The 140,008-nt window shown below is 47.3% G+C and overlaps 7 protein-coding genes and 1 pseudogene across 24 annotated transcripts; 5 read left to right on the top strand and 3 right to left on the bottom strand.

The window, feature by feature from the left end:
* Positions 1-5,123: 5,123 nt before the first annotated feature.
* Positions 5,124-6,194, bottom strand: LOC125102574 (myotubularin-related protein 5-like; annotated as a pseudogene).
* A 3,531-nt stretch (positions 6,195-9,725) lies between these two features.
* Positions 9,726-17,663, top strand: ZSCAN9 (zinc finger and SCAN domain containing 9). Its single transcript, XM_047735200.1, has 3 exons — positions 9,726-11,497; positions 11,632-11,776; positions 16,230-17,663. The coding sequence occupies exons 1-3, from the start codon at positions 11,078-11,080 to the stop codon at positions 16,847-16,849; spliced, it is 1,185 nt and encodes a 394-aa protein (XP_047591156.1). The 5' UTR covers positions 9,726-11,077; the 3' UTR covers positions 16,850-17,663.
* A 15,108-nt stretch (positions 17,664-32,771) lies between these two features.
* Positions 32,772-40,437, bottom strand: LOC125103259 (zinc finger protein with KRAB and SCAN domains 4-like). The gene is made up of 5 exons (XM_047735184.1): positions 39,766-40,437; positions 37,929-38,073; positions 36,700-36,782; positions 35,300-35,423; positions 32,772-34,419 (listed from the first exon to the last, which is right to left on the bottom strand). Exons 1-5 carry the CDS (start codon positions 40,198-40,200, stop codon positions 33,557-33,559), a joined length of 1,650 nt encoding a protein of 549 aa, XP_047591140.1. The 5' UTR covers positions 40,201-40,437; the 3' UTR covers positions 32,772-33,556.
* Positions 40,438-40,486: 49 nt separating this feature from the next.
* On the top strand, positions 40,487-65,790 carry ZSCAN26 (zinc finger and SCAN domain containing 26). 9 transcript variants are annotated; one of them, XM_047735192.1, is made up of 4 exons: positions 40,487-40,926; positions 58,720-59,197; positions 59,482-59,599; positions 61,866-65,790. In XM_047735192.1, exons 2-4 carry the CDS (start codon positions 58,778-58,780, stop codon positions 62,765-62,767), a joined length of 1,440 nt encoding a protein of 479 aa, XP_047591148.1. In that variant the 5' UTR covers positions 40,487-40,926; positions 58,720-58,777; the 3' UTR covers positions 62,768-65,790. The 9 variants fall into 9 exon arrangements, with proteins under 9 accessions (XP_047591148.1, XP_047591147.1, XP_047591149.1 ...); XM_047735191.1 differs by lacking the exon at positions 40,487-40,926 and adding an exon at positions 40,933-41,427; XM_047735193.1 differs by lacking the exon at positions 40,487-40,926 and adding an exon at positions 53,030-53,052.
* NKAPL (NFKB activating protein like) lies at positions 48,177-49,702 on the top strand. The gene has a single exon (XM_047735199.1). It carries the CDS (start codon positions 48,271-48,273, stop codon positions 49,480-49,482), a length of 1,212 nt encoding a protein of 403 aa, XP_047591155.1. The 5' UTR covers positions 48,177-48,270; the 3' UTR covers positions 49,483-49,702.
* A 2,939-nt stretch (positions 65,791-68,729) lies between the features above and the next one.
* Positions 68,730-92,302, top strand: PGBD1 (piggyBac transposable element derived 1). 8 transcript variants are annotated; one of them, XM_047735175.1, is made up of 6 exons: positions 68,730-68,959; positions 74,469-74,551; positions 75,449-75,850; positions 88,122-88,251; positions 88,990-89,086; positions 90,458-92,302. In XM_047735175.1, the coding sequence occupies exons 2-6, from the start codon at positions 74,531-74,533 to the stop codon at positions 92,010-92,012; spliced, it is 2,205 nt and encodes a 734-aa protein (XP_047591131.1). In that variant the 5' UTR covers positions 68,730-68,959; positions 74,469-74,530; the 3' UTR covers positions 92,013-92,302. The 8 variants fall into 8 exon arrangements, with proteins under 8 accessions (XP_047591131.1, XP_047591133.1, XP_047591132.1 ...); XM_047735177.1 differs by lacking the exon at positions 74,469-74,551 and having other exon boundaries at positions 68,731-68,959; positions 75,454-75,850; XM_047735176.1 differs by lacking the exon at positions 74,469-74,551 and having other exon boundaries at positions 68,731-68,959.
* On the bottom strand, positions 88,940-121,935 carry ZSCAN31 (zinc finger and SCAN domain containing 31). Of its 3 annotated transcripts, none has more exons than XR_007128332.1 (5): positions 121,802-121,935; positions 110,269-110,740; positions 109,201-109,351; positions 107,622-108,719; positions 88,940-89,732 (listed from the first exon to the last, which is right to left on the bottom strand). XR_007128332.1 is itself a non-coding variant. In XM_047735197.1 (5 exons), the coding sequence occupies exons 3-5, from the start codon at positions 110,647-110,649 to the stop codon at positions 107,920-107,922; spliced, it is 1,332 nt and encodes a 443-aa protein (XP_047591153.1). In that variant the 5' UTR covers positions 110,650-110,740; positions 111,776-111,980; positions 121,802-121,846; the 3' UTR covers positions 107,546-107,919. The 3 variants fall into 3 exon arrangements, 2 of the variants coding, with proteins under 2 accessions (XP_047591153.1, XP_047591151.1); XM_047735197.1 differs by lacking the exon at positions 88,940-89,732 and adding an exon at positions 111,776-111,980 and having other exon boundaries at positions 107,546-108,719; positions 121,802-121,846; XM_047735195.1 differs by lacking the exon at positions 88,940-89,732 and having other exon boundaries at positions 107,546-108,719.
* A 42-nt stretch (positions 121,936-121,977) lies between these two features.
* Positions 121,978-133,718, top strand: LOC125102569 (zinc finger protein with KRAB and SCAN domains 4-like). Its single transcript, XM_047733879.1, is given in 5 exon segments — positions 121,978-122,165; positions 128,734-129,207; positions 130,908-131,052; positions 132,102-132,184; positions 133,458-133,718. Coding segments are annotated over 5 exon segments (1,032 nt in total). The 5' UTR covers positions 121,978-122,096.
* The last annotated feature ends 6,290 nt before the right edge of the window (positions 133,719-140,008 follow it).

Here is a 140,008-nt window from a genome sequence, read left to right as displayed (position 1 = left end):
AATATGGAGATGGCACTTACGAGAAGAAGTAAACATGTGTACATCTGCATAGACGCAGCATTTTGCATGTGTGTGTGTCTGCTCTGTCACCAGCAGGCTGTGTTCCAGGTGCACGCACTTGTGAGATACCATCGAGTTTCCCCCTGGCGGTTGTAGACATTGACACTCCCCACCGATGCATTGGGAAGACCAGACCACACCCGCTGGTGCGACCCTCTCCGGGGGAGCATTATTTGACCTAGTGCTGTCACACCATCTAAATGGAGGCACAAGGAGGAAATGTTTAGGAATCCCAAGTGTTGTAAGCTTGGTGGTCTTGGGAGGCGGGGGGGGAAACGAGCGCAGGGCCGCAGTTTGTTCCTGGTGAAGAAGAGGCAACAGAGTGAGCGACCTGGGATCCTGCCCTGAAGTCGCTGTCGCGCACGTCTGGTGGGAGAATGGCCTTGGGGGGGGGGGGTGCAAACTGGCGCATTATTGATTGCCATTTAAATAATACTTACCAGACTTCAGAAGCAGAGTCGCACATGTATGGTCAACTGATGTTCACCAGAGATGCCCAGGTGGTTCGGGGAATCCTCTAGACAGAGAGGGAGAATCTTTACAACCAGCAGCGCCGCAGCAACTGGACAGCCCACGGTGGGGGGCGGGGGCAGGGAGGGGAGGAAAATGAAAACATGTAACTTTAGAATTTCTAATAGAAAGCATAAGAGAAGATCTTCATGACTTTGAGTTAGGTAAATATTTTAAAAATAAAACACTCTATAAAAGAAAAATAGATAACTTGATTTTATCAAAATTGAAAGCTTCTGTTATTTGAAAGGCACTGTTAATACAAATGAAAGGACAAGCCTCAGACAGGGAGGAAATATTTGCAAAGCACATATCTGATTAAAAAAAAAAAAAAAGGCTTGTGTCCAAACTCAGGTCATAATCCCAGGGTCCTGGGATCAAGCCAGACATCTGGCTCCCTGCTCTGCCGGAAGCCTGCTTCGCCCTCTCCCACTCCCCCTGCTTGTGCTCCCTCTCTCTCGGTCTCTCTCTGTCAAATAAATAAATAAAACCTTAAGAAAAGAGAAAACAGGGGTGCCTGGGTGGCTCAGTGGGTTAATCCTCTGCCTTCAGCTCAGGTCATGGTCTCAGGGTCCTGGGATTGAGCACCGCATCAGGCTCTCTGCTCAGCAGGGAGCCTGCTTCCTCTTCTCTCTGCCTGCCTCTCTGCCTACTTGTGATCTCTCTCTCTCTGTGTCAAATAAATAAAATAAAATCTTAAAAAAAAGAAAACAATTACATATTCTGTTAAAATGGGGAAGAGATTTTATTTTAGATTTTAGCAAAGAAAATATATAGATGCCAAATAAGCATCAGAAAAGATTTCAATATCATAGTTATAAGGGAAATTCAATTAAAACCACAACAAAGTACCACTATACTCTTATTACAATGGCTAAAATAATTTTTTTCAAGTAACAATGCCACATGTCGAGGATGTGGAGCAAGTGCAACTCTCGTATCTCATGGTGGAAATACAAAATGGTGCAGTCACTTGGAAAAGTCAGTTTGGCAGTTTCTTACGAAGTTAAACACAAACCTGACAACTCAACCATCTTCCTCCTGGGCGTTCACTCAAGAGAAATGGAAACACATGTCCATCTGTAAATGAATGTGCATAGCAGTTTCCTTCATAATCACCCAAACCTGGAGTCAACCCAAACGCCCATCACCCGGTGGATGGATATGCAAACTGGTATGTCCATGCAATGGAATTTCACTCAGCAATGTACAGGACAGGCCACTGATACACGCTACAGCATCCGTGAATCTCAAAAATAGTATGCTAAGTGAAAGAAACTAGAACCAAGACTCAAATGCTTATGCTGTATGATTTCATCCCAGAAAAGGCAAAAGTGAGAAATCAGATTAGTGATTGTCAGAGCTGGGGATGGAGGAAAGATTGATTAAAAAGGAGCAAGGGGGCACCTGGGAGGCTCGGCTAGTAAGTGTCTGCCTTCGGCTTGGGTCATGATCCCAGGGTCCTAGGATTGAGCTCCATAGCATCAGGCTCCCTACTCAGTGGGAAGTCTGCTTCTCCCTCTCCCACTGCCCATGCTTGTGTTCCCTCTCTCACTGTTTCTCTCTGTCAAATAAATAAAACCTTAAAAAAAAAAAAAAAAAAAGGAGCGGGACGCCTGGGTGGCTCAGTTGGGAGCCTTCGGCTCAGGTCATGATCCTCGAGTCCCGGGATCGAGTCCCGCATCGGGCTCCTGGGATCGAGTCCCGCATCGGGCTCCCGGCTCCGCGGGGAGTCCGCTTCTCTCTCTGACCTTCTCCTCGCTCATGCTCTCTCTCACTGTCTCTCTCTCAAATAAATAAATAAAATCTTTAAAAAAAATAAATAAAATGACAAAAGCTGGAATTTCATATACCATTCTATAAAAAAAAAAAGGAGCAAGGAGTGGGGGTACTGGGTGGCTCAGTAGGTTGAGCATCTGCCTTTGGCTCAGGTCCTGGACTCTGCTCTCTGCTCAGTAGAGAGCCTGCTTTTCCCTCTCTGCCCCCCACGCCTGCTTACGCTCACTTTCAGTCAAAGTAATTAAATAAAATCTTGAAAAAAAATTTTAAAAAGGAGGAAGGAGTGGGGTGCCTGGGTGCTTCAGCTGGTTAAGTTGGGTAAGTGTCCTACTCTTGATCTGGCTCAAATATTTATCTCAGGGTCCTGAGTTTGTGCCTCAAGCCAGGCATGGAGGCTACTTAAAAAGGGGGGGACAAGAAGGGATCCTGGGGTACTGGAGAAGTTTCTTGGTTGCAGCTAGTAGTCTTTGCAGGATGATGCATGCTTGTCCAAACTCACCCAACCAAGCACATAAAAAGGTAAATTTTATTGTTTGCAAATTATATCTTACTATATCAACACTCAGAGTTCCACTTCTAAAACTCTTTTTTCCCCCCAAGATTTTATTTATTTATTTGAGAGAGTGTGAGAGAGGGCACAAGCAGGGTGAGGGGCAGAGGAAGAAGCCAGCTCCTCAGTGAGCAGGGAGCCTCATGCGGGCTGGATCCCAGGACCCTGAGATCCTGACCTGAGCTGAAGGCAGCCGCTTAACCGACAGAGCCACCAGGCACTGGCGAGTTGTAGATTTTTTGAAAGATTTATTTATTTAAAGAGAAGATTTATTTATTTATTTATTTGAGGGAGAGAGTGGGGGGGCAGGGGGAGAGAATCTCAGGAAGACTCCCCACTGAGTGGGGAGCTGGACTCAAGGATCCACTGAGGGGCTTGATCTCATGACTCTGAGATCATTACCTGAGATGAAACCAAGAGGGGGGCACTCAACTGACTGAGCCAGCCCGGCACCCTAGAGTTGTAGATTTGTGTAACTACTGATGTTTTATTTATTGAAAAATGTTAATTCTGGTATAGTTAACATAGTTATATTAGTTTCAGGTGTATTTTATAACTAATTTGGAGAGTAATTTAGTAGAATATATCAATTTTGTAATTGCATATATTCTATGACTCAGAAATTCTACTCTTAGTTTATCCTAGAGATTTACTAGCATGTATAAAATGCTGTATGTAGGGAACTATTTAGTTCAGCATTGCTTATAAATAGGAAATAATTGGAGGGGCGCCTGGGTGGCTCAGTGGGTTAGGCCTCTGCCTTCTGCTCAGGTCATGGTCTCAGTGTCCTGGGATCCAGTCCTGCGTGGGGCTCTCTGCTCAGCGGGGAGCCTGCTTCCCCTCTCTCTCTGCCTGCCTCTCTGCTTACTTGTGATCTCTCTCTTTGTCAAATAAATAAACAAAATATTTTAAAAAGAAAATAATTGGGTTTATAGCAGCAATGGTCACGGTCACCAAACTGTGGAAAGAACCAACGTGCCCTTCAACAGACGAATGGATAAGGAAGATGTGGTCCATATACACTATGGAGTATTGTGCCTCCATCAGAAAGGATGAATACCCAACTTTTGTAGCAACATGGACGGGACTGGAAGAGATGATGCTGAGTGAAATAAGTCAAGCAGAGAGAGTCAATTATCATATGGTTTCACTTATTTGTGGAGCATAACAAATAGCATGGAGGACAAGGGGAGATGGAGAGGAGAAGGGAGTTGAGGGAAATTGGAAGGGGAGATGAACCGTGAGAGACTATGGACTCTGAAAAACAATCTGAGGGTTTTGAAGGGGTGGGGGGTGGGAGGTTGGGGGAACCAGGTGGTGGGTATTGGAGAGAGCACGGATTGCATGGAGCACTGGGTGTGGTGCAAAAACAATGAATACTGTTACACTGAAAATAAATTTAAAAAATTTAAAAAAAGAAAATAATTGGAATAGCATAATTGTACATCAGTAGAAGACTGGGTAAATAAATCTGTAAATAAATAATGGAATATTTTACAACTGTCAAAAATAAAAAGGGAGATCTGTGTGTCCAATTCTAGGAAAAGTTCCAAGATTTATTGTTAAATTAAACAGAATAGGGGACTGTAGGCATCATTTTCTACTATTCATGTACAATAATGGGGAGAAGATTAATGTATAAACATAATGCTTCTTTATGCATAAAATATCTCCGAAAGTCTACCTAAGAAATCTAAAGTTTTGACTGTTTCTGCAGAATGAAATTAAGTGGCTGGGGGTATGAGTAGGATGAAGATTTTTAATTAAAAAATTTTTTTTAATTTTGAAATTGTTTAAATATACAAAGAGAGCGAAAGAGAGAAAGACTGGTACATATCCACGATCCCTTATCCAGTTTCAAAAATCCATAAAATTCTGAAAACTCTTCAAACTGGTAAATCTTCATCTTCATCTGGGGGAAATCTCTGTTGTTGTTGGTTCTGTTTTTAGAGACTCTGGCTCCGGGAACCCGTGACAGGCGCGGGTGGGGCGCCGCTAACCCCGGGAAGGCCTGGGTGCAGGTGGCCTATTGACCCGCCCACCACGGGGACTGTGCCACCGCGGCCTCCCGGCCCGCGCGCACCCAAAACCAAAATAAGTTAGAGCCGGCGGGGTGGTGGGAGCGGGGCCTCCATCCTCAGAAGTTACAAACGCAGCGCGGGGTCTTCACGTCACAGAAGGCCTCCTTGCCCACGGTCTGGGGCGCCCATGGTGGGGTGCCAGGTCAGGGGCACCAGTTGCACTCCTTATGCACACGGTGGTCACCGCGGCGCAGCTGGTGCTCGGGCTTGGCCAGCACAAAGGCCCCCTTCTTTTCGGGGTGCCCCGTAGGGCCTGCCGCACTCTTCGGCGGTCTGGAGCTGGTTCTCGTGCTGGTGCTGCCCCGCGGGAAAAACCCGACGCGTGCGGCCGCGGTTCCGGGCACTTCCAGGCTGAGGCTCGGAGCGCAGCCCCGCCTGGTCGCCTGCGGGTGTGCACCCAGCGAGCGGCGGCGGCTGGCTCACGGGACAGCAGCGCGGAGCTGGGGGTGCCACGTCCGGGTCCGCCCAGCTCGGTCTCCAGCCGCGGCGGCTCCTCGGGCTGGCGTGGGGTGGCGTCAGGCTGGGCGGAAGGCTCTCGCAGCAGGGCCCCACCACGCTGCGCCTGCTCTGGGGAGTACCCAGTCAAGGCGGTCCTCCTCTGGGGATCCCGGGCCCGGGGCGGCTGGGCCAGTTCCCAGACCCAGGGGAGTCCCCGCGGCCAGCGTCTCCTCGGTGTCGAAGTCCCACACCTTCAGGCCGGACCCGTTGCAGTAGGGACGCGGGACCTCGGTGTCCTCCGGCGCGTACGTGGCGGAACACCGCGTGCTCCGGCTTGGCGCGTGCAAGGCCCCCGACACCCGCCTGCGCGCCCGCCGGTCCTGCGCTCCAGCTTCTTCTGGCGCCACAGCCCGGGCTCCAGGCGCTCCCAGGCCCAGTCCCGCAGGGAGGTCCGGAGGCAGCGTGGGGCGCGGTAGTAGCCAACGAACTTGAGGTAGAAGGGGCTGCACTCGAGCTCCAAGGGGAACTGCAGGTGGCCCTGGAGCTCGCAGTCCAAGCACTAACTGCAGGAAACCGGCTCTGGAGCCGCTGCCCTCCCGGCCGGCCCGTGCGCCCTGCTGTGGCTGAAGCCGCTCGTTCTCCCCCAGCCCACAGCAGCCCTGCCGATCGCGGTGGAGGGGGTCCGACAAGAGCTGGGTGCTGAGGTCCCAGCCGTCCCCCAGGCTCACCAGGACCGGGGAGCCTGAGTCCAGGAGCCGCGCCGCCAGCACCGACATCGGCGGCGGCCTGTGGGTCTCATCAGCCCCTCAGTCCTGCGGCGAGTGCGGACAGGAGGCGGGGCCGGCTCGGCGGCAGGGCAGCCGCGACCGAGCCTTCAGCAGTGTTTTGAAGCTGGTCTTCACCTGCCGCGCCTCCAGGACCTTGATGGGTACCAGTTCCCACTGCTTGCACACTCTTGAGATGGGCTTTGTCCCCAGTGATGTAGAGGCTGTTCGCTGGGGCGCAGAAAGCCCCGGTGTGTGTGTGTGTGTGTGTGTGTGTGTGTGTGTGTGTGTGTGCGCGCGCGCGCCCTGGGGCATTGGCCAGGGTGGGGGGTGAGGGCAAGATTGTCACTGCTCTCGTCAATGTCACCCCCCCGCTGCGCCCACTGCCGAGACACTGCCCCATTTACCTATGGGCATGGTCCCTCTGGAGGCCGAGACCACCACCGGACTGGACAGCGTGGTGACTCTGGCTCTGGGGCTGGGTACGTGGCTGCGCATATGGGTAAAGGAGAAGCGGCTTGGGGTGTGGTATCCCAACACACTTGTCATCTAGGGCAAATCTTGAAGTGGACTGAAATTCGTTATAGTCTTAAGAGAATTTGAATTAAAAAACCCAGTTACTCCAAAAGGTTTATGTTTATATAAGGAACATATAATGAACACCATGTACTTACCTACATTTACAATTGTTCATTTTGCCATATTTGCTTTTCTCCCTCTGCTTAAGTATTTTGAGGTAAATTGTAGACATTACAGGTAATACCGTTGAATACTTCAGTACTCTGAAAAATAAGGACATTTTCCTATGGAACTACAATATCATTATTGAACTCAACAGAAGAGAAAAATCAGAGGGAATCTGTGTCCATATAACTTATCCAATAGATAATAAATTTTCAAATTAAAAATAAACTGATTGGGATCTTTAATACTTAAAATTGACGAGAAAGCTATGGGATCTGCCCAAGGTATCACTAAAGGACAGGAAAGAAGGATTCTTTCAAGAACCCAGTTGAGGGGCGCCTGGGTGGCTCAGTGGGTTAAGCCACTGCCTTCGGCTCAGGTCATGATCTCAGGGTCCTGGGATCGAGTCCCGCATCGGGCTCTCTGCTCAGCAGGGAGCCTGCGAAAAAAAAAAACAAAAAAACAAAACAAAACAAAAGAACCCAGTTGAAAGTACAGATTGGGGTGGAGGGGTGGACATTTCATTTTAATGCCCAGCTAAGTTAGGGCCGGTGTGAGTGGAACTTTCATCCAGTCAATACTGATAGCATGGTAGGCATGGAAAGCCAATCAAAATCCAAAACAAGTGTCTATTTTGTTACAAGGAATATTTTGTTCTCTCCATCATTGAGAGGGTTCACTGTAATCAGTTTGCCACCAGGTGACTGCTGTTCCCACTGGGTATATTACATCATACCTAGGGTTTAAAATTGGTTGGTGACATCCACAGGGCAGATCAACTTGTCCACTTATGTACTGAAACCGTCTGGGGTTAGTGAAGATTCATATGGCACACACGTGTTTTTAGACTTGGGTCTATCTACATAGCAGCTAGTTCCCTCAATCTCTTTGTTAACAATTCTCTAATTCTTGGGACGCCTGGGTGGCTCAGTTGGTTGAGCGGCTGCCTTCGGCTCAGGTCATGATCCCAGCGTCCTGGGATCGAGTCCCACATCGGGCTCCTTGCTTGGCAGGGAGCCTGCTTCTCCCTCTGCCTCTGCCTGCCATTCTGTCTGCCTATGCTCGCTCGCTCTCCTCTCTCTCTGACAAATAAATAAAATCTTTAAAAAAAAAATTCTCTAATTCTTACCCTTATATCCTCCTCCTCCCTTTTCTTCTCCTCCTCCTCCTCCCCTCGATGCCCTCCTCCTCCTCTGTCACATTTTTAAAGCTTATGACGTAACCCACAGAAGAGTCAATATCCCAATATACCTGTTCCCAGATTCAGGTAACACTCAATCTTTTTAGTCTTGTAATCAGCATTTCTTGTTGTCTGAGCTGAGTGGTGTTTTAAGTATTTTCAGCAGAGATTCCCAATTCTAAGTAAAAAATAATCCCTTTTGTCCCAGGACAGTCATCAGGGTACTGCTATAGGGGAATTTCCCTCCAAACAGACAAGTGGGAGCCAGTGTTTCTCAGAGCTGTTTAACTACAGGGAAATCCAGTGCATTATGCACTTGATCCCAGGGTGGAGGCTGTCTGGGTGCTATACTTGACCTACTTAATGAACACACAGGATCCAGTTAGAGAGCCTAATCAACTGTCAGTGACTCATCTGACAGTTTCATGTAAACAGAAACGGTTTACTTGTCACAGGTGGGCATCCAAAATGCAAGAGAAAAACCATATTTGAATGGTATTCCAGTTAAAGAAAAGCTGAAAATTTACAGTCATTATATACTTTATATATACATTATATGCTTTGGGAAAGTTTGTACTGAGGGCTTTGGAGTGTGTTGAAGAAAGTGATCAAGATTTCCAGCTTATTTTCTCCATGCTGGTACTCTTGATGACTATGCATTTATTGGATATTTAGAATAAGTTAAAATAAAAAATGAAATGACCTTATTTAGTGCCCTCAGATGGCTAGCTTGAGGAAAACAACCACAGAAATTTACAAAGCTATAGTTTGGGAGTTAAAACACTGCATCAAATTTACATTAACATGCAAGACTTTCCAACTTTCCAACTGCTGTGACAAAATAATAAGGTTCTGTTAGAAACAAAACAGTTTGTGCAAAACCATCATTCTGGTTGGCATGATAAAATTGATGGATGACTTACTACTAATAATTATGGTCTTTTGTATCAGTAAGGTTAATTTAGTTGGCTTGGGACCGATTTTGTATTCCTGCTAAAAATGCAACAGACTTCTCTATCAAAAAATGAAGGAAGGAAAGGGGGAACAAAGCAAAGAAGGAAAGCAGAAGGAAGGAAGGAAAGAAGGAAGGAAGGGAGGAAGGATGAAGGTCTACCGATACTTAGGGCCTACACAAATAAATCGCAGTACATGCGCTTGATGTACTATTACGCAGCTACCAAAGGAGTTAGACATACATGAGCAATAAAGATGTCTAAGGTACGTGAACGGAAAACGGTAAAGTAAGTGGAGAAAGAGCTAAATGTAAAATAGCTTCATGCCTGTCTATCTAGCTGTATGAGAGAGACATGGAATTACATGCGCGAACCCCCAGCTAAGCGTGACAGGGGCCACCTCAGGGAGGTGGGACGAAGGAGGTACAGGATGGGATTTCACCTTTTGCTTTATTAATTTTGGCATTGCTTGAGATTAAGAAAAAATCACAGGTAATGTATTCTTGTTAAAAAATAATAATAATAAATAAGCATTTTCAAGTTAATGGCCTCGGCTGCAGGCATTCCTTCCGTTTCCCGGGCGCGAAATTCCAACCACGTGCTCCGCCGCGGGAGGCGGGAGACGAGACGCGGGATCCTAGAGCGGCCCGGAAGTGCTCCTGTCCCGAGCGCCCCCAGCGGCGGGCGGCCTCCTCGCTGCGGCGCATTGTTCCGGCTGGAGCGCTCCCGCCAACGCCTCGCCGGGCTCTCGCTTCCTAGCCCTGTTCGGTTCTCGTGAGTCGGCGCTGGGACCCCTGGGCGGACGGGCGTGGCGGGGAGAGGGCCGTGGAAGGGAAGCCTTCCCCGCAAAGGGGGCGTCCGTCCCGGCGTGGGGACGTCGCGCGGGCAGGGTCTGGGAGGACCGCGGGGCTGGAGGGTCGCCCCCTGGAGTAGCGGCCGCAGGTCTGACTGGCAGGAGACGCCTGGAGTCTGACAGCCTCGGGGACGGGCAGGGTAAGCCAGGGTAGAAACGTTCAGTCCCTCAGCTTTTGGTTTTGAGAGCGGGTTAAGCGGCTGTGAGCGGACTGGCTTTTGGGTGCAGGATCCTGGAGCCCTGGCGCGCGCGCACGATCACAGGGAGCCTGTTGGAGATGCGTGCTGCGGAACTCCCTGTCCTTCCTGTCACCCACCCCTGTCCCCAGGTGCCCATATCCCTGTCCCTTAGCTCCAGGATCCTGGAGCCCTGGCGCGCGCGCACATCACGGGGAGCCTGTTGGAGATGCGTGCTCCTGGGCTCCCTGTCCTGTTCCCACCCCGCGTGCCCAGGGCCCACTCCCTGCGTGTCCACCACAGCGCCTGTCCAGCGGGAATTCAGCTTCGGGGCTGCCCTTGCTGTGATTGTGCAGACCCCAGGCTTCCTGGGTCGCAGGCACTACCTGGGCTTGTGTGGATTCTGAGGACTGTCCTCGCAAAGAACTTGACCTTAGGCAACCGTACTTAACTTCCCCTACCTCCCTTTCTATCTCCTGAAATAGCGGTTGTTAAAAAAACTTCAGAGGGTCATGTGAGCCTTAACCGCGGTCTGCTATTGAAAGCGTGAGTCCCATGAATATAAGGTTCATTCATTGATCAAAGACAAGAATACTTTGTCTAATTTCACGTTTACATAAGGAGTGGAGCTTTTTAACCATTCCGAGTGAACTGTTTGGCCCCTGATTTCTCCATGAGCATTCTCCATTGCTGTTTCTTCACTTTGAGAGGCTGGGATTGAAAGAGGATAAGAAATTGGCTGAAGATCACACAATTAGTAAATGTTAGAGCCAGAATAAAACCCAGTTCTGAGTGACTTGAAAGCGCATGCTTTTTGCACATTACGGTCTTATATTCCCCATTCTTCCCATCCTTTGTCCCCAAGTGACTTTACTTGTCAGTGAAGAGCCCTGGGACCTGTGACGGTTGCTTGAATAATCAGGCCATCATTAGTTATTGCCATATTTCTATGTAAACGGTGGTTTTTACTGCTTAGGAGGGAAACTTCAAAGGTGTTTCTAAAACATAGCTCCCGCTGGAGGGTGCTTTTTAAATTCTTCAAGGACAAGATGAATACAGACTCGAAGGAGGTTTTCCCCTTGGATGGGCAAGCTCCTGAAGTTTGGGAAGAACTTCTGACAGTGAAAGTGGAGATGGAAAGTCGTGTCCGAACACAGGAGTCCAGGCTGAAACCTAGTAATCTTCTGGGGAGGGAAATTTTCCGAAGGCGCTTTCGACAGCTGTGCTACCAAGAGACCCCTGGACCCAGGGAGGCCCTCACCCGACTCCAGGAACTCTGCCGCCAGTGGTTGAGGCCACATGTGAGCACGAAGGAGCAGATCGTGGAGCTGCTGGTGCTGGAGCAGTTCCTGACCATCCTGCCCGAGGAGCTGCAGGCCTGGGTGCGGGAGCACAGCCCAGAGAGTGGGGAAGAGGCTGTGGTTTTGCTGGAGGATCTGGAGAGAGAGCTCGATGAGCCACAACATGAGGTAGGAAGGGAGATCGGCCAGGAAAAAGTGTATGTGCATGACCCTTGAATCTGTTGTTTTGTATCTCCTTGACTAACTCTAACCCTGCTTCCTGGTACTTTCCAGGAAGTCAAATCTCATGTCTTTGTTCCCAGGTCGTAGCCCACACACAGGGGCAAGAAGTCCTCTCCGAAGAAGTGCCTGTGGGGGCGCCGACTCCACTGAGCCTCCAGTCCCGGCCTCAGGAGTCCCAGCTCACCTGTGACACTGCTCAGCAGCCCCATGCTGTTGGAGAGACAGGTGAGGGACAGGATTTTACTGGTGCTGAGCAGCCCCCCACCACCAAGCAAAAACAAATAAAAAGCCCAGACCCAAGGAGCTAGGTGATCAGAAGTCCCTTTGCCAGGTAAAGCAACGCTCCATGTTTCTGGTACACAGTGCGCTCACTGTGTCCTCTTACCTCACGCTCAGGCTCCCCCGCCCAGTCCCATCCTGGAGGCTCTCTGGTCTCCTGGCACATGGCAGCTCAGGGAGGCCTGCAGGAATCACTGTGGGGAGAAGCTTTAGAGAATCGCTGTATAGACCGGATCAGATCCTGGCTTTGCCTCTGGAAGCTCTTTGTACGTGGGCAGGTCACTTAACCATTTGCTCTCAGTTCCCTCATCTCCAGAGTGGGGTTGATCATAGCATCGCCTTGGTCTGCTTGGGCGCTCGTAATAGACTAGCACACACCTAGGGGCTTACACGGCAGACATTTATCTTCTCACGGTTCTGGAGGCTGATGTCCAAGATCACGGTGCCTGCAGGGCGGGCTGTTGGTGAGACCTGTCTTCCTGGCTTGGTGACGGCCACCTTCTTGCTTTGTTTCACAGGTGCCTTTCTCTGGGCATGTGTCTCTTGGGGTGGGGGAGGGGAGAAGTGAGGGAGTGAGAGAGGGAGAGAGCAGGAGGGAGAGAAAGCTCTGGTGTTTCTTCCCCTTTTAAGGACATCAATCCTGTTGGATTAGGGCCCTGAATTACCTGAATTACTTTCTTAAAAGCCCCTAGTTCTAAATACAGTCAGGGCTTCATCACATGACTGGGCAGAAGAAAGCTGACACAACTGTCAAGCAAGTGCACCCCACAGAAGGGCTTGTAGCACTGAACGCGACCAGCCGACGGAAGGCACTGGGCAGGCCGTCCCTTGGCTGCCCTTGCCAGTCTGGCTGGCGCTGCAGGGGAACGCCATAAGCACGCTCTGTGCGTGGCTGGCCAACTGGATGCGGGAGTCCAGTGGAACCAGCCTCTGCCGCTCCCTGGCCCGGCACGTCGTGGTGGGTGCCGTCCTGGGCACATGGGGCCGAGCCAGCTGCCTTCCAGTCTTGGCCGTCCCCACCGCAGCTTCCATCTGATTTCTCACACCGGACATCGTCACCTCTTACTGAGGCTTGGCCGTCCAGCGGTCCATGTGCAGTGTGCCTTCTGGTCCCGTTTTCTCGCCATCCCCGTGTGGAGCAAAGCCATGCTTCCCTTGCTGCGCTGCCTCCCGCCTGTTTATTCCATCTGCCCTGGTGGTCATATGGTTATCCCAGATTTCTGCCATTTGGAACACATCTGTTGACTTAAATTAAAAAGATATTTTTGAGTGACTTCTGTTACTCAGCAGACCTTCCTCTGGCTCCTCTGAACTCATCCAATTGAAAGTCCTTTGGCTTCTGGGCGCCTGGGTGGCTCAATCCGTTAAGTGTCCATTCTTGATTTCTGCTCAGGTCATGATCTCAGGGCTCCATACTCCATGGGGAGTCTGCTGGAGATTTTCTCTCCCTTTCCCTCTGACCCTTCCCACACTTGTGCCCTCTCTCTATATATAAAATAAATATGTCTTTAAAAAAAATTCTTTGGTTTCATTTTCCTCCTTCATGAACATCTTTGTAGTCTGTTCTTTTGTTTCTTCCTCATCTTCCCATGACTTGTGCTTTTTATTTTCCAGCCATCTTTTCCTTCTTCTGCCTTCTGAACAGCATCTAGAACCTTACGGGGAGCCCCTTCTTTCAGGAAGCCCATCTGAGCAAGTCCCTTCCTCCTGTCTGTCCATCACTCCCTCCCTCTATCCAGTTATCCATTAAGCATTTCCTGTGGCCGCAGGAGAGTGTACCTGAGGGCATCTACAAATCAGTTCTCTTACAGGACTATCATTGCACATCTGTGTCTTCAGGAAAAGCCAGTTTTGCAAAGCCACACAGTGTTTGAGATCAAAAGGACTGAATCCAAGTTCCAGCTCTTCATTTTTTTTAACTAAGCAACATGTAAGGTTACTTTGTATCACTGAATTTGAGTTTCCTTTTAGAACTGCTGATGGTTAAAAAAAAATCCAAATAACATGGCAGTTTATATAGTAAAAACATGAAAGTTCTCCAAATTTTATTCCCCAGGACTAACCACTCTTGTCAAATTGCTGTGTATTTCCAGACTTTCTCTGCATACATGCAGAGCCTGTCATGCTATGTGTTTACCTTTTATTTGCTATTCACTTCTTTCAGGAGGTGGGGTAAGAACCTCAGGGGGTTTTGTGGTGTGTTAGTTTTGAAAACAGTTGTGACAGTGCTTTATGAGTCACCGGAGAACTGTGTAAATGGTAATAGAAAGGTGAGAAGTGTCTTTGTTTTTATAGTCTTCGCAGTTCTCTTGTACGTTTCAAATGTAAGTGTGAAGGCAGAAGGGCGGTACTGATCCCATTCGTGGCCGTTACTTCTCTGCAGATGCATTTCTGTTTTCCAGACCTGTTGTCATCCCCCAGCCAAAAGGAGCAGGAAAACACGGTCTAGCAATAGAGGAGTCCGCAGAGTCTCCTGTTCGGGTGTGTGAGGGACAGTAGTCAGATGTGGGAGAAAGAGCTGGATGTTTTGGTGAAAAGAGGAGGGCTGGAGGCTGATCTTGGGCTCTCTGGTTTGCAAGGAAGAAATCTGTTGGTGCACAGGCTCCTTGAGAGCTTCCCAGGAGTAAGCTGAAACCAGCCCGCTCCTGTGGGGGCAGGGAGAGATCAAAGACAGTGCAGGTGGTGGTTTTAATAAGCAAGGAGGCTTACACGGGAGGTAACAGCAGTGTGAGTAGCTCTCCACACCCATCCTAAAAGTTTCAGCAGAGTCCTTATCTGGCTTCAGTCTTGTTTACTATCCAGATGGTGTTGTCCTCTTGTCACTGTCACTGGCCTTGGGGTGTCTCCTGGGGAGTGGGGCAGTGAGGTGGAACTCACATTCCAGGACAGAGGAGGGGTGAGGAGCTTCCAGTGGTCGGGGTCCAGCTCACGGGTCACTTGGCAGTCATGTCTTCCTGAGGCTCCCCCCAACAGTCCTACCTGCGGAGCCCAAGACAGTCCCGAGATACCTCAGGGCTGTTCCAGGGTGTTTGGACAGTTTGGGTCTGTCTGTCTCCAAACGGTCCAGGTCTGCTGGGGTTGGCTGGACGATACCCAGTAGGGGCCGGTTCTGTCAGGAGTGTTTGCTGCAGGTGCCTGTCCTGGGCATCATTTGAGGCCATAGTAGTAGGATTGGTTTTAATGCTTTCTTTTATTCGGTCAACAAATATTTATTGAAAACTGCCTGTGCCACCCATGATTCAAGGAACAAAACAGAAAGATTCTGCTATCATGGAGATTAGATTGTGGCAAGGCGGAGACAAACAGGGAGGTGATGCAGGGTGTTAGAGGGTGGGCAAGCTGTGGCATGAGGCAGAATGGAAGCAGGGGAGGGAGACTGTGAGTGCGGTGGGTGCGAGCTGATTGCAGTAGTAGGGAGAAGTAAGGAAGTGGGAGCTGAGTGAAAACTGAAGGCACGAGGGAGGGGAGACTTGCTGTCATCTGAGCAGAGCCAGCAAAGGCCCTGTGTGGGGAACACACCTGGGGTGGTGCTGATTTCACGCTTGTCAAGTACAACCTGACACCCCTGGAATGGTGGGATTGAATACTTGTCCCATAAAGGAATGCATAAGTACGGGGGTGACTTCCCTTGGTCACTGTGAGGCTCCCTGCTTCAAAAGGGGGGAGGGCTTTTTTTTTTTAAAGATTTATTTACCTGTTTTTTAGAGAGAGTGTGTGGGAATGGGGTTAGGGGTAGAGGGACAGAGAGAAGCAGACTCCGTGCTGAGCCCGGAGCCTGATCCAGGGCTCAATCCCAGGACCCCAGATCATGACCTGAGCCCACTGAGCCACCAGGTGCCCCATGGTGAGGGAGTTCTAGGGAGAACTAAGCGAAGCCACCCTGGTCTTGACCTACCCCTCCCCATGAAGACGTAGAAGAAATTCTCTCCAGGCCCATGCCAAGTAAGGCTGGACTGACCACATTTTGCCAGGAGGCCCAGACTTCTTGTTACCTGGAGGAAGGTGTTTACCACACGGACCCTGCTGTTTTTTAAGACTTTCTTTCTTTCTTTCTTTCTTTCTTTCTTTCTTTCTTTCTTTCTTTCTTTCTTTCTTTGATAGAGACAGAGAGACAGCAAGAGAGGGAACACAAGCAGAGGGAGTGGGAGAGGGAGAAGCAGGCTTCCTGTAGGGAGCCCATGCAGGGTTTGAAATCAGACCCCAGGGATCACAACCTGAGCCCAAGGCAGACACTTAGGACTGAACCATCCAGGCACCCCAGCCCTGCTTTTCTAACCTCCTCTCTGCTCTGCGATGTGGGGCCACGTCAGGTTCGGAGCCACCTGTCCTTTTGTGCACACAGTGACCGTCCCATAGACTCGGGAAACAAATGACATTTGCCTGGTCTCCTCTTTTTCAGATGCAATGACCAAGGCTGAGGACAGAGAGCTGGTGCTGAGAAAAGACTGTCCTAAGACAGTGGCGTCCCATGGGGAAATATTTTACGGGCAGACTTTGGAGGAATCCCCCCGGGATCCCCAACATGGAGAACCCGGTGACCCTGCGGGTTGGGAAGCCGGGCGCTGGGGCGGCCTCCGAGGGGAGCGACGGCACAAGTGTGACGCGTGTGGGAAGAGCTTCGCCCAGAGCGCAGGCCTTGTGCGCCATCGAGGATCCCAACCGGGGAGAGGCCGTACGAGTGTAAGGAGTGCGGGAAGACCTTCAGTCGGAGCTCGGGTCTCTTCAACCACCCGAGGCATCCACAACGGTACAGAAGCGGTACCGCTGCGCGTAGTGCGGCAAGGCCTTCAGCCAGAGCGCGGGTCTCATCCAGCACCAGCGGACCCACAGGGCAGAGAGGGCCCCATCATGTGCGGCCAGTGCGGAAGAGCTACGGGTCGGCGCCGTGTCCTCATCGAGCACCAGAGGAGCCACACGGGCGAGCGGCCTCACCGGTGCCCACCAGTGCGGGAGAGCTTCAAACCGCCGCTGCAACCTCAGCCGCCATCACAGACGCACGTGGCGGCCGCGCCGGTCTAGTCGTCGCTGGCGGCGGACCTTCCCGATCGCGGGCCACGTTCGCGTCCGCTGCGTTTTAGCAAGTACTGGCCTGCGGGCTGAGCACACCGAAGAGGGAGGTGCGGTGTCTGGAGCTGCTGCTTTCCCTCGGGGCTCCTTCACCGGCTCCCGGCCGCCCTGCCCGCCCCGCCCGTAGGTCCCGCTTCGAGAGCGCGGCCGCACCTTCCCGGGTGCGTGCTAAGTCGCGCGGGCCCGGCCCCCAGGCCTGAGGGTCTGTGTGGGTCGGAGCTCCTGGCGAGCGCGCAGAGCTCTGCTGACGGGCTACGGTAAACGGGCCCGCGGCGTCCCCGTCACCTGCGCGGCCTGTCCCCGCCCGCGCGGGTCGCCGTTGCTTCCGGTTCCGGGAGCGCCGCCCTCCGGGAAGCAGCACCGTCCTCGTCCGGCCGGCGGGCGAGGGAGACGCGCGGACTCGCCTTGGCGCCTGGACTTCTGTCTTGGAACCGTGTGAGCTCACGGAAGACCGAGTTTCCATGCGCTCTTCCATGCCAGCACCCGCGTGTTCCGCTAGAGCCGGCCTCGGGCTTCGCTCCCCTGAGTTTACGGTGCCGACCGCTTCCCGGGGTCCGCCTGGCTGTGTCCGCGGAGCGCGGTCACCCGACAGGCCCTCGTGCTTGCCCCTCATGTCCGCGCCTTGCAGGCCGTCTGTGTCCCGAGTCCAAGGCCGCCCGCGGAGTTGGGTCACCAGCCACATAAGGTGCTTGTGCTTTATTTATTTTCTAAAATGTTTTATTTGACTTGAGCCCAAGGCAGCTACTTAACCGATTGATCACCCAGGTTCCCGACACCCCCTTCTTGAACCGAGTCCGCCTCTCCTTTTCCTCCTTTCCTCTACTGAGTGGGTGGCCCAGGAAGTCGTCACTTCCCTGGTGGCCAGGGAGGGGAGCGCTGGCCTGGGGCGTGGGGCAGGGCGCAGGACCACAGGACAGCTCTCACCGTACCCAAGAGGTGACATTATTACTAATTTTTTTTAAAGATTTTATTTATTTGTCAGAGAGAGAGGGAGAGAGAGCGAGCACAGGCAGACAGAATGGCAGGCAGAGGCAGAGGGAGAAGCAGGCTCCCTGCTGAGCAAGGACCCGACGCGGGACTAGATCCCAGTACCCTGGGATCAATGACCTGAGCCGAAGGCAGCTGCTTAACCAACTGAGCCACCCAGGCGTCCCATTATTACTAAATTTAGAATATGATCTATAACAAGGCAAAAGGATGGTTGGACAGCAGTGAGAGACTGCCTAAGTTAAAATGCTTGTGGGACTTTTTCTTTTACCTCCATTTAAAAAAAAAAAAAAGTATACACTGCTGTCATGTGGGCTTTAGAAATAAATTAATACTTGCATCAGGGCAGCAGAGAGAAAAAAGTAAGTTAATATTAAAAAGTGAAGCTGTGTCCTGAGTAGAATTCGCTGAACTGAGCATTTAGTTCACATGTAACATAAATTTGCCCTGCAACAGTCTTTTTACCAAATTGGTGTAGGAGCTCTCCCCTCCCAGCGTCTCCCCAACACACACTGAAGCCCCATCCCCCTGTCCCCCGGGACCTGGCGGGCTGGTGCTGGCCAGGCAGGAGGCTCACATGGCAGCCAGGTATCCACAGTCCTGGAGACTCGGAGGTATGCTTCAGGGCACCAGCTCAGGCTTAGGTGACTGCACCTTCCTTTGTGCTCACAGCACCTCTCTTGTGTGCCTGGGGGAGGGAGGGGGAGAGAGAGAGATAGACAGACAAACTGAGGCTCAGAGACAGAGAAAGGCAGACAGACAAAGAGAGCAAGCTTCTTAAAAGGGCACTAATCGCACCCTTATGACCTCATCTGATCCTAATTACCTCCCAAAGTCCCCATGTCCAAATACCATCACATTGTGGAGTTAATTTTAACGTATGTCTGTAAGAGGGGGGACACAAATATTCAGTCCATAACACAGCCCCACCGCCTCCAGTGTCTGCTCTCAACACATCACGTTTCTTAGCTCTGCCTGAGAACTACACATACCTGTATATCTATATAATCCTGTTACTGTGAATAAGGAGTTTTATTTCTTCGTTGCTGTTTTCTCTAATTGTGATGCACGAGCCAGTCTCTCCAGCACAGTGTGGAGCAGGAGTCATACTATTAGTCATCCTTATCTTATTCCTAATTTTGAATGGATGTATCTAATGATTTGGCAAAAAAATAATATTTTCTTTGTGTTTCTGATAAATATCCTCATAACATTAAGAATATTCCTCCTCAAAAAAAAAAAAAAAAAAAGAATATTCCCTCCTCATTTGTAAGAATTCTTTATCATGAAAAATTTCTTTTAGAGAATATTAGCCTAGTGTCTCTTTCCCATCCTCTACTTCTATTTTTTTATTTTTTTAAGATTTTGTTTATTTATTTGTCAGAGAGAGAGAGCACGAGCAGGCAGAGTGGCAGGCAGAGGCAGAGAGAGAAGCAGGCTCCTCGCTGAGCAAGGAGCCAGATGCGGGACTCAATCCCAGGTCCCTGGGATCATGACCTGAGTTGAAGGCAGCCGCTTAACCAACTGAGCCACCCAGGCATCCCCCATCCTCTATTTTTAAATAAAATTATTTCCTTTTTGGAAATAAGGAGAGCCTGTGTTCAGAATTGGGTTAATTATAATCCTTGGTATGATTCATCACATACACTCATCATTGGTCCATTAATACCATGCTTTTGATTTATTAGTTTGATAGGTAGTTAGGTAGTTAATTCAGTACCTAGCACTCATTAATGTGTCATTATTAACACAAACAAAAGATCTTGAAAAACACCTGTATGGCCAATCACTCGGCATCCCTCATCTTTGTCACCCAAATATCCCAGTTAAAGGACATTATCTTGAATTTTATAATTTTATAATTATAAAAATTTTATAATTTCTTGCTTTGCAATTTATATACTTTTATTGCACAGATTTGCATTCCTAAGAACTAGAATTTTTAATTGATTTTAATGACTTTATAAAATTTCCTTTTTTAAAAAAAGATTTTATTTATTTATTTGGCAGAGAGAGACACAGCAAGAGAGGGAACATAAGCAGGGGGAGTGGGAGAGGGAGAAGCAGACTCCCCACTGAGCAGGGAGCTGGGAACCTGATGCAGGTCCTGATACCAGGACCCTGGATCATGACCTGAGTTGAAAGCAGATGCTTAACAACTGAGCCACCCAGGTGCCCCAACTCTATAAAATTTCTTATGTTTAATCTTGTCTTTTAACTCATCAATTTAATCCAATTGTGTTTATTATGATTATCAGTTTATTGCTACCACCCAATTTTGCCTTTCCTTTTTCCATGATCTTTCTTTAATTTTTTCTCTGTTCTGTTTTATGTTGGTTAATTTATATTTTCTTCTCTTTCTCCCATTTACATGTTTGAAACTATATATTTTTGGTCTTTCTTTTTAGTGGTGACACATAAAATTTCAGTATGCCCACCTGATTTATGAGATTATGAAACTAATCTCTGTGTGTGCCCTTCTGTGTGATATTGCACAAAACCTGAATGCCTCCCAGGAGCTGCAGCTGTTGACTAGTATTTTAGTTACACTTGACCTCAAGTTGACCTTGCCATTACAATTATTATTACTGGGTTTTTATAATCAGTGACTAATTAGATTTTCACATTATGTGTTTTAACACATTGGTTTTACTCACTGAGGCTTTCTTGAAGATTTGGCAATGGCGAGTTCCCTTAGGCTTTGTGTGAACATGTTTTCATTTACTCTCTCCCTTGAGTCTTGGTTTCCGTGTATTTGCAGTGAAAGAGCCCTCCTGAACTGTCTGCTTGGAGCCCTGACAGTACTGTTCTTTCGACACTTTGAAGTGCTTCTTCCAACTAGAGATTTAGGTCTTCCATCAATTCCTGCAATTCTCAGTCAGCCTCTCCCCCAGAGTTCTCTTGGCTCTCCTGTTACTCATGGGGATTGGGCTCTCTCACGCTGTCGGCCGGGTCTCTCACTCCCATTGTGTTTTGCTGATCGTCATCTCTCTCTGATCTATGTCTTCAGATCAGCCTTACAGTTTACTTATTCTCCATGAGCTATATTTAGTATGTTGTTTATTTCACGTAGATTTTAATCTCAATGCCTATATATTTCATTTCCTGATGTTTTATTTGATTTTTTTCAAATCAGTCTACTCTTCTCACTTTATATCCTATTTTTCCATTTATGGCTTCTAGGGGTCTAAAAAATAGTTAAATGTTCTGCATCTTACCATTTCCTTCAGATCATTATGTATCTGAAGCTCTTAGTGAGCCGACTCTGCTGCTCATTTCTGCAGACTTTTTCCAGGGTAAATGCTTACTCCTGTGGTCTGTTATTTTCTGCCACTGCTCATTCTCAAGACAGATTATTTTATCTGTGGAAGTGCCCTGTGTTCTAGGGCTTGGAAGTGTCACTATGGGATTGTTCTTTTTTTTTTTTTTTTTTTTTTTTTTTTACGATTTTGTTTATTTATTTGAGAGAGAGAAAGAGAGAATGAGCAAGGGGAGGGAAGAGGCAGAGGGAGGAAGAGGGAGAAGCAGAACCCCCATGGAGCAGGGAGCCTGATGGGGGCTTGATCCCAGGACCCCGAGATCATGATCTGAGCCGTGAGCCAAAGGCAGAGGCTTTACGAACTGAGGCACCCAGGTGCCCCATTTGTTGTGGTTTTAACATATATCTACAAATTCCCTTACACTCCCACCTTCCTAATGCAGAGTCTAATTCCATTCTCCTTGAGTGTCAGCTGAATTTATCCTCTCATTCAGAGATTCCTTCCTCATCTGTGCCCGGTTTTCTAGGGAGCCCATTAAAGGCACTCTTCAGTTTTATTACAGCGCTTTTCATGTCTAGTGCTGCTTTTTTGGCTCTTTCCTAAGATTTCCATCTGTCTGCTGACATTGCCAGTGCACCTTCTTGCACACTGTCTGCTTTCTCTGTTAGAGCCCTGAGCATATTTTTCACAGTTATTTTAAATTCATGGTCTGATAATTTCAGCATTCCTGCCATGTGTCGTTCTGATGCTTGTGCCGTGTTTTCAAATTGTGTTTTTTACCTCTTGTTATGTCTTGTCTTTTTTTTCTTGAGAGCCAGACAAGATGTACTAAGTAGAAGGAAGTGCTTTAAAATAACCTTTAGCAATGTGGCAAGGTGTGGGAAGCAGTCTATTATTATTTTATATTATTATTATTAACTAATTTATTTATTTGTCTTAGCACGTGCATGGGCAGGGTGAGGGAGAGTTGGGGGGAGGGGCAGAGAGAATCCCAAGCAGACTGTACAGCCAGCACAGAGCCTAAGTTGGAGCTTAGTTCCATAACCCTGAGAGCATGACCTGAGCTGAATCAAGAGTCGGCCACTTAACCAACTGATCCACCCAGGTGCCCCAAAATTATTCTCTTACTAAAAACAAGACAGGGATGCCTGGGTGGCTCAGTTGTTTAAGCATCTCCCTTAGGCTCTGGTCATGATTTCAGGGTCCTGGGATTAAGCCCCATGTGGGTCTCCCTACACAGAAGAGAATCTGCATCTCCCTCTACCTGCTCCTCCCCCTGCTTGTGCTTTCTCTCTCAAATAAATAAATAAAATCTTTTAAAAAACAAAAACGATAAGACAGCTGGCCCCAGATGCAGTCACCTATGCTAAGCCTCACATCATCAGACTGAGATGTAACTTAAATACCATTTTGGCTCTCCTCGAACTGGAATCATAAGTAAACCAGTCAATCAGGAATCAGCGGGGAGTCTGCTTCTCCCTCTCTCTGCCCTTCCCCGCCACTCCTGCTTTCTCTCTCTCTCAAATAAATATAAGATCTTTAAGAAAGAGAAATAGCTAGCTCAGTACACCGCCTTACTGGTGGCCTGCGTCCAGGCACAGGATCTCTGAAGGTTTCTTTAGTGCCATTTCACAACCTTGCACAGTACCTGCAGGTTCCCTCCTCAATTCTGGTGCTAGGGAATTTCCTGTTCTTTCTTTGGAGCTCAGCTGTTAAATTTTCATTTGTTATGCTTTATTATTTACTTGTACCAGTTGGCCATACTAACATATGATTTTCTGTAAAATTACAAATTACTAAAATTAACTTCAGAAAGGTGAGAAAAATTTTTTTTATTAATTTTTTATTTTTTCAGCATAACAGTATTCATTATTTTTGCACCACAACCAGTGCTCCATGCAATCCGTGCCCTGTACCATACCCACCACCTGGTGCCCCCAACCTCCCACCCCCCACCACTTCAAAATTCTCAGATCGTTTTTCAGAGTCCATAGTCTCTCATGGTTCACCTCCCCTTCCAATTTCCCTCAACTCCCTTCTCCTCTCCATCTCCCCTTGTCCTCCATGCTATTTGTTATGCTCCACAAATAAGTGAAACCATATGATAATTGACTCTCTCTGCTTGACTTATTTCACTCAGCATCATCTCTTCCAGTCCCGTCCATGTTGCTACAAAACTTGGGTATTCATCCTTTCTTTTTTCTTTTTCTTTTGAAAGGTGAGAAAATTTAAAGAGACTACATATTTCTTAGAATCAGGTTTGATTAACTATGATAAAACAGTCCAAGCAATAGTGGCTTAAATAAAACTTCATTTTTCTTTTTTATAAAAGAAGTATAGGGACAGATATGGCAGTTCCATTGTGTCATATAGGGAGATACACACACACACACACACACACACACACACACACACACACACACTTTGTTTCCAGGGCTATAGGCTTATACATTTCTGTTAAACCGCTGTGGTGTCTGCTGACATTTCTCAAGATCAACTTAAGATCCAGTGAGGCTGCTAGATCTCCAGTAGTCACATCTACAGTATAAGAGTAAAGGGGTAAGAAAAGCAGAATGAAAGAATTCTAGTACTAGCTGAGCCAACTCCCTGTAGGCCCTTTGCTGAGAGCCCCACAGCAGTTCCACATGTGCCCCATTGACTGGAACGTAGTCTCAAGGCCACGGCCAGCTGCTTGGGAGGCTGCAAAACATTGTCCTGTATTCCAGTTAGAATCAGGATTATGGCTCTGAAGAGGAAAAGGAAAATGGATGTTGGGTGGACAGTGAGAAATCTCTGCCACAGATGGAGAAGAAACAGAAAAATTGTCAAAGTTCTAGTCCTAAGACAGCACCAGGTTCATTGAATTTCACAGTAAACCCTATAAAAACTTTTCTGGAGCATAGAGAAAAACGGAAATTATTCCAAGTAGGGTTTTCCCCCCTAGTTTTGTTGAGAAATAATTGACATACATCAGTGTATACATTTAAGCCAAGTTCTTTTATAAAGTAAATATTACATCAATATTAAGACCTGTCAAAACTAGCATAGAGAAAACTAACCATCAAATTTACTTATAAATATTAATTAAAAAATCTCACATAAATACTCGCCCAAAAGTTCCATAGCACATAGCACAGGAAGGATGGACTATGACTGATGAACATTTAATACCCATTATTAAGCTAGGAATGAATAATTAAAAATTAAATCTTAAAAATAACTTCTGAATTGGCAGCATAAGGAGCTCCTTGGACCCACTCAGAGTGAAACAGTCATAACTGGTGAACACTACCACTTACAAGCTCTGGAAATTGTCTTAAGAGCAAACAGCAAATAAGGAAACATTTGTTCAAGAAAATCTACTAAATTTTGTTACGAACACAATCTGTAGCACTTGTGCCATGAGCTACTTCCTGTCCTATCCACATCCGCACTGAATCAGCATGAGGGAAGCTCCAGTCTGGGTGGGTATGTCCAACAAGATGGGGCTCCCAGTTCCCCAGGCTCAAGCAAAGCCTAAGGTACCCCCCAAGAGGCACAAGGCACCAACATTTTTTAAATCGCTCCAAAGCTCTCTTTTTCAGAGACTAAATTCCGGGCAAGAATGACCAGGAAGTCAAGAGCTCCTCCCTGCACCCAGCCCCTGCTCACAGGGCAGAGGCTCCACTTCGGGGATGGCCAGCTAAGAAAACTGGAGCCCCAAAAGCCCTCACCCAAGCTCACTCCTAGGTCAGAGGTTCTGTGCTGGAAAGACTAGAGGCTACTGCCTGGCCCAGAACCGTAATCATAATGCGGAAGTGTCACTGATAGAAGTAGGTAACTGTCCCTGTCCTCAGCTCTGGAGCAGTGACCCATATTTCGCCCTGGTGAAGGGGTGGTCTAAGAGCAGAGTGCTTTGAGGCTCTCCCCAATGGAACTGGCTATACCTGGAACAGATTATGGGAAAGATCAAGCCTAAAGGTACTCTGAAACAGTGCAGGCAATTTAAAGGAAGCTAATGACTCCGTGAAAGCTGAGTAACAAATCTTGGGCTGGCTAGTTTACCAAGGAGAGCCAGGGAAAAAGACAAGAAGAGTCTTCCTGGGGTCAGAAAGAAACCTCTACATATTGCCCCCCAAAACTATCCTTGCAGAGGGATTTAAATTTAATTGTATCATACTTGAATATTGTATGGCATAAGGTATTGTTGAAAACAGTAGAGAAATAAGCCACTGATTAATGATGCCTAACTGCTGGATGTGATACCTACAGAGACAGGTTCCTAAGCAAAGGGCCTGGGGAGAGAGCCGTTCTAAACCATGCTCTTACCGTATCCCAGTGTGTATATTTACACCATAATTTCTTACCTTCTTATCCATCCATGAACACTTAGCTTGTTTCCATATCTTGCTATCGTAAATAATGCTGCAGTGAATGTGAAGTGCATATATCTTTTTGAATAGTGTTTTGTTTTATTTTTGTTTGTTGTTTGTTTTGTTGGTGGTGGTTGTTTTGATAATAGAAGTGGAATTGTTGCATCATAGGGTAGTGTTCATTTAATTTTTTGAGGAACCTCCATACTGTTTCCGTGGCTGCACCAAATTTACATTCCCACACATTGTGCACGAGGATTCCCTTTTTCTCCACATCCTTGCCAACATTTTTATATCTTGTGTCTTTTTTGATAATATCCATTCTAACAGGTGTGAGGGGATATCCTGTGTATGGTTTTGATTTGCATTTCCCTGATGATTAATAATGTAGAGCATCTTTTCATGTGCTGTTGGCCATCTGTAAGTCTCCTTTGGAAAAATGTCTATTTGGATGCTTTGCCCATTTTTAGTAGTTGGATTGTTCGTTTTTGTTTATTTTGTTTTGCTATTGAGTAAGTATGATTTCTTTATGTACTTCAGATATTAGACATTTATCAGATAATGTGATTTGCAAATATATCTTCCCATTTCATAGGTTGCCTTTTCATTTTGTTAATGGCTTCCTTTGGTGTGCAGAAGCTTTTTAGTTTGATGCAAATCCACTTGTTTACTTTGGCTTTTGTTTTTGGTGTCAGATTAAAAAAATCACTGCCAAGACCTACACCAAAGAGCTTACTGCCTATGTTTTCTTTTAGGAGTTTTGTTTCAGGTCCTACATTCAAGTCTAGTCCATTTTGAGTTGACTTTTGTAGGTGGCAAAAGATAGTGGTCCAGATTCATTATTTTGCATGTGACTGTCCAGTTTTTCCAACACCATTTATCTAAGAGACTGTCCTTTTCCCATTGTATATTCTTGGCTCCTTTGTCATAAATTAATTGACCATATATGGGTAGGCTTATTTCTGGGCTGTCTATATTGTTTCATTGATCTATGTGCCTGTTGTTATGCCAATGCCATACTCTTAATTACAATAATTGTGTAATATAGTTCGAAATCAGGGAACATGATAACTCCAGCTTTGTTCTTTTTCAAGACTGCTTTGGCTACTCAGGGTCTTTTATGGTTCCATACAAATTTTTTAAATTGTTTGTTTCTATTTCTGTGAAAAATGCCATTAGAATTACATTTTTTTTATCTAAATAGAGAATTCGTTCAGATGGAAAAAACCCTATATTTGAAAGGACAAACATTAGGCACTGATCCTGAGGGAAAGAGCAAAGGGCGAATGTGCCACCAATGGCATGCTGAATCCATGATTGCATTTCCCATCCAAGGCAAAAGCTTCCCAAATCTTTGGAATTTTAATAGGAATTTCATTGAATCTGTAGATTGCTTCAGGTAGTATGGACATTTTAACAATATTAATCCTTCCAGTTCATGAACATTGACTGTCTTTCCATTTATTTGTCTTCCTTTTCTTTCATTAATGTTCTTATAATTTTCAATATATGGATCTGTTACCTCCTTAGTTAAATTTATTTCTGGGCATGTAAGTATTTTTGGTGTAATTGTAAGTGGGATTATTTTCTTAATTTCTCTGATAATTTCATTATTAGTATATAGGACAACAAATTTTGTGTATTGATGTTGTATCCTATAAATTTACTGAGTTTATTTAGTGGCTCAAACTGTGTATGTGTCCAGCATATTCTTTTCAAAAGATTTTATTTATTTATTTGTCTAAGAGAGAGCACAAGCAGGGGAGCAGCAGGCAGGAGAGAAGCAGGCTCCCTGCCAAGTGAGGAGCCCAATGCAGGACTTGGTCCCAGGACCCTGGGATCATGACCTGAGTCAAAGGCAGATGCTTAACTAACTGAGCCCCCAGGGCGTTCCACATTTTCTATATATAATATCATGTCATCTGCAAATATGACAGTTTCACTTCTTCCTTTCCAATTTGGGTACCTTTTTATTTCTTTTTCTTGCCTAATTGCTCTGGCTAAGACTTTCAATACTTTGTGGAATAAAAGTGGTGAGTGGGCAGCTGTCTGTTCCTGACCTTAGAGGGATAGTTTTCACCTTTTCACTTTTGATGTTAGCTGTGGGCTTGTCATATATGGCCTTCATTATGTTATATTCCTTCTATACCCACCTTGTTGAGAGTTTTTATCATAAATGATGTTAAATTTTGTCAAATGCTTTTTCTTCATCTATTGAGATGATATACAATCTTTCTCCTTCATTTTGTTAATGTGGTGTATCACATTGACTGATTTGTGGAAGTCGAACCATCCTGGCATCCCTGGAATAAATGCCACTTGATCATGTGTGTGATTATTTTACTGTATTGTTGAGCGTTGCTAATATTTGAGGATTTTTGCCTCTATATTCAATAGGACTATGGCCTGTAATTTTCTTTTCTTGTGTCATCCTTGTCTGATTTTGATACCAGGGTAATGATGGCCTCATAAAAGGAGTGTGAAATTCCTTCCTCTTCTCTTTTTTATAAAATTTGAAAAAGATCAATATTCTTTGAATATTTGGTAGAATTCTCTAGTGAAGCTGTCTAGTTTTGGACTTTTTTGTTGCTGTTTGGACATTTGCTTATTGATTAAATCTCCTTCCTAGTAACTGTTTTGTTCAGACTTTCTATTTCATCATGATTCAGTCTTGTAGGTTGTATGTTTCTAGGAATTTACCTATTTCTTCTAGGTTGTCCAAGCTATTGGCCTATTATTGTTCATTGTAGTCTCTTATGATCTCTGGTATTTCTGTGGTCTCAGTTCTATCATATCTTTCCTTTTTGATTTTTTATTCAAGTCCTCTTTTTTTCTTGGTGATTCTAGCTAGAGGTTTGTTAATTTTATCTTTTCAAAGAACCAGTTTTTAGTTTCATTAATCTTTTCTTTTTAGTCTCTATTTCATTTATTTCTGCCATAATCTCATTTTCTTCCTTCTGCTAACTTTGGCCTTCATTGTTCTTCTTTTTCTAGTTTCTTAATGTGTAGTTAGATTGTTTGAGACTTCTTCTTTTGCAAGATAGACATTTATCACTATGAACTTCTTACAACTGCTTTTGCTGCATCCCATATGGTATATTACATTCCCATTTTCATTTGTCTCAAGGTATTTTTTTGAGTATCTCCTTTGGCCTATTAGTGTTCAGTAGCATGTTATTTAATCTCCACATATTTGTGAATTTTTAAGTTTTCTTTGTGTAATTAATTTCATACCAGTGTGGTTAGAAGACACTCACAAGATTCAATAATTTTGAATTTATTAAGACTTGTTTTATGACGTGATATGATGAGCACTGGGTGTTACACACAAGTAATGAATCATTGAACTAAAGATGGGGGCACCTGGGTGGCTCAGTGGGTTAAAGCCATCTGCCTTTGGCTCAGGTCATGATCCCAGGGTGTTGGGATCAAGGCCCACATCAGGCTCTCTGCTCAGCAGGGAGCCGGTTTCCCTCCTCTCTCTCTGCCTGCCTCTCTGCCTACTTGTGATCTCTGTCAAATAGATAAAATCTTAAAAAAAAAAAAAAAAAACCTTAAAGATGTACTATGCATTGGCTAATTGAATTTTAATTAAAAAAAAAAGACTTGTTTTGTAGCATAATATATCTTGGGAAATGTTCCATGTACTCCTGAGGAGAATGTGTATTCTGTTACCTTAGGCTGGAATGTTCTATAAATATCTGTTGTCTATCTGGTCTCATATATCATGTAAGGCCAATGTTTCCTTATTTTCTGTCTGGATAATCTATCCATCAATGGAAGGCCCTACTACTGTTGTATTGCTGTCTATTTCTCTTTTTATTCCTTTTTTAAAAATTTATTTAAATTTTGGTTAGTTAACATATAGTGCAATATTGGTTTCTGGTTAGTTCTCCTTTTATTTGTTTAATATTTGCTTTATATTACTTAAGTGCTCCTAAGTTGGGTGCATAAATATTTACAAATGTTATATCTTCTTGTTGGATTGACCCCTTTATCATTATGTCATGCCCTTCTTTGTCTCTTATTAGTCTTTGTTTTAAAGTCAGTTTCATCTGATTAAAGTATAGCTACTCCAGCTTTCTTTTGGTTTCCATTTGCATGGAGTATCTTTTTCCATCCCTTACTTTCAGTCTTGTGTGTCCTCATATCTATAGTGACTCTTTTGTAGGCAGCATATAGATGGGTCTTGTCTTTTTATCCATTCAGCCACTCTTTTACTGGAGAATTAAGTCCATTTACATTTAAGGTAATTATTGGTAGGTAACTGCTTATCAAAATTGTTGTCTGGCTGTTTTTGCAGTTCCTCTCTGTTCCTTTCTTCTCTTGCAGTCACAAAAACTGGGGCACCAGACTGGGTATGAGCTCCTTTTGGGGGTGACACCAAATATTACAGTCCCATGAGACCAGGGATGTAAGCTCCCCTGGCCTCCAGAGCCAGATGATCCAGAGGCATCCCCGAGGTGACAGCCACAAAAATGGAACACCAGAGGTACGTAAAAGCTCGTTTCTGAGACATGCTGGTGCTCTGGAGCATGGTAAAGAGAGACTGCAAAGATGATACCTGCCAATTTCTTCTTTGGAATGTTCCAGCAGGCTCCTACATATATATTCAGTTAGATTTGCTCCTCAGGCCAATGTTTTAATAGGTCAGCCTACTGCACCTTCAATCTAAGTGCTATCAGCTGCCTCTGAGCCCTGTAAGAGCAGCTTCTCAGATCACTTCGGTCTTGTGGGTCTTGGTACAAAGGTCCCCGTTGGTTTTCAGGCATATGTTTCGGGGAGCTGTCTCTCAAGTTTGTGTCTTAAAAGTTGGTATACCTGATGTGGGTTTGAACACATTGCTCCGCAGGGAGAAGCTCCAGGTTTGAGTTCCATCCCAGCTGTGCCAGGGGTGGGCTTTATTGGGAAATTGTGTTTCAACTCTTTACACGCTTCAATGTGGATTTCTTCTTGGTTGCCAGGTGTGTAGCTGTCACTCAGCCATCCTTTGTTTTTTAAGAAGAGATTGTTCCATTCATTGTAGCTTGACTCAGTATGTCTGTGGGAGGAGGCAAGTTCAGGGTCTCCTATGTTGCCACTTGAACTAGAACTTCCCAGCACTTGTTTGTATAAGTGGTCCTCTCAATCCTGTGGGTAATCTGTCCCCCTCTTTTTCTTTCTAAAGGAGAAAACAAAGTGTTTCATAGGGTTATCTACTTCACCCAAATTAAGAATATATCTAGGAGGTCTATTCCTCAAAATCTCCTTTCCTAGTAACTCTTCATTCTACCCAAGTGGAAAAATGTTGTAACCAGCTACTTAGTCATGCAAAGGGAGAAAACATAAAATGGAGGATTTCTGCTCTGCAGCAGTTGGAGAAATGAAATAGAATGCCTGACTAATCAACATTAAAATTCAAAAAACAATTTTAAATAGCACAAAAAGTGGCATTTTATTCTACTTTAAATACTGGTCATATCTTTAAAAAAATTTTTTTTAAAGATTTTATTTATTTGACAGAGAGAGCACAAGTAGGCAGAGCAGCAGGCAGAGGGAGAGGGAGAAGCAGGCTCTCTCTCCACTGAGCCGGGAGCCCGATGCGGGGCTCGATCTCAGGGCCCTGGGACCATGACCTGAGCTGAACCACTCAACCAACTGAGCCACCCAGGTGCCCCAAATACTGGTCATATCTTAACTAAGCAGCTTATTTTACTCAATTTAATTTTATCTGGAAATAATTTTTTGGCTGCCCTATTAAATAGACTAGGTTTGAAGCCATTTTATAATTTACTTCATAAACATACGTTTGTTTTATACAAAAGCAAGGTGTCCAAGACTACCAACAAAGTAACTTTTTAAGTTGAAACTACATAATACTGTTAGAGAATACTTTGATCATGTCATTGGCTCCCTGGTACTTAGTAAAATTTAAACTCCTTACTCTGGCACTGAAGACCCCTACTATGTGCCTATTTCGCATTTGCCTTAGTTACTAAATCTGACACACTCTTTGTAATTCCAGCTCTTTCACACATAACCATATCCATGTGCTGACAGCTGACAGCCAGAAATACCCTTTTCCTGCGATTCTGTACCCTTCAGCTCACCATTCCCAAGGCATTTCTCATGGCATGCCAATTTATGTGCATGTCTTACCGACTTCAGCACACTAAAACCCTAAGCCCAAGCATGTATGTGTGTATATGCTTTATCTTTCATTATCAGACATAACAGGCACTGGAAGTATTTTTCTACAGTATTCCCTCCTCTACGGAGAAGTGTCTAAGGCTGGGAAGGAGCAGAAAGTGAAGGAAGCACAGCGGTCCCGTTAATCCCAGCAAGTTACATGTGTATAATGGTTTCTGGTTTATAAAAAGCTTTCACATACATTTCTCCCCATGACATTAAAAAAAATACCAAAGAAATATGAACAGTGTTTAAGATCAAGGCTGTTCGCCAACATTTAGGAATAGAGAAAAGAAAACTGCTAGCTTTGTGGAAGTAACAAAAGATTAAGGAAATTTTAGAAGGCTAAAAAAGATTACATTTTAGAAGGCTAAAAAGGTGGAGAAAGCCGGTAAAAGTTTGGAAAACTTAAGTTTTCAATTACACCACACTGAGGGGCAATGAAGACAATGAGACTGCAAGAAAGTGGGAAGAGGGAAAGCCCCCGAGTCTGCCAGGTCTCTCGTCAGCCTGTGCTGCTTCAGAGTGGGAACCTAGAAAGGGTACTTGAGAGCACAGGGACCACCCTGCTGGTGACCGAACAAAACATGGTCCTGAGATCCACGAGAAATGGAATCCATTCTTGGCATAGCCTGGAAAGCTGGAAGCTGATGACATCAAGAAGACGCCAGTCTTTAAAGAACTCAGTTGGTGATTTGGGTGAAAACAAAAGATATCACAAGTCTTTTTGTGGCTTCACAGGTTGATACTTTGGATATTGTAGAGTAGGAGTCCAGTATAATTCTGAACGGATACATTTTCTCCTACTGTCCATACTTGGGCTCCCATCCTCACTGGCTGCCTCTGACTATCTTCTTACCCCGACCCAGCAAACAGACCAGTTCTGAAAACAGGAATGAAGCCTGTCAGCAGTATCTGGTGTGAATCCTCTCGCCTGGAGGAAATTTAGGCCTTGCTAACGTAAGCTGCGATTCAAGTTGGCTCAAACATGGGAGAGAGGGATACAGGTGGTGTCTTGGCAATTTGTTAGGCCAAGATAACTAAAAGGTGAGAAACAAGCTATTGAACATCACAGAAATTATATCAAAATTCATAATCAGTTGGATCTGATTTGATCAATCCACTTTTTATTTACCTGTGAAAGGTTTCCTCCTTAAAAGTAGCAAAATTAATGTGAACAAAATGGAGTTACATGGATAGAGCAGTCTCACCGCGTCTGAATGATCAGCTGCTTAAGGCATTCGTCTACAAGTACTAAGCTGGAGAAGAAAACGGATTCCCCGACCCCAACTCTGACAGTCCTGTGTGTGTGGCAGTAAATGCACAACTGACCCAGGATCTAGAACCTCAGAATCTGACACAAACATAAGTGGCCTTAGTTAGAAAGACCTCAGAAATCCAGACCACATTAGATTTTCAGAGCTATGGACGTCACCTCACTGGTATATTTAATGTTTATAAGCACCTGTACATAAGGCACAGTGGGGAGTGTAAGAAGTCATGGATCTGACCGAATGATGGAGGATTCTTCATAGGCAAAATGGTCAGAGCAGCAGCCCTCATCAGAGCCGTCTGCACAGGAGACATCATAAAGTGCTGGCCGGAGGTGCTTAGCCAGTCTGGAAGCCCATTTCAGTCCAGTAGGTGAGAATAAATGTTTCAGGTCTTACCCCTTCCAGACTACTCTCCCGTAGCCTCCTATCAAACAAGCTGTTCCTCAGCCACCTTCTAGGATGTAGAGGAGAATCCATCTCAGCCAGACTCTGCATTTTCTGCCACAAGATGACGGGAAGTGGTCAGTCAAACCCAGCCCAGTGTCTGTGATCAGGAAGGGCTGGCAAAGGCTTCGGTTCAATGAGGAATGAGCACCAACTCTGCCGTGTATGACATGGTCACTGTGATGGAACTTTTTTCCCGACGTGGCTTCTCCGATGTTGGACAAGGTATGAAGTTCGGGTAAAGCCTTTTCCACATGTGTCGCACTGATAGGGTTTCTCACCAGTGTGGATTTTTTGGTGTTCAATAAGGCTTCTGTTGCAGGTGAAACTTCTCTCACACTCATGACATTTGTAAGACACAGGAGCCTCAGCATTTTCCCACTGGCCTCCCACCCTCCCCCGACTCTCCCAGGTCTCTGCACGTTTGGGATCCTGTACGTTCCTGTCACCGTGGATCCTCTGGTGTCTCAGGAGGTGTGAATTCCGCCTAAAAGCTTTGCCGCACATGCTGCACTGGTACGGCTTCTCCCCCGTGTGGATTTTGTGATGTTCCAGGAGGCTGCAGCTCTGGCTGAAGGTCTTCCCACAGTCCTCACACTCGTAGGGCTTCTCCCCCGTGTGGGTTCTCTGGTGTTTGATAAGGTTTGAGCTGTGACTGAAGACCTTGCCACATTCGTCACACTCATACGGTTTCTCGCCAGTGTGGACTCTCTGATGGATGACGAGGGCAGAGCTCCCGATGAAGGTCTTGCCACAGTCTTCACATTCGTAGGGTTTCTCTCCAGTGTGGATTCTCCTGTGCTTAGTCAGGCCCGAACTCTGAGCAAAACTCTTTCCACATTCATGACAATAGTGCCGCCTACTTCCTGTGTCATTTTTCGGCTTTCTTGGTAACCTGCCCTCCTGTTCACCAGCTTCTGTGTGGGCAGGAACCTGGGCAGTGTCTTCACCCACAGGGCATGGCACTTCCCCAGTCTCTTGCCCTGGATGTTGCTCATCTGGGCGTGGGTCCGCGATCTCAGCCTGCACGGCACCACCTGAAAGAACGAGTGGTCGGACCGGTCAGTTATGCCCTGCCGCGGAGTTCCCCAGAGGCCGGGTCGAGGATTCCATGCAAGGATGAGGATGGGAGTAAAGGGGGACGACGGATGCTGGGGGGAGACCAGAGAACAGGCGTGGGGCCGTCAGAAGCAGAGCGCCCCCTGGGAGGTGGGGAAGGTTGTGAGGACTGTGCCGGGGACACACGCAGAGGCTCCAAGTCCTAAGGACGGAGGCAGGACCCTGACTGGGGCTGGATGCTCAGAGAGCTGGGTGGAAGGCAGCGGAAGGAAGCAGGCAAACGTAAGGACTTAATGAAACATTCTGTAAGAAACAGGGCAAGCGGGAACCAAGAAACTGATCTGCAGCCAGGGATACGAACGGTCACTCTGACCCCAGACAGGGACCGGCTTCGCTGCTGACAGAGCTGAGCTGGCACTGCCACTGCACACCACAGAGCCGTGAGCTCTGACGAGTCCGGCTGTTGCCCTGTGTCCTGATCTCTAGGTCACCTCTGCCGTCCCTTCCGGGTCATTTCTTGCTCTCACGCTCTACGGTCCCGCGGCCCGTCTCCTGAGGAGGACTCAGTCTCCTGTCGAGGCTGGCAGCGGGCAGAGGATCAACACTGACTGCGCACCTGCTGCGAGCAAGGATGGGGATTGCGTCTGCTGCATCCCACGTCCCCTGCTCAGAATGCTGGCAGAACAGGAAGGAGGCGGCGTCACGGGGGTTAAGGAGCTGGTCACGCTGCGGTTAGGAGCGGGTTCAGAATCGGTGGCTCTGGACACAAACAGCTCAGACAGCTTCTCACAGCCCAGCAGCTTCTGACCGACAAGGGGAGCCACGAGACCCTAGCAGAGAGCAGCACCCATGTCTTACCCAGGGGAGTCAGGCCGCCGTAGTTCTCCTGCCTTTCCTCTCCGTGGAAGCTCCTCCAAGATGAATCCAGCTGTGTCCACGCAAGGGAGGAAGCCAGGGCCACGTCTTCCGTCTTCAGCAAGCCCTGAAACAGCACACGGTCCCACCTAGTTCCTCTGCCCCAAAGTCCCGCCCGCAGCTGGGCACAGGAGACTCAGTGTCCCCTCCAACGGCTGTGCCGACCACGCCAGCGCAGCCACTAATACCCCGCCTCACCGGTCAGCAGAACAGCACGGAAGTAAAGAACGAGAGAACCCGTGAGGGTGGTTTGTCAGTGTCTAGACAAAATAACGGCCAACCCAGTGAAAGGCCTGGAACCAACGGAAACGTCTCACGAGATTTCTGGCGTGATTTTCAGCAAGGTAGTGATGGGGGCTCATTGACATGAATGATTATTAAAATATAATGAAATGAGGGGCGCCTGGGTGGCTCAGTCGTCAAGCGTCTGCCTTCAGCTCAGAACATGATCCCAGGATCCTGGGATCGAGCCCCCATCGGGCTTCCTGCTCATCGGGGGGTCTGCTTCTCCCTCTCCCACCCCCCTGCTGTGTTCCCTCTCTCACTGTCTCTGTCATATAAATAAATAAAATCTTAAAAAGAATAAAATACAAAGAGATGTAGGTCTGAGGTGAGGACAGTCAGGGAAGAAAGTGCGACTACAGAACCTCGAGGACATGAGGAACTGGATGAGAAAGTAAAATCCACGTTAAGTAAATCTTGCTCAGATTGTACTATTAGTTGGGAAAAATGGACATGCCTCACCTTCCTCTCAACTTTTAAGTTCCTTGAGAGCCAGAGACTGTGTGTTTATACCCTAGTCATGGCATTTAAAAAAAAGAAAAAAGAAAAAAAAAAAAAAAAACTTGGGGCGCCTGGGTGGCTCAGTCCATCAAGCCTCTAACTTTGGCTCAGGTCATGATCTCAGGGTCTGGGATAGAGCCCTGTGTCAGGCTCCTTGCTCAGCGGGCAGTCTGCTTCCCCCTCTGCCCCTCCCCGCTCTCGTGCTCACTCTCTCAAATAAAATCCTAAAAAAAAAAAAAAAAAATCCCACTTCAGGACAAAGGTACCATCACGACAAAAGCTTCAGCTTGCATTTGCCGAATTGTACTTATTGAAGAAAATCCCACTGAGGAAGGGGCTGACCAGAGAGAGCAGGGAGGGTGTGGAAGCACACACAGCGCCCAGGAGAGTCATAAAATAGGAAAAGCCTCCTCCACAGGCACCAGGAAGTTAGACCATGACAAGCGACACTGGCATGCATGAGAAACTTAAAATCCCACCTAGGACTTGGGTGGGTGTAGGATGTAGGGGCGGGAGGGAGAGACTGGCAAAGGATGCACAGCAGGGGGGCTCCGGCTCACCTGGGGCTGTGGGGGCAGCCTGGCAGTCACCACTGCGTGTCCTCTGCGGCGCCCTCCCGGGGCAAGCCCGGGAACCTGGAGGACTAAGAAGGAAAGACGCTCTGGATGAGATGGACCCTGGCACCCAGCCTCCCTGGCCTGTGGATTCCAAGCTCAAAAACTGGGCCAGGAAATTCCTCAGAAAATTTATACACAATGTGCTCCTTTCCCCAGTGCCTGGTCCTGCCAACTCCAGGCCTAGAGCCTAGAGAGGCATGGTGTGCTGCTGCAGAGATGCACGCAGGCTCCTCGGGAGGAACTGTGACAGGAAAGCAACATCAAAAGAAAACAAAGCTTTCTATTTGATGATCTTTAGTCTTGAATTTTGTCGAAAGAATGGATAAGATTTTTGGTGAAGTAACTCTTTAGTAGCTTTTAGGGTGTTTCTGCTTTGGTTTGAAAAAACTAAGAGATGAGGCTAGACCTAGAAATAAGAAAATGAAGGCTGTTTATATGGAACTTGCTCAAATCTGAGAGAAGTAAAGGGTCACTTCTGTTTTTTTTGGAAGAGCTGAACTTTGCAAGAGACAGAAAACAAATTAGGGCAGAACCTCTGTGGAGAAAGACTGCACATTAGTTGGTATGTCCCAGTGCTGTGTGTCTTGGGAATATGCCCTCATGTGCACAGCATATGGGGAACACCTGGGAACATATGGTGCTTTCCCGTGGAGTACTTCTCACCTTGTCCAAGTTACAGACCAAGGGTCGAGAAGATTTATACTCTGACTTGCAGCATTCCTACAACGTCTGGGATATTATGGCAGGCTTTACATTTCTTGCCTTATATTCCTCACTCACTAATAACTAAAATATCATTGCCTTCTTTGTCATTTTCCCTTTTAATGTAAGCTCCAGTGGAGCAAGAGATCTGTCTTACTGACAGCTCTGTCCCTGGTGCCAGAACACTGGCTACCACATAGGGCATCTCCACAAACTCATGTTAAATAAATGGAGGTCACGTTATTAAAAAAAATCAACTCTTTCCAAATACCAATTTTAATAGTCTTATTTACTAGGTCCAGGTTTGGTTAGGAAAGCTTCCCACCATTGTTTGAAATTTCCCTGTCGTCTCAGTCTCAAAGTAAAGTAGATCTGTGTTGAGCATATAAAGCACCTGTCAACAGAGCTGTCTTTTAAATGAAGCTGGATGAAGGCTGTCGAATTCAAGCTGCCCAGGAGACAACACTCACCTCTGTCTTCTGAGGCCTGGGATCCCAGAGATTCGCGCTTGAGCAGAGCCTTCTTTGGCTGCAACTCGGTACTCCAGGGCCTCTGGGCTGGTGTCAGCACCGCCATCTTGCAACAGAGCAGCTGCGTCTGGTCACCACCGAGGACCTGGAAGTTTCACTTACTGATTCATCAGAACTTCTAGTATGCTTTCTCTGTGCTAGTACTTTCTGTTTTCCAGGCACTAGTTCTAAGAACCTTATGAATCGTGATTCACTGAATGCAGGTAGCAACAGCTCTATGAGCGAGAACTACTATTATCTGTGCTTTTGTGCTGAGGTAATGGAGGCCCAGAGTTGAAGCAATTTGCCCAAGATCACCCAGCTAATCAGTGGTGATGCTAGTGTGGGGGGGGTCAGGCAGAGGGACCCGAGGGCCCATGCTCTTAGCCACTATTGTGTGCTCCCTCGTTATATACATTGTGCTCTTTGGGAACTAGTGTTAAGTTCTCAGAATACTTTTTTTTTTTTTTAACTGAAAAGTAAAAATAATAATTTCTAGCTTACGAGGTTTGGAGGACTAGCAAATAGGATGACAGCATATGAAATAACGTAACACAGGGCCAGGGATATGGTATGCCCTCATTAAACAAGTTTCTTTCTGGGCTTTTATAATTAGTTTTGAATTCACTTTCATGATCATAAGCTTATATACAGCTTAGAATTTCCACATTTTTTTTTTTAAAGATTTTATTTATTTATTTGTCATAGAGAGAGAAGCGAGAGTGAGCACAGGCAGACAGAGTGGCAGGCAGAGGCAGAGGGAGAAGCAGGCTCGCTGCCAAGCAAGGAGCCCGATGTGGGACTCGATCCCAGGACGCTGGGATCATGACCTGAGCCGAAGGCAGCTGCTTAACCAACTGACCCACCCAGGCGTCCCAAATTTCCACATTTTCTATATTAAATGCACAACCTGAAACCAAGAGACTTGAAATGAGTTTTCACTGTTACAGGGCTTGGGGACACTATGGCCAATTCAAAAGCTTGATCTCAGGGCGCCTGGGTGGCTCAGTGGGTTAAGCCACCGCCTTCAGCTTGGGTCATGATCTCAGGGTCCTGGGATGGAGCCCAGCATGGGGCTCTCCTCTCAGCAGGAAGACTGCTTCCCCTCCTCTCTCTGCCTGCCTCCCTGCCTACTTGTGATCTGTGTCAAATAAATAAAATCTTAAAAAAAAAAAAAAACACGAAAAAAACTTGGTCTCCTGGTCACCAGTTACAATGTCCCCTGGAAGGCACAAAAATACAGGATAATGCACATGGAAAATGGTCCACAAAAAGCAGGAAGATGCAGATAAAAATGAACCCAGAAGTTCCTAACTTGTGGTTCGTGGACTCTCTTCCAAGTGTTCTATGAATGTAAACAGGAAATATATTTCTATTTTTACTAGTGTCTAAGCAAAATTTAGCAATTCCTTCAATTATGAATGGAAGCAACAAATGAAAGTGATATAAGCCTAAGTAGGCAAAACAGGCACACGCTCGCTGTCAACGGCATTCAGCACCACTATGAAACTCTACCAGTTACTGGGCCTGACTGGGTCTTACTATTTAGTGCATTAATTTTTTAAAAAGCACATATATCACTAATTTGTTTCATGCTCGGTTAACTGTTTCAATATAACTGAGTTCTTCGGTAATCCTTCATGTTCTTAAAAATACCAGTACTCCGAAGGGGCAAAGAGGTTTATGATACGAAAAGAGACTGAGAACTTCTGGGTCTTCCAGAAACGACCCTCACTCCGATGTTGAGACTTCAGGAAGAGACAGAGCTCCTCCCAGACACTAAGCCCTTCGCCTCTACCTGCGGCCCTGGCTCCTCCAGATGCCTCTGCAAATACTCCAGGAGCACCACCACCTCGTCCCCGCTCTCCGGCTGCTGCTCCCGCACCCAGGCCTGCAGCTCCTCGGGCAGGATGGTCAGGAACTGCTCCAGCACCAGCAGCTCCACGATCTGCTCCTTGCTGTGCGTCTCGGGCCGCAGCCAGCGTCTGCAGAGCTCCCGCAGCCGGCTCAGCGCCTCGCGGGGCCCCTCGGCCTCGGGGTAGCGGAAGCCCCGGAAGCGCCGGCGCGAGCGCTCGGGGCCGGGGGCCGGGCTGCCCGACGCGCCCGCCTCTACCGCCGGCGCGGAAACGTCGTCCTCCTCCACCTTCACCGTCAGGACCCCCGTCAGGAGCCCCGGCCGCTCCTCTGCCGCGTCGGCGTGCAAGGCCGCGCTGGACTTCGACTCTCTGGCCATCTCAGGCCTGCCGCCCGCGAGCCGATCTACTTCCCCGGCAGTTCCTCGAGTGCGGAGTCGCTGCCGGCCGGCACGACTGCGGGCCACACGGGGCACTGCTTCCCTGCGGCCACACCCTGGCCGCGCCCCCTCCGCTGCCGCCCCGAGCCCGGTAGCCAGCCTCCCCGCGGCGGAGTGGAACGGGCAGGCGCCCCGGCCGCCGGAGCGCGCGCAGCCCAGGCACCGGAAGCTGGTCCCCGGAAGCCGGGGGGCGTGGACCCGCGAGCACGCGCCTCTCCGCGGCAGCCCCGAGTTTAACCCTTCGCTGCCGGGCTCGCGCCGGGATGGCTGCGTTCAGGGCCGGAAGGAAGAAGGGACGGCGAGCTCTGTAGAGGAAGTAAGACCTCACCTTGAAAACTGGGGGCTCTCATGTCCACGTGGCTGTAGAGCTGGCACGCACCGGACACTAACGTTCAGAAGCCCGGCTTCCTCGGTGTTCTTAGATCTCCGGCAGCAGGGCCTGCAAAAATAGCCGGAGCCATCACAGGCGCCTACTTGGAAGAGAGCCCTGGCTTCCCCTGGTCCTTGCCTGCCTCCAGCTGTCACTCTCTATCCTGCCCTTTAAGGCCAAAAGGCTTGGAAGAAAGCCCTCCCTACCCCGTCTCTTGTCCGCTGCCATTCATCCTTACCACACTGTCGACAGCAAAAGGCCAGCAAAGCCATTCCGACCCCTCCAGCCAATTAACTGTAAGTCCCCAACGTCCCCCACCCGTTACCACTTCCCATTTTCCAGGGCCTCCTTTCAGCAGTCAGGCTTATGCTGCCCCCTACTTCGGGGAACTTGGTATCCCTGGCTGCTCGACCCTACTCTCTCATGCTTGCTTTCTTCTTGTTTCTTCCCAGTTCCCATTCAGAGTCTAGCTCAGTGAGTAGATCCACAGACTCTGAAGCCAAGTTACCTGGGCTCATAATTCTGGCTTTATTTACCACTGACTATCTGGGTGACCTTGGTTAACTACATAACCTCTTTGTGCCTGATTTGCCGAGTCTTAACTGGGGGTAGTAATAGTAGGTAAGGATGTTGCGAGCAGTGAGTTTTTGTGTGTGTAAGGTTCTTAGAATATTGGCAGACCTACACTAAGCTAGGGCTTCACTAAAATGGAAGGAAACCCTGAGATTCCTTTGAGCCAGAGGGGACAAGGCTTAAGCCAGAAGTGAAAGCAGTTATTTCGCTGGACTGAGATGTCGGTAAGTCCCCTTTCTACTCAGTGGAATGCAAGTTTGGTAGAAGTTTATAAAGTAGAAAAATACCATGCTGGTACCTTCCTAAGTTTTTATTCGTCAATCTGTCCCTCTGCAGTTCAAAGGGTAGCAAGGAAGGGATAGAACTTAAGAAAATGAGAGCTCCCAAAGGCTGTTACAAATGAGAACTACTAGAAAATATTTTTCTCCTGATGAGTTGCCACAAGAGGTACAAGGCACTGCCATGAGGCATTGTTGGCAAAATAAGTGAACCTGAATCAAATTATGTTTCTAGATCCTAATAGTTGCATATAGGTGAGATTCAGAAGCAATTGTTAGCATTTTTCACACTGCTCAGCATATTAGAATTACTGGGGAGCATTAAAACATCCTGATCTTGGTTGCAACCAAGATCAACTAAATCAGAATGTTGAAGGATGGAACTCAGGTGGGCATAACCATAAAATTTTCCTAGGTGGGGCGCCTGGGTGGCTCAGTCGTTAAGGATCATGATCCCAGGGTCCAGGGATCCAGCCCCAGGTCGGGCTCCCTGCTCAGCGGGAAGCCTGCTTCTCTCTCTCCCACTCCCGCTGCTTGTGTTCCATCTCTCACTGTCTTTCTCTGTCAAGTAAATAAATTTTAAAAATAAAAATTTCCTAGGTAAGTGCAACAGGCAGGTACGTTTGAGAATTAATGAGTTCAATGATACTTAAAAGAAGCAATAAATAAAATTCAGAATGTGGGGTATTCCACAGGACAGAAGAACCTGGATCCTCAACAGATAAAGAGCATTTTTTTGAAAAGGCAGCTGAGAAAACAGAATAAGATTAGATTAAAGGAGACCAAATAGATATACCTGCCAACACAATGTAACCATTATTCAGAATCTGATCAGAACAAAACAACTGTAAAAAATACATTTGGGTCAACTGGGAAAACTAAAACATAATGACATTAAGGAGTTACTATCAATTTAGTTGTCATAATGATATTTTGGTTATGTGAAGGAAAAAAGTCCTCATTTGTTAGAAATTTATAATGAGGTATTTGCAGGTGTAATATCTGGTATAATATCTGGATTTGCTTTAAAATACTCAGAACTAGGGGCTCCTGGGTGACTTAGTTGAGCCTCGGACTCTTGAGCTCAGCTCAGGTCTTCCCAAGGTCTGAGTTTGGGCCTTGTGTTGGGCTCCACACTGGGCTTGGAGCCTACCTAAAAAAAAATGAAATACTCAGAACTAGAGAAAACACACAAAGAAAAGTACCACAATAGCTGTTGTTGTTGAAGTTGGGCTAGAGGCATAGGAGTTCATTGTAATATTCTCTTTACACTTTTACGTATTTGAAGTTTTCCATAGAAATCTGCTTTTTAATTATACAAAGTCCTACCTTCTTTCTTGAATATTGAATAATTCAGTCCAAAAGCCTTTAAGTGGTGCCAAAGGAAACTGTTACAACATGAATTGTATATAGTCCCAAAACTATACAGTATTTTACCTAATTCTGTATCCTCTGTGTGAGACTACAGGTGATTCAACAGAATTTCTTTTATATGTTCCATCAGGAAAAACAGGATGTTTCTTTGTCTACACCTGTTGTTTACAGAGCTGCGAGTAGGGTGAAGTGAGAGAAGCATTTAGGTCACAGAATTTACGACAGTGGATGTGTCCTTTAATTTGGGCCCTCAGTGTCTCTCTCGCCTCATCCTAGGTCCCGCTCTGTCCATTAAGCATTTTTTAATTTATCTCTCTGCCCCTTCCGGTGGTGAGGAAGTGGCATTGCTAGGAGTCTCCCTCATGTCTTCACCCTCTAGTTCTAACTTCCATTACCAGTCTCTTTCCTAGAAACTGTACTTTTAAGCAAAGGTGTTGTTTCCCTTGCGAGAATCCCTGGTTCATCATTCAGCCCGCTGTGTTTATTTGATTTCACACCAGATACTAAGTGGAGTTTGGGAGAAACCACAAAAGAAAAGTGTGATTCTTGGCCTTACGATGCCTAGAAATGTATGAGGGGGAAAGCAAAAGGCAATACCTAAAAACAGAAAGTCACACTACAAAATAAGAATGCGCAGAGAAGAGGTTGAATACGGCTTTAAAACCACTGTGGGGTCGCCCCTTCAACAGCCCGCCCTTGGGGCACTGGCCCTGGCGCAGTCCTCCTGTCACAAAATCGTAAGAAAGAGAAAATGCATTCACAATACTGCACTGCATGGACGTTCATTGCAAAAACAAATAACCCCTCCACTGCCTCCCCAGCGTGTTGGTGTAAGGGCCTGCCCCTCCCAGAGGAACTTACTTGTAAACCCCGGATGTAGGGGTGGGCCAGGCCGGATGAAGACATCCAATCAGTGGGGCGCGCGTATATCCACTAGGGTGAATTGAAATTCAATTGGCCATCTGTGTTTGGGCGGGGCTAAACCACCCCTATAAAGGTTGGTCTGCGAGGCTGTCGAAGGTAGAAGGAGAGCTGTCAGAGGGAGAAGCTGGAGAGCTGTGGGAGCTGTCAGGGCTCTTGTAAGAGCTGTCAGAGCTTTTGTCTGAGGGGTGAGAGCCGCCAGCGGCCCCGCTGCCAGCAGCCTCGTCACCACAGAGGAGCGGCCCCGCCATGAGGGGCCTCCCCAGAGCGGCGTCATTCTAGGCAGCGGCCTCATCCGGAGTGGCCTAGTATGGGGTGCAGCCTCATCAGTGAGCTGCCTTATCCCGAGCAGTGGCCTCCTCTGGGGAGCAGCCTGGTTGGTCAGAGTGGCGTCCTGGAGAGCAGAGTCTGTGTCATCGGGGTTGTTGTCCTCCTTGTCATTGTTGCTGTTGTCATCACCTCTTCATCGTCAGGAGCAGCCTCATTCTGGGAGCGGCTTCCTCCAGAGTGGCCTCTTTTTGGGAGCAGGCTTGTCCAGGGAGTGGCCCTGTCTGGGGAGCAACCTCATCCTGGGAGTGGCCTCTTTTTGGGAGCAGCTCTGACCAGGGAGAGGCCTTGTCTGGAGTGGCCTCATCGGTGGAACAGCCTCATCCAGAGCGGCCTGGCCTTCTTGGGAGTGATGTTGGGGTCATCATCTTTGTCTCTTCATAAGAGATGGCCCCTACCAGTTTGAGTTTTTGATGCTAGGTGCAAAATAAAGCCTTGATTTTTGCTTTATAGCAGTCTCGTTCCTTTTCCTGGGTGGTCCCAGCCTGGAGGCTTGGGCTCAGCAGCCCGCCTTCCCGCTGGCAGGTGCACCCCGGATGCCCCTGGGGCAGCCATGGCCACTGTGCGAGCATTGCCTTGCCGAGTGCTCCCTAACCAACCCGTGGACCCTACGGTCTGGCCAGTTCCTCAGCTTCAGCCCAGCCTGGGCATGACCACTGGGTGGGCATTCCTGGGGTTCTGGGGGCTGACAAGGTACTCAAAGGGCAGCAAAAGGCCCGTGCAGACTGGGGTGCGCAGTTGTCAATAAACATGTTGAGACCTTTGCTGTCAACTCTTATAAAACCGTGGATGGGCCCCTGGGTGGCTCAGTGGGTTAAGCTGCTGCCTTCGGCTCAGGTCATGATCTCAGGGTCCTGGGATCGAGTCCCGCATCGGGCTCTCTGCTCAGCAGGGAGCCTGCTCCCCCCTCCCCCTCTGCCTGCCTCTCCATCTACTTGTGATCTCTGTTAAATAAATAAATAAAATAAATAAATAAAACTGTGGAATACCAGGGGGGCCTACACAGTTCAAAACCGTGTTGTTCAAGGATCAGCTGTTCTTTTAGTCACATTGCATCTGCCTGTAGGAGGGGGATGCTAGAAAACAGGCTGCAGTCATAATTGAGGTGTTGGTGTGCTCTTCACAGCATAAATTTAGGCAACCACAGGCATATCCGATAAGCTACCCCTTGTGAAGCGCCCCATAAAATGTCGTTCAGAGCACTGCGTGTAAACGCATACTGTCAGGCAGTGTAAGTCTCGTTGTGAGTGCCTTTGTTGTCGCTTGCTGAGGAAAGGTCACTAAATACTTGTAAAGGCAGCAAGTATGAAGTAATTTGGAGGGATGTTTAATTCCAGCTTGTCCTCAGAGTTCTATATAATTTGCTTGTTAGCTATTTCCTAGTCCTAAGTATAGTTTGTGACACTTTTCATAATGTGATATGCTTTCTGATGAGATACTGCAAAAAGTATATTTCATCTGTGTAATCTGCCAAACAGAATTACCCTAAATCTAATCACGAGGAGAGGAAATTATCAGATGAATTCAATGTTGGACATTTTACAAAACATCATCCTGGACCCCGAAAAACTGTGTCAAATAATTTTTTAAAAATGGAAGTGGGGGGCACCTGGGTGGCTCAGTGGGTTGAGCCTCTGCCTTCAGCTCAGGTCTTGATCTCAGGGTCCTGGGATGGAGCCCCGCATCCGGCTCTCTGCTCAGAAGGGAGCCTGCTCCTCTCCACCCATCCCCCTTCTCTGCCTACTTGTGATCTCTTTCTCTGTCAAATAAATAAATAAAATCTTTTTTAAAAAGTAGAAGTGGGGGGCGCCTGGGTGGCTCAGTGGGTTAAGCCGCTGCCTTCGGCTCAGGTCATGATCTCAGGGTCCTGGGATCGAGTCCCGCATCGGGCTCTCTGCTCAGCAGGGAGCCTGCTTCCTCCTCTCTCTCTCTGCCTGCCTCTCTGTCTACTTGTAATCTCTCTCTGTCAAATAAATAAATAAAATCTTTTAAAAAAAAGTAGAAGTGGGAGTGTAGGGAGAGAAACCATTCTACATTAAACAGAACAAAGAGTAATCACAATCAAGTGCAATGCATGAAACTTAATTGGATTTTTAATCCCATTTTAAGGACATTATGGGAACAATTGGGGAATTTTAACATATCCTACATATTAGACACTGCCACCTAACATTTAATAATAATATTAAAGTTTTTAAGAAGAAAAATGGCATTGTGATTGTGAAGGAGAATGTCCTTCTTAGACATTGATTACTGAAGTATTTAGGAGTGAAGCTTCATAATTTCTAATTTTCCTTCAATTAAGTAAGAACCACAATCCTGACAATCAGTGAATCTAGGTAAAGGATATACAGGTGTTTAACTTTTCTGTAGGTTTGGAAGCTTTTAAAATAAAAATTTGGGGGGAAATTTATGGAAAACAATTTTGAGAAATTTTGAGAAAGATAGTAAAATATTACCTATAAGAGCAATTTCATTTTAGCTGAGCTTTCAACATCTGGTGATTTTCTTGATGATTAGAATGTATTTCTATTTAAAAACTACCTATGTCCTTTAAAAAAAAGATTTGTTTATTGTGAGAGAGCACATGCGCATGTACAAGCAGGGCTACGGGCAGAGGGAGAGGGACAGAGAGAATCCTCAAGCAGATTCCCCACTGAGCGTGGAACATAATACAGGGCTTGATCCCAGGACCCCAAGATCACAACCTGAGCCGAAATCAAGAGTTGGACGCTTAACCAACTCTTGGTTAACACGCCAACCCACGTGCCCCCCAAACTACCATTTTTTATAAAAAGATTTTCAAAAACATTCTAGTGCTCTATCTGAATGAATATTTGCTCATCTATACATAAAAGTAAGAAAATAATAGCTGCTCCCCTGAAAAAGGTATGGTAGGCATTTATTTTTGTTCCTAGCTGTAAATTTTTTGTACCACTGCTTCCTCTACTAAGTCAGGGGTCAACAAACTACTGTCTGCAGACCAAAATTGGCCCACTGCCTGTTTTTGTGGGGCATGAGCAAGAAATTATTTTATATTTTCATATTGTTGAGGAAAAATCAGATGAACAATAGAAATTTGTGACGTGAAATTTGCAGAATTCTAATTTCAGTGTCTATAAATAGTTTTATTAGAGCACATCCATGTTGATTTACATATTTTCTATGACTGTGTTTCCCCTGCAATGGTAGAACGCCAATTAGGCAAAATGTTATTCCTCAACTTATTTTCTTCCCATTAGAAGACCTGATTACAAAAAATGTATTTTTTAAAAGATTTTATTTATTTATTAGACAGAGATCACAAGTAGGCAGAGAGGCAGGCAGAGAGAGAGGAGGAGCAGGCTCCTGCTGGGCAGAGAGCCGGACGCGGGGCTTGATCCCAGCACCCTGGGATCACGGCCCGAGCGGAAGGCAGAGGGTTTAACCCACTGAGCCACCCAGGCGCCCCCCCCAAATTTTTGTTTTTTATTAATAAAATAATATAATAATATTATATAATAAATAGATATAATATATATAATATATAATAATAATAATTAAGTTTTTATTAAATTTCTAATCAAATACTATAAAATTATAATCAAATACTATAATTTCTTTCATTAAAAACTTAAAAAATGTTTATAACACTATCACTTTGGGAAGACAAAAAAACAAAAATGGAGCAAAGTGATCAAAAGACATTCTTGCTCCCAGTAGGCACAGATGGGGTTTGCAGTTCACAAGTAGAAGTTATTTCCGCCATGGAGATGGTGGACAGGTTTCTTTCTAAGGGATCAGCAAAGAAGCGTGGGAAGCAGGAAAACTCCCCCAAAGGGCAATGATAAAGAGGGTCGAAGGGAGGAAGGAGAAGTGAAGGGTATCAAGGCGGTGGAAGGCGAATATCCAAGCAACACAAAAGACGTTTGAACAGTAGAGGGGTCACTGATGCAAATTCCCGGTTTGCGTGTCCCAAGGACTCAGGGCACAGACGCAGACCCTACGCACCGCGCAGCCTCGCCTCTCCAACCCCCGGTCCCAGATAAGCCGGCGTTCCCTCGCCTAGCAACCCGCCGGAAGCGGAAGTCGCTCGTGCGCCCAAGGTGGGCGGGAAGTGCCGGCCCGCGCTGTTTCTGTGGTAACTGCCCGGCGTTGGTCCTTCGATCGTCGGTGAGGGCGTGGCTCATGGCCCCGGTGTCCCGGTCCCGCTCTTCCGAGGACACCGCGGGCTCTCGGAGGTGGCGACGCAGCTCGTCGGGGAGCCCGCCGTCCGCGCAGGCCAGACGCTCCCCGTGGGGAGGCCGGGCCCGCTCTCACTCCCGCGGCCGCGAGGGCCTCAGGTCTCCGTGGGGAGGCTCGGGCGTTGGCGCCTCTTGCCCGCTCGGCAGCTCTCGAGAGCAGGCCGCGGCGTCCCGCAACTGCGCATTCTCGTCCTCTTCCGTCTACTACGGCGGGTACCGCTACCGTCACCGCCACTATGCGGGCGACCGGCAGTGGGCGGAGGAGTACGAGAAGGAAAAGGAGGAGAGCTTTCGGCAGAGGAGGCTGAGAGAGAGAGAAAGGATTGGCGCGTTGGGCGCTCCCGAGGTGTGGGGGCTGTCCCCAAAGTCTCCTGAGCCTGACTCTGATGAGCACACTCCCGTGGAGGGCGACGAGGTGAAGACTCAGGAGACCAGCGGCTCAGACTCCAGCTCCGGAGAAAAAAGGAAGAAGACCAGTCATTCAAAAAGCAAGAAAAAAAGGAAGAAAAAGTCCAAAAGGAAACATAGGAAGTATTCTGATCATAGTAACGGGAATTCAGACTCCGACACTGATTCTAGCTCTGATACTGATAGAAAGAGAGCCAAAAAGGCCAAGAAGAAGGAGAAGAAAAAGAAACACAGAGGGGAAAAAAACAAGAAAAAGAAGAGTAAGAAGACTAAAAAGGAATCCAGTGACTCAAGCTTTAAAGATTCAGAAGGGGAGTTGCCGGAAGGTATCTGGATTGAGCAGTCGAAGGCGGCGGATACCATGGATCTGATAGGTCCGGAAGCACCTATAGTACACACCTCCCAAGATGAGAAACCTTTGAACTACGGCCACGCTCTGCTCCCAGGTGAAGGTGCAGCCATGGCTGAGTATGTAAAAGCTGGAAAGCGAATCCCACGGAGAGGTGAAATTGGGCTGACAAGTGAGGAGATCGCTTCGTTTGAATGTTCAGGTTATGTTATGAGTGGTAGCAGGCATCGCAGAATGGAGGCTGTGCGGCTGCGTAAAGAGAACCAGATCTACAGTGCGGACGAGAAGAGAGCCCTTGCATCCTTTAACCAGGAAGAGAGACGGAAGAGAGAGAATAAGATTCTAGCCAGTTTCCGAGAGATGGTGTACAGAAAGACAAAAGGGAAAGATGACAAGTAAGGACTTTCTGTTGTTCAGCAGGACTTTTAACAACGGTTTTATATGACCAAAATAGTGTGAAAAGACTTCATGGTGCTACTGTATCTACTATGTTAGGAAGTCCTTCAAGAAAAAGCTGCTGTTTGAGATCTCTTTCTTATTTTTAACTTAATATGTGCACATGGCTGAACAAATATTCAAATACTACGGTTGGAGAGTTAATAAAAGGTCTTTAATCCTAGTCCCTGATTCTTCTCCCCAAAGAAATATTTCTTTATGTCTTTTTGTTGTTGTTGTTCATAAGTTCTGTGTATATACAAGCGTGTTGAATGATCAAGGTTGGAGCTATTAACCTGAAGGTTATTTTCCCTGTTGACCATGACTTCTGTCTCTCAAAGGGCTTCATGGAGCCCTTCGTTTGCCCCTAGGAGGACCAGAAGAACCCCAGAAAGAACAAAGAATTCAACTGAGTGTCTACTTCTGGTTGCAGTTAACAGAGTTAACTAAAAATAAAGGAGATTTATTGATTCATGTAACTGAAAAGTCCTGCATGCCTTTATGGGACTTTGACTTTTTTCTTTTCCATGGGTCATTTCCCTCCTTAGCCTGGTTTCCTTAAATAACAAAAGGGGTTGCCATAGGTCCTGAGTTTGGTTATATACTTCCTGGTCCACCTCTGAAGAGTGAAAGAACATTTCTGTCTTGGCATTCCAAACAAGAATCCTGACACTGACCCTAATGGGAATAGCTCAGGTCACATGCCCACTCTCAAAAAAGGTACTGTTGCCACAGAGATAGGCCTGTTTCTGGAGCTGTGGTTACAGTCAATTTATAGGCTACATGGGGAAGAAGAGGATACCTGAATGAAAATCAGAGTAATGTTGGGAAGGTGTATAAGTAACCAACAAATGCCCACTATGGTTTTGAGTGATTTCTAAAAAAAAACAGTACATGTGCTGAAAGCCACAATTTTCTTGTAGCTTGCTTTTGACTATTAGAAAGGGAATACCTGGGGTGCCTGGGTGGCTCAGTGGGTTAAGCCTCTGCCTTTGGCTCGGGTCATAATCCCAGGGTCCTGGGATCGAGCCCCACATTGGGCTCTCTGCTCAGTGGGGAGCCTGCTTTCCTCCTCTCTCTCTGCCTGCCTCTCTGCCTACTTGTGATCTCTATCTGTCAAATAAATAAAACCTTTAAAAAGAAAGGGAATACCTGTTGAGGGGGACATAGGGTTTATCCATAAAAGTAGATCTAAAAAAGAAAAGATGAAGGTCCATTGTGCTTGGGTCTTCCAAAGAGTAGATTAGGTGCCACCTTAGACTAAGAGGAGAAAGGGGAAAAATGAGAAGGTATAAAGAATGAAGTCGGTGGAGTTCATGAGAAGATCAGATCAGGAGGGACCTCATGGAAAACAAAGTTAGCATTGAGAGCCTGGCTAGCTCCAGCGTTAGAGAAGATTTTAGAGTGAGCTCCACTCATGGTTTGTGATAAAGCTTTCATTGTCATCCAGTGACATCTGCCTGAATCCAAAACTTCATTTTATCACTAAGCAAACTATCTCATTTGAAAAGGGGACTCCCTTTTCAAGGCTCAAGACCCTACTAAGCCCCACAGAACCTAAGGTGAAGGAGTGGGGTTCTAGAATCTTGCAGGACAGTGTGATGTGGAAGGGCATCTTCATCCTAGTAGATGACTTGATTGGCACCGGACCACACTACCTTGACTGTTGGGGAGCACTGGTGAAAGCCAATGTTACCTTTTATTATTATTATGTATATTATGTGTATTTCTTTCTTTAGAAATGAACCATACCACATTTCACCAGTGGACTTACATCTTGCTTTTTTCACTTAATCTTGGAGATGTTTTAATCAATGCATATAAATCTACCTTATTCTTTTTTTTAAGATTTTATTTATTTATTTGACAGAAATCACAAGTAGGCAGAGAGGCAGGCAGAGAGAGAGAGGAGGAAGCAGGCTCCCCACCGAGCAGAGAGCCCGATGCAGGGCTCGATCCAGAATCCCAGGATCATGACCTGAGCTGAAGGCAGAGGTTTTAACCCACTGAGCCACCCAGGCGCCCCTACCTTATTCTTTTTAATGACTTTATAATATTCTATTGAATGAAAGGACTATATTTTATTAGATGTTTAAGATGTTTCCTATATTTTACAATTACACAGTACTGAATTGAAAATCTTTGTGGATATGTAAGAATATTATCTGTGGCATTCTTACCTAGAAATATAATTATCGGATCAAAAAGAATTCTTTGGATCGTCTAAAAATGGCCTCCTAGAAGTGGAGTTCTTGGATTAAAAGGAAAATATTTATTGGTTTTTTTTTTTATATGCTAGGCACTATGGCAGGTACTGGGTATAAGCCAGAGAGCAAGCGAAGTTTGATCCTTGCAATCACAACAGAATTGTACATTCTACTGGAGGAAACAGACCTTTAAAAATACCAGACAAATATGTATTAATTGCAGCATGCTATGAAGAAAATAAGGGACTAGAGACAATAATAGGGGGATGTTTTTGATAAGGTGGTCAGGAAAAGTCTAAGAATGTCACATGTTCTATGTGCTTTTACATTTTAGTAGATTTTGCAACATTGCTTTGTAAATAAGATGTACCAGTTTACACACCTAGATAACCAACAATATTGTACTCCTAAACCTTTTGATCTTCACCAATCTAATAGGTGAAAAAAGGCATTTCCTTTTTTCTTTTTTTTAAGAGAGAGAGTGAGTGGGTCTGAGGAGGGGTAGAGGGATAGGGAGAGACAGTCTTAGGCAGACTCCCCGCTGGGTGAAGGGCCAAACTTGGGGCTCAATTTTAAGACCCTGAGATCATGACCTGAGCTGAAATCAAGAGTCAGGTGCTGGGGCACCAGGGTGGCTCAGTCATTAGACATCTGCCTTTGGTTCAGATCATGGATGACTCAGTCGTTACACATCTGCCTTTGTCTTATGTCATGATCCTGGGGTCCTGGGATGGAGCCCTACATTGGGCTCCCTGCTCAGCGGGAAGCCTGCTTCTTCCTCTCTCACTCCCTCTGCTAGTGTTCCCTCTCTCACCGTGTCTTTCTCCGTCAAGATAAATAAATAAAATCTTTTTTTTTTAAAGTCAGATGCTTAACCAACTGAGCCACCCAGGCACCCCTAGGGTTTTTCTTTATTAGTTTATTCATATGATGGTTTAAAGCTATAGATTTTTTTTATAAAGATTTTTATTTATTTATTTGACAGAGAGAGATCACAAGTAGATGGAGAGGCAGGGAGAGAGAGAGAGAGGGAAGCAGGCTTCCTGCTGAGCAGAGAGCCCGATGTGGGACTCGATCCCAGGACCCCGAGATCATGACCTGAGCCGAAGGCAGTGGCTTAACCCACTGAGCCACCCAGGCGCCCAAAAGCTATAGATTTTTCTAATATAAAACTATGGGTTAGGTTTATTGGACTCATTTGTAGGTTTTTTATTGTTTAGAACAATCACTGGTCACATAATTTTCTATTTACAATTCAGAATAATGAATACTATCTCGCTGAATGTGCAGAAGCAGAGAGGAAAGCAGAAAGCATCATAACAAAAAGGTAAGAACTGCTCTCTTATGCGATAACATGGTGGCATGACTTGTAATGCAATAGTGCCTCAGCAGATCCTATAGAGAAGGAAGCTTTTATTTTGAATATCTTAAGAATGGACCTGATGAAAACATACAAACCACCATTTTGTTTATAAAAATGATAATCCTGGAAAATGAAAGTCTCAAATTTGAAAATCGATTTATAAAATTAGCAACATGTAGTCTGTCCTATAAGATAGCATTTTTATTCATTCTCATCAACCTCTACCCCTTCCAAAAGATACAGACTACTTAAATTAAAAATGCAGACCTTGAATTTTTTTTTTAAACTCTGGTAAACTACATTTTGATTTTCATGGGTTATTCAATACAATGCCAATAATCTAAGCCTTGATACTATGAGTGATGTTTAAGAAGCCAGCCATGGTAGAGAGTTTGAAAGGGGCAGTAAATTAAGATATATTTATTTCCTTTTTAAATTTTATTTATCCTTCACATAATTTTTTAAAAAATATATAAGCCCTTCTTTAGAAAGAAAAAATCAGACATATGAGTTTTCTGTGCAAGAAAAAATGTTAACTTCTAATTAGTAAAGTATTTGCATTGACTACATTTGTTTGCCTAAGGAAGTTCTAAGGTGAATTTATTTAATTGCTACTTCTGAAAGATACTTCCAAGCTTCTGGCAGCCAAGGAGAAAGGTTAACTCTCCTTGTCCTAATGAAACGTGTTTTTTTCTTTTGTTGTGATAATTCCAATGCTGAAAACACTGAATAAATTACCTGTCATAAAACAATTCATATATTTAATGATTTTTCAAAACTCTCAACGAATTAAACATTAGTTTGCTTAGATTTTTTTAAAGGATTTATTTTACTTAAAGACCATAAAAAACACTTTTTGGTAGGATGAACAAGAGGGGATATTTCTCTTTTCTTCTGTAGAATTATTTTGGTAAAGTGATATCTTGACGCTTTTTTCCCCCTGAAAACTACATTCACTGTAAAGTATGGCTGATTATACTTTTTTTTTTAAAGATTTCACTTATTTATTTGAGAGAGAGACAGTGAGAGAGAGCATGAGCGAGGAGAAGGTCAGAGAGAGAAGCAGACTCCCCGTGGAGCCGGGAGCCCAATGCGGGACTCCATCCTGAGACTCCAGGATCATGACCTGAGCCGAAGGCAGTCGTCCAACCAACTGAGCCACCCAGGCGTCCCTGATTATACTTTTTTTAAAAAAAGATTTTATTTATTTGACACAGAGAGAGATATCACAAGTAGGCAGAGAGAGAGAGAGAGAGAGAGAGAGAGAGAGAGAGAGAGAGAGAAGGAAGCAGGCTTCCTGCTGAGCAGAGAGCCCCATGCGAGGCTCGATCCCAGGACCCCGGGATCATGACCTGAGCCGAAGGCAGAGGCTTAACCCACTGAGCCACCCAGGCGCCCCTGATTATACTTTTATAGTAATATACTTAATTTTCATTACCTTAAATCTTTCAATCCAAACATAGTTTCATTGTTCAATTTAATATTCAATTCTTGATACTATGAAAAAATTTTTAAAAAGCAATAAATTGACAGTGTTGTCATTGTGTTTAACGACTTTTTAAATTGGGGAGAAATGGAAAAGTATGTGTCTGTATTTAATCTGTGAATGAGCAAAGTAGAAAAGCCAGTTCTTCGCGGAACACGAAACCGAACTGGCCCGTTTTCACTCTAAACTTCGCGGTGGAGAACCGCTGGCGCACGCACCTGCGTGCCGCGAGTGGGCGGAACTCCGCCCCCCTTCCGCGCGCCGGAAGCAGGACACAATCGAGCCGTGGTCCTCCCGCATGCCTAGAGCGGAGGCGACGGTGAGCTGGGGAGCGGGCCTTGGTGCAGGGTGAGGACCGCGGATCTTGCTGGAGCGCCACCGGCTGCCCCTGCGGGTGGGTGCTGGGTGTGTGGTGACTGTGCTGCGACTGGGAAAGTCTTGCAGCCCCGGGCTGGGAAGCAGCTTGTTCCCTGGGTGCAAAGGCGCCTTCTGCGACAGAGTGCCCGCTGGCCGGGGAGGGGGGAGGGGGGCGGGGGCCTGGGGCGTCCTGAAGCTGCGTATTAGCTCCCGGGGCACAACTTAAGCAGCACTTGTTTCGTCCATTGAACGCAGTTTTAAACACGTGTTAAAGGTAAACCTTAGAGGTAGTGCTTGAGCAGAAACCTGAAGGACGTGAAAAGACCTGTGTGGCCTTTGGGGGCACGCGCTTTCAGGCCGAGGGGAGTAGCATGTGCAAAGGCCTCCAAGCTTGCTTGGCTTTCTCGAGGGGTGTGCTGCGCGGAGACCGGGAATGTAGACCCGGTGACAGTGAGCGGGGCGGGGTGTGGAGAGGAGGGTATAGAGAGGTTGTGTGTAGAAGTGGGCGTTGTGTTGTGTAAGTCATTTGGTCGTTTCTCGGTGTGAAGAATTTTTGGAGGATTTTAAGCAGAGGGAAAACATGTTCTGACTTAGGTTTTAAAGCATCTATAGCTGGGAACTCACGATAAGGTTAGACCCTAGGGCCGCAAGAAAGGAATCAGTGAATACCGGTACTTCAGTAGGAGATGAGGATGCCTTGAACTTGTATTACTGTAGACGTGGTTAGTCGCTGTCAGATTAATGGTCTACCTGGAAGGTGGAGCCCAGCAGGCGTTGCTGTTGGATCAGATGTGGATTATGAGAGAGAGAGAGAGAGAGAAGGCAAAGTTAATTCCAAGGGTTTAAGAGCTCTTGGAGGAAAGATCTGAGGTTGAGCTTTGGGATCTTGTGTAAATTATTAAACGCTCCATGTCTCAGTATCCCCTGTGCAGTGACGTTGGCACCTGTGTCTTTTTTTTTTTTTTAAGATTTTATTTATTTGTTAGTGAGAGAGAGCGTGTGGGCGCGCACTAGCGCACAAGCAGGCAAAGGCAGAGAGAGAAGCAGGCTCCCTGCCCAGCAAGGAACCGGATGCGGTCGGAACTCGATCCCAGGACCCTGGAATCGTGACCTGAGCCGAAGGCAGCGGCTCAACCTACTGAGCCACCCAGGCGTCCCGACAGCTGTGTCTTGATACAGTTGTGTGAAGATTAAATGCATTAATACTCAAAGTACATAAAACAGTTGTGTTGCCTTATTGTTTTATTATGCTGAGACATGAAGGGTATATGGGCACTAATGAGAAAAAATGTTGGGGACTTGAAGAGTGATGTGGAAGAGGAAAGAGTATCGTGAATTTGAGGAACTGAAAGTTCATCAGATCATAAAATTTTAAGCCATATTAGATGTCTTTCACTTGATACTAAGGGTAGTGATAAATTACATAATGCAGTAAATGCACAGCAGAGATACAGTCCTTTCTCCTCTTTAGAAATATCACTGTTTGCAGTGTGGGAAATAGATTGGTGAGTCAGAAAGATCAGTCACAGTAGTCTGGATTGGAGGAGATGGTGGCAAGGGGGATCAAGAGGAGAGAATAGATTTGGGAGCTATTTAGGCAGAATCAATAGATCTTGAATGATCTGATGCATAAGATATGAAAGTAGGCTGGGAGGGTCGTTTATTATACTATTTATTATATATTGTGTTTGGTGTGTTTAATCCTGTCATAGAAATGACCACCACTAAGTTAGCAACCTGTGTTATATATCTGTATTCGAGTTCTCCAGAGAAGCAGAACCAATAGGAAATACATAGACATAGACACATAGAGACAGATTAATTATAAGGAATTGGCTTATGAAATTACAGAGACTGGCAAGTCCCCAAGATCTGTAGGGTGAGTCAGTGAGCTGGTGACCCAGGAGAGCCGATGGTTTAGTTCCGTTCTGAGTCCAAAGGCCTGAGAACCGGGGGATCCAATGGCACAGTTATTGTAGGAAGTAGGAAGGCCAGCAGGCTTGAGATCCAGGAAGAGCCGATGTTTCCATTTGAGTCTGGAGGCCAGAAAAAAGCCAGTGGCCTGTGTGAAGGCGGTCAAGCAGGGAGAATTATCTTGGGGAAGAGTCAGCCTTTTTGTTCTATTGTGACCTTCGACTGATTAGACGAAGCCCACCTACATTTTAGAGGGTGTCTGTTTTACTCAGTCCACTGATATAAATGTTCTTCTCATCCCCAAACACCCTCACAGAAACCCCCAGAATAGTGTTTGATCAAATATCTAGGCACCCCATGACCCATTCAAGTTTTCACATAAAATTAACTGTTGCAATACCAAACTTTTATTTCTGGCTAATGATCATCACTTCCTTTGACTTTTTTATTTCTATTAAGAACAGTAAGATTTAACACTTTAAATTTTAAGTCCATTTTTTGACGAGATATATATATATATATATAATTTGAAAGCTACCATGTCCAGGACGGTGTAACAGTAAGCTGTATTTGGAGCCCAACCAGGTTTTATAGTGTTTTTAAAACCCAAGAGCCAATTCTCATGATTCATCTAGGTGTCTGTTTAATCTAGAACAATACTGCTTTTTTTGTGTGTGAAATCAACTTTTGTAGGTGAGCTGCATTCAGGATTTATCTGAAAGTCTCCTTGTTATTAGATTCATGTGAAACATTCATTAAAAATGCATCAGCGAGAAGGCACAGGTCGGTTGTCTGGCTGTTGGTGTTGCTGGGTTTGAGCATTTGATTAAGTTGGTGGCTGCCAGATGTCTCCATTGTTTCTTTCGTCATTAATAAGCAATCATGTGGTGATTCTTTGAGACTGTGAGAATGTGCTTTTCCCCCAACTCCTTTGCCCAGTGACTTCACCCATTTGTGGTCCTTTTTCTTTTTTTTTTTTTTTAAAGATTATATTTATTTATTTGTTTGTCAGAGGGAGAGAGAGACAGCACAAGCAGGCAGAGCGGCCGGCAGAGGGAGAAGCAGGCTCCCCGCTGAGCAGGGAGCGGGATGTGGGACTCGATCCCAGGACTCTAGGATCATGACCTGAGCCGAAGGCAGCGGCTTAACTGACTGAGCCACCCAGGCGTCCCCCCCGTTTGTGGTCCTTGATTCAATTCGTTATTTTGTCAAGCTGCAAAATCATGAGTTTTCAGATTTGTTATTCCTGCTCTGTCAGCTGGCAATCTTGTGTAGAACAGAGTTTTCTCATTTTGTATGTATATTCTATTTCTGGAAGGGTTGTTTCTGAGAGAAAGGGATTAATACTAATCATTGGAATTGTGTGAGTACAGCAAAGGTGTATTACTGTTGTAGTTACTGTTATCACTGCTGCTCCTGTGATTCTTTTCTTTTTTTTTAAGATTTATTTATTTATTTATTTATTTATTTGAGGTGGGGTGCACAACAGGGGTGGGGGCAGAGGGTGAAGGAGAGGCCGACCCCACTGAGCAGGGAGCCTGATGCGGGGCTTGATCCCAGCACCCTGGATCATGACCTGAGCCGAGGGCAGATGCTGCACCAATTGAGCCACCTGTTTCTGTGATTCTTGTTTGTTTGCTTGTTTGTTTGTTTTTAAGATTTTATTTATTTATTTGCCAGAGAGAGAGACAGCGAGAGAGGGAATACAAGTAGGGGGAGTGGGAGTGGGAGAGGGAGAAGCAGGCTTCCTGCCAAGCAGCGAGCCTGATGCCGGGTTCTGTCCCAGGACTCCTGGTGCATGACCTGAGCCGAAGACAGATGCTTAATAGTGAGACACCCAGGAGCCCCTGTGATTCTTGTTTTCACATTGGCAGGAGGAGACAGTGAAAAGGAAGCTCTCTGGGGCAGAGCCGAAGCAGCCTGACGCTGGGGATGGCGATGGCACTGGCGAATGCGCATTCCCCAGCTCCTCTGAATCTGAAGAAGGAGGGGCCGCGGACAGGGAAGGAGGATCGCTGCTCTACTTGGGGACAGGGGTTCAGGCTACCAGGAAAGAGCTCAGGCCTCGGACAAGAGCCACTGTGCAAACAGTTCAGGCAATTGCGGTATGAAGAGACCACAGGGCCCCGCGAGGCGCTGAGCCGGCTGCGGGAGCTCTGCCGACGCTGGCTGCGGCCCGAGACGCACAGCAAGGAGCAGATCGTGGAGCTGCTGGTGCTGGAGCAGTTCCTGACCATCCTGCCCGAGGAGCTGCAGGCCCGGGTGCAGGAGCGCCGCCCGGAGAGCGGGGACGAGGTGGTGGTCATGCTGGAGCACCTGCAGCCGGAGCTTGGGAAGGCAGGACAGCGAGCGGTAAGGAGCGAACGGGCTCTTTTGCAGAGAAGCAGGACCTGAGACCTTGGGCCAGAGCAGGGGGCGTGAGTTCAGCAGCAGGAGAACTGCTGAGCTGTGGTTCCATTTCTTTCCAGTCTGGTGGCTCATAGCGTAGGTCAGCCTCTCCCGCTGTCTGCTGCGAGGAACTGAACGTGCTGATGCCCCCTCGGGTTCCTCTTCACTCTTTTCTCACAGGGAAGTGTTTCTGAAAGTTTCCTCCTAAGCCCTCAGGTCCCTAACTGTCCCTACATAACTGTCCCTAGGACCCAGACCAGGCAAAGAAGCAGAAGGTGCTTGCAGAGGAGGCGGCCCCTGTGGCAGCGGTGCGGGAACCGCAGGTCCAGGCTGAGCGGGACGTTCCGGGGCCTGAAGAAGAGAAGGGTAAGGAACAGCAGCGTCCTCCCTCATGTGATGGGCGCGCTTCGGCGTCCCCTGCGGAGGCCCGGCTTTTGTGTTTGTCTTGAGTTGGGTTTATTGAGGCCTAATCTACACTTGGCAGAATTCACTCTGTGAGTGTCCTGGTCAGTGATTTTTCACAAACATGACAAAACTCAGTTGTCTAATCACCACAGTCCAGATCTGGAAGATTCCCATCAGCCCAAACGCTTCCCCCCGTCCTTTCCTTGGCATTTCTGTTCAGCTGAAACCAAAAGCTTCTCCCATATAGTCCTTCATCTCCTCCTTCTCCCTTTTACAACAGGGGTGACTAGACAAGGATTGCTAGTGTCTCACCCAAGACAGAGAACCCCAGCCAGGTGCACCAGTCCTCATTTTTTCTTGTCTCCTTCAAGTTACTATAGTATTATTACTGTCTTTTGTTTCTAAATGTCACCTAGATTTGTTTCTTCCTGTATGGTATTTTCATTGTCGCTTAAATCCCTCTTTCTTGTTTCTGTCCCTTACATTTTTTTTTTTTAAAGATTTTTATATATTTGAGAGAGAAAGCACCAGAGCATGAGCGGGGTGAGGAGCAGGGGAAGCAGGTCCCCGCTGAGCAGGGAGCCCGACAAGGGGCTCGATTCCAGGATCTGAGATCATGACCTGAGCAGAAGGCAGACACTTAACTGACTGAGTGCCCCCCAGGCACCCCATGATGAGCATATATTTTAAGTATAACAAGGAAATGTGGTCATAGGAGATCCTTGACACTGTCCCTTGCCCTCTGGGTCTGTTGAAAATGCTGTTTTATACTCAAAGTTCGAGTCATTTTCGGGTTTCAGAGCCGCCCCCCTTTTTTTAGTTGTTTGTGTCTTTCGGTCATCGCTGGAGAAGGCTCTCTCTTCCTTTAAGCCCTCCCACCGCTGTGGGCGGCTGCAGGAAGATGTGCACAAGGTGCCCCGCACGGGACTCACTCTCTGGCCTCTCCTGGTGAGTCCCCCACTGTTCGCTTTGGCTCTCATGTGCTCTCCCTTTATGGTTGGTCTGCTGCCTTCACAGGGCTCACACTCTTGAACTCTCACTAGCTTGTCATGGGTGCTGCTGAGGACCTCCTCTCACTCCAGCTTTGCTTCCTCATTCAGGCTCCTGGCCTTGGAAGGCTTTCTACTCCCCCACCTGTGCCTGTGTGTCTGAGCTTTGGCTTTATTCATCAGACGTTGCTTGTGGCCTTCCACGTACCAGACGTGTGAGCCGTTACAGCATCGAGATTCCCGGTGTCTGTTGAGTTCACAGGAAGGCAGCTGCTGCTGTCCGAAGAGATCAGGAAAATCCAAGACATCTTTGTGAACTTATGTTAATCTCAAGGTCTTGTGGTCCAGTGGTTTTGATCTATGGGTGAGGATGCCGAGCCCAGAGGGTTCAGATGACACAGCTAATCAGTGATGAAATGGGCTCTGTGTCTGCATTTCTTCATTTCCAGCACCTTCTTACTGGCCCCAGGGCCCTCAGTTGACCTCCGGCTGACAAACCATTTTCTTTCTGTTTTTTTTTTTTTTTTTTTTTTTTAAGATTTTATTTATTTATTTGGCAGAGAAAGAGAGATCACAAGTAGGCAGAGAGAGAGGAGGAAGCAGGCTCCCCACTGAACAGAGAGCTTGATGCAGGGCTCGATCCCAGGACCCTGAGATCATGACCTGAGCCAAAGGCAAAGGCTTAACCCACTGAGCCACCCAGGTGCCCCAAAACCGTTTTCAAGAATGTACAGCCATTGGGGCGTCTGGTTGGCTCAGTGGGTTAAGCCTCTGCCTTCAGCTCAGGTCATGATCTCAGGGTCCTGGGATCGAGTCCCGCATTGTGCTCTCTGCTTGGCAGAGAGCCTGTTTCCTCCACCCCACCGCCCCTGCCTGCCTCTCTGCCTATTGGTGACCTCTCTGTCAAGTAAATAATAAATAAAATCTTAAAAAAAAAAAAAGAATGTATAGCCATGCCCTTTGAGACTGGGCTTGCTTACTAACTTTGTGTGCTGTGTGTATGTCATATGATCAAGTTCAAACTGTTTAAGATAAGCCACCTCCTCATACGGTCACCGTCCTCTCCCGAGCAACCACTGCTCACAGTTTCTTGTGGGCCACTACGTATCTGTTCTGTGCTTCCACAGCATTTCCACTTGGCACACACGGCTTGATTTAAATTTATTCCTCCTAAATGCAGATTCCCTTCCCTAAGCATCAAAAAACAAGTAATTGGTGGTATATATTTCATGTTTCAGGTGAGGGGACAAAGACTGAGAATGGGAAGATGGTTGTACAGACAGACTCTCATGGAGGAGCGGAATCATCTGGGAAAGTGTCTGAACCTGTAGAACCTGGTCCTAAGGACCCTAAATTGGAACAGCAGCAGGTCAGGCCCACGGAGAAGACTGAGTGTAGATGCTCAGAATGTGGGGAGGGCTTCACCCAGAGCTCAGACCTGATTAGACACGAAGGGACGCACGCAGAAGGAAAGCTCTGTGGCTCTGAGGCTTGTCAGAGTCCCAGGCCTGTGGTACATCAGAAAGTCTGCTCAAGAGAGAAGGGTCATCAGTGTCACGAGTGTGGGAAAGCCTTTCAGAGAAGTTCACACCTTGTCAGACACCAGAAAATCCATCTTGGCGAGAAGCCTTATCAGTGCAAAGAGTGTGGAAAGGTCTTTAGCCAGAATGCAGGCCTTTTGGAACACCTCAGGATCCATACTGGAGAGAAACCTTACCTGTGCATCCATTGTGGGAAGAACTTCAGGCGCAGCTCCCACCTCAACCGACACCAGAGAATTCACAGCCAGGAGGAGCCCTGTGAGTGCAAGGAGTGTGGGAAGACCTTCAGTCAGGCCCTTTTCCTCACGCACCACCAGAGAATCCACAGCCACTCCAGAAGCCATCGCTGTAACGAGTGCGGGAAAGCCTTCGGTTTGACCTCAGACCTCATCCGCCATCACAGGATTCACACCGGAGAAAAGCCTTTTAAGTGTGCCATATGCCAGAAAGCCTTCCGACTGAACTCCCACCTGGCCCAGCACGTGAGAATCCACAATGAAGAAAAATCCTATGAGTGTAGTGAGTGTGGCGAAGCCTTCAGGCAGAGGTCGGGGCTTTTTCAGCATCAAAGATATCACCACAAACACAGTCCACCTTGATGGGGCATCCTCTCTGCAGGAACATCAGGGACAGTACGTTGACAAGCAAGCAGCACTTTAGGAAGAGTCACTCCAGCCGGTTCGAGCCTCCGAGAACTCCAGGAGCCAAGCAGGAGCTCTGCCCCTTCACATGTGCTCAGCTGCGGAGCACAACTATTTGACCCTCGATGGGACTATGGGAACAAGCGGAACAGTATTCTTCACTGCGGGACTTCTCTGAGCCTTTAACTTGATAAATGTATGATTGTAGACCTCCAAGTAGTAGAGACCCTCATGATGGGTGAGGACTTTGAAGTCAGCAGTGAGTCAGCCAAGTACCTATGGATTTATAGGCTTGAATGGAGCAAGAACAGGTCGATACGTTTGCATCTGCTACAGCAACAGCTATAAAGTAAAACTAAAGATGTTTGGAAATATCCCACTCTCAAAGGGATCTTAAAGTGCAGGTTAAGGTTGGCATTTTCCCCCACTGGCTTTACTAACCACCCCTGCGGGCATCCCCCCACCTTCCCCCACCCCAGTCAGCAGAAGCATTTTAGAAAGCAAAGAAAATTTAATTCGACCACTTCCCACCCCATTCTTGTCACAATACTTCACTGATTCGAGTTAGAAATCAAGATTTTATTTAAAGTGTGGAAGAGATTTCATAAGTCATTTGAACGAGTAGTGCTGAGTTAAATCAAGCAGCAGCTGTCTCGCTCAGTAACTCCAGTGCCAGGTTAGTGGCTCCTGCACAGACTGTTTAGTAAATGGGGAAAGAGATTAGACTTTTTTCCATTAAGGCTGATAATGCAATTTTATTTTTTATTTATTTTTTAAAGATTTTATTTATTTATTTAAGAGAGAGAGAGAGCATGAGTTGGGGGGAGGGCAAAGGGAAAGGGAGAGAGCAGATTCTCTATTGAGCACAGGGCCCAACACTGGGCTTGATCCTAGGACCCTGCGATCATGACCTGAACCAAAATCAAGAGTCAGATGCTTAACCTACTGTGCCACCCAGATGGCCCTGATAATATGATTTTTAGTTGCTTGTTCTGGAATTCTTTGGAAGTCAAATAATAAAGTCAGCTAGGAGGAGATCATGATTTTTATACTGTGAATACCAAAGTGTCATGGTAATGATGAAGAACATTGAGCTTAGGGGAAGTCCGCCCTTGAACCGTCATTGCTTGCTGATTGCTGGTAGCTGTATAGGGTATTGTGTCTGGAAAAAGTGTCACAGTCTCCTTTGGGAATGAACCCTCGGGTATTGCTGAGGATTTGGTTCAGCTGCATATAGTTTAGAAACAAGGGAGGAGTGACTTCACAAAAGCTAGTTTTTCTCTCAGAAAAATCCAGTGACAAGCAGTCCAGGACTGATAAAGTGGTTCCATGACACCACCACTAGGGACCATGCCTCTGCTTTTCTGTTAACCTCCTAGTGCGCACCACCAGTCCTGAGGTTGTCACATGATCCTTGGTGGCTGCTGAAGCTCCAGCCATCACGTGCAAAATGCAGACAGAGACAGAAGGAAAAAAATTCCTCACAGTTCAGCCAGCTCTCCGTGCACAGCCTCCCAGAAGTCAGTTCAGCACATACGCTGCAGAATAAAACTTGGGAAAGGGAGTCTGGAGAGTGTCTTGTGGTTTGTGGTGTGCCCAGCCAGAAACTAAGGTTCTGTCACCAAGAAGAAGGGGAAACATGAAGGCTGGAACAGGTACTTTGCAGTCTTGACCCACTTCCCATCTGCATCTGGCTGCGTGTAGTCTGACCAGCTGTCACCGTTAATGCCATTTCCTGGAGGAAGACCAAATATGTGGGAGAAGCAGGGCAACTTTTGAGGCAATTTTGAAGAATCCATGGAAACAGTAATGTTCGATTTCTTAGGAAGTCGTAAAGCTGTCTTTCATTCTGCCTTGATGGGTAAAATTAAGTGGATATCAGGGATTTTCTCCCCAAGTGTTTTGACAGCTGTGCTGAGGTCAGTACCTAAGCACTCAGCTCTGTATCATGGTTCAAATCTGTTTGATTCTGTTCCTTTTAAGAAGGGAACAGAGAATAAAGAACAAAGAATGTCTTTATTTTTCTCATGAAAAAGCAATGACAGTGACAAGAGTTAAAGTATGAGAGTGATACACTCTTTTTTTTTAAGATTTTATTTACTTATTTGAGAGAGAGTGAGAGAGAGAGCATAAGAGGGAAGAAGGTTAGAGGGAGAAGCAGACTTCCTGTGGAGCAGGGAGCCCGATGTGGGACTTGATCCTGGGACTCCGGGATCATGACCTGAGCCGAAGGCAGTTGCTTAACCAACTGAGTCACCCAGGCTCCCGAGAGTGATATATTCTTAAATATCTGAAAAACTTAGCTTTCTTTATGATGATTCTGTAGTACATGCATTGTAAGTGTTCTAAATTCATGGACACCTTAACCAACCTAATCCCTCACACAGTCCCAAAGTCAGTGGTGTTCTCGTCAGTACCCTGGGAGCATACCCATAGCCACTTGAACGTAAGTGTTGGAAACAGGTATATTTTATTTTTTAATTTTTTTGAATGTGAGCATGGGGAGGGGAGGGGAAGAAGGAGGGGGGCAAGAGAATCTCAAGCAGGCTCCACACCCAGGACCCGGAGATCATGAGCTGAGCTGAAATCAAGAGCAGGTGCCCCTGGATATGGGTATATTTTAATAACATGCTTTCTTCTCTATTCTTGAAGGTTATAGGAACATTGAGCAAAGGGCAAAATGTTATAGCAGATCTTGATGAAGGTTTTGCTTGTGATGCAACCCATGTTAGATGCTCTAGAAGGAAAGCCGAAAGTCTGTTGAGAGGGCAGCAACCAGGAGGGATGATCTGTGTCACAAGGTATCCTACTGATCAGCTTTTCTGTTGGGATAGTATCCTGTAATGTTCAGGAAAGATGGTCCTTGTGTGTCTTCATTTCCTGCTCACTTTCTGTTTAAAAAACGTAAAGTTATTAGTAAGTGTGCCATTATAATATAGTATGGAAAAACAGAAAAATAAAGCACCCTAAATTTTCACCTGTCAGAAATAATCACTGTTTAATGTGCACACACACACGCTCTCTCTTTCTCAGATGGTGGTTAGTAAGTACTGATAATTTCTGCTTAATTTTTCACATAATTGTCCATGTTTTATCTTCATAAATTCTTAATAAATTAACTCTTGTTTATGATAGAAATTCATATATTTTGTAAAAAACCTTGAAAAATGTAAAGAAAGCAAATCATTCTACTTCGTGGTCCAGATAGAATCCCTTAATAATGTATTTTGAGATACTGATCTTTTTTATGCATAAAAACACTTTACTTTTCTACTGGATTTCATGAACAGTTTTGACTTGTAAAAGAGGACAGTCCATTTGCCTATCTGCTCAGTCCATTTTAGACCAGTTCTGCCATGATCTGGGTGGGCAGTTGCCATGTGACCCTTCTCTGACCACTGAGGATTGGACTTGGGTGAGGAACCCCTAAGCCGGGCTTGGTCATCTGGATACCCCTACGCGGTTGATACTGGGTCACAGACTCTGGTTGGTCTGTGTTAAACATTTGAACAAGAAACTAATCTAGAGCTGGAACCATTTTTGTTGTCACATAAAAACCAAACGGAAACAAAGCAGCCCAGTGAGAAGTAATGAAGGCAGCGAGTCCTGAAGCTGGAACCCATGAAGGCCCAGAGAGACTCAGGAGAAGCGACTCCGGCCCTGCTCCTGAGGTCGGCCACACTCCCAACTGGTCCCGGGAGTCCAAGGAATACCCTTGTTTGCTTCTGCTAAAGATTTCTTTTAAGTCCATTTGATTGGGTTTCTGAACCTTGCTAACAATTAAAAAAAAAAAAAACTCCCCGATCAAGACACTCAGATAACTAAAAGTTTTCATGAAAGATCATTTAATTTAAAAAAATTTTTAAAGATTTTATTGATCAGAGTGAGCGCGGAAAAGAGTACAAGCAGCGGGAGGGGGAGAAGCAGATTGCGGGCTGAGCAGGGAGCAGATGTAGAGCTCCATCTCAGGACCCTGAGATGACCTGGGCCGAAGACAGCTGCTTAACTGACTGAGCCACCCAGGCATTCCAGAGATGATTCTATGGTATATTTTCCCATTGTTAGTCGTTTATAGTTTGTCACCACAAACATTCCAGTGAACATCCTCGGACATAAGAGCTTTGCTCACTTTGTAGAACTCTTTTCCTTCACTCATTTCCTAAAACTAGAATGAATGGGACTATGGGGTAGGCACATTTTCTAAGGCTTTGGATTCATTTGCCAAATTGCCTTCCAGAAAGGTTATCCTAATCTGTGCCTTCTGTTAGTAGTCTGTGAAAATGCCCATTTTTCCATAACCATATCAAACATGGAAATTATTCTTTTGCAAATTTGACAATCTGGTGCATATGAGATGAGTCCTTTTTTAAAGCAGTTTAAAAATAATACTTATGGGGCTTCTAGGTGGCTCCGTCGGTTAAGTGTCTGCCTTTGGGTCAGGTCATGCTCCCAGGGTCCTAGGATTGAGCTCCATGTCTGGTGCTCTGCTCAGCAGGGAGTCTGTCCCTCTCCCTCTGCTCCTTTCTCTGCTCCTGCTCTCTCTCTCAAATGAGTGGGATCTTGAAAAAATAAATAAAAGCATACTTTTGCTATCAAAGTTGAACATCTACTTGCATGTGAATTGGTCATTTATAATTCTAATTTTGTGAACAGCCATGCTCACATTTTTCTGGATTTTTTCAGTTAGATTTTTCTTTTACTTTTAAACAGCAGTACCCTTAAAAATTAATAGGGAAGCTGTATATAAAATTTTAAATGCAGGGATGCCTGGGTGGCTCAGTTGGTTAAGCAGCTGCCTTCGGCTCAGGTCATGATCCCAGCGTCCTGGGATCGAGTCCCACATCGGGCTCCTTGCTTGGCGGGGAGCCTGCTTCTCCCTCTGCCTCTGCTGCCACTCAGCCTGCCTGTGCGCTCGCTCGCTCGCTCTCTCTCTCTCTGGCAAATAAATAAAATCTTTAAAAAATATTTTTTTTAAATGCACATGCTCTTTGACAGATCAATTCCAGTATGTAGTATGTAAGCTGGAATTATAAAAATACATCAAGATATTAAATGTTCTCTGCAGCGTTACTTACTGTATGCACATATACACAGACACATATATACACACGTACTATACAACAATAGGGACAGGTAAATTGGGGTGCCTCCATACAATGGAAACTATTAGGCTGTTTAAAAATAAGCTGATATGGAAAGATCCAAACTATCTTAACGGAAAAGGCTAAGGAGCAAATTCATGTGAACCCATAAGTGTTTAAATAGCTTACATATTCACTAAACAAATGTTTATTAAATGCTACTATGTGACTGGTAGTGTCCTGGGAAAACATACACAGAATACCATTAACCAATAACCATTAACAATGGTTAGCTTTGGGGATGGGGTACTTTTCATTTTATAGTTTCTGTGCAATTTTAATTTTTATTGGGCATGTATAATCCGCATATTTAAATTTTAAGAATTTGTGCTGCTTGCTAGATTGTAATTGTTCACTCATCTAACCAGCAACCTGAGAGTATCCTAAAAAGAGAGACTCGGGTTTGCCTTTGCCATCTTGTAGGGGTTTTGTTCTTGCTTTTAAATTAATTTGACAGAGAAAGAGCACAAGCAGGGGGAGCGGCAGAGGCAGAGGGAGAAGCAGACACCCCGCTGAGTAGGGAGTCGGATGCGGGGCTCGATCTGAGGACCCTGGGTTCATGACCTGAGCCAAAGGCAGACGGTCAACCGACTGAGCCCCCTAGGTGCCCCCCCCCCCCAATCTTGTTTTTAATTGAAACGGTTTACAGAGCTGAGGGGCAACCTCGAGTCCTCCGGACGCGCGTGCGCGGGGCGGCTGCGGGGGTCCTCCGGCGCACTAGAGAGAAGGGCGGCCGCAATCCTAGAGAGGCCGGGACCGCGTTCCTAGCAAAGCCGCTACTCGGCTGCGCGAGCGGCGGAAGGAGACGCTTTGGAACCTTCGCGCTCAGCCCCCCGGAGCGTTTGGCGGGGCCGCCGCGTCTTTGCTGAACGTGTTCCTTGAGCTTTTGGTACGCTGCCCAGCAGTCGGACCCGCAGGTATTGCGCGCCCGCCTGGTGCCTCCGAGGTGCCCCGGACGCCGCAGGTGCCCTGCCAGCCGCCTCCGACCGCCGTGCTGCCCGGACGCCAGGTGAGAGCCTGGCTTGTGGGCGGAACCTCGGACCTCGGGCGGGGGGCGGGAGCCGGGCTCGCTGGCGCTGTGTGGACGGGGCCTCTCTCTTCGGTGAGGAAAGCCGGGCTCCCTGGGGTTCTGTGGTCAGGGACTTTGTCGTCGGGTGATGGGAGCCGGGCTCGCTGTTGTTTTTAAATTGTGTGTGGACGGAGCCCTGACCTGGGGGTGGGGGCGGGAGCCGGGCTCACTGGGGCTGTGTCGACGGAGCCTCTGTTGTCGGGTGACACGAGCTGTGCTCGCCGGGGCTGTGTGTTCGGGGCCTCTGACCTTGGTTGGCGGGAGTCGTGCTCGCTGGGGCTGTGTGGACGTGGCTCAGACCTCGGTGGGCTGGAGCCGGGCTCCCTGGGGCTGTGTGGACGAGGCTTCTTATCTTGGGGGCGGGAGTCACGCTGGCTGTGGTGGGTGGGGCTCAGGGCTTCTGACCTCGGAAGGCGGGAGCCGGGCTCGCTGGGGTTGTGGACGGTGCTCTGATGTCGGAAGATGGGAGATGCGTTCCCTAGGGCTGTGTGGACGGGGCCTCTGACCTCGGGGGGCGGGGAGGGTGCAGGAGCCGGGCTCGCAAGGGCTGTGTGGGCAAAGCCTCTGTCGTTAAGGGTCGGGAGCCGAGCTCGCTGGGGCTTGTGGACGGGGCCTCTGCCGCGGAAGGCGGAAGCCAGGCTCCCTTGGTCTGTGTGGATGGAGCTTCTGACTTCGGGGGGCGGGAAGGGCGGGAGTCAGGCTCGCTAGGACTGTATGGATAGGGCCTCTGTCGTCAGGTGAGGGAAGCCAGGTTCGCTGGGGCCGTATGGACAGAACCTCTGACCTCTGGGGGCCGGGGGCTGGGCTCGCTGGAGCTGTGTCGATGGGGCCTCTGTCGTTGGGTAATGGGAGCTGGGCTCCTGGCCCTTGTGGACGGTACCTCGGACCTTGGTGGGCAGGAGCCAGGCTTGCTGGGGGCTGTGTGCACTGGGCGTCTGACCTCGGAGGGCTGGAGCTGGGCTCGGTGTGTGTGTGGGGGGGTTGTGGATGGGGTCTTCGAGCTCGGGGGAGTCAGGAGCCAGGCTCTCTGGGCCTGTGTGGATGGAGCCTCTGACCCGGGAAAGCAGGAGCTGGGCTTCCTGGGGCTGTGTGGACAGAACCACTGAACTTGAATCAGGGAGGGCAGGAGCCGGTTCGCTGTGGCTGTGGGGATAGGGCTCTGTTGTCAGGTGATGGGAACCCCGCTCTCTGGGGCTTGTGGACGGGGCCTCTGACCCGTCGGGGCAGCGGGAGCCAGGCTTGCTAGGGCTGTGTGGATGTGGTCTCTGACTTCAGAAGGTGGGAGCCACTCACTGGGGCTGTGTGGACAGGGCCTCTGACTTTGGGGGCAGGGGCCGGGCTCCCTGGGGCTGTGTGGATGGGGCATCTGACCTTGGTGGGCAGGAACTGGGCTCACTTGGTTGTTCGGGCGGGGCTTCTGACCTCAGTGGGCAGGAGCTGGGCTTACTGGGCTGTGTGGATGGGGCATTTGACCTCGGAAGGTGGGAGTCTGGCTTCCCGGGGCAGTGTGAACGGGGCCTCTGACCTCAGAGGGCGGGAGCTGCACTCGCTGGGGCTGTGTGGACCGGGTTTCTGTCGTCCGGTGACAGCCCGTCCAGGAGCCGGGCTTCCTGGGGCTGTATGGACGGAACCTCTGACATCCAGGGATGGGGGCTGGGCTCACTGGATCTGTGTGGACGGTGCCTATGACCTCGGTGGGCAGGAGCCAGGCTTGCTGGGGCTGTGTGGACAGGGCCTCTGACTTGGGAAGGTGGGAGCTGCACTCGCTGTGGCTGTGGTGACGGAATCTTTGAGCTCTGGGGCGGGGTGTGGGGGAGTGGGAGTCTTACTCGCAGGGGCTGTATGGATGGGACCTCTGATCTGGGAACACAAGAACCGGCCTCCCTGGGGCCTCTGACCTCAGGGACTGGAGTCATGCTTGCTACGGCTGTGTGGACCGGGCGACTGAGCTTGGAAGGTGGGAGCCGGGCTCCCTGGGGGTGTGTGGACGGGACCTCTGACCTCGGTGGGCCGGAGCTGGGCTCACTGGGGTCGTGTGGATGGGGCTCTGACCTCGGAAGGTGGGAGTCGGGCTCACTGGGGCTGTGTGGACGGAGCCTCTGATCTCGGGGGGCAGGAGGGGCGGGAGCCAGGCTCGCTGGGGATGTGCAGATGGGGCCTTTGTCTTTGCTTGACAGGAGACAGGCTCTTTGAGGATGTGTGGACGAGACCTCTGACATCGTTAGGTGGGAGCCAGGCTCCCTGGGTCCGTGTGAACGGGGACTCTGTTTTCGAGGGACGGAAGCCAGGCTTAATGGGGCTTGTGGATGGGGCCTCTGACCTTGGGGAGCCGGGCTCGCGAAGGCTGTGTGGACATGGCTCTGACCTTGGTGGGTGGGAGCCAGACTTGCCGAGGCTGTGTGGATGGGGCTTTTGACCTCGGTGGGTGGGAGCCCGGCCTGCTGGGGCTGTTTGGACGGCGCCTGTGACCTCCGGGAGTGGGGGTTCGGGATCGCTGGAGCTGTGTGGACAGAGCCTCTGATCTCCGTGGGCGGTAGCTGGGCTTGCCGAGACTGTGTGGACAGGCCTCTGATCTTGATGGGTGGGAGCTGGGATCAGTGGGGGTGAGTGGACGGGGCCTCTGACCTCGGGGTTGCAGGGAGGCAGGAGCTGGGCTCGCTAGAGCTGTGTGGACTGGGCCTCTGTCGTCAAGGGACAGGAGCTGGGCTCACTGGGGCATGTATACGGAGCCTCTGACCTCGGGTGGGGTGGGGGGAGCCGGGCTCGCTGGTGCTGTGTGGACATGCCTCTGACCTGGGTGAGTGGAGGCTGGGCTTGCTGGGGTCCTGGGGACAGAGCTTGTTGGCGGCAGACGGGAGCCAGGCTCACTGGGGTTTGTGGATGGGGCCTCTGACCTCGATGGGGCAGTGGGAGCCAGGCTCCCTGGGACTTTGTGGACGGGGCCTCATTGAAAGACAGGAGCTGGCCTTGCTGGGATTTGCAGACGGGACCTATGACCTGGGAAGGCCTGAGCTGGGCTCTCTGGGTCTGTGTGGATAGGGCCTCTGATCTCGGGGGCGGGAGTCATGCTTGCTGCGGCTGTGTGGATGGGGCCTCTGACCTCCGTGGTTGGGTGCTGGGGTCGCTGGGGCTGTGTGGACAGAGCCTCTGACCTGGGGGCGGGGGGCGGGCAGGAGCAGGACTCTCTGGGGTTTTATGCACAGCCTCTGTCATCGGGGGTCAGCAGTCAGGCTCCCTGGGGCTCGTGGAGGGCGCCTCTGACCTTGGCAGAGCGGCAGGAGCTGGGGTTGCCGGGGCTGTATGGACGGGGCCTCTGACCTTGGGGGGTCGGGGCGGGGGGGCAGGATCTGGGCTCGCTAGGGCTCTGTGGACGGGGCCTCTGTCTTTGAGGGACAGGAGCTGGGTTGCTGGGGCTTGTGTATGCAGCCTCTGACCTCGGGTGGGGTGGGGGGAGCCGGGTTCTCTGGGGCTGTGTGGACATGGCTCTGACCCCAGTGGTTAGGAGCCGGGCTTGCTCTGACTGTGTGGATGGGGCCTCTGACCTCAGCAGGAGCTGCGTTCCCTGGGGTTGTGTGGATGGAACCTCTTACCTCAGAGGGCGGAGCCAGGCTCTCTGGGCCTGTGTGGATGGAGCCTCTGACTTTGGGGGCTGGAGGGGTGGGAGTCAGGCTCGCTAGGGCTCTGTAGACGGGGCCTCTGTCGTCGTGAGGGAGCCAGGCTCGCTGGGGCTGTCTGGATGGAACCTCTGAGCTCCAGGAGTGGGCACCTTGCTCGCTGGAGCTGTGTGGACAGGGCGTCTGACCTCGGAAGGCGGGAGCTGGGTTCCCTGGGACTGTATGGATGGGGCCTCTGACCTCTGGGTGGGGGGAGCAGAAGGGGCAGGAGCAGGGCTCCCTATGGCTGTGTCGAAGGGGCTTTGTCATCGAGGGACAGGAGCTGGGCTTGCTGGGGCTTGTTGATGGGGCCTTTGACCTTGGGGGTGGTAGCAAGGCTCCCTGGGGCTGTGTGGATAGGGTTTCTCACCTTGGAAGGCAGGAGCCAGGCTCCCTGGGGCTGTCCGGACTCAGCCTGACTTTAGGGACAGGCCAAGAGCTGGGCTCCCTGGGATTGTGTGGACAGGACCTCTGACATTGGGGGGTGGAACGGGCGGGAGCCGGGCTTGCTGGGGTTGTGGACAGGGCCTCTGACCTCTGTGGGGTGGGATCCAGGCTTGCTGGGGTTGTGTGGACAGGGCCTCAGTCATCAAGGCATGGGAGCCGGGCTCACTGTGGCTTGTGGACATGGCTGTGATCCCGGTGGGCAGGAGCTGTCTTGCTGGGGCTGTGTGCTCAGGGCCTCTGACCTCGGGGTGGTGGGAGCCGGGCTCGCTGGGGCTGTGTGGACGGAGCCTGTGACCTCAGGGGATGGTGGGGTGGATGGGAGCCCGGCTCGCTATTCTGTGTGGCTGGGGCCTCTGTTATTGAGGGATGGGAGCCGGGCTCTCTGGGGCTTGTGGACGGGGCCTCTGACCTCGGTGGGCGGGAGCCGGACTCACTGGGGCTGTGTGAATGGAGCCTCTGACTTCTTGGGGTGGGGGCCAGGCTCGCTGTGGCTGTGTGGATGGGGACTTTGACTTGGGGTGGGGGGCAGGAGCCAGGCTCGCAAGGGCTGTTGGAAGGAGCCTCTGTCCTCGTATGGGTGGGGTGGGGGGAGCCGGTGAGGGACTGGATTTGGATGGCGGGTTGGCTGGCTCTTCTGGGAATATCCTGGACAGAGATCCAGGATCTCCTTGAGGAGAGAATATCCTTGAGGACTGAGGGGTTTCCTGCATCGGATATGAGGTGTAGGGTGGCGTTTGCACTGGTACTTGGGAAATGTGCCCTCCTATAAGGGCAGTCCTGGCCATGAGGGACAAAGTGGGTGGGAAAAAGTCGAGCAGGTCAGCATGGCAGTGACATGAGGAGTCTGCAAAGGGGGTAGGGACTGTTTCTTTTATTTTGGGGTTTCTAGGGAATAGGGACTGTCTTTTAATTTGGGGTTAGCGTTGTGCCTGTAAAATAATGTGCTTGGTAGTTTACTGAATGACAAACCAGTAACAAAACAAAACACGGAAGGTCACATCCTGGGGAGTTTGAATCCAGTCCACAGAGGAAGAGTTGAAACCCTGTTTTTGGTGGGGGAGTTGTGTTGAACATGGTCAGAATGGTGCTTTAGGAAATACTAATGCAGTGATGACAGAGCAGGCTGTGGGGCAGGGATACCACACAGAATGTTATTGTAGTCGTGAATGTCAGTGGTAATGGGGAATAAAAGGGAGGGAATGGCTGTGAGAGGTGTTCTGGAGGATTCCCTGGACTTAGAATGCTTATGGAAAGGGGCAGGTTTTAAACCTGAACGCATCGGGGATGGTGGTGATGCCAGTGGAAATGGGGAGAACAGTGAGTGCAGCTTTGACGGACTCCGATTTCAGCCTGGGATGTGTTGAGTTTATGACCCAGGAGAATCTGGAAGGCATCCTACTGGCATTTTAAGATGTGCGTCAGGAACGTAAAGGTGAGTTGGAGTCAGCCAAAGACTTGTGTATTCTTGGAATAGAGATGTGCTGAAATTGGGATTAATGAGATCATAAAAGGAGAGAGGACAGAGAGAAAAAAACCTTGAAGCATGTGTTTCAATTTCCTATTCTTATGTTAAAAAATTAGTTGAAACCCCAAACAGTGTCTTAAAATGTACTCAACTTATTATTTTTCATGATTCTGTGGGCTGACTGGCCATTTCTACTGGTGGGGTTACCTGTGGTTGTGATCAGCTGGGAGCTGGGCACTGCTGGAACCTCAGCTGGGGCCTCTGGGGTCCAGTCCTTGGCCAGTCCGGGCTTTCCCAGAGCGCAGCAGGCCTGCTGCGGTGTGCCAAGGGCTGCGACGTGCTTTCTCTTGCAAAGCCGTTTTTGCGATGTTCTCTTGGCCAAAGCAAGTCCTAGGTCAGCACAGACTCAAGGGAAGAAGAAACAGACTCCACCTCCTGAGGAAAGGCGTGACAAAATCTCATCCTAAGAAATTCTAGGGGTCAGGAGACTTGGGAAACAGTCTATCTCCCCTGCATTTGAGGTGGGCTATTCTGTGGGAAGCACACAGACGAGTAGGTTTGGCTCTGCTGTGGATACGATTCTCCTCTCCAGCTGAGGCAGAGGCTGCTGGAGCATTCTTCCTGCCTCTGGTCCTTTACGTCCCTTACCTGCTGGCTCAGGTTCAAGATAGATTTCTGATGGTCGCTGGTAACATAGGCAAGCAGGCTCTGTTTCTGAGCATGACTTAAATGGTGGGGACAAAAATACATGTTTCCCGAGTTCTGAAGCTCTTGTTAATGCGTTACGGATCCATTCTTACACCTCGGATGTGGAAAAACATTTTTAAAGTGTAGATCTGGGCTAAGCGAACCTTTTCCTTTAAGCTCAGCATGGATGAAGCTTTGCCAGGCCTCACACCTGAAAACGGAGACAGCATTGTGAAAGCGAAGGAGGAGGACTCCCCCTGGGAGCAGACATGGGGCTCGCGGGAGAGCGGCCCCCGCGCTCAGGAGCTCTGCCGCCTGCGCTTCCGGCAGTTCTGCTACCAGGAGACCCCGGGGCCCCGCGAGGCGCTGAGCCGGCTGCGGGAGCTCTGCCGCCAGTGGCTGCGGCCCGAGACGCACAGCAAGGAGCAGATCGTGGAGCTGCTGGTGCTGGAGCAGTTCCTGACCATCCTGCCCGAGGAGCTGCAGGCCCGGGTGCGGGAGCAGCAGCCGGAGAGCGGGGAGCAGGCGGTGGCCGCGCTGGAGGACCTGGAGAAAGACACGGGAGACCCAGGAAAGCAGGTTGGTGAATACCTGACTGTTAGTTTTGAACTTTTTAATTTTTTTTTTTTTAAGATTTTTTTAATTTGTCATAGCACAAGCAGGGGGAGCAGGAGGCAGAGGGAGCGAGCAGGGAGCCTGATGTGGCACTTGATCCCAGGACCCTGGCGATCATGACCTGGGCCGAAGGCAGATGTTTGACTGACTGAGCCTCTTAGGCTTCTCTTACTACTTTTATTTTTTTTATTTTTTATTTTTTTAAAGATTTTATTTATTTATTTGACAGAGAGAGATCACAAGTAGGCAGAGAGGCAGGCAGAGAGAGAGGAAGGGAAGCAGGCTTCCTGCTGAGCAGCGAGCCCGATGCGGGACTCGATCCCAGGACTCTGGGATCATGACCTGAGCCGAAGGCAGCGGCTTAACCCACTGAGCCACCCAGGCACCCTCTCTTACTACTTTTAAATAATTTATAACTGACAGAAGTATCTGGAAAGGTAGCACACAGAACTCCTGTATCCTCTTCACCCAGATTCACCAGTGAACGCTGGATCCTGATGGGCCCCCTTGCGTGCAGAAGCTGCCCCCATCCTCTCCGCGCACGCACGGTGTGTGGATGACACACACACACTCACGCTGTGTTTTCTCCAACCAGCGGGGTTCTCGGGGACACCTTACTTGTTTATGTAGGAACACTTCAGTGTTCAATACGGATTTCCGAAGCACAAGCCCACTCTTTTGTGTAACCAGAACACAAAAATCAAGTTTTAGAAAATTGAAATTGTTACGTACTATGATCTACAGAGGAGTCTTTGTTCATATTTTGCCGTATCCTCCCAGGAGTGGTTTTTGGCCATTTTCATCCTGCTCCCAGGATACAGTCCAGCCTCACATGCTGCATTTGGTCACTTTCCTTTTGTCTCCTTGAACCTGGAATAGCTGCCTGGTCTTCTTTGCTATCATGATACTGATATTTTTGAAGAGGACAAACCAGTTACGTTATAGGATGCTCATAAATCTGGGATTGTCTTTACTTTTCTCAAAATAGAATCCCACTTGTGCATTTAGGCCAGAACCCCCAGAAGCTCCGTGTTCTCCTCGGCGCGTCCCGTCAGGAGGCATAAGGTGATGGGTTGTCCCATTACTGATGAGGCCAAGGGGGGGTCTGTCAGATGTCTGCAGTGTAAAGTGACCATCTCCCCCTTATAATCCATAAGTAACCCTTGGGAGAGGTTTGAGATCCGGCACATACCCTGTTCCTCGTTAAAGTCCCACCCACTAGCGTAAACACCCATCTGCATTTGTTCTCCTGCCTTCCTGGGCTGCGATTCCGATTCCGGGTGGGCCTTGCCTCTGCTCTGCCACCACAAGCTCTGCGTGTGGAACAAAGTCCGAGTCCTGGTGCGTGTGCAGTCCTTGTCTACCGCACGGTGACTGTCTCTGTGTTGCTCCTCTGTCTTACTCGCTGCTGCTTTAGGAGAGGACAGCGGCTCATCTGTCCCTCTGCAAGATGTCCCTAAGTGCTGTGCAGTCTGCTTCCCGCCCAGATGCCTTTTCAAGGTGAACCTTTTGTCCTCAGGCCTGTGTGTGTACTCAGGGACAGGACATGTACCCACTGGTGTCAGAGTATCAAGGAGCCTCTTTGGAGAGTCAGAGCCTCCAGCTCCTGCGCAGGGTAACCGCCTTGAAGTGTGAACCTCCAGATCTCTGCCAGAAGAACCCCCAAGAAGTGATAATCTGTGAATATTGGTATTTTGACAGTAAGTGTAGAGTAAATGGTTCATGTAATAACGTCATCAGAGGGAGAGGAGAATGTATCGGGCTCACATTGCTTGTGGTGTTTACCCACAGCATACAGCATAAATAGGCCTTGATATTTCCCTACTTACATGGCTAACAGTTCTTTTTCTTTCTTTTTTTTTAAAAAGATTTTATTTATTTATTTGACAAGAGACACAGTGAGAAAGGGAACACAAGTAGGGGGAGTGGGAGAGGGAAAGCAGGCTTTCCTGCTGAGCAGGGAGCCCGATGTGGGGCTCGATCCCAGGTCGCTGGGATCACAAACTGAGCCAAAGGCAGATGTTTAATGACTGAGCCACCCAGGTGCCCCCATGGTTGATGGTTCTATATTATTTCCTCAGCTACGAAAAGCCAGCATTACAAAAAAGCCCCAGAATGATTTACGTGAAGAAGTTGAGAGGTAGTAGGGAGCCCCACAGTGGGTAGACAATACCACTTACCTGGGAGAACAATTCATCTGCTGGAAGTAGTTTCATTTTCACTGGAGATAGGAGCGGGAGAATAAATGGAGGTGGGCAGTTGTCATAATGGTGAGGATGATTGACCAAAAGATGACAGCGGTCATAGGATGTGAGATTCTTTCATGTCAGTGAATTATTTTTTTTCTCAATGATTTTTTTTTTAATTTAACTTTTTCAGTGTTCTGAGATTCATTATGCACCTCACCCAGGGCTCCATGCAATCCGTGCCCTCCTTAACACCCACCACCAGGCTCACCCAACCTCCCACCCCTGACCCCTCCAAAACCCTCAGTTTGTTTAGAGTCCACAGTCTCTCATAGTTCATCTCCTCCTCCGACTTCCCCCAACTCACTTCTCTTCTCCTTCTCCCAGTGTCCTCCTTGTTATTCCCTATGCTCCACAAATAAGTGAAACCATATGATAATTGACTCTCTCTGCTTGACTTATTTCACTCAGCATAGTCTCTTCCAGTCCCGTCCATGTTGCTACAAAAGTTGGGGATTCATCCTTTCTGATGGAGGCATCATACTCCACAGTGTATATGGACTATATCTTCTTGATCAATTTGTCTGTTGAAGGGCATCTTGACTCTTTCCACAGTTTGGCGACCGTGGCCATTGGTGCTATGAACATTGGGGTCCAGATGGCCCTTCTTTTCACTACATCTGTATCTTTGGGGTAAATACCTAGTAGTACAATGGCAGGGTCATAGGGAAGCTCTATTTTTAATTTCTTGAGGAAGCTCCACACTGTTTTTCCAAAGAGGCTGCACCAACTTACATTCCCACCAACAGTGTAAGAGGGTTGCCCTTTCCCCACATTCTCTCCAACACACGTTGTTTCCTGTCTTGTTGATTTTGGCCATTCTAATTGGTGTAAGGTGGTATCTCAATGTGGCTCTGATTTGAATCTCCCTGATGGCTAGTGATGATGAACATTTTTTCATGTGTCTGTTAGCCATTTGTATGTCTTCATTGGAGAAGTGTCTGTTCATGTCTTCTGCCCATTTTTTGACATTACCTGTTTTGTGTTGAGATTGAGGAGTTCTTTATAGATCCTGGATATCGGCCCTTTGTCTGTAGTATGATTTGCAAATATCTTCTCCCATTCCGTGGGTTGCCTCTTTGTTTTGTTGACTGTTTCCTTTGCTGTGCAGAAGCTTTTGATCTTGATGAAATCCCAAAAGTTAATTTTCGCTTTTGTTTCCTTTGCCTTTGGAGACATATCTTGAAAGAAGTTGCTGTGGCCGATGTCAAAGAGGTTACTGCCTATGTTCTCCTCTAGGATTTTGATAGATTCCTGCCTCACATAGAGGCCTTTCATCCATTTCAAGTTTATCTTTGTGTATGGTGTGAGAGAATGGTCAAGTTTCATTCTTCTATACTTAGCTGTCCAATTTCCCAGCACCATTTATTGAAGAGACAGTCTCAGGTACATGAATTCTTAGAAGCTGCCTGAGATGGCTCACAGAGCCAGATGCCAGCTGTGATCTGGGCAGAGTGGTGGCCTGCTGTGGTTTCCCGCATCCCTGCAGGGAGGCAACGTTGTTATGGTGTGTGGGATTGGGATGAGAATGCTCTTTGGGCCCTCAGGAAGCAAGCCTTGTCATTTTCAAGTGCTTTTTAAAAATTATATATCCTTTTAGCTCCTCCTCAATATTCTAGAGACTCTAGCTAAAGGCCTACCAGTTATAATCCCAGCACGTTTCTCCAGGTTACTTGAGACCACATGAACTGAAGACCATTTCCCAGGCTACTGGCATCCCTTTTCCTGTGCTGGTATATTCAAGGGATAGTAAGCCAACCAGCATGGCTAAAGGGTAGGGTTTGTTTAGCAGGAGCGTGAGGGAGGAATGGGGAGATCACGTGGAAACATCTCACAGGGTTGTTAAAGTTTGGACTCTCATTAAACAGGTGCATGCTGGGTGGCTCAGTCAGCTGCATCTCTGCTGCCAGCTCAGGTCATGATCTCAGGGTCCTGGAATTGAGCCCCACACTGGGCTCCCCGCTTAGCTAGAAGTCTGCTTCTCTCTCTCCCTCTGCCCCTCTCCCAGTCATGCTCTCTCAAATAAATCTTTAAAAAAATAAATTCTCTCCTTATGATGTCCTTTTGCCATTTTAATTACTCTGTGTTGTTGTGGACTTCCTTAGGTTGATCTTTTGGGGGGGATCTCTTGCCTCCTGTGTAAGGTTTTATTTATTTGAGAGAGCAACAGGGAGCATGAGCAGAGCAAGGGGAAAGGGGCAAGGAGAAAGGGAGAAGCAGACACCCCGCTGAGCAAGAAGCCCAGTGCAGGGCTTGATCCCAAAAACCTTGGGATCAGGACCTGAGCCAAAGGCGGATGTTTAGACCAACTAAGCCACCCAGGCACTCCAAGAGTCTGTTTTTTATTTCTTTTTCGTTTTATTTTCTAAATTCCACATGTGAGTGAAATCATATGGCATTTGTCTTTCTGTGAATTATTTCACTTAGCATCATACTGATCTAGAGATCCTTCCATGTTGTTGCAGATGGCAAGATTTCATTCTTTTTTATGGCCAAGTAATATGCCACTGTAGAAATATACCATATCTTTATCCATTCATCTGTGGAGTAATATGCCACTGTAGAAATATACCATATCTTTATCCATTCAGCTTCCATAATTTGGCTACTATGATGTTGCTATAAACACAGTGGTGCCTATATCCTTTTGAATTAGCATTTTCATATTCTTTGGATAAATACACAGTAGAGGGATTTCTGGATTGTAGGGTAGGTCTGGTTTTAATTTTTCGAGGAAACTTCATACTGTTGTCCACAGTGGCTGTACCAATTTGTATTCCCACCACCAGTGCAGAAAGGTTACTTTTTTCCATATCCTCACCAACACTTGTTTCTTGAGTTTTTGGTTGTAGCCATTCAGACCGGTGTGAGGTGGTATCTCCTAGTTTGGATCTGCATTTCCCTGGCGCTGAAGTGACGCTGAGCATGTCTCACGGTTCTGTTTGCCATCTGTACGTCGTCTTCGGAGAAATGCCAGCTTGTGTCTTCTACCCAGTTTGTAGTTAGATTATTTATTTTGTTGGTGTTAAGTTCCTTATATGTTTTGGATGTCATTTGCAAATATCTTCTGCCATTCGGTAGGTTTTCTTTTAGTTTTGTTGATTGTATCCTTTACTGTGCAGAAGCTTTTTATTTTGATGAAGCCCCAATAGTTTATTTTTGCTTTTGTTTCCCTGGCCTCTGGGGACATATAAAAAAATGTTATGGACAATTTCAGACACATTACTGCCTGCGCTCTTGTCTACAGTTTCTGTGTATGGTGTCAGAAATTGTGGCAGTTTCATCTTCTGTGTGGCTGTCCAGTTCTCCCAGCACCACTTGTGAATAGACTGCCTTTTCCCCATTGCATGTTCTACCTACTTTGTCGAAAATTAATTGACCATAAAATCGCGGGCTTATTTCTGGGCTCTCTAGCCGCTCTGGTGATGTGTGTGTTTATTTCTGTGCCAGTATCTTACTTAGTTACTACGTCTGTGGAGTAGAGCTTGAAATCGGAGATTGTAACACCTCCAGCTTTGTTCTTTTTAAAGATCGCTTTGGCTATTCGGGAACTTTTGTGGTTCCACACAAATTTTAGGACTATTTGTTCTAGTTCTGTGAAAAATACTGTTGGTACTTAGATAGGGATTGCGTTAAGTCTGTAGGTTTCTTTGCATAGTAAGGATATTTTACCAGTTACTCTTCTTCCACTATATGAGGAGGAGTATCTTCCTGGTTGGGTCATTGTCTGCTTCCGTCCCCCAGGGTTTGTAGTTTGCGGAGTACAGGTAGGTCTTTCACCTCTTTAGTTAAGTTTGTTCCCAGGATTTCATTATTTTTGGTGCAGTGGTAAATAGGACTGTTTCGTTAATTTCTCCTTCTGCTACTTTTTTACAAAAAAAAGTATGTATAGAAATGCAGTGGACTTTTGTGTACTGATTTTGTATCTTGTGACCTTACTGAATTCATTTACTAGTTCTCATAGGTTCCTGGCGGTGTCTAGAGTTTTCTCTATAGAGTATCATGTCACTGCAAATAGTTTTCCCTCTTCCATACCAATTTGGATGCCTCTGATTTCTTTCCCTGTCCTGAATTCTATGGCAAGGACTCCCACTACTATGTTGAATAAAAGTGGTGAGAGTGGAAATTCCTGTCTTGTTCCTGATTAGGGGAAAAGTTAGTTTTCACCACTGACTGTGATGTTGGCTTTGGTTTTTTCATATATGGCCTTTATTGGGTTGAGGTATATCCTCTCTAAACCTTCTTGAGGGTTTGTATCACGACTGAATGTTGTACTTTGTCAAGTATTTTTTCTGCATTTATTAAAACAATGATTTCAGTCTTTTTGAATTTGTAAGACTTGTTTTGTGGCCTAATATGTGATCCATTCTAGAGAATGTTCTGTGTGCACTTCAAAAGAATGTGTATTCTGCTGCGTTAGTATGAAATGTTCTGATTCTGTCTGTTAGATCCGTCTGGTCCAGAGTGTCCCTCCAAAGCCACTGTTCCCTTGTTGATGTTCTGTTTGGATGATCTGTCCGTGGATGTCGCGGGGTGTTCAAGTACCCTGCTGTTACTGCATTACTCGCAGTTTCTTCATGCTTGTTATTAACTATTTTATACATCTAGGTGCTCCCATGTTGGATACATAAATATTTACAAATGGTATGTCTTACTGTTGGATTGTTCCTATTATGTAATATGTCTTTGTCTCTTGTTTGTCTCTGTTTTCAAGTATATTCTGTCTGATAGAAGTGTTGCTACCCACGTTTCCTTTCACTTCCATTTGCCCGATGACTGCTTTTCTGTCTCATTTCCCATCCGCCTGGGACTTAGGGCTGAAGTCTCTTGTGGGCAGCATAGAGCCGGGTCTTGCTTTTCTGTCCATTCCATCATTTGTGTTTTGATTGGAGCATTTATTCCTTTTACAGTCAAAAATTTATTGACAGGTATGTACACAGAGCCTAGAGCCATTTTGTTACTCTTTTATGTTTTTTAAAGTTCTTTTCTGCTTGTTGCGGAAAATCCCAGGTGACTGAGGAAACTCAGGCACACGGAGAGATGGGAGAACACAGCTTTATTAACGCTAGCGGGCCCAGTGGGATCGCTCCCAAAGACTGAGCACCTGACAGGGTTAGGGGTGAGTTTTTATGGTTACAGGCAATGGGGGATGGTAATGGCGTTTTTGAGGTCTCTCAAGGCCAAATGGCCCTTTCACTTGGAAGTATAATCTACGGGAGGTAAGTGTAGAGAGTGCTAAGTCACCTAGGGGGCTGCTTCTCATTCTTTTCTTATTTAAACAGGACTGGGCACGTGGTCTTTTTCTCATCTCAGCAGGAGCAAAGATTTGTTATCTTAGTCAAATGGGATGGCTATTTGGTCTTTCCTTGGCCCCAGCTGGAGCAAAGGGGAGCCAGGGACAGAAAGGGCCTGGAGCCAGGAGTTTCCGTCCGCCTCACGCTCTCTTGCTTTCTTTGCTCATGGTGTGTTGAGTTTCTTCAGTAAGATTACTTGGATTCCTTCGGGTGTTTTTTGCAATTCACCGTTTTGATCTGTGGTTACCATTAGGCTTGTGCATAGTATCCGCACCCGGCAGTCTGGGTTAAGTCGATGCTGCTTATGTTTAAACGCTTTCTTTACTCCTCCCCCTCGGCGGTTTTGGTATGTGGTTTCATATTTCACATCCTTCTGTTTTGTGGATTCCTTGGTTGACTTTTACAGATACACTTGATTTTTCTGCCCGTGTCCTCCACGCTGTCCTTATTTCTAAATGAGTACGGTCTTCCCTTCCCAATCAAGAGTCCCCTCTACCGTTTCTCCTAAGGCTGGTTTAGTGGCGAGTTCCTGTAACTTTTGTCTCAGCAGCTCTTCCTCTCCTCCCATCCTGAGTGATAGCATTTCTGCATAGAATATTTTGGGTGGCAGGTTGTTTTCTTTAAGCATTTTGAATATAACTCGCTACTCCCTTTTGGCCTGTGTAGTTTATCGTGAAAAACCAGCTGATACCCTTATGGGGTTTTTCTTTGTATGTAATGGTTTTCCTTTTGCTGCTTTTAAAAGTTTCTCTTTGTGAATTTTTGCCATTTTAATTACTATGTGTCTTTTTATCCCCCAGAGATTTTAATTAACTATTTTATTTATTTATTTGAGAGAGGGAGAAGGAGCATGAGCCAGGGGGAAGGGTAAAGGGAAAAGCAGGCTCCTCACTGAGCAGGAAGCCCACTTCAGGACTCCATCCTAGGACCCTGAGATCATGACCAGAGCTGAAGGCCGAGGCTTAACTGACTAAGCCACCCAGGCATTCCTGATTACGGTGTGTGCTGGTGCACACTCAACCCAACTCCTTTGGGTTGACTTTTTTGAGGGCTCTCTCTGCCTCTAGATTTGGAATCCTGTTTCCTTTTCCAGATTTTCAGCTATTAAGGAAATTTTCTGCCCCCCTTTTCTCCTCACATCTGGGATTCCTTTAATATCAGTTATCATGCTTGATCTATTTTCATCATTTATTAATCTTTGTTCTTTCTGTTCAGCTTGATTACTTTCTGTTCCTCTATCCTCCAGGTCATGGATCCATTTTTCTGCTTCCTTGTCTACTCTTTATTCCCTCTCATGTATTTTTAATTTGTTCTTCTCCTCTGATTGGTTCTCTTTTATTTTTCCTGTCTCTAAGGGTCTCACGGAGATCTTCCGCTCTGAAGTCCAGTGATTACCTTGAAATGCTGTCGGCACGTTACTTACCCATCTCACCTGGGACGCGTTCCTCGGTCTCATTTTGTCTCTCTTTCGGTGTTAGGACGGTCAGCTGCATCTGCGGCTCTTCTAAGCAGCAGCCTCGTGGAGAGTTCCGCCTGCAGGGCAATGTGCCCCACTCATCAGGACATGTGCGTGGGGGGTCTGTGTTGTGTGCGCCCTAGGGCTGTGGGGGAGCTGCACTTGCCCTCTGGACGGCTCCCTTGGCCTGCTGGATCCGCGTTTGGTCCCTGTGAGCCGGTCTGAGGCTGCCTTGGGCTCGAGCTGAGACAGTCCCAGTGTTTGCCAAAGAGGCAGTGGCACCGAGTCGCGGGGTGCCCCGTGTCAGCCCCTGCGCAGCTTCAGAGCAGATGTCTGCCCTGCTCTGCCCCGGGGGCTGCGTCAGCCTGGGGCGTGCAGGTACCTCACCTGCTCCCTGGGGCAGGAGGCATGGGGGAGAGTGGGGCTGGCCCCCCTGGAGGGGGCAGGGCTGTGGCGTTGGCAGCTTGTGGGTAAGGCTGGCTGTGAGGGGTGGCCAGGAGCCCCTTTAGAAAACTCTTGCCACAAGCTGGATGGGGAGGCCCCTGAGTGTATGGACGCACCATGTGGTGTGGCGTGTGGTGTGGCAGGGCCGTCCAGGTCCCAGGCAAGAGGGCACTGCAGCACCTAGAACTGCTTCAGAGGGACTGTGGCCGGAGGCAAATGTGGGGCAGAGGCTTGCGGGGAGCGCTGCACTGGCCTGGCCCCCACCCTCTGCGGGTCCAGGCTCGGGTGCAGGAGAGGAAGTGGAGGCTGCCAGCGTCTGCTATTGGAGAAACCCAACGCTCCCGTCCCTGTCGCAGACACTCGGAGGGCGGCACACAAAGCTCGCGCCCGCAGACCGCGGGCATTTCTCACACTGCTGCTGCTCTGCCTCTCCCGTCTACTCCCGCCCGCCCTTCCCAGAGCTCAGCAGCGGATCTTTAAAGTCCCCGCTGAAGCACCCCTGATCGGATGCCCTTGGGGAACCCGGCCACTCTGTTTCCAAAGCCGGAGGCTCTGGGCTTCATCTCCCCGTGTGGCTCCCAGGCTGGGCGGGGTCTGCTGCTCTCCCCTCTCGGCGCCCAGGGTGCCCCCACCCCCGGCCCACAGACAGTGGCGAGGGTCCATCTGCCTCCTGACCACACCTCCACCCTCCCGTCTTCTCTCACATGGCCGCTTCTCTGCATTTCGCTTGCAAGAGTCTGTCCTGCCAGTCTCTGCGGCATTTTCTGGGCCACGTGCGCCGAAGCGGGTGCAACCTCTTTGTACCCTCGGGACCAGGTGAGCTCAGCGCGCCCTGCTGCACCATCTCCCCTGGATGGCTCTTGACTTTCCTGTGTCGCTGCACTTCGCTCCGATTCCCCTGAACCTGCGAGGATAAATGGAGATGAGGATCTGGACTCAGGATTATTCTGCACGGGAAATCCTCTTTTCTTTTTTTTTTTTTTTTTAAGATTTTATTTATTTATTTGTCAGAGAGAGAGAGGAAGCACAGGCAGACAGAATGGCAGGCAGAGGCAGAGGGAGAAGCAGGCTCCCTGATGAGCAAGGAGCCTGATGTGGGACTCGATCCCAGGACGCTGGGGTCATGACCTGAGCCGAAGGCAGCGGCTTAACCAACTGAGCCACCCAGGGGTCCCGGAAATCCTCTTTTCAAGCAGCAGCACGGTGCCCGACCCCGGGCAGTCCTCCTTCCTGTTTGATCACTGTGGGTCCCTTTCGGATCGGTGGCCTCTGACGAGGCGGACTGCCCGCCTTTCCACCTCCTGCCTACAGTGGCTTCGTCTGTGGGAGGGTTTTTGTCCCCCAGAAAGCCCCCCCGCACACAGCCGCTGCTGCTGTCCGCTCCCACTCCCACAGCTCTCCTGCTGTCCTGTCTCCCCTTTGCCGGGCCCTCCCCTCTCGGCTCAGGTTTCCCTGGAGCACTAGCTTCTTCCTCCTGCTTATTTTCATCTGTGACTTTAAAATTCACTTTATGTGACAGGGCACCGCTATAAAGCACTTGAAGAGTTCACAAACACTAGGTCGTGCGGGTGGGGGACCCTGCAGTTTTAGAACTAGGTTCCGGACAGAGTGGGGACAGTTGTGGCACGCCACCTCAGTTTCAGGCACGTAAGAGGCTGTGTAATGTCCCCCCCCCCCCGGCAGAGGGTGCTGCTCCAGTCTCTGGTGGCTCAGACAGGACACCCGTCTCCTCCCCCACAGAGCCTGCTCCCCCGTGACCAGCCAGAGACAAGGACGCAGCAGGGTCCTAGGTGAGCAGGGTGCCTGGCTCATGGCAGCGTGGTGGGTGGCAGCTCGCTTTCCTGCCATCTCCTCCTCGCCCTTGTCAGGCTGGAGGCCCTCACCCGGGGGAGCTTCTCAAGCAGCTTGTGACAGGGGTCAGGGCACGGATGCCTCCTGCGGGGCCCGTGTGGTTGACCTGCTCGTGCCCTAGTCTGCTCCGTGTTCAGGAGGCACAGCCACGTCTCAGTGTGAGAGGGAAGAGGCAGACCCCTGTGTGCGCTTTATCTTGGGGGCCTCCGGGATTCTTCCTTCCCGTTCTTGGTGTTCTGGCACAGACCTGACCTTCAGGAGAGTAACTATGGTAACGCAAAACTTCACAACCCCTTAGTCTCTCAGTGGCTCAATCATTTTCCTAGTCGTTTACTTAATAATTAAGTCTTCCATTAAGGCCTGTGTCGCTGAATCAGTTTTCTCAAAACACAGTCCTTGTGGAGTCCTCTCCTCCCTTGGTCCTTTCTTGTGGCTGCTAATTAGTTCTTGTGCCGTCTAGTCTTAACAAATATTTTATCTTTAGGAAAATAAATGTACAGAAAAGAAGTCATCTGTACATGTTTTTAAATCAGTAGTTGATGCAGTGGGTCGCACTGCGTCCCCCTGAAGGTACAGTGCAGCCCTAGCACTGTACGTAGCTGTGAACATGAGCTTATTGGAAAGACACTTTTGGAAATGGGATGCAGGTGAGATGCGGTCGTCCCGTAGCAGGGCAGGCGCAGGTCTGGTGCTGTCCTTAGGAGAAGGTCTGTGAAGGCAGACGGGAGGGACGCATCTACAGGCCAGAGAATGCAGATTCCTGCCAACCACCAGCAGCCAGGAGGGGGGCAAGGATGCCCCCACCCCGCGCCAAGACCCTCAGCAAGAGCGCGGCCCTGCGGGGGGGCTGCGTCACTGCCCCCAGAGTGGGGGACACGCCCTTTACAACAGGACCCCCAGCTTTACCACAGGAAAGACTAAGAGGCCGTCTTTTGCCTTTTCAGACATCAGTGAAGACTGAGGAAGAAGCCACCCAGGCCCTTGTCACAGAGAAGCAGCCACCTCTGAGTCGGACCCCCAGGAGCCCCTGTGGGAAGTTGGCTCAGGAGAAGGTTCAGGATGTCTGTCTGATGGGTGAGGGCAGCCTCTGGCCGGTCCCGTGTCTGTGCGCACCTTCTCCTGTCATTAGCTCTGAATGACCCTTGTGAGCCAACATTCCCGACAGCCCATCGACTCCCTTCCCCTTCTCTGTCCTCTGCCTGCGGACTTGTCCCAGCCCTTGCCCTTTCACATCCCTCCCATTTTCTTCTGTCACTCATCACTCAGCTTACTGACTCTTGTCACCTTCTTGCTCATCCCTCCGTACTCCCTGACCCCCTCACGACTCCTCTGCTTCCCGTTTTCTTTCCTATAAAGGGTTCCATGTAAGTGTCCGGTTGAGACATCTCCAGTCCGGAAACCGCACACACGCCTCTGCCTGATCCCTTCTTTACCTCAGAGAAGCTCTCTTCACGCTCCAAAAAGACTATTGTCCTCATATAATTTTCTTTAAATGTGCTTTATCTTGCTAGACCCTCTCCCCAGCTAACTGACCTTTCTCATTATCTTCCCATACTGTGCCAGACTTTGTAGGGCTGCGGGACAGCATTCCTGGGACGCCTGACGATTATGTTAATTTGAAAATCCTATTCCCAGGGCGCCTAGCCAGCTCTGTCAGTAGAGCAGGCGACTCCGATCTCAGGTTGTGAGTCTGAGCCCCACCTTGGCCGTAGAGCTCCCTGAAAAAGAAAATTCTGTTCCCTACTCTGGAAGTTTTTTTTTCCCTCTTTCTTAATTCAGGCAACAGATGACATATAAATTGTATTATTTTAGCTGAAGAAGTTGTAACTGAAGATGGGTTATTTAATGCAAAGAAAGAAACTTCTCAAGAAATGGAGCACACTGCTGAGGCCCCAGGAACAGCCAGTAGGTGAGTGTCCACTGGTCCAAAGCTGCTTCCCTGGGATAGTGCAGGACCAGTAACTCTCACTTCTGTCACCACAGGAGGCCCGAGTCACGGTGACCTACCAGCACCCGCATTACACAAAACCTTCAGTTGGGCTGGGGGTGGCAGGAGCCACAGCAGGCGGCCGGGTCAGTGGCACTTTCTGCCTGAGCCATTCTGGGGCCTCTCTGGAGCGGAGCGCGAGGCTGTGTGGCTGAAGCTTTAGAAGGATGAAGAGGTGAAGTGTGGGGAGCAGGGAGCCAGGGGCTGGGGAGCAAAACTCCAGACAGGGTGGTGACCGGCCGAGTCTCGGAGACCGACACGGTGAGCAGGGAGCGGTGCCCACGCGGGGGCAAGGACCGGAGAAGCCCCAACGGCGGCCTCACTTGGCGCTGAGTCGGGCTGCAGAAGGTCCCTGGGCAGGTGCTCGGGGACGATCCTGGCCAGGGAGGGGCTGAGGTCGCGGACTGCGGGATCAGCTGACTGGGCAGGGAGGGGCCCGTGAGATGGGAGGGCAGAGGCATGGGGCGGCGAGACGAAAAGACGCCGCACGACGGCGGCCTCCGCAGCGGGAACATTAGGCAACGCCGAATGGGCCACGCATGCGCACTGGAGACACCCAGGATAAATGCTGTAAGCAAACAAATACATGCAGCGTAAGTTATAACATTCTTTTCAGTGTCTTTTCCCCCTTAGTCTAGACTGTTTCTTTACCAAGAGGACACGAATGGGGGAAATCCAAACTTCTCAGATAAAAAAAAAAAAGCTTGTGTAGAATGTTTCTCATCTTGGTGACATTAGCTTCCTTCCTTGTAAACCCCATAAAAACCAGTTCAATGGCAGTTAAGTTTTAATTTCTCTTAAGTTTCTCCCCAGAACAGTGTGTCCCCCAGCTGAACGTAGAGCTGAGAGAAACTTAATCCTTCCACATTCAGAAGTGCTGAGAGAGGCGTGAGGGAGCCCAGTAAACAACAACCCCTTCCTTGTCCAAGTTTTAGACGAACTGATGGAGATACAGGAGTAAAAGAGATGATTCTGGAAACCTCGACTTCATTACCAACAGAAGCTCGGCTAGGAAAGGAGCTCCCTAGCAGACCTCCCCCTACACAGGCCTGCCCTTACAGTTTGGGGCCAAAAGGAGCTTGGGACATCTGCCACCTGGTCCCAAAGAAGGAGTTGCTGCACAGAGATGCCCAGCTCCTCCTTCCAGACTCCAGCTGGTTGTCCGGAGAAGTGAGAGCAAGCCAGGGAGAGGCCAGAAGCGTTAGGTCCTAGGAGTGAAAAGCAGGTAATCTCAAAGGATTCATGTCATAGTGAGACTAAGGATTTTTGTGTTTTCTTCTTTTTTCATTCCAGAGATGGCATGCTCCAGCCACCTTGTACTTCTGTCCCTACTGACAGGACAGTTGCACATTTGAACACCCTGAAGGACCGTTACCCGGGTGACTTGTGGGCCCGAATGCACATCTCCTCCTTGGAATATACTGCAGGAGACATGACCCGAAAGGGGAGGAGAAGGGACAGAGCTCGGGTGAGTGAACTGCTCCAAGGCCTTGCATTCTCTGGGGATTCAGATGTGGAAGAAGATAACAAGCTTGAGGCTCACCACGCTCAAAAGAAGCTAAAGATATCAGATGTACCAGAGAAGAACTGGGCCAAAAGAGACATTAAACCCAACTTCCCAAGCTGGTCAGCACTGGATTCTGGACTTTTGAATCTTAAGAGTGAGAAGCTGAACCCAGTAGAGCTCTTTGAGTTATTTTTTGATGATGAAATATTCAACATGATTGTCAGTGAAACCAATAATTACGCATCTCAGAAAAATGTCAACCTGGAAGTCACAGTTCCGGAAATAAGGTGTGTCTTGGGTATCTTGCTTTTGAGTGGATTTGTGAGGCGTCCCCGAAGGGGAATGTACTGGGACATCTCCGATGCTGACCAGAACCTGGTTAGATATGCAATTAGAAGGGACAGATTTGAATTGATTTTCTCATACCTACATTTTGCAGATAATAGCCACCTAGATCAAAAAGATAAGTTTACAAAGTTGAGGCCTCTCATAAAGCAAATGAATAGAAATTTCCTCCTGTATGCTCCCCTGGAAGAGTACTATTATTTTGGTAAGACAATGTGTGAATGCTTTGACAGTGACCAGTTCCTGAATGGGAAGCCTCTTAGAATTGGCTATAAAATCTGGTGTGGCACAACCACACAGGGTTATCTGGTGTGGTTTGAGCCCTATCAAGAAGACTCAGCAGTGATAGTGGGTAAGGATGTCGATCTGGGTTTAGGTGGGAATCTAGTGCTGCATTTTGCTGATGTTCTTCTAGAGAGAGGCCAGTATCCCTATCACCTGTGTTTTGATAGCTTCTTTACGAGTATCAAATTGGTGTCAGCCTTGAAGAAAAAAGGACTGAGGGCAACAGGAACAATTCGAGAGAACAGGACTGAAAAATGTCCCCTCATGAATGCAGAACATATGAGGAAAATGAAGAAGGGATATTTTGATTTCCGAGTAGAAGAGAACGAGGAGATAATTTTGTGTCGTTGGCATGGTGATGGCATTATCAGCCTGTGCTCCAACGCTGTGGGCATAGCACCAGCCAGGGAGCTCAGGTATTCTGCTAATGAGGAGGACGTCCACCAGGGAGCTCAGCCGGCCATAGTGAAACTGTATGGTGAGTGCAGGGAAGGTGTCGCTAAAATGAATCAAATCATTTCCAAGTACAGGGTGAGAATAAGAAGCAAGAAATGGTACTCAATTTTGGTGAGCTACGTAATTGATGTAGCCATGAACAACGCCTGGCAGCTACACAGAGCCTGTAACCCGGGCACCGCTCTAGACCTCCTAGAGTTTCGGAGATACGTCGCACATTTCTACTTGGAGCACAATGCTAATCCGTCAGATTAAGATAGAAAAAATGAACACGATACCACTATTAACAGGACAAAAATATCACAGGTACAAATCAGATTGTACCCTTCCAAAGCAAACATCCCATGTAATGGAATTATTAAGTAAATATTTTAAAAAGTCAAGCATCTGTGTAGAGTTTCAAAGACTACTGTAACAAGTAATTTTTTAAAAATTACCTGTAAAAATGTTGAACTTGGAGTGTTACCTTTTTCTATGACTAGTTTTTGATGTGAGATATTTGAAATCATTTGTTGAATTGATTAAAGAGGTACAGTTTCATTCTTTCAGTGCACAAATTAATTTTTTGTGGAAATTTTTTAAAAATGCAAGCGCTGTCATAGTAACCACAGGATGGTGCTGAATCTGCAGTTGAAAATCCAGGCAGAGCCCATGACATAAAGATGATCTAAGAAAGACCTTAGGTGCTAAGAGGCTGAAAACCTCAGTGCTGCTATAAAACTGGACCAGATGGTGGGCAGGAGAAGAGGGCCAGGCCGGCGCGCTGGCAGGGGGTACTGTAAAGGAGAAACGGGGGAAGCAGTGCCTCTGGAGGCTGAAATGAAAGCTGTGTGCTGCTGGGACTCGGAGCTGGCAGAAGCAGCTAAGAGTAAAGAAAACTGAGGAAACAGGAAGCAAATCAAGTAACAACAGCATCTTCAGGGGAGGAAAGGAGAAGTCACCAGCTGGGTAAAGTGGACATAAAGCCCATGGAGAAAAAGCTGTATGTTGAACTGAACAGCCTAGAAGAAATGGATAAATTCCTCAAAGCACAAACTATCAAAACTGAATCAGGAACAGGGGCACCTGGATGGCTCAGTGGGTTAAGCCTCTGCCTTTGGCTCGGGTCATGATCCCAGGGTCCTGGGATCAAGCACCACATCTCTGCTGAGCAGAGAGCCTGCTCCCCACCCCCTGCCTGCCTCTCTGCCTACTTGTGATCTCTGTCTCTCTGTTAAATATATAAATAAAATCTTAAAAAGAAAAAAAAAAATCAGGAAAAAATAGAAAACTTCAAACATGCCTATAACCAGCAAAGAAATTAAATCAGTAATCAAAAATCTCCAACAGGGGCGCCTGGGTGGCTCAGTGGGTTAAGCCTCTGCCTTCGGCTCAGGTCATGATCTCAGGGTCCTGGGATCGAGCCCCGCATCGGGCTCTCTGCTTGGCGGGGAGCCTGCTTTCCTCCCTCTCTCTGCCTGCCTCTCTGCCTACTTGTGATCTTTCTCTGTCAAATAAAATAATAAAATCTTAAAAAAAAAATCTCCAACAAACAAAAATCCAGGACCAGATGGCTTCACAGGAGAATCCCACCAAGCATTTAAAGAACAGTTAATAACCAATTCTACCCCCAGAATATTCCAAAAAAAGAGGAAGGAAAACTTCCAAATCATTCCATGATACCAAAACCAGATAAAGACACCACAAAAAAAAAGGAACTAGAGGCTACAGCACAGAAATAGGGATGAATGGGCCTTGTGGTCCCTTACAGTGGAGCAGAGGTGACAGAAACAGGAGGGCAGTCCTTGCAGGATGGAGCAATGTGCACGCGAGCGGGCTCGACTGAGAACACGGGCGCATCGCCCAAGGGCTCTTCCAGGCTGCTGACTTGAGGGCGATCTGTCTGGGACTTGTACTCCCAAAACCAAGCCACCTCTTTCTATCCCCAGATCTCATATAATCTTGGGGCAAATCTCATGAAATCCCAGCCCAACTCTCACAAGACCTTGGGGCATATCTTGCAGGAACCGGTAGGAGAGGGAGGTCCCTAGCTAGCCTCCTTTGTGCAGTAAGTAGGTCATGATGCATATGATGCAAAAATCCTCAACAAAATATCAGCAAACTGAATCCAACAGTATATTAAAAAAAATCATACACTACTATCAAGTGAGATTAATTTCCCAGACGGAAGGCTGGTTCAATATTCGCAAAACAATCAACATGATCTATCAAATTAATAAGGCAAAGCACTAAAACCATATGATCATTTCAATAGATGCAGAAAAAACATTTGAAAAAATACAACATCCATTCAGGACAGAAACCCTCTGCAAAGTAGGTCCAGAGGGAACATATCTCGACATAATTAAGGCCTAATATGAAAAATCCACAGCCAGCATACTCAGTGGTGAAAAACCTAGCTTTTCTCCTAAGATCAGGAACAAGACAAAGAATTCCACTCTCATCACTTTTATTTACCACAGTACTGTAAGTCCTCACCACAGAAATTAAACAACATAAAGAAAAGGCATACACATTGGTAAGGAATTGATAAAACTCTCCCTGTTTATAGATACATGATACTATATATAGAAAACCCTAGAGACTCCAAAAAACTTCTTTAGCTGAGAAATAAATTCATAAGGAAGCAGGACACAAAATCGGTAAGCAGAAACCCACTGCATTTCTATACAGTTATAATGAACTAACAGAGAAATTAAGAAAATAGCCCTGCAGCTGCACCAAAAATAATACCTAGGAACAAATGTTACCATGGAGGTGAAAGACCTGTACTCAGAAAATAATGGAACACTGATGAAGGAAACTCAAGACAACACAAATGAAAGGCATTCCATGCTCATGGGTTGGAAAAACAAATAGTGTTAAAACATCTATACTATGCAAAGCAACCTACAGATGTCACGCAATCCCTATCAAAACACGAATAGCATTTTGGGGCGCCTGGGTGGCTCAGTGGGTTAAAGCCTCTGCCTTCAGCTCAGGTCATGATCTCAGGGTCCTGAGATCGAGCCCCGTGTCAGGCTCTCTGCTCAGCAGGGAGCCTGCTTCCCCCTCTCTCTCTGCCTGCCTCTCTGTGTACTTGTGATCTCGCGCTCTCTGTCAAATAAATAAATAAAATCTTTAAAAAAAAAAAAAAAAACCACGAATAGCATTTTTCACAGAACTAGAAAAAATCCTAAAGTCTGCTAAACAAAAGACCCCAAATAGCCAGAGCAGTTTTGAAAAAGAACAAAATGGGAGATAGCACAATTGCAGATATCAAATTATATTACAAAGTAGTAGTAATTAAAATTGTATGGTACTACATAAGAACAGACAGATCTATCAAAGAGAACACGAAATCCAGAAATAACTCCACAGTTATAGTCAATCTGACAAAGGAGGAATGAATATACAACGGGAAAGAGTCTCTCCAACAAGTGGTGTTGGGAAAACTGCCTGGGTATAGACATTGCTTAAAATACACACACACACACACACACACACACACACTCTCTCTCTCTCTCTCTCTCCCTCTCTCTCTCTCTGATCACTTTGTATTTCTACTTATTTACTTTGTATTTTTTAAAAAATTATTTTTAAAAGCTTTTATTTTCAAGTAATGTCTACATCCAGTGTGGGGCTTGAACTCACAACCCAAGATCAAAAGCCACATGCTCTACTGACTGAGCCAGCCAGAAGCCCCAGAACGCTTTCTTTCTCCACACACAAAAATAAACTCAAAATGGATTAAAGACCTAAATGTGAGATCTGAAACCCTAAAAATCTTTGAGGAGCACACAGGCAGTGATTTCTCTGACACTGTTCATCAATAGCAACATTATTCTCCTGACGCAAGGGAAATAAAAGCCAAAATAAACCACTGGGACTCCATCAAAATAGAAAGCTTCTCCACAGCAAAGGAAACAAGAAAACTGAGAGGCAACTAACTGAGTGGAAAAATGTATTTGCAAATGACATATCAGATAAAGGGTTAGTAGCCAACTTAAAGAACTTATACGGCTCAACACCAACAAAACAAATACTCCAATTAAAACGTGGGCAGAAGACGTGTACAGACATTTCTTCAGAGAAGACATGCAGATGGTCAACAGACACATGACAAGATGCTCCCCATCACTCGGCATCAGGGAAATACAAATCAAAACCACAATGAGATATTGCCTCACACCTCAGAATGGCTAAAATCAACAACACAAGTGTTGGCAAGAAAGCAGAGAAAGGGGAACCCTCTTAAACCCAAGGGAGTCCTCATCAAGACACATACTAATTAAAATGGCCAAAGTCAAGATAAAATGTCAGCTCTCACCCCCAAGGGAGGAGGCAAGATGGTGGAGGAGTAGGAGACTGAAACAGCATCAGGTCCCAGGAGATCAGCTAGATAGTTATCAAACCACTCTGAATACCTAAAAACTCAAAAGGAGACAGAAGAGCAGCAATTCTAGGAAAAAAATCACTACTTTCAGGAAGGTAGGATGCGCAGAGTAGTGAATCTGAAGCGACGGGAAGATAGACCGCGGTGGGGAGGAACCAGCCCCGGCAAGCGGCAGAGCAACAGAGCACAAAATCGGAACTTCTACAAGTCTGCTCCACTGAGGGACATCACTCCAGAGGCTAAGCGGGGGTGGAGCCTCTGGGGGACTCTGGGGGACAGTGTGGTCTCAGGTCCCATGGGGTCACAGAAAGACTGGAGGTGCCTGAATGTGGTAGAGCCCCCAGGCATCAGAGCAGGGAAGCCAAATACAGAGACAGAGCCAAGGAGTGAGTTCTCAGTTCGGGCTTACCTTAAACTGTGATGCGAGGGACACTCGGGCCACTGGTCTTCGAGCAGGGACCCCACAAGTGGCAGATCCGGGGAGACCCCCTTCTTCCTCCTCTGGGAAAAACGGCATAAGGGAGCAGCGCAGCAGGAATCTGCTAGGATTGGAGACTCCAAAGAGGGCCATGTGCCAGAGATAGAAATGCTCAGTCAGAGTGCTCAGATCGTGGCCGGAGACCAGGGAGATGGGAGGGACTGAGCGCTTTTCTCCGAGGGCACACTGAGGAGTGGGGCCCCGAGCTCTTGGCTCCTCTGGGCCAGAGATAGGGAGGCCGCCGTCTTCATTACCATCCTCCAGAGATCCATGGAAAGCATTCAGGGAACAAAAGCTCCCAAGAGTGAACCCAAGCAGATTACTTAGCCTGGACCCTGGCAAGGGCGGTGCAGTTCCGCCTTGAGCAGACACTTGAGAGTCATGGCAACAAGTCCCTCCCCCAGAATATGATCAAGAACATCCAGCCAAGACCAAGCTCACCGATCAAGGAGAACAGTGGAACTCCAGAGCTAAGGGAAGGCAACGCATAGAATTCATGGCTTTTTCCCCAAGATCCTTTAGTCTTGCAAAGTTAATTTTTTTAAAAAGATTTTATTTATTTATTTGACAGACAGAGATCACAAATAGGCAGGGAGGCAGGCAGAGAGAGAGGAAGGGAAGCAGGCTCCTCGCCGAGCAGAGAGCCTGATGCGGGGCTCAATCCCAGGACCCCGAGATCAAGACCTGAGCCAAAGGCAGAGGCTTAACCCACTGAGCCACCCAGGCGCCCTGCAAAGTTAAATTTTTTAAATTTATTTTTGTCTTATTCTATTTTTTTAACTTTTCCTCTTTCCTCTTTTAATGTTTTTTTAAACTATTTTATCAATACCTTTAAAAAAAACTTTTAAAATTTTCATTGTTATAGTCATATTTATCCCTTCATTGTATTTAACCTTATTTTTTATATACATATATGTTTTAATCAAAATATACCCTAAATCTAGCTCCAGCCTGATCATATTCTCTCCTTTTTCCCCTTCTTTTTCCAACCACTTATCACCCCTTTTTTAGAATCTTTTCAAATTTTCATCTTTACAGTCATATTACATCCCTTTACCGTGTTTACCCTTATTTTTGTATATGTAAGTTTTCTTTTCTTTAAAATTTTGGAAGGTGGTTTCTTCTAAGAGACCAGAATACACCCAAAATCAAGTGGGTGGCTGTGTTCTATTCACCAGTCTAATATATATGTATTTTCTTATTTTTTCCTCCATTCTTCTCCCCACAGTTTCGGGTCTCTTCTGGTTTGGTTAGCGTATATTTATCTGGGGTCTCTGCCATCCTTTTAGTATTTTACTCTCTCATTCATATATTCTTATCTGGATAATATTACAAGGCGGGAAAAACTCACCACAAAAAAAAGGAACAAGAGGCAGTACCAATCGCTAGGGACCTAATCAATACAGACACTGGTAATATGTCAGAACTAGAGTTCAGAATGACTATTCTCAAGGTGGAAGCAGGGCTTGAAAAAGCATGGAAGATATTAGAGAATCTCTTTCTGGAGAAATAAAATCCCTTTCTGGAGAAATAAAAGAACTAAAATCTAACCAAATTGAAATATTAATTAATTAATTAATTAATTAAAAGATTTTATTTATTTGACAGAGAGAGAACACAAGCAGGCAGAGAGGCAGGCAGAGAGAGGGGGAAGCAGGCTCCCCACTGAGCAGAGAGCCCAACGTGGGGCTCAATCCCAGGACCCTGGGATCATGACCTGAGCCAAAAGCAGAGGCTTTAACCCACTAAGCCACCCAGGCACCCCCCAAGTTGAAATTTTTTTAAAAAGCTATTAATGAGGTGCAATAAAAAATGGAGGCTCTTACTGCTATGATAAATGAGGCAGAAGAGAGAATTAGTGATATAAAAGACCAAATGATGGAGAATGAAGAAGCTGATCAGAAGAGAGACAACTACTGGACCACGAGGGGAGAATTTGAGAGATAAGTGATATCATAAGACAAAACAATATCAGAATAATTGGGATCCCAGAAGAATAAAGAGAGAGGGGGGCAGAAGGTATTTTGGAGCAAATTATAATAGAGAATTACCCTAATATGGCAAGGGGAACAAGTATCAAAAACTAGGAGGCATAGAGAACCCCCCTCAAAATCAGTAAAAACAGGCCCACACTCCGTCATCTAATAGTAAAACTTAAAAGTCTTAGTGACAAAGAGAAAATCCTGAAACCAGCTTGGGGAAAGAAGTGTGTAACATACAATGGTAGAAATATTAGATTGACAGTAGACTTATCCACAGAGACCTGAAAGGCCAGAAAGGACTGACATGATATATTCAGAGCACTAAATGAGAAAAATATGCAGCCAAAATACTATGTCCAGCTAGGCTGTCACTGGAAATAGAAGAAGAGATAAAAAGCTTCCAGGACAAACAAAAACTAAAAGAATTTGCAAACACCAAAACAGCCCTACAGGAGATATTGAAAGGGGTCCTCTAAGCCAAGAGAGAGCCTAAAGGTAAACATACACCAGAAAGGAACAGAGACAATATACAGTAATGGTCACTTTACGGGCAATACAGTGGCACTAAATTCATATAGTTCAATAGTCACCCTGAATGTAAATAGGCTAAATGGCTCCAAACAAAAGACAAGGGGTAACAGAATAGATAAAAAAAAAAATAAGACCCATCAATATGCTGTCTACAAGAACTCATTTTAGACCCAAAGACACCTCCAGATTTAAAGTGAGGGGGTGGAAAACAATTTACCATGCTAATGGACATCAAAAGAAAGGTGGGGTGGCAATCTTATATCAGACAAATTAGATTTTAAGCCAGAGACTATAATAAGAGATGAGGAAAGACACTATATCATACTTAAAGGGTCCATCCAACAAGAAGATCTAACAATTTTAAATATCTATGCCCCTAACATGGGAGCAGCCAATTATATAAACCAATTAATAACAAAATCAGGGGCGCCTGGGTGGCTCAGTGGATTAAAGCTTCTGCCTTCAGCTCAGGTCATGATCCCAGGGTCCTGGGATCGAGCCCCACATTGGGCTCTCTGCTCAGCGGCGAGCCTGCTTCCCCCCTCTCACTCTGCATGCCTCTCTGCCTACTTGTGATCTCTGTCAAATAAATAAATAAAATCTTTTTAAAAAATAACAAAATCAAAGAAACACATCGACAATAATACAGTAATTGTGGGGGACTTTAACACCATCTGACTGAAATGGACAGATCATCTAACCAAAGATCAACAAGGAAATAAAGGCTTTAAATGACACAGTGGACCAGATGGACATCACAGATATATTCAGAACATTCCATCCCAAAACAACAGAATACACATTCTTCTCTAGTGCACATGGAACATTCTCCAGAAGAGATCACATCCTGGGGCACAAATCAGATCTTAACTGTGATCATTCCCTGCATATTTTCAGACAGCAATGCTCTGAAGCTAGAACTCAATCTCAAGAGGAAAGTTGGAAAGAACTCAAATACATGGAGCTAAAGAGCATCCTGCTAAAGAATGAATGGTCAACCAGGAAATTAAAGAAGAATTTAAAAAATTCATGGAAACAAATGAAAATGAAAACACAACTATTCAAATCTTTGGGACACAGCAAAGGCGGTCCTGAGAGGAAAGTATATAGCAGTACAAACCTTTCTCAAGAAACAAGAAAGGTCTCAAGTTCACAACCTAACTCTACACCTAAAGGAGCTGGAGAAAGAACATCAAAGAAAGCCTAAACCCACAGGAGAAGAGAAATCATAAAGATCAAAGAAGAAATCAATGAAATAGAAACCAAAAGAACAGAACAAATCAATGAAACTAGGAGCTGGTTCTTTGAAAGAATTCATTAACCCCTGGCCAGATTTATCAAAAAGAAAAGAGAAAGGACCCAAATAAATAAAATCATGAATGAAGGAGGAGAGATCACAACCAATACCAAAGAAATACAAACAAGTATAAGAACATATTATGAGCAACTATATACCAGCAAATTTGACAATCTGGAAGAAATGGATGCATTCCTAGAGACATATAAACTACCAGAACTGAAGCAGGAAGAACTAGAAAACCTGAACAGACCCATAACCAGTAAGGAGATTGAAGCAGTCATTAAAAATCTCCAAACAAACAGAAGCCCAGGGTCAGACGGCTTCCCAGGGGGAATTCTACCAAACATTTAAAGAAGAATTAATACCTATTCTCCTGAAACTGTTCCAAAAAATAGAAATGGAAGGGAAACTCCCAAACTCATTTTATGAGGCCAGCATTACCTTGATCCCAAAACCAGACAAAGACCCCATCAAAAAGGAGAATTATAGACTAATATCCTTAATGAACATGGATGTAAAAATTCTCACCAAAATACTAGCCAATAGGATCCAACAGTACATTCAAAGGATTATTCACCATGACCAAGTGGGATTTATTCCTGGCCTGCAAGGTTGGTTCAACATCTGCAAATCAATCATTGTGATACAATATATTAATAAAAGAATAAGAACCATACGATACTCTCAACAGATGCTGAAAAAGCATTTGAGAAAATACAGCATCCCTTCTTGATCAAAACTCCTCACAGTGTTGGGATAGAGGGTACACATCTCAATATCATAAAAGCCATCCACGAAAAACCCACCCTGAATATCATTCTCAATGGGGAAAAACTGAGAGCTTTTCCCTAAGGTCAAGAACACAGCAGGGCTGTCCATTATCACCACTGCTATTCAACATAGTACTAGAAGTCCTAGCCTCAGCAATCAGACAACAAAAAGAAATTAAAGGCATCCAAATCGGCAAAGAATAAGTCAAACTATCACTCTTTGCAGGTGATATGATACTTTATGTGGAAAACCCAAAAGACTCCACTCCATAATTGCTAGAACTCATAGAGGAATTCAGTAAAGTGTCAGGATATAAAATCAATGCACCAAAATCAGTTGCATTTCTACACACCAACAGCAAGACAGAAGAAAGAGAAACTAAGAAGTTGATCCCATTTACAACTGCACCCAAAACCATAAGATACCTAGGAATAAACCTAACCAAAGAGGCAAAGAATCTGTACTCAGAAAACTATAAAGTAGTCATGAAAGAAACTGAGGGAGACATAAAGAAATGGAAAAATGTTCCATGTTCATGGATTGGAAAAACAAATATTGTGAAAATGTCTATGCTCCCTAAAGCAAGCTATACATTTAATGCAATCCCTATCAAAATCCCATCAATTTTTTTCAAAGAAATGGAACAAATAATCCTAAAATTTATATGGAACCAGAAAAGACCCCAAATAGCCAGAGGGAATATTGGAAAAGAAAGTTGGTGGCATCACAATTCCAGACTTCAAGCTCCTTTACAAAGCTGTGATCATCAAGACAGTATGGTATTGGCACAAAAACAGACACATAGATCAATGGAACTGGACAGAGAGCCCAGAAATGGACCCTCGACTCTATGGTCAACTAATCTTCAACAAAGCAGGAAAGAATGTCCAATGGAAAAAAAGTCTCTTCAACAAATGGTGTTGGGAAAATTGGACAGCCACGTGCAGAAGAATGAAACTGGACCATGTCCTTACACCACACAAAAAAATAGACTCAAAATGGATGAGAGACCTCAATGTGAGACAGGAATCCATCAAAATTCTTAGGAACACAGGCAGCAACCTCTTCGACCTCAGCTGCAGCAACTTCTTCCTAGAAACATCGCCAAAGACAAGGGAAGCAAGGGCAAAATGAACTACTGGGACTTCTTGGGAGCCATGAGGCCTGGTCAAGGGCATTGCCCCAGTAGGTTAAGGTTTGAACTGATGCAGGCCTAATCCTGCCAAGGGCCAGATCGCCCTGCAGATAAGCATGGTCTGATAGTCTCTTGCTTTTTTCTCTGATCCCCCTATCTCTCTCAAATAAAGAGCCCCTTACTAATCTGCTGCAAACATCTCTGAGGCTTGTGGGCCAGAGCAACTTCAAGGAGGTAAATTATTCTGTACCTAGGACACTAGAAAGCTTTAGGTATGTAGCCGAGATAGACGGATTCCTCCCTAAGTTGATGTTTGTCCAAGGCTTTCACAAGCCGAGCCATTAAAATACACCCTGCCTCCTGCAAAGGGAACGCCTTCTCGTTCCTACTTCTCTCTTATATACTTAGTTTCTCCAAAAGCTTCTCGTTTTCCATTAACCCATATCCTGTTTTCCTGCAGTTCCTTACTATCTAATTTATCCCTAAATCTTCTCATTTTCCATTAACTTATGTTCTGTTTTCCTGCAGACTCCAGAGTAAGTTACCAGAAAGCACGCATTGGTGCTACCTCCCATGGCTTTCTGAGGGACAGTATTACTCAAGAAGCAAGACCCTGTCCCCCACCCCTGGCGCCAGTCTATACCCATTATAGCTTAACTAGAATAACATGTGCTGAACAAAGAGAAATTATCTTTGTGCTTGAGTCCTTTGATGTCCTTTGCACGAATGTAACCCCCTACCCCAAGCAAACTGCCTACATAAGAAGCTCTAAAATCAGAATAAAATAGAGATGCCTGACTACTGACCAGAACTCTCTGTGTGGCTCTCTCATTCCTCTCACTGACATGGTCCATCCTTTGGGGACACCTGGATATGCCGAGGCTGGACCCCAGAAGGGAATTTATCAAGATCAAACATTTTTGCACAGCAAAGGAAACAGTCAACAAAACCAAAGACAACTGACAGAATGGGAGAAGATATTCACAAATGACATATCAGTTAAAGGGCTAGTATCCAAAATCTATATAGAACTTATCAAACTCAACACCCAAAGAACAAAGAATCCAATCAAGAAATGGGCAGAAAACATGAACAGACATTTCTGCAAAGAAGACATCCAGATGGCCAACAGACACACAAAAAAGTGCTCCCCATCACTCAGCATCAGGGAAATACAAACCAAAACTACAGTGAGATCCCACCTCACACCAGTCAGAATGGCTACAATTAACAAGTCAGGAAAGGACAGATTTTGCCGAGGATACAGAGAAAGGGGAACCCTCCTACCCTGTTGGTGGGAATGCAAGCTGGTGCAGCCACTCTGGAAAACAGCATGGAGGTTCCTCAAAAAGTGTAAAATAGAGCTACCCTATGACCCAGCAATCGCATTACTAGGTTTTTAACCCAAAGATACAGACATAGTGATCCAAAGGGGCACATGCACCCAAATGTTTATAGCAGCAATGTCCACAGTAGCCAAACTATAGAAAGAACCTAGATGTCCATCAACGGATGGATAAAGAAGGTGTGGTATATATATACAATGGGATACTATGCAGCCATCAAAAGAAATGAAATCTTGCCATTTGCAACAATGTTAATGGAACTAGAGGGTATTGCACTAAGTGAAATAAGTCAATCAGAGAAAGACAATTATCATATGATCTCTCTGATATGAAAAATTTGAGAGGCAGGATGGGATCAGGAGGGAGGCAAACCATAAGAGACTCTTAATCTCACAAAACAAACTGAGGGTTGCTGGAGGGAGGGGAGTCAGGGAGAAGGTGGTTGGGTGATGGATACTGGGGAGGGTCTGTGCTATGGTGAGTGCTGTGAAATGTGTAAGCCTGATGATTCACAGACCTGTACCCCTGGGGCAAATAATACATTATATGTTAATAAGAATAATTTTTTAAAAAAGATAAAGAAAATTTTAAAAGTAATGGAAAGAAAAGTTACATACAACAGAAACCCATAAGGCTATCAACTGAGTTTTCAATAGGAACTGTAGTCCAGAAGGGAGCAGCAAGATATGTTCAAAATGCTGAAATAAACCCTGCATCCCACAATATTCTATCCAGAAAGGCTATCATTCAGAATAAAAGAAGATAAAAAGTTTCTGAAGACCAAAAAAAAAGTTAAAGGAAATTCATCACTACTAAACCAGCCTTACCAAGAGTGGTGAAGGGGGACTCCGTTAGTGGAAGAGAAAGACCATAAGAGTAAATAAAGGAGGAAGCAAAAAAAGCAGTAAAATTAAGTATATCTATAAAATCAGTCATGAGACTCACAACAAGTGATAGAAAAAAAGATTACCAACACTCACACCACAGAAATACAAGGATTATAAGAGGATACAATTAAGAATTATATGCCAACAGACTGGACACCTAGAAGAAATGCATTAATTTCTAGAAACATAACCTTCCAAAGGCGAATTAGGAAGACACAGAAAATAGAACAGACTGATTACTAGCAATGAAAGTGAGTCAGTGATTTAAAAAACTCCCCAAAAACAAACCAACCAGGATTAGATGGCTTCATGGGTGGATTCTACCAAAAAAAAATTTTTTTTTAGAGAGACTTACTTATTTTAGAGAGAGTGTGCAGGTGGGCGGGGTGGGGCTGAGGGAGAGGGAGAGAGAATCTCAAGCAGATTCTGGACTGAGCTCAGAGCTTGCCTTGGGGCTCCATCCCAGGACCCTGAGATCATGACCTGAGCTGAAATCATGATTTGGACACTTAACCCACTGAGCTCCCAGGTGCAACTACCATTTAGAGAAGAGTTAATGCGTGTTCTTCTCAAACACCACCACCACCCAAAAAAGAAGAGGAAGGGAGGTTTCCAACATCATTCTATGAGGCCAGCATTACCCAGAGACCAAAACCATATAAAGATCCCACAAAAAAAGCAGCACAGGCCAATATCCCTGACAAACACAGATGCAAAAATCCTTAACAAAATATTAGCAAACTGAATCCAAAAATACATTTTAAAAAATCTGTCACTTTATATACTTTATATACACCGTATATAGAAGTATATACAAAAGAACATACTTTAAAAAGCATGCATCAATCCCATCAAGTGGGATTCATCCCTCAGAAGCAAGTGTGGTTTGATATTTGCAAATCAATCAACAGGAAACCTCATATCAACAAGACAAAAAGTAACAACCATATCTTTTCAATATATGCAGAAAAAGTATATCACAAAGTACAACATCCATTCATGATACAAACCCTCGACAAAGAAGGTTTAGGGGCAATACCTCAACATAATGAAAGCCATATATGAAAAACCACAGTGAACATCACACTCAATGGTGAAAAAAATCAGAGTTTTTCTCCTTAGGTCAGGAACAAGAGGAGGATCTACTGTCGCCATCTTTATTCAATATAGTACTGGAAATCCCAGTCCCAGCAACCAGAACAGAAAAAGAAAGGCATCTAAATTGGTTAGGAGGAAGGAAACTCACTATTTGCAGATGACATGACACTACATAGAGAAAATTCTTAAGGCACCACCAGAAAACCATGAAAACTGATAAATTCAGTGAAGTCACAGAAAATAATCAATACACAGAAACTGCTGTATTTCTGTACACTTATAATAAAGTAAGAAAGAGAAATTAAGAAAAGTCCCATTTACAGGTGCACCAAATATAATGAAATACGCAGGAACAAACTTAATCAAGGAGGTGAAAGACTTGTACTGTGAAAACTATAAAACACTATGAAAGAAACTGGTGATGACACAATTTGACACATTCCATGCTCATGGAGTGGGAGAACAATTATCCTTAAAAAGTCCATACTACCGGGGCGCCTGGGTGGCTCAGTGGGTTAAAGCCTCTGCCTTCAGCTCAGGTCATGATCTCAAGGTCCTGGGATCGAGCCCCGCATCGGGCTCTCTGCTCAGTGGGGAGCCTGCTTCCTCCTCTCTCTCTCTCTCTCTGCCTGCTTCTCTGCCTACTTGTGATCTCTCTCTGTCAAATAAATAAAATCTTTAAAAAAAAAAAAAAAAAGTCCATACTACCCAACGCAATCTAGCCATCTAATACGCAACCCCAATGGGGAGCCTGGGTGGCTCGGTAGGTTAAACGGTTAAGTGTCTGCCTTCGGCTTAGGTCATGATCTCAGGGTCCTGGGATAGAGCCCTCTGTCCTACTCCCTGCTTAGCGGGGAGTCTGATTTTCCCTTTCCCTCTGTGGCTCCCAGCCCACCCTGCTGTGTATGACTGTGTGCGTGAGCTCTCTCTCAAGTGACTAAAAAAAAAAAAAAGATTTTGTTTTATTGGAGGGAGAGATGGATTGAGAGAACGAGTGGGAGGAGGGCAGAAGGAGAAGCAGGCTCCCTGCAGCTGGGAGCCCCACGCAAACCTCTATCCCAGGACGTGGGATCATGACCCACGGCAAAGGCAAACACTCAAACCAATAAACCACCCAGGCGCCCCAAATAGAATCTTTATCACAATAGTAGTAACACAACCCCTGTGAAAACGCCAACAGTCTTCTTCACAGACCTGGAACAAATAATTCTAAAATTCGCGCGGAGGCGCAGACGCTTGCGAACAGCCAAGGCAACCTGGAGAACGAGCGGGCTCGGAGGCGTTGCAGGCGGGGGTTTCCAGCCGCAGTCAGCACGGCGGTGACTGGCGCACACGCAGCACGTGGTCACACGAGTCCCGGAAGGAAGCCTCCAGTTTGTGGTTAATCAGCCTTCGACAAAGGAGGCGCGACTGTGCAGTGCGAAAATGCCCCTTGAGCAGTGTTTTATAGTGTGCTCGTTTTCAAGTGTCCCCTTATCATCTGTAATAAACCAGAGGCCTTCAGCACAGTAATGACCTGCACTTGGATAGCAAGGGCTTGCCTCTCCAAACCGCCAGGATGGAGGTGTCCCAGCTCGGGTAAAGCCATGCTGCCACCCCTTCCGATGGACGCACCGGACAGATCATCTACCACAGTCCTTGGGGAGACCCTGGCGATGGTCCCCCATGCAAAAGGCAAGGATTCTTACTCCCAGAACTTCAGTGTGTTGAAAATGTTAACTTTTGGGGCGCCTGGGTGGCTCAGCTGTTAAGCATCTGCCTTTGGCTCAGGTCATGATCGCAGGTCCTGGAATCGAGCCCTGAGCCTCCACAGGAAGCCTGCTTCTCCCTCTCCCACTCACCCTGCCTGTGTTCCCTCTCTCGCTGTGTCTCTGTCAAATAAATAAAATCTTAAAAAAAAAAAAAAGTTAACTTTTACGGGGGTAGAGAAAGCCTCCCATCTGAATATCCCTTGAACTCACCCGGCCTTTGAAGAGTACGCACAGATACCAGTCCCGCAGAGCTGCGCAGTGCTCAGTATCACTCAAGAACAGCCCCTCCGTACCAATTTATTTCCAGGTAATTTTTGGTCCCTTTTAAGGAAGATCCTCAGAAATGAAGCTAGGGACAGGGAGGACGAGGCTGCCAGGCAACCGCCACACCCACAGTCACCGCGGAGACGCAGCCCAGGCTGCAGACGAGCTCCTCGTTCCAGAGCAGAATAAAGTTGGTAAAAACAAAATACGCCCCCAAAAATCTTCCTTTCCTAGATGGCCCCACTCAAGGGTCTGGGGGTGCACGGAATGAGGCCAGCTTGGCAACGGTGTGGGTTCTGAAATGCCGAACAAGGTTGCAGTGGTGGCCGAAGGCCTTCCCACACTGCTCGCAGGTGAACGGCCGCTCGCCGGTGTGGCTCCTCTGGTGCTTGACGAGCAGCGTTCTCCGGCTGAAGCGCTTGCCGCACTGGCCGCACGGGTAGGGCTTCTCCCCCGTGTGCACGCGCAGGTGCTGGAAGAGCCCCGCGTTCTGGCTGAAGGCCTTCCCGCACTCGGGGCAGCGGTAGCGCTTCTCCCCGGTGTGGATCCTCTGGTGCTGCGCGAGGTACGAGCTCAGGCGGAAGGCCTTCCCACACGCCTCGCACTCGTACGGCTTCTCCCCTGTGTGGATCCTCCGGTGTCTGATGAGGCCGTTGCTGGCGCTGAAGGCTTTGCCGCACTCCTTACACTTGTAGGGTTTCTCTCCAGTGTGGCTCCGCTGGTGCTCGATCAGGCCCGACCTCTGGCTGAAGGTCTTCCCGCATTCTTCGCACTCGTAGGGCTTCTCCCCCGTGTGGGTTCTCCGGTGCTGGACGAGGACTGAGCTCTGAGTAAAGCCTTTCCCACACTCACTGCACCTATGCCGTCTCTCTCCGGCTGCCTGTCCCCTCTGCTTTTCCGCTCTGCTCTGCGGTGCACAAGGTTCTCTATACTTACAATCTACGGGGGCATCTCTTGGGGGTCTGCGGTTTCCAAAGCATTCCACTTCCTTCAAGACTTCCTGCGTCGATGCCAGCTCCCGGCGCTCAGGTACAGGTTCACAACCTGGGAGAATGCATGCGCCGAACACCGTCATCTCTCCCCCTTCAGAAAAGAGCTCAACCACAGGACAGGGCCCAGGGAGCCCCGAGACACACACACGTTCCCAGAACACAACACTGGAGGTGGGAAGGACAGATGGGCTACACGAGGAGACCGGGGCCAGAGCTAGGCCGGCAGCACCGTGGGCATGGCTGGGGCCGAGGCTCCCGAGAGCACATGTGTGAGCAGGCGCCGTTCCCGCTTCACCTGTGTTAACTTCTTACATGTCCACACGACTCCGTGACTCAGGGACTGTGACTCTCCATCCCATGGACGTGCAAACTGAGGGTGCAGGGAGGCTACCTGACCTGCCCGATGTCGCAGAGCTACTAAGAGGCAGTGTTTAAGGGCCAGCCCAGGCCATCTGACCCCAGAGTCCACAGCCGTAACTGGTGCCCTCTGCAGAGCCACCAGAGATCCCGAGGAGACCCAGCCACGTCCTTACCTCGTTCTCCGAGTCTGTGGGGACCCAAAGATTCACCCTGGAGCTGTGTCACCATGGACTGAAGCTGGATGGCTACCGAGTCCTGCTTGGCCTTCAAATGCGGCACATCCTCTGAGAGCGTCTCAGAAGGGCCATGTTCGTGAGCCAGGGCCTGAAGGCGGGTGGGGACATTTGCGTTCATGAGATGGGACCCAGGAGCCCCGGCTAACAGTCAGTGAAGGACACTGCATGCAACCACAGGAAACACTCTAGAGGAATGGCACAGGGAGAGGCCCAGAGGGCGACCCCACATGCCGACGGCGGCCTGGCGTGCTGACGCTGCTCGAAAGCGCTGTCCTAAGTTGCTGGACGCGCCTTCCTTTAGAAAGGCGGACCCTGACTCCCCTCTGGAGAGGAAGCAGCTTAGCGACTCATTTCTACAGAGGAGAACCTGGGGCAGAAGCGACGGTCCACAACTTCAGAGACCAAGTCCTACGGAGCGCCAGGGCTCCCTCCTCATCCTCCCTCTCCCTCTGTCTCTCTCGGGGAAGCCTGCGGACGCGAGGACACTCAGTGAGCCCTAAGCGCACACGCACATGGCAGAGAACAAAGCCCTCTGCCAACAGCCGGTGAGCGCTGCGGCCCCTGCCCGCGTCCATGGAGGAAGGGAGCCGTCCTGGCAGCCCGTGCACCGCCCCGCCCCCCGCTGCCCGGGCTGAACCGAGCAAGCCCGAAAGAGCCCTGCTACCCCAGCGCTGCACCCCTCCCGGCGTCAGGGTCCTGACTCCCTGTAGGGCCCTGCTGCTCTGTGCCTCAGTTTCCCTCCCCACCTCAGGAGAGTGGATTAGATCACCCCACCCCCACAGGACCGGTAAAGAGAGACTTCAAGTTAAAAAGAAAAATCATCACAACCTCAGGAGAGAGCCCCTAACTGGCTTCCTAATACGAGACAATGCTTGCGGGTTTTAAGCCATGCAGGATGGGGGCAGACGGTTCCATGGCACCCGAGAACTGGCCGCAGCCACTGTGTCCGCAAACCTCCCCCAGTTCTGTGTCTGGGAAGTGTCTGGGAGCCCGTGTCCTCCTCACCTGGTTCTCGGGCTCACTAAGCTCCCGTTCCAGATCTTCGACCACAGCCACCGCCTGCTCCCCGCTCTCCGCCTGCTGCTCCCGCACCCGGGCCTGCAGCTCCTCGGGCAGGATGGTCAGGAACTGCTCCAGCACCAGCAGCTCCACGATCTGCTCCTTGCTGTGCGTCTCGGGCCGCAGCCACTGGCGGCAGAGCTCCCGCAGCCGGCTCAGCGCCTCGCGGGGCCCAGGGGTCTCTTGGTAACAAAAGTGCCTAAAAAGTTGGCGGGAGGCCTCCTGGGTAGAAAAGCTGTTCTCTCGAAGGCAGGTTTCCTGGTCCCAGATTGCATCTTCCTCCACCTTCACAATCTTCAGTCCCTCCTGCTCCTCTGCTGAAGCCATTCCAGGGTGAATTCAGAAGGTTCACTCCAGCCGGGGGTCAAGAGGAACCTCATTTAAGATTTCCTGATGTGTTCTTCTTTAGAGGACACACCTGATGATGAAACATCACGTGTTAATGGAAATTAAAAAGTGGGGAAAAGTGAAGGACAGAACAATGACTCACGCTCTCGTCTAGGTTACGTGTGTAGCATCTGGAGAAAAGCGCATGGCAGCATCCACCAGCTGCCCCCATCCTTCCTTCTTTCCTGTACACCACCCCCCCCACCCCCGTGAGTCTGTGCTCAAGCATGTGACCGGATTTGGCCAGGGTGACACCAGCAAATGTCACACGAGCAAAGGCTTGGGAAGTACTCGTGTGACTCGGTAGCTGCCTTGCCCTTTGCCCTCCACAACTGCAAGGAGCATCTGCTTCCTGATAGACGAGGCGTGTGGGACAGGACCCATCACCCCAGCAGGGCAGATGGGGCGTCCCCTCTGCTCAGCCCCAGGAACGTGAGCGAGCCCGGATGAGGTCTGCAGAACTGCCTGGCAGACCCACAGGGCACTGGAGATACACAAGTAAGTCCTGCCCAGGTCAGCTGAACCCCACAGATTCATGTGCTAAACACTGAAGGAGTTAAATTAAATTAAATTTAAAAAAGAAAGAAGCACCGACTGCTGCGGGCCACCAGAGATTTATGGCTGTTTGTTACGCTAGGCCATCAGGGCAATGAAACTGACGGCACAGGTGGCGGCCCCTGGGAGGGAGTAGGTAAGTGCAGAAGAGAGAAAAGGCAATTTACCTTCACAGAAAACTCTCTGTACTTTTTCTCATTTCTGTACCATTTGAAATACTTAACAGAAAGAAAACAAAGAAATAGCAGTGATTGAAAAAGCATCCGGTGGGGAACCGGACACGCACGACCAGCGGTTCGATCAGACGACGAGTGCTATCAGAGAACACTCGCCCAGGTGTCAAGCCAGCGGAGAGTAGAAAAGGTATTCCGACTGGGTTCGGAGCAGGGAACGACTGTGGCTTGGGAGCAGGCGCGGGTGAACGACGCCCACGAGAACAAACGGGAACTTCTCAGGCAAGGCCAGGGTGCTGGGAGGGGACTCAACACGACAGGCCAAGCAAACGACAGACCTCGGCTATTTACGGTCACACCGCACAGGGGTCCTGGGGGCCAAACTGCAGACGGCCGGGTGTGGGCAGAAGCGTGTGGAAGTCAGGTGAGGAAAGACACGCCGAACCAGAAAATAGCCTCGAACGCCAGGCTGAGCTGCTCAGACTTGACAGTACCGTGAAGTGAGGGGCAGCGAGGCTTGTATTTCACTGTCCCACAGTAGATCTGTACAAGAGACTGCGATTCAGAGAGGAAATGGGAGGAGTATAGGCAGGGCTGTGGCACTGACATTGGGAGGCTGAATGGTGGCTACACTTGTAGTTCACTTTTGTGGTAGAATTTGCATTTCATATAGGACTTCAGCCTATGTTAATAAATTATTAATGTCTGAGAGAATTTAGAAGTTTTTCAGTGATGCTCCAATGTGGGAAAATGTCTTCATTCCATTCAGGCAAATGCTGTGTGCCCAGCAGACGCCCAGGACAGTGTGGGGCGCCTTGGCCACAGCAGCGAGAGGAAGCAGACCCAGCCCTTGCCGTCCTGGCGTTTCCAGGGGGAGAGACAAACGTTCGTGCAATGTTCACGTAAAATTAGGTTACAGAGTTGAGAGCAAGGAGAGTTAATCAAGATTGTGGAGCCTGCTCTTTGCCAGTGTCCAAGGCCAACAACCGCACCGTTTTCACTCATTACCGCAGAATCTGCGTGTCAGGGTTTTTGAATCTTCAGTCCAGGAAGCCTGTAAATCTGAGAATCCCTAACTATGAGCTTGCACTGAATTTTGTTATTATTAAAAGTGTGGCTTCCCGTGGGGTTAGATTTATAGGCACGAACTGTCGTGTGATTGATTATGAGGCCACAACTTCTGCTCTCAACGAACCACGGAGCACCACAAGGCAGACTCCTCACAGCCCCACTGCCATGGGCGGGGCGGCCTCTAGCTGCTGTGCTGCTCCCCCACAGCTGCTGGGCTTAGGACTGACCTCCTGGTCTGTGCCACTGTGAGCCCTGTCTTTACCCTAGGTCCCAGCACGGTGCCACCCGCTGCAAGTGCTCCAGGGATGTTCTCAGGATCAGTAACTGAATCGTCATTTCGTCAAGCTGTGGCAAGGCAAGGGAAGGGAAGAAGCACAGGCAGGCAGACTCTCTCTGTTCTCCCCACGCCACCACTGCTCCCAGGATCTGCATGCATCACCCAGTGCTCCTAACCAGTCCTCCCCTGTCTGTCTCCACTCCAACCAGGTCCCAACCTGCTACAGATCCCAAATACCTCTCATGACAAAACACCTAGAGGATTTACAAGTTTAGATTTGCCACGAAATTATGGATGAATCTTTCTCAATGTTTTATTTACCTGATCAATTCAATTATGTGCAATCTGGCATCCTCTGGTGAACCAAATGGAATGAATTCTTTTTTTTTTTTTTATAATTTTTTTTAAAGGTTTTATTTATTTATTTGACAGAGAGAGATTACAAGTAGACAGAGAGGCAGGCAGAGAGAGGGAAGCAGGCTCCCTGCTGAGCAGAGAGCCCGATGCAGGACTCGATCCCAGGACCCTGAGATCATGACCTGAAGGCAGCGGCTTAACCCACTGAGCCACCCAGGCGCCCCAAATGGAATGAATTCTTTAAAATCGTCTTTAGAGAAACAGTGCTGCACAGCAATGTTCAAATCATACAGCCTCTCTCAAGTGGGACTGACCCAAGCACCCCTCTAAGAAGACTGTTGTGACTGCAGAAGAATGAAATTGGACCATTTCCTTACACCACACACAAAAACAGACTCAAAATGGATAAAGGACCTCAATGTGAGATAGGAATCCATCAAACTCCTTGAGGAGAACACAGGCAGCAACCTCTTCGACCTCAGTCGCAGCAACTTCTTCCTAGAAACATCATCAAAGGCAAGGGAAGCACGGGCAAAAATGAACTATTGGGGCTTCATCAAGATCAAAAGCTTTTGCACAGCAAAGGAAACAGTCAACAAAACCAAAGACAACTGACAGAGTGGGAGAAGATATTCGCAAATGACATATCAGATAAAGGGCTAGTATCCAAAGTCTATAAAGAACTTACCAAACTCAACACCCAAAGAACAAAGAATCCAATCAAGAAATGGGCAGAGGACATAAACAGTCATTTCGGCAAAGACAACATCCAGATGGCCAATAGACACATGAAAAAGTATTCACATCACTCATCATCAGGGAAATACAAATCAAAACCAAACTGAGATATCACCTCACACCAGTCAGAATGGCTAAAATTAACAAGTCAGGAAATGACAGATGCTGGCGAGGATGCAGAGAAAGGTGAACCCTCCTGCGCTGTTGGTGGGAATGCAAGCTGGTGCAGCCGCTCTGGAAAACAGCATGGAGGTTCCTCAAAAGGTTGAAAAAAGAGCTACCCTATGACCCAGCAATCACCCACAAATACCCAGTAAATACTGGGTATTTACCCTGAAGATACAAATGTAGTGATCCGAAGGGGCACGTGCACCCAAATGTTTGTAGCAGCAATGTCCACAATAGCCAAACTATGGAAAGAACCTAGATGTCCATCAAAAGATGAATGGATAAAGAAGATGTGGTATACATACACAATGGAATACTACGCAGCCATCAAAAGAAATGAAATCTTGCCATTTGCAACGACGTGGATGGAACTAGAGGGTATTATGCTAAGTGAAATAAGTCAATCAGAGAAAGATAATTATCATATAATCTCCCTGATATGAGGAATTTGAGAGGCAGGGCAGAGGGTTTGGGGGGTAGGGAAGGACAAAATGAAACAAGATGGGATCAGGAGGGAGACAAATCATAAGAGACTCTTAATCTCACAAAACAAACTGATGGTTGCTGGGGGAAGGGGGGTCGGGAGAGGGTGGTTGGGTTATGGACACTGGGGAGGGTATGTGCTATGGTGAGTGCTATGAAGTGTGTAAACCTGGCGATTCAGAGACCTGTACCCCTGGGGCAAATAATACATTATATGTTAATAAAAGTAATTTTTTAAAAAAGAAGACTGTTGTGATAATTATATAACGAAATGCATATTAAAAGCTCAGCACATCTGTTATGCTGAAAAGAAAGAAAAAAAAAAAGCTCAGCACAGTAGCTGGCCCACAGCAACTGCTAAACTAATTACTAATTACCTGGTATTCTTAGCAAAGCAGTATTAATGAGTTGAATATCCTCTTTTATAGAGAAAATAGGACAAACAAAATAAAACATTGAATACATAGGCCAATATTCAGGAGGTAGTTGAAAATCCTGGAAGAAATATTCAAGAAAGGTCAAGACAGACTAAATGACCTGCAGTGACATTCCAAATGTGTGCTGAAGCCTACCTCTAGATCCCAAGAGGGACATAACCCTGAAAATCCCAATGGCAGCTCAAAAGCAACCATCTGAAGGTTGGATTCAGATTTCCAGAGTAACATGGCACAGCTGGTTACCCCTGATTACCAACTGGCTCCAAACATTAGGAGATTATACGTTAAAAAAAATGAAGAAAAGGACATGGCCAGACATAAATACGAGATAAAAATGACAGTGGACCAGAAACAGACACACAGAGCAGCAAGTGCAGTGAAGCTACGGGCTAATGGGTCTGTAAGCAGCCAGCGCCGGCCTAGAATTCAGCTCTGGAGGGATTCAAGGTGATGGTGGTGTGTGACAGAGTGCAGGCATCCAGGCTCACTTTCTGACGCCAGGGGCATCAAGGGAGTTCCACACTCATGGGGGTGAGGGGTGCGGCAGGGTAAAAATGACTCTGCTGCTGACTCGGCCTATGGGGTTTTTTTGGTGTTTTTTTTGTTTGTTTGTTTGTTTAAGATTTATTATTTATTTGACGGAGAGAGAGAGATCACAAGCTGAGCAGAGAGCCCGATGCGGGGCTCGATCCCAGGACCCTGAGATCATGACCTGAACCGAAGGCAGAGGCTTAACCCACTGAGCCACCCAGGCGCCCCTAGGCCTATGGTTTTATCAGGAGCTACGGGCCAGGGGCCCAGCGACAGGACCAGCCTCATTTGCAGTAACCAACGCTGCGAGCTGCTGGCCCCATACCAGGTCTGCCCACCTGATAACCGCTCAGGGCAACAACATGAAAGCCCTAGGCATAAGACCCAGAAAGAGTCTTAGATGTAATGCTGAATAAAGTAAGAGAAATCTAGAACGCTTTCCCATTCCAAAGAAATTCCAAAACATGCGAAACTCTAACCCTAAGAAAGACAATCAACAATTCAAATAGAAATTCATTTTTGGGGGGAGGGGGGGCGCCTGGGTGGCTTAGTTGTTAAGTGTCTGCCTTCAGCTCAGGTCATGATCCCAGTGTCCTGGGATAGAGCCCCGCATCGGGCTCCCTGCTTGGCGGGAAGCTTGCTTCTCCCTCTCCCACTCCCCCTGCTTGTGTTCTCTCTCTCACTGTGTCTCTCTGTCAAATAAATAAAATCTTCAAAAATAAAAAAAAGAAAGAAATTCACTTGGGATGAAATTTATTCTATCCATAGTCCAAGAAATTTTTAGAGTAAGTGATTTTGAAAACTACAGTGAAACCAAAACAGGTAAAATATAACATCAGGTAGATATAAAAAAGAATTCAAAATCTTAGAATAGAAAAAACTTTGACATTGAAAATACACTAGAGGATACACCACAGAAGTGACACAGCTGAAGAGTAACAGAAGTTTGTGACTGTTCAGTATCTGACGACACTAAAGACTTCACCCCAAATGCAGCAGGAAACGGGAACTATGGGGCAATTCAGATGAAATGACCTGTGCTGAGAGAATACGACTTTGATACACGAGCTTCGGAAGACGAGAAAGTACTGAATGGCTGAGAAATAAATCACTGATGATAATAAGACTAAGAATTTTCCAGAACTGAAGGCGTGACTTCTCCGATCAAGAGCACACACGGCGGGGCGCCTGGGTGGCTCAGTGGGTTGAGCCGCTGCCTTCGGCTCAGGTCATGATCTCCGAGTCCTGGGATCGAGCCCCGTGTCGGGCTCCTTGCTCAGTGGGGAGCCTGCTTCTCTCTCTGCCTCTGCCTGCCTCTCTGCCTGCTTGTGCGCTCTCTCTCTCTCTCTCTCTCTCTGTCAAATAAATAAATAAATAAAATCTTAAAAAAAAAAAAAGAGCACACACGGAGACAGAATACAGTGAAGCGGCAGCTGTTGCGGACAAAGAGACGATCTTAAAAGCTTCCAGTGGAAGAGCCGGATGACCTACAAGGGAAACAGACCCCTGACGAACAGAACCGGAGTCCAGAACACAAGCAGAGTACGCAGGAGGACAAACAACACGGAACCCGCCCGCAGCCAGAGAAAAGTAAGCAGTGGGCACAGCGAAGTCACATGCCACCCATGGACCCCTCGTAAAGTCAAGGGAGCAGCACAGCAACTACAAGTGAAATCAGAGAGAAGGTGTGAAACAATAAATAACGGAAGCCCAAGAACTGACAAAATCTGAAAATAAATTTAAACGATTATGGCAAAAAAATGCCTAAAAAGTAATATATTCAGTCATACATAAAGTGCCATACATACAAGGTTACCACTGAAGCCCCGCTCTGCGACAGGAAAAGGCCGGGAACAACATGAACGTGGGCCCGCGGGGCACTGCTTCCGCAGACTGCAGTAGCTGGTTTATTGCATTACGATGCAGTTTTAAAAAAAGGAGAAAGCTCTTTATGACAAGTATGAAAGGACTGCCAAGACAGTTAACTGAAAAGAGGAAGCTGAAGAACGAGTGTGACTAACATGCTAACATTTGTACTAAAAAGGAAGAATATATTTGAATTCCCAAGCAACATTATTTGTCTTTGGGATGGAAGAGGAGTGTTGGGGCAGGGGGTGACCTGCAATTTCTCAAAGGCTATCCTTCCTCACATTTTTGTTTTTACATAAGAATGTTTTACTACACAAAAGGGGAAGGGTATGAAATTAAAATTCTAACGTATAATGACAAGATGCGGTGCATGTTCAGTTCAATGTTAGTGTGTTAAGCTCCCTGTTGTCAGGAGAATGGAAATACCAAACAATAACACACTCCATTTAAAAAATTCAAAAAGTGAATACATTTCTTATAATTTAAGGGTGAACCACAAGCATACGGAACGAATGGAGCGCTCAGCTGTGAATGCTGATAGTTCAAGGTATACACCACTTTGGAAAATTCTTTCTTTTTTCTAAAAGATTTTATTTATTTACTCGAGAGAGCAAGTGAGAGAGCACAAGCTGGGGGGAGGGGCCGAGGGAGACGGAGAAGCAGGCTCCCCGCTGAGCAGGAAGCCCAACAGAGAGGTTCAATCCCAGGACCTGGAGATCATGACCTGAGACCAAGGCAGATGCTTAACTGACTGAGCCACCCAGGTGCCCCTGGAAAATTCTTTAGAATTATCTACTAAAGCTTTAGAATGAGGGGCACCTGGGTGGCTCAGTGAGTTAGGCCTCTGCCTTCCAGTCATGATCTCAGGGTCCTGGGATTGAGCCCCACATCGGGCTCTCTGCTCAGCAGGGAGCCTGCTTCCCCCTCTCTCTGCCTGCCTCTCGATCTACTTGTGACCTCTCTCTCTCTCTCCGTGTCAAATAAATAAATAAAGACTTAAAAAAAAAAAAGGCTTTAGAATGAAAAAAAATTGCTCATTCTTAGGAAAAGACTGCTTGGTCTGTACCCATGGTGTCAAGTAGCCCAGATATGGTTTGTTCAATCATTTCAACAATTCACTTCGGAGAACATATTTTTGCAAGTCACTCAATCAGTAACACCACAGCTTTTGGGAAAATCAGCCAATTCAGAATAACTCATCCCAATAAACACATCTAAGTCCGAACGGACAACAGTCTGTTTCATGAAACCACGCTTCCACAGACGACGTCAGCCCCCTTGACTCCATTAAGACCCAGCAATACTGAACTGCGTGCTTCTCAAAACGCCTAGAGAAGATCAGCAATCTCTTCTGTTCAGGACTTTACCCAGACAGCACACGTCTTCAGCTCTGTCTTCGAGTTGCAGATACTGAGTGATAGTGTCATCATTTTTTAACAAGTGGAACACAGGTGTTACTAAGTAATTCCACTCCTGGATACAGATCCTAAAGAAACGAGTGTTCAATCCTCTAAAAGCTAAATACATGTTCAGAGCAGATTTATTCATAGTAACTCCAAAGTAGTAATAACCCAGATGCCATCAAGTGCCTAATAAATAAATAGTAGGACTGCGGTAGGCAGAATTCAAAGATGGCCCCATGATCTCTGTCCTCCAGTATTTCTCTTTTGACTGTTTGTTTCCATGGCAAAAGGTATAATTAAGATCTAATTGTCAGAGTAGGCAATCAGTAAGGATCTAACAGGATGCCTGGAGGCCAGTAAGGAGGAGCTCAAGGCCAGCTGTGGGGAAGGTCAGAGGCCCATCCTGGCAGTACTCCAAAACAAAGCCAAAAGAAGCGAAATCAAACTAGCACAAAACCCTGCTTCCAAGAAATCCCTGCCCCAAGTAATAAATATTCCACCCCCTTACTGACAACTGTCAGTAAAAAAGACCCAAACCTCAGTAGGCAGCAATGCACTGGGGCTCTCACATCTCTGAGGTGTCATTACTGTGTTGTGTCTGTCCTTAAATTCTTTATGTCACGAGACAAGACCCTTTGGTGATATCTTTGGGACCAGCTAAGTCAAAGCCTCAGGGCCTGAGGTCTCCCAAGTTCACCAGCAACATAATTAAGATTACTTATTAGTTGACCTTATGACAGCAAGACAGATCTCTAGGTGGGGCCAAACTACTTGCATCATTTCTTTAACAGTAGAGGATTCTTGGGCTGGTGGCAGAAGAGCGCATCAGATTCGAAGCATGAGGAGGATCTGAGGCACACCTGCTGGCTTGTCAATGCAAGAGGGAGCCTCAGGTAGAGGAATGCAGGCCGCCTCTAGAAGCCGAGGCATGAGGGGGACCTAAGTTCTACCAGGAACTTCAATCCTACAACCACAAGAAATTGAATTTTGACAACTTACGACTTTAAGATTCTTGTGTTTTTGAAATATACTGCATAGATTTGGTGCAGTTTATATTACACACTCAAAGTTTCCCTATTTGATTTCTCTTGATATCCTGGTTCCTGACTGTTCTAAGACAGACACCATCACCATTTATTCACTCATTTACTCAACAGATGGTCCCTGAGCACCTGTGACATACCAGGCCACTCTGGGAGGCACTAGTGATACGACGGTGAAAAAGAGAGGACCCCTCTCTGTTTTGCTGGCGCTTACATTCCAATAGAAAAGACAAACTAAAAGTAACATCAACAGCAAAAGTGGTTAAGGAGCCAGGCAAATTAAATAAGGACTCAGTGACAGAAGTACTGTGAGGAAAACCCACCAGACCCTGAGGTATCAAATAAATGGAGGACCTATGAAGAGAGAGTGGTGGGAGGTGATGTAACATCTAGGTGGAGGCCTTAAGAGCGAAAAGGAGTGACCCATGCAACCAGCAGAAGTGGGGACAGGAAGAGCACCCGACTCTGTTCAAAGGCCCTGAGTTAGAAGAGTTGTGGTCAAACAAATGAAAGGAGCCTGGAGTGGATCCAGACAAGTGAGAGAAGGTGGTAAAAACTGAGGCTGGCAAGACAAGCCAGATCATGCAGGGCCCAGGAGCCTGGATTTTAAGTGCAAAAGTCATGGAAGGCTTTTAAGAAGGGAAGTGAAAGGACTGGATTGATGTGTCAAGAAATCCTGCTCCTGGATGGTGAATGAGCTGAGGGAAGGAGGGTGGAGGCAGCCGTGGAAGCAGAAAAGCCCAGAGTGGAAAGAAGAGCTGAAAGAAGGGGGTAGAGGATGTTGCACTGGATCCAGAAAGACTTCCACGTATGTATAACGTTACTGTATTCACGTTACTTTAACTTTGAAAGATACTAACAAAAGCAAAACAGCTTAATCTTTGTAAAAAAGTGCTTCGGTCTTCGCACAGATGTTTCTGGAGCTGTGCTATGAGCTGGGTATGCACAGGAGTTTGTAGCTCACGGAGGGGGCAAGAAAGAATTACAACCTGGTGAAACAGAAGTCATAATGTTGGAGGCGAGTTGGGTACACTCCTGAAGGAAGCGGGAGTGCTCATCCTGAATCCTATATTCAGTTTCTGTGCATTACCTGTCACCCACAAAAGAATTCACTTCACAGATGCTCAGTGCCTGCTGGGTGTCAGCCAGCAAACACATGATAAAGGTGACAGAACTGCAGAATTTGATAACGGGGCGTCCTGTTACTTAACTAAAATCAAGAAGGAAAAGCCTAGAAGAGCATTTTTCTTACTAGCTTCCCCGTATTAGCAACAAGAGAAATACCGAAAACCGTACACCACCGTGTGTTGTAAAATAAACCCCAAAGCATAACCAAGTTACAGTGACAAGTAAGTGGAGGAACCACTTAACATCACGAGGAAACGGGCAAGTCCGGAAGCGGCAGTCCTTGCCGGGGGACGGGCCGGTCTTCCCCGCGACGAGGCAATGGACGGGGACGAGACGGGGCAGGAGGCCGGTTCTAAGTTCACACGCAGCTACCCGCAGCGAATGGTCTGTAGCTGGGTCCTACTCGGTGCGAACCAGCCGCAGAGACTCACAAGGCGAGGGGAAAAGGACTAGGCGTTGGGCGGCTCTCCCGGCGCTCCCACACGTGCGCTGACCGTACTGCCGGCACGATTCGCGGCCACAAGACGCCAATTTTGGAAGATACACACTCGGAACTATTTCAGAATGCCCATTCCTGAGGCTTGTTACTTCCTCTGAAATATCTGCAGAAAAGAACACTTCATAATGCGAACACCGGCTAAACAAAGCGGGTGGGTATGGGGGTGCGGCTGCGCACGGGGCGCAGTCCAGCCGGGCGCCCCCCGCCCCAAACTCCGGCGCCGCCACGGAGCCCAGCCCGCGGGGGTCTCTCCCACTCCTCTTGGCTGCAGAAGGCGTCCGGGGGACAGGCCAGCGCCCACGGCTCCTTCCGCCTAGTCCAAGACGCGAACCCTCACTGTTCCCCGGGCCCGAAACTCACCTCCCGTCCAGGGACGCTCCGGAGCCCCGGCGGGGAGCAGCAGCCCGGCAACCCAGCAGCCACGAAGGCCGGAAGTGCGTCAGCAGCCTGAGCCCCGTCGCCCTCCAAGAGCTTTCCTGTCTCCTCTAGGACGCCGGAGGGCGCTGCGTCTCGGTGGCCACCTCGCTCCGGCTCCCGCCGCGGAGGGCCAGTTCTTTGAGCTCAGGCGGCCTCAGAAACGCGGAGGTCCCTCCAGTTCCAGTGCTCGCCCCTGGTGTTGGCAGCACAACAGGAGACGGCGGTTGTGAGGCTGAGAATGCAGGGTTTTGCTGCGATTGTCATCTGGAGTCAAGGAGCCGAGGATGAGACGCGGACAGGTGCACAAGTAACTACATAAAACTGACGTGTAGGTGAAATGAAACGCGTTTGAGTCGATTACGGCGCAGTCACCGCTGTGCACGTAGAACACAGGCACCCGCGCTAAGCCGAAGCGGGGGCCGAGAAGGCGGGGGAGAACTGGCGGACCTCCATGGGAGAATCAGCGGAGGGCCTGGGAGCTTCGGAGGAGGATGGGGGAGGAGCGCGCGGGAGCATGGGGGGAGGGGCGGGGACAAGGAGGGGAGGAGCACCGGAGCATCCGGGGAGTCCCACGGGGGGCTCAATCTCACAACCCTGAGATCATGACCTGAGCTGAAATCAAGAGTCAGACGCTTAACAGACTGAACCTCCTAGGTGCCCCATCAAACACATTTTATATTTGTTCATATTTGGGTAAACCTTCAGCAAGTTTCTTCCAGGGGCGCCTGGATGGCTCAACTGCTTGAGCCTCAACTCCTGGTTTTGGCTTAGGTCATGATCTCATGTATCATGGCATCGAGGCCTGCATGGGGCTCCCTGCTCAGTGGGGAGTCTGCTGGAGATTCTCTCCCTCTGCCCTTCCCCCCACAAGTACTCCCTCTCTCTCTCAAATAAATAAATCTTTTAAAAAATAATAAAATAAAAATGGGCATTAGACATGAATGGACATTTCTCCAAAGAAGACATGCCAATGGCTAACATACACCTAAAAAGATCCCCAAAATTACTCATCATCAGAGAAATGCAAATCAAAACCACAATGAGATGTCATGTCATACCTGTCAGAATGGCGAAACTCAAAAACATAAGAAACAACACATGTTGGCGAGATTGTGGAGAAAAGGAACCCTTGTGCTCTGCTGGTGGGAATGTAAACTGGCACAGTCACTGTGGAAAACAATATGGAGGCTCCTTGAAAAATTAAAAACAGAACTACCATATAATCTCATAACTCCACTACTGGGTATTTGTCCAAAGTAAATGAAAACAGTAATTCAAAAAGATATATGCACCCTTATGTTCATAGCAGCATTATTTACAACAGCAAATATATGGAAGCAGCTCATGTGTCCATTGATAGATGAGTGGTTAAAGAAGAATGGTATATTCATATATATAAATGGAACAGAGTATTGCTCAACCATAACAACGAATGAAATCTTGCCATTTGCAATGATATGGATGGACCTAGTCAGAAACACAAATACCATATGATTTCTTTTTAAGATCTTATTTATTTATTTGACAGAGAGAGACATAGAGAAAGAGGGAACACAAGCAGGGGGAGTGGGAGAGGGAGAAGCAGGCTTCCCACCAGGCAGGGAGCCTGATGTGGGGCTCGATCCCAGGACCCCAGGACCATGACCAGAGCTGAAGACAGACCCCTAACAACTGATCCATCCAGGCGCCCCTGATTTCACACTCATGTGTGGAATTTAAGAAACAAAACAAACGATCAAAGTAAAAACAGAGACAAAAAAACCCACATTCTTAAATATACAGTGGGTGGGAGGATGGGTGAAGCAGGTGAAGGGGATTAAGGAAACACTTACTGTGATAAGCACTGAATAATGTACAGAATTGTTAAGCCACACATTGTACATCTGAAACTAATATAACACTGTACGGCAATCACACTGGTATTAAACAAGGAAAGAAGTAAAAACCATGGAGATCTAAAATGCACATGGAACATTCTCAAAGACAGACTTATGGTAAGTCATAAAACAAGCCTCAGCAAATTTCAAGTGATTAAAATCATACAGAGTACATTCTCCAACCACACTGGGATGAAGTTAGAAATCAATAATCAAAGGAAATTTGGGGAATTCACATATATTTGGAAATTAGGCAACACACTCCTAAGTCATCAATGAGTCAGAGATGAAACTTCAAGGGAAATTAGAAAATACTTTGAGATGACCGATAACAAAATGACAGTATACCAAAATGTATGGTATGTAGCTAAAGCCATGCTTAGCAGGAAACTGATAGCTGTAAGCATCTGTATCAAAAAAGAAAGATCTCAGATCAATAGCCTATCCTTTCAGCATAAGAAGCTAAAGAACTAAACTCAAAGCAAGTAGAATATATAAGCATGTATGTACATATGTATATAGAGGATACAGAATATATAGAGAATATATATAGATATGTATCTATACATGGAATATAGAAGAATGTATGTATCATAAACTCAAAGCAAGGAGAACAGTGGGTACTCCTAAGAGGATTCGCATTTGCCTCTGTCAGGTAAGAGGCGAATAACTTTAAACTGAATGCATGATTCGAGACTTTTTGGCCCATCTCGGTTTTGTGAATTTGGGAGGCAAATCTGTGCAAGAGCGACCTTGTAGTTACAATTCTCAGGCACTGTTTTGTTCTGTTCTGTTCATACCGAGGCAACTTCCTTTCCAGTCTGCGGCAGGTAGATGTGGGAAGGAGTTGGGTTACTTTGGGTCCATGGCTGCATCTGCCCCATGGAAGCTGCGTTTATCAAAGGAGGGTCTCTGAGCAGATGCTTACCTTAGGCAGCCTTGCAGCTTTGTCTTATACTTTCAAGAGCCTCAGACTGGGGGTGGCTGGAGGCCTCAGTGGGTTAAGCCTCCGCCTTCGGCTCAAGTCACGTTCTCAGGGTTGTGGGATCGAACCCCGCATTGGGCTCTCTGCTCAGCGGGGAGCCTGCTTCCTCCCTCTCTCTGCCTGCCTCCTCTCTGCCTACTTGTGATTTCTCTCTCCGTCAAATAAATAAAATCTTAAGAAAAAAAAGAAAAAAGGCCATCAGACTGAAGATCAAATTGTTGTTTGGTGAAAGGTCTCAGGATAAAAAGCAGCCTAAGTACTTGCTCGCCTCTCTGAACTTTCACTTCTACTTAGATTTTTTTTTTCTAAGATTTTATTTATTTGACAGAGGGAGATCACAGAGAAGCAGGCAGAGAGAGAGGAGGAAGCAGGCTCCTGCTGAGCAGAGAGCCCGATGCAGGGCTCGATCCCAGGACCCTGGGATCATGACCTGAGCCGAAGGCAGAGGCTTTAACCCACTGAGCCACCCAGGCGCCCCCACTTCTACTTAGATTTTACGTAGAGAATCCTTACTATCTTAGGAGCTCTGCAACGCTTTTAAGAAGTTACTTCTAAATAATGCATGCCGCATGGGTTGTTTTCACGAAGAGAGTGGATCTGAATAATTAAGCTCATGTTTCAGAAATGGAAAAATACCCCTTCTTTTATTAACCCACCGAAATCTTTTTTTTTGTCCTTGCCGTTCCACTGAAACTTCTTGATTTCCACGTTCCCAACTCTAGTGATAAACTGTCACCCTAGCCTCTTGGCAACGTTTCCCGTTTTTTAATACTCCTTCTTCCTTGAAACACACTCTTCTTTGGGGCACCAGTCTCCCTCTCACGGTTTTCTACCTGGTTGTTGACTGCATCGTTTCCATTGTGGATCCTATCTGTATCATTTCACTCTCTATATGTGGGATGTTAGACTTCAGTCATTGATTCTTGCAGTGAATCTATTGCTTGGTGGTCAGCTCCTTCTGTCACAATTGAGGCACACATTCCGCCTGCTGCTTCAGTGAATGAGAAGCTCTGGATACACATCATTCGGGCACAATGACAGCTCCATAGCTCAAGATCATGTCCCCAAACACGGCCCATCACATTCAGCAGCCACTGACTTCTGAGGGCTTTGTGCAACGTTGACTCCTTGCTTTGAGGCAAGACACTCCGAAGGACAATTGCTCTGATTCCAGAGCTCCTTGTAGAATTTGTTGATGTCTCTTTTCAACCTCCCTCTCCACCCAACAGTGCTTCTCTACAGCACTCAATAAATGTCTTGCACATACATCTCAGAATCTCTTACCTAGAGAACTGAACCTACATTTGTGTAGATTCTGTGCCTCAGTGGACTGCTCTGTAAAATGGGGAGAATGAGGTCACCTAACCCACGGGCTTGTGAGCGACCCGCAAGTTACGGTGCATAAGGCCCCTAAGACAGTGCCAGGCACGGAGTAAGAACGGCTTAAAGATTTGCCATGGTTATTACTGTGGTTATTTCTAATTATGACAGCACGTTCTCTCTCGTGAGTCGTCTTGGCTTTTCTGACGTTTCTTTAAACCTTATCTTCCATCAGTTCTCTTTGTAATGGATGATGTCTCTATTTTAAGAGGGAGAAGTAAAATACAGAAGAATCTGTCCCTAAGCAAAGACCCAAACTGGTTTGTGTTGTGATGCTTACGATCCCCAAGGCGTTACAGTTTGGGGATGCCTTTTCCTTGGGGCGCCTGGATTCAGCAGGAGCAAGAATGGTTTTTAACAGTGAAGGTGTAGGGCCTCATGTATTAGGAATGAGGGTCTGGCCCAGTGCTGGACATGTGCCAGCGTCTGAGCTCCAGGAGAGTCCTGAATCCTGGCCTGATGTACTTCAGTACAGGCCTTCTGTGTTTCTGTGTTGTTACTTAAGGGTGGGAAATTGAGTTCATATTAACACTGCTAACTCCAATCCAAATTACAGGGTTCACACCAGATTGGTTTTTTTTTCTGGATTTGTCATTCTCTTCTCTGATAATGAGCAACTTTGCTCACATTACCTTCCATACGTTCCCTTACTTGACCAACACTGCCTCTTTTTAACAAGTTTCTCAATCCAGTGCCTTCTCACTCTATTCCCTTGGCTAACACCCCAAATAGGACAGGCGGTGACATGTGAATAGGGATGTGAAATAGGTGGTGGTAGTTCTCCTGCCATTCCTGCCTCCCCCACCCCCATGACACCCTTCTCACAGCACATAGGCTCCAAAGTGGCCCCCAAAGTGGGCTCCCACCTCCTGTGACCCCACCTAAATGCTTTTATACTGTTAATTCAGGAAGGAAAGTAGGAAGGTAGGACTTGGTTTTTAAATGCGGGAGGGGGTGGATTTCAAACATTTCAGATGAACCTTGAATTCAATAACCACTGTCTTTTGGCCATTTTCTTTCATTCTTCTATCCCCTCCCTCTCCTCTTTCTCTCCCCTTCCCTTCTCTCCCCGACTTTCATCCTTCTCTCATTCTCCTTTCTTTTAGTAAAGAAAACCTAGTGACAATCTTATCTGTTTACCAATTAATACTTCAGTGTGAATTTCTAACAAAGACCTTAATGTAATCTTAGTATTATTAGACTCAATAAAATCAACAGTAATTCCTAAATATCACTGTGTTCAAGTTTTCCTAATTATTTGAAGTGATTTTTTTAAGATTTTATTTTTAAGTAATCTCTATACTCAAAGTGGGTCTCAAACCCATGACTCTGAGATCAAGAGTTGCATGTTCTACCAACTGAGCCAGCCAGGTGCCCCTGAAATAGGTCTTTTTTACAGATGTTTTTCCTTACAGGATCTGAAAATAACTTACCACTTGCATTCGGTTGATTTGTCTACTAAGTCTCTTATTTATTTATTTGAAATATTTTATTTATCTTAGAGGAAGTATGAGCTGGGGAGGCAGGGAGGAGCAAAGAAGAGGGACAAGCAGATTCTGGGCTGAGGGTGGAGCCCAACCCAGGGCTCGATTCCAGGACCCTGAGATTCCAGGGCCTGAGATCATGATCTGAGCCGAAGGCAGATGCTTAACCAACTGAGCCACGTAGGTGCTCCAACTCAGTTCCTTTTATCTATGACAGTTTTCCTTACCCCCTCCTCTTTTAAGAAAAAAAAAAATTTATTTATGGAACAATTTCAGTCTTCTGTCCTATAAAATGTCTCACACTCTTAGCGGATTGCTTATTTTAGTATCTTTAACTTACTAGTTTTCAAACTCAGCTACACATTGGAATCATCTAAAAAAATTTAAGTTATTAGGGACGCCTGGGTGGCTCAGTTGGTTAAGCAGCTGCCTTTGGCTCGGGTCATGAACCTAGCATCCTGGGATCGAGTCCCACATCGGGCTCCTTGCTCGGCGGGGAGCCTGCTTCTCCCTCTGCCTCTGCCTGCCTTTCTGTCTGCCTGTGCTCGCTCTCTCTCCCTCTCTCTCTGACAAATAAATAATAAAATCTTAAAAAAAAACAAAAACAAAAAATTTAAGTTATTAAATGCCCAGGTCCCCTCCACCCTCGCAGACTGATGTAATTGATCTTGGTTCACCCAAGGTATCAGGATATTTTTTTTTTTAAGATTTTATTTATTCATTTGACAGAGAGAGATCACAAGTAAGCAGAGAGGCAGGCAGAGAGAGAGGAAGAAGCAGGCTTCTGAGCAGAGAGCCCGATGCGGGGCTCGATCCCAGGACCCTGAGATCATGACCTGAGCCGAAGGCAGCGGCTTAACCCGCTGAGCCACCCAGGCGCCCCAAGGTATCAGGATATTTTTAAAGTGCTCTAATTATTCTAATGTGTAGCAAATTTGAAAAACCTTCATTTAATTTGCTTCTGTATTTCACCTGTTTGCTGGTATTTGGATCTAGAGACTTGATGAGACTCAGATTCACTGACTTTGGCAAGATTTGTTGATGTAACAGTGCCCCCAGAGCTCCCTAGCAATGTCCTTGAGCCCTGGGCACAAGGGAGATGAGGGACTGCTAGCACTTTACTGGTTAATACCGCTTTCCCATGTGCAGGAATCTTCTGCAGAAGTACAGCTGCCCACTAGCGTGAGACCCAAGTCCCTGCCTTGGCCCAGGATGTCTCGAGAATCGAAGGAAGGCACAGCCCTGGACGGCCAATCTGCAGAGAACCAGATTGGGCTTCTGGTCGTAAAGGTGGAAAAGGAAGAGGCCTCTGCCGTGGTGGGGGAGGCCAACCCTGTGCAGTGTTCAGAAAACTCCCACTGGCGCTTCCGGGGCTTCCGCTACCCCGAGGCCGAGGGGCCGCGCGAGGCTCTGAGCCGGCTGCGGGAGCTCTGCTGACGCTGGCTGCGGCCCGAGACGCACAGCAAGGAGCAGATCGTGGAGCTGCTGGTGCTGGAGCAGTTCCTGACCATCCTGCCCGAGGAGCTGCAGGCCTGGGTGCGGGAGCAGCAGCCGGAGAGCGGGGACGAGGTGGTGGTGCTCCTGGAGTATTTGCAGAGGCATCTGGAGGAGCCAGGGCCGCAGGTAGAGGCGAAGGGCTTAATGTCTGAGAGGAGCTCTGTCTCTTCCGGAAGTCTCAACATCGGAGTGAGGGTCGTTTCTGGAAGACCCAGAAGTTCTCAGTCTCTTTTCGTATCATAAACCTCTTTGCCCCTTCGGAGTACTGGTATTTTTAAGAACATGAAGAATTAGAAAAGAACTCAATTGTATTGAAACACAGTTAACCAAGCGTGAAACAATTCAGTGATAAAATTATCTATGTGCTCTGGGGCGCCTGGGTGGCTCAGTGGGTTAAAGCCTCTGCCTTCAGCTCGGGTCATGATCCCAGGGTCCTGGGATTGAGTCCCGCGTCTGGCTCTCTGCTCGGTGGGGAGCCTGCTTCCCTTCCTCTCTCTCTGCCTGCCTCTCTGCCCATTTGTGATATCTGTCTGTCAAATCAATAAATAAAATCTTAAAAAATTATCTATGTGCTCTTTAAAATTAATGCACTAGGGCGCCTGGGTGGCTCAGTGGGTTAAGCCGCTGCCTTCGGCTCAGGTCATGATCTCGGAGTCCTGGGATAGAGTCCCGCATCTGGCTCTCTGCTCAGCAGGGAGCCTGCTTCCTCCTGTCTCTCTGCCTGCCTCTCTGCCTGCTTGTGATCTCTCTCTGTCAAATAAATAAATAAAATCTTTAAAAAAAAATAAAATAAAATTAATGCACCAAATAGTAAGACCAAGGGACAGGCCCAGTAACTGAGTTTCCAAGTTTTTTTAAGCATGAATGACTTTGACAATGTCTGCCTGGCTGTGATGTGGTATGAAAACATCTGTACTTTCTATTGGTGACTAAGTCCCATGGCTTAACACCACATTGGTTTGTTGCTTCCATTTAAAATGGAAGGAAATGCCGAATTTCTCTTAGAGGCTAGGGAGCATTAAAATGCTTTTTTCTGGACCACTTGAGTGGGAGTTCAAGAATCTCAGGCTCAAAAACAGCCCTGCGTCTTCTATGAGCTTGTGTCCTCCATACGCCGGCTTGTGGATGTTCCTTCAGAGGACATGTGGCAGAACCCTCCAGGCACTGACCTGGTGCCCAGGGCTGTGGCCTGGGATCTGCTGCCTGCCAGCCCTTGAGCAGTGAAGTCGTTTCAAGGGTCTTAGCTTCAGGCTCCTCATTCTCCAAAGAAGTGGTTAAGTCTGAGCTCCATGGGAGAAAGTAACTAGAAACAGTTGTTTATAAATTTCTGAAAGGAAGCCTGCTTTTGTGGGGACAAACCACGTACAGCGTTCTGAGTTAGATGATTGTACATACTGTCACCTTATTGGTCCCAAAGCCCTGTAAGCAAGAAATGTTGCCCTCAACTTTTCAGATACAAAAAGACAGGAGTATTTTGGAAACTTAACACTAGCTCCCAAAGTCTTCATAAGAGCACAACGTATGTAACGAGGGAGCACGCGATAGTGGCTAAGAGCATGGGCTCTGGGGTCCCTCTGCCTGACCCCCCACACAAGCATCACCACTGATTAGCTGGGTGATCTTGGGCAAGTTGCTTCAACTCTGGGCCTCCATTACCTCAGCACAAAAGCACAGATAATAGTAGTTCCTCGCTCATAGAGCTGTTGCTACCTGCATTCAGTGAATCACGATTCATAAGGTTCTTAGAACTAGTGCCTGGAAAACAAAGTACTAGCACAGAGAAAGCATACTAGAAGTTCTGATGAATCAGTAAGTGAAACTTCCAGGTCCTCGGTGGTGACCAGACACAGCTGCTCTGTTGCAAAATGGAGGTGCTGACACCAGCTCAGAGGCCCTGGAGTACCGAGTTGCAGCCAAAGAAGGCTCTGCTCAAGCGCGAATCTCTGGGATCCCAGGCCTCAGCAGACAGAGGTGAGTGTTGTCTCCTGGGCAGCTTGAATTCGACAGCCTTCATCCAGCTTCATTAAGGATCACCTGATAGGTCCACTGACCGCTATGCTGGCCATCATTGACTGACTGTACTTTGAGACTAAAAGGGAAATTTTAAACAGTGGTGGAAAGCATTCCTAATCAAGCCCGGACATAATACAAAGATAGACAAGTGAAACTTGGTTTGGAAAGAATTCGTTCTCTGTTCATTTCACACGTAACCATGGAGGCCTCTAAGTGGTAGCCCATGGGTCTGGTGGGGACGGCAGCAGATAAGCAGAGTGATACAGCTTGCGACGGGGAGAAGTGCCAAGAAGAAAATGACAGAATCTGTCAAGCCAGTCATAATACCCCACAGATTACAGGACTATTGCAAATGAGACTAGAAATGCTCTAAACCCTGGCTCTGTTACTAGAACAGCATGAATCACCCCCAAGGATGAGGCTGTATGTCCAGAATGTGTGTGCAGGTTCCCAGGACACAGCCCCGAGACACGCCAGCCACGACAACCAGTCTTTACTTCTCAACACAGGTTCTAGCTTAAATCCACTATTCTGTGCCTCTTTTAAAGTTTACCTCTTACAGGGCAACTTGAAGTTCTTGCTTTTGTCTCTTGACTCTGAGCAAGTTCTGTACAACTAGAGGCCTGTGCATTTCTAGTTCTAGCCTTCTTTGATGCTGGTTAAGCCCCTAAGAACCACAAATGGCAGTTTAACCAAAATCTTAATTTTACTCTCCCTCCCAAGCAAAATCCAGAGGATCTTCAGATGAAAAGCTTGTTTTATGTTTCTTAAACGCACTTTTCCTTCCAAGGATCCCACCCCTTCTGTGTACTTTTTGTAAACGGACAGCACACCACACCTCTCTAGGCCCTAGGGCTGGAGCTGGTAGGACCAGGCACTGGGGAAAGGAGCACATTGTGTATAAATTTTCTGGGGAATTTCCTGGCCCAGTTTTTGAGCTTGGAATCCACAGGCCAGGGAGGCTGGGTGCCAGGGTCCATCTCATCCAGAGCGTCTTTCCTTCTTAGTCCTCCAGGTTCCCGGGCTTGCCCCGGGAGGGCGCCGCAGAGGACACGCAGTGGTGACTGCCAGGCTGCCCCCACAGCCCCAGGTGAGCCGGAGCCCCCCTGCTGTGCATCCTTTGCCAGTCTCTCCCTCCCGCCCTACATCCTACACCCACCCAAGTCCTAGGTGGGATTTTAAGTTTCTCATGCATGCCAGTGTCGCTTGTCATGGTCTAACTTCCTGGTGCCTGTGGAGGAGGCTTTTCCTATTTTATGACTCTCCTGGGTGCTGTGTGTGCTTCCACACCCTCCCTGCTCTCTCTGGTCAGCCCCTTCCTCAGTGGGATTTTCTTCAATAAGTACAATTCGGCAAATGCAAGCTGAAGCTTTTGTCGTGATGGTGCTTTTGTCCTGAAGTGGGATTTTTTTTTTTTTTTTTTTAGGATTTTATTTGAGAGAGAGAGTGAGCACGAGAGCGGGGAGGGGCAGAGGGGGAAGCAGACTGCCCGCTGAGCAAGGAGCCTGACACAGGGCTCCATCCCAGACCCTGAGATCATGACCTGAGCCAAAGTTAGAGGCTTGATGGACTGAGCCACCCAGGTGCCCCAAGTTTTTGTTTTGTTTTTTTTCTTTTTTTAAATGCCATGACTAGGGTATAAACACACAGTCTCTGGCTCTCAAGGAACTTAAAAGTTGAGAGGAAGGTGAGGCATGTCCATTTTTCCCAACTAATAGTACAATCTGAGCAAGCTTTACTTAACGTGGATTTTACTTTCTCATCCAGTTCCTCATGTCCTCGAGATTCTGTAGTCGCACTTTCTTCCCTGACTGCCCTCACCTCAGACCTACATCTCTTTGTATTTTATTCTTTTTAAGATTTTATTTATTTATATGACCGAGACAGCGAGAGAGGGAACACAGCAGGGGGGTGGGAGAGGGAGAAGCAGACCCCCCGATGAGCAGGAAGCCCGATGGGGGCTCGATCCCAGGATCCTGGGATCATGTTCTGAGCTGAAGGCAGACGCTTGACGACTGAGCCACCCAGGCGCCCCTCATTTCATTATATTTTAATAATCATTCATGTCAATGAGCCCCCATCACTACCTTGCTGAAAATCACGCCAGAAATCTCGTGAGACGTTTCCGTTGGTTCCAGGCCTTTCACTGGGTTGGCCGTTATTTTGTCTAGACACTGACAAACCACCCTCACGGGTTCTCTCGTTCTTTACTTCCGTGCTGTTCTGCTGACCGGTGAGGCGGGTATTAGTGGCTGCGCTGGCGTGGTCGGCACAGCCGTTGGAGGGGACACTGAGTCTCCTGTGCCCAGCTGCGGGCGGGACTTTGGGGCAGAGGAACTAGGTGGGACCGTGTGCTGTTTCAGGGCTTGCTGAAGACGGAAGACGTGGCCCTGGCTTCCTCCCTTGCGTGGACACAGCTGGATTCATCTTGGAGGAGCTTCCACGGAGAGGAAAGGCAGGAGAACTGCGGCGGCCTGACTCCCCTGGGTAAGACATGGGTGCTGCTCTCTGCTAGGGTCTCGTGGCTCCCCTTGTCGGTCAGAAGCTGCTGGGCTGTGAGAAGCTGTCTGAGCTGTTTGTGTCCAGAGCCACCGATTCTGAACCCGCTCCTAACCGCAGCATGACCAGCTCCTTAACCCCCGTGACGCCGCCTCCTTCCTGTTCTGCCAGCATTCTGAGCAGGGGACGTGGGATGCAGCAGACGCAATCCCCAGCCTTGCTCGCAGCAGGTGCGCAGTCAGTGTTGATCCTCTGCCCGCTGCCAGCCTCGACAGGAGACTGAGTCCTCCTCAGGAGACGGGCCGCGGGACCGTAGAGCGTGAGAGCAAGAAATGACCCGGAAGGGACGGCAGAGGTGACCTAGAGATCAGGACACAGGGCAACAGCCGGACTCGTCAGAGCTCACGGCTCTGTGGTGTGCAGTGGCAGTGCCAGCTCAGCTCTGTCAGCAGCGAAGCCGGTCCCTGTCTGGGGTCAGAGTGACCGTTCGTATCCCTGGCTGCGGATCAGTTTCTTGGTTCCCGCTTGCCCCGTTTCTTACAGAATGTTTCATTAAGTCCTTACGTTTGCCTGCTTCCTGCTGCCTTCCGCCCAGCTCTCCGAGCATCCAGCATCCTGTGTCAGCTCGGTAAAGCAAGGCTTGACTGACCACTTCCCATCGTCTTGTGGCAGAAGACGCAGAGTCTGGCTGAGATGGATTCTCTTGTACATCCTAGAAGGTGGCTGAGGAACAGCTTGTTTGATAGGAGGCTACGGGAGAGTTGTCTGGAAGGGGTAAGACCCGAAATATTTATTCTCACCTACTGGACTGAAATGGGCTTCCAGACTGGCTAAGCACCTCCGGCCAGCACCTCATGACATCTCCTGCACAGACGGCTCTGCCTGTAAGGAATCCTCCATCAGCTGGTCAGATCTGTGACATCTCACACTCCCCGCCTTGAACCCAGGTGCCTTGAACCCAGGTGCTAGTAAACACTCATTAACCATAACCGTGAGATGACCTATAGCTCTGGGTATGGTATCATCCAGATTTCCGAGGCACTTCTCACCACAGCCATTTGAGCTTGTGTCTGATTCCAAGTTAATCCTGTACATTTCTGCAGATCACATAGGATTGGCAGGTTGAGGTTACTGTGACAGAAAGAATCCAAACTTCCTGACCAGACTAGGCTTTCCAGGGTGAAAGCCTCAGGTTCTTCGTCATGAAACCACTGTGAATGTATGCCAGCAGGGAATGCCATTCTTTGATATTGCTACTCTTTGCAGAGACAATATCCCTATGCACCGTGTGAAAATTAATCAGATCAAAATAAAATGATAAATTTGGTAACACTTAGCATCTTGTTCTCAGCTTCTAGTCCTCTTGGGCCTAACCACGTGTTCTCAAAGCCCCAGACGCTATCCTGCCCACGACTCACTCCACCGGGAAGTAGAGTAGACTGTCAATCACGACTTATGCAAGTTCAAAGTTCCTTCAGGTCAGTAAATTTATACCAAATATTTAAAGCAAGTATCACTTTTGGTTTCAAAACTCCATTATTAGTGTGCAACCATCTTGCTCATCTTTTTTTTTAAGGTTTTATCTTACTTTATTTTAAAGATTTTGCTTATTTGAGAAAGAAGAAGTGAGAGAGAGAGCACACAAGCTGGTGGGGAGAGGCAGAGGGAGAGGGAGAAGCAGACTCCCCCCGATCAGGGAACACGACGTGGGCTTGACCCCAGGACCCAGAGATCATGACCTGAGCCAAAATCAGCTGCTTAACCGACTGAGCCACCCAGCTGCCCCCATCTTTGGTCTCTTGCATGTTAATTTCCAAGTCACCAATGTGGTACCATCTCTTCAACTGTTCATGATGACAGTTTTAGCCATTAAGTTAATTCTACAGACTAACTACTTTTCTTTCCTTTTTTTTTTTTTTTTTTTTTTTTTTTTTTTAGGATTTATTTATTTGAGAAAGAGAACATGAGCAGGAGGGGCAGAGGGAGAGGGAGACTCTCAAGCAGACTCTGCTGAGTGTGGCACCCAACGTGGGGCTCAATCCAGGACCCTGAGATCATGACCTAGGCTGAAGCTAAGAGTCAGACACTTACCCAACTGAGCCACCTAGGTGCCCTGCTATTTACTTTCCTTAAGCACACTTTGTAGACCATCTTTTTTTCCCCCCTCATGATAGTCAAAATTTCAGTTTTGTGAGAAAACTCAGTCACCATTACAGAAGAACAGGGACCGTTGAACAACACTGGTTTGAACTGCACAGGCCCACCTATATGTAGATTTTTTCAACAAATGCAGTACTAGAAGTATATCTTCTCTTATTATTAATAACATTTTTTCTAGTTTACTTTAAGTATTTAGTGTATATGCATATAATAAAAAATACATGTTAACTTTACTGGTAAGGTTCCTGGTCAACAGTAGGCTATTAGTAATTAAGTTTAAGGGGAGTCAAAAATTATATGTAGATTTTCAACTGGGTGGGGGGCTGCTGCCCCTAACCCTGTGTTGTTCAAGGGTCAACTGTAGTATTATGTATATTTCAAATGGAGTTGCTTCTACAAGAGCATTCCAGGATGACTGCCTTCCTGCAAACTTACTGGAGAAATACACTTTTGTGTTTGCATCTACCCACACTTCTCACTTGGTTTCTGGCACCAACAGCTACTTCCCCATTTATTATTAGCAGTCCAAGACTCTGGAATTCAAATATAGCAAGGTTCTCTGGTCACCTTGCCCAGTTAATGGTTTTGTCATTGTGACAGATTGTCCCCCGCTTATCCAAAATCCCTTGCAGACCTGTCCAAGTCCTGGCTCCAATGCCAGCTTTCAAGGCCTGGTACTCCAAAGTTTTGAGGGATCTAGGGGACACAAATCTAACAAATCCTAAAGTAAACTGTTTATATTACAGTAAAAACTATATGGTTATTTTCTTTGAGTGAATTCTTAAACCAATAAAAATGCATGATTTCTTAAAGTTTCTTTACACCTATGTATTAGGGCCCACCAGAGAAACATATTTAATAGGATATAAATATATAGAAAGAGATTTATTATATATAAGGAACTTGCTCACATGATTGTGAAGGCTGGGAAGTCTCAAGATGTGTCGTTGGCAACCTGGACCCAGCAGAGCCAATGCTGTAGTTCCGGTCCAAGTCCTAAGGCCTGTGAAGCAGGAAAGGCCATGGTGAGAGTTCTAGTCCAAAAGCCAGCAGGCTTGAGAACTAAGAAGGACGGTCTGAGTCTGAAGGTAGGAAAAGACTGATGTCCCAGCTTAAGGCAGTCAGGCAAGAGGAGTTCCCCCTTATCAAGGTAGGGTCAGCACTTTTGTGCTGTTCAGGCCTTCAACTATCTGAATGAGGGCTATCCGCAGTAGGGAAAAGATTCTGCTTTACGCATATACCAGCTCAGATGTTCGTGTCCTCCCAAAACGTCCTCAGTCATGCCCAGGACAATGTGTGACCACATGTCTGGGCACCCTGTGCTCTGGTCATGTTGACCCATAAAACTGACCATTACAATACTGAGTATTCACTACAGAATTAAACCTTAACCATGCTCCTCCCCACTCCCCCCTCCTTTTGATTTCCAGTTATTACAACTGATAGTAAGAACCTAGGAAATAATGTTTGTGCCTCCCTCCCCTCCCCTGCTCCCAGATCAGGACAGAGAAGGGCTGGTACGAAGCTGAGAGACAGAGATAAATGACGGGCTCAGTATTGTTCGCTCAGCGCCAGGCAAACCTGACGAATGGATGATTCTAAAGCTGGGTTGATTCTACTCGCTCTCTCCTATTAATACAAATTCCCTCCTGCTAGAGACCACAGTGTTCACGTTCCCATTTCCGGAAGTAAACTTTTCTTTCCTATTGCTAAACTCTGTGTTTACAACCATTCAGGCAGCAAATCTCACAGTATTAGGTCACACACTAAGGAACCGAAGATGAGCAGTTTTCTTCCCCTCGAAGAGCAGGAGAACTGAACTCTCTCCTAAGATGTTCCGTCCATGTCTGTCCTCGTTCTGGGAGTCTGCCTGACAGCCCGTGTCCACACACAGGAACCACACAGACCAGGGTTCAAGAGCAGCTGCTGTAGGCCTGTGGTCCACGCAGAATGTGGGACTGGGCGAGCACGGTGCGCAGCCTGTCCAAGGCCGCCTGCCACGCCCCCTGGCCGGCATGGCGACTGTCGCGGGGCAGTCTCCTCCCCTGCAGAGTGGGGCTTGCTCAGCTGCAGCACCACACCAGCTCCTCTGCAGCAGGACGTTCTACCACGTGCACTGCTGCCACATGGCTTCTTTGGGTGCCATCCTGGGGGACACAGGACACAGGGAGCAAACACATCTGCGCATTCCTGCTTGCCATTTACACAGATTTAAAAACTGCCAGGGCGCCTGGGCAGCCCGATCGGCTAAGCAGCCGACGCGATCGTGGCTCAGGTCACGACCCCAGGGTTGTGAGATTCAGCCCCACACTGGGCTCCGCACTCAGTGTGGAGTCTGCTTGAGATTCCCTCTCCCTCCGCCCCTCCCCCTGTTTACACGCTCTGTCTTTCCCTTTCAAATAAATAAATCTTTAAAACATTTTGAAAAATATTGCTTCAATCTAAAAAGGGCTATTTGTTTTCTGACCAAATCTGTCAGCCTTTCTTTTAAAAAAAAATCTGGTGCCAAACCTGTTTGGCCTGTTAAGGCCACAGTGCCCTTTCTGAAGACGGTGGCCACACAGAACAGGTAAGAATTCCTGGGATCTGGGAGTACATGCTCTTGACTATGTCGTGGGTGAGAGATACAGCAATGGTCTTCCCACTCCTGCACCTGTACCACACTCGCTAAGTTACAGGGTACGCGGGGCACGTGCTACCTGCCAATGAACGTTCACAGCCTGTCTCCAAAGGCAGGATGGGAGCCAGGTGCCCCATGACATAGCCGGAAGTAAAAGTCTGTCTCCTGAGGCTGAGTAGATGGCCACTTAAAAATGAAAGTCAGTGTCAATCTAGGCTTATGAGTGTGGAGCTGATCCTTCCCTGCCCTGCACCCCAGCTGCGCCTCAGGGAAGGAAGGAAGGCTCCCCGGTGCTCCGGCTGCCCCTGCGGTGGACTCATCCACACTACTCCTGTGCTCCCTGAGCTGCCAGTGAGTCACACAGAATCCTCCCCTGGCAGCTGTAGCCCTTCACCTGTCTTGGTATTTCTGTTGGAGAGAAACGTGTCTAAATTCATCAGACAGAATCTGAGAAAAACCTGCAACGAGGAAAAGAAAGTTAAAGCAACCCTGTGAGTGCAGGTGCCCAGGAGGCGACGCGGCTGCGGCGTCAATGGCGTGAATGCGCGTTGCGGGCTGTTCTGCCGGCAAGTGTCTGATGGACTTCTGCCCAGAGCTGCTGCTTGCAATCTGACGCATTCTATATTCCAGACACAAGTCCTCTGTTAGAGATATGGTTTGCAATTATCTTCCCCTATCTGGAGCTTGGCTTTCAATCCTTAAGTCTTTCACAGAACAACACTTTTAAATTTTGATCAAAACCAAATTATTAATTTTTCCTTTAATCAACCACGGTTTTGATACCAAATCTAAGAATCTTTGTCTAAATCTAGGTCCTGATGATTTCCCAGCTTTTCTTTTTTTTTTTTTTTTTAAGATTTTATTTATTTATTTGAGAGAGAGACAGTGAGAGACAGCATGAGCAAGGAGAAGGTCAGAGGAGAAGCAGACTCCCCATGGAGCTGGGAGCCCAATGTGGGACTCGATCCCGGGACTCCAGGATCATGACCTAAGCCGAAGGCAGTCGTCCAACCAACTGAGCCACCCAGGCGTCCCCCCAGCTTTTCTTTTAAACATTTTATAGTTTTAAATCTTATGTTGTAGTCCATGACTCATTTTGAGCTGATTTTTGTATAAGGTGTGAAGTTTAGGCTATTTTTATTTTGCCTATGGATACCCAACTGTGCCAGCACCATTTTCTGAAAAGACTATCCTTCCTCCACTCAACTGTTTCTGCATCTTTGTGAAGAATCTGTTGGGCATTTTTGTGTGGATCTGCTTCTGGGTTCTCCAGTCTGAACTCTATGTCTACACCACGTTCTCTTGAGCACTGTAGATAGACCATAGCCCTAACATCAGCTAAAGTGATTCTTCCCACTTTATTCTTTTTCAAGCTTTAGTTTTTCCTAGGTCCCTTGCCTTTCCATATAAATCTTAGAATAAGTTTATATCTACAAAAAATTTCTGGTGATATTTTGAGAGAATCTGTATTAAACCAAAAATCAGTGTAGAGAGAACTGATATCTTTACTGTGTTGTGTCTTCTAATCCATGAACACTGTGTGCCTCCATTGATTCAAATCTTTGCTTTCTCTCATCAGGATATGGGCAACTCAGTTCTGAACTGAATTACAACAATAACTGGAATGAGCATGGA

The sequence above is a fragment of the Lutra lutra genome, chromosome 6 (assembly GCF_902655055.1).
Source record: "Lutra lutra chromosome 6, mLutLut1.2, whole genome shotgun sequence".
Lineage (NCBI taxonomy): Eukaryota > Metazoa > Chordata > Mammalia > Carnivora > Mustelidae > Lutra > Lutra lutra.
Note: the sequence above shows the minus strand (reverse complement) of the source record. Positions and strands in the feature narration are given on the sequence as shown.

Bases quoted from the DNA above. Each gene is read 5' to 3' on its own strand.
- NKAPL (XM_047735199.1), top strand. From the start codon at position 48,271: ATGGCCCCGGTGTCCCGGTCCCGCTCTTCCGAGGACACCGCGGGCTCT.
- LOC125103259 (XM_047735184.1), bottom strand. From the start codon at position 40,200: ATGGCCAGAGAGTCGAAGTCCAGCGCGGCCTTGCACGCCGACGCGGCA. The intron at 38,074-39,765 runs GTAGAGGCGAAG...TGAAACTTCCAG, and splicing joins TGGAGGAGCCAGGGCCGCAG to GTCCTCGGTGGTGACCAGAC. The intron at 34,420-35,299 runs GTAAGACATGGG...TCGTTCTTTCAG, and splicing joins CGGCGGCCTGACTCCCCTGG to GTGGTGCCGTGCAGGCTGAG.
- PGBD1 (XM_047735175.1), top strand. From the start codon at position 74,531: ATGTGCGTCAGGAACGTAAAG. The intron at 74,552-75,448 runs GTGAGTTGGAGT...TTTTCCTTTAAG, and splicing joins TGTGCGTCAGGAACGTAAAG to CTCAGCATGGATGAAGCTTT. The intron at 88,252-88,989 runs GTGAGGGCAGCC...GTATTATTTTAG, and splicing joins TCAGGATGTCTGTCTGATGG to CTGAAGAAGTTGTAACTGAA.
- ZSCAN26 (XM_047735192.1), top strand. From the start codon at position 58,778: ATGGCGATGGCACTGGCGAATGCGCATTCCCCAGCTCCTCTGAATCTG. The intron at 59,198-59,481 runs GTAAGGAGCGAA...AACTGTCCCTAG, and splicing joins GGAAGGCAGGACAGCGAGCG to GACCCAGACCAGGCAAAGAA. The intron at 59,600-61,865 runs GTAAGGAACAGC...TTCATGTTTCAG, and splicing joins GGGGCCTGAAGAAGAGAAGG to GTGAGGGGACAAAGACTGAG.
- ZSCAN31 (XM_047735195.1), bottom strand. From the start codon at position 110,649: ATGGCTTCAGCAGAGGAGCAGGAGGGACTGAAGATTGTGAAGGTGGAG. The intron at 109,352-110,268 runs GTGAGGAGGACA...ACCCGCCTTCAG, and splicing joins TTAGTGAGCCCGAGAACCAG to GCCCTGGCTCACGAACATGG. The intron at 108,720-109,200 runs GTAAGGACGTGG...GCATTCTCCCAG, and splicing joins CCACAGACTCGGAGAACGAG to GTTGTGAACCTGTACCTGAG.
- ZSCAN9 (XM_047735200.1), top strand. From the start codon at position 11,078: ATGAATACAGACTCGAAGGAGGTTTTCCCCTTGGATGGGCAAGCTCCT. The intron at 11,498-11,631 runs GTAGGAAGGGAG...CTTTGTTCCCAG, and splicing joins TCGATGAGCCACAACATGAG to GTCGTAGCCCACACACAGGG. The intron at 11,777-16,229 runs GTGAGGGACAGG...CCTCTTTTTCAG, and splicing joins CCATGCTGTTGGAGAGACAG to ATGCAATGACCAAGGCTGAG.